The 144,179-nt window shown below is 45.7% G+C and overlaps 2 protein-coding genes across 4 annotated transcripts; both read left to right on the plus strand.

The window, feature by feature from the left end:
- The first annotated feature begins 48,703 nt into the window (after nt 1–48,703).
- Nucleotides 48,704–117,840, plus strand: CLDND1 (claudin domain containing 1). 3 transcript variants are annotated; one of them, XR_015307561.1, is made up of 8 exons: nt 48,704–48,760; nt 91,000–91,141; nt 102,502–102,812; nt 105,075–105,176; nt 106,264–106,401; nt 109,947–111,715; nt 111,759–114,167; nt 114,246–117,840. XR_015307561.1 is itself a non-coding variant. In XM_086953234.1 (6 exons), the coding sequence occupies exons 3-6, from the start codon at nt 102,521–102,523 to the stop codon at nt 110,165–110,167; spliced, it is 759 nt and encodes a 252-aa protein (XP_086809360.1). In that variant the 5' UTR covers nt 48,737–48,760; nt 91,000–91,141; nt 102,502–102,520; the 3' UTR covers nt 110,168–117,840. The 3 variants fall into 3 exon arrangements, 2 of the variants coding, with proteins under 2 accessions (XP_086809360.1, XP_086809361.1); XM_086953234.1 differs by having other exon boundaries at nt 48,737–48,760; nt 105,069–105,176; nt 109,947–117,840; XM_086953235.1 differs by having other exon boundaries at nt 48,737–48,760; nt 109,947–117,840.
- An 18,450-nt stretch (nt 117,841–136,290) lies between these two features.
- Nucleotides 136,291–138,884, plus strand: LOC147736493 (heat shock 70 kDa protein-like). The gene has a single exon (XM_086953226.1). It carries the CDS (start codon nt 136,682–136,684, stop codon nt 138,617–138,619), a length of 1,938 nt encoding a protein of 645 aa, XP_086809352.1. The 5' UTR covers nt 136,291–136,681; the 3' UTR covers nt 138,620–138,884.
- Nucleotides 138,885–144,179: the final 5,295 nt, after the last annotated feature.

The raw sequence follows: 144,179 nt of genomic DNA on the forward strand, positions 1-144,179 counted from the left end.
TGCGCGTGCAAATTTGAGGCTTCGGCCATTTAAACAGAATCCGAACAGATATTGGCTATCCAGATCAATGGGGACACTAAAGAAGGCGTTCTTCAGGTCAATTACAGTAAAGAACGTTGCCTTAGAATCAATAGCTGTCAAAAGTGAGGAGATATCTGGGACCACAGGGTACTGTGGTACAATGCATTTATTCAATTCGCGTAAATCGATAACTAATCGATAAACTGGAGGTGCATTTGGATCAGTGCGTTTAAGAATCGGAATGATAGGGGAATTACAAATATTGGAGTCGGTTTCTACAACTACCCCTTGTGCAATGAGCTCGTCAATGATTTTCAATAAAGCCACTACAGCATCTGGGGGTAACTTGTATTGTCGGATTCGTGGTAATACTACTCCTGGTTTGAGTGTGACACGATATGGAGTAATGTGCATACAACCTACATCAGTGGGGTCTTGTGCCCATAAATGTGCAGGTACATTCTGTAACCTGGGATCAATATCTCTCAACACATAGTGACCCTTAAAGTCACGCAAAAATAGTCTTACTCCTTCCGGAGAACAGCAAATAACAGCTCCTAGAGCTTTCAATGTCTTGATACCTAACAAGTTTTTTGGACATGATTTCGTTAGCAACAAATCTGTAGTGCGAGACAATGGACCAACTAAAAGAGGTACTGGTTTCGAAACTTCATTTACAATAGGCTTGCCTGAAAATCCAAGGGAAACATTCTGGGAGCCTGAGAGGGGTGCCCCTGGAACCTCGTCGTGACTGATTGTTGTTCTGCTTGTCCCTGTGTCAATCAAAAACGTTCTATCTTTCCCTAATACCTGACTATGTACGTAAGGACCCTCTTGATCTACAGGAACCTCAATAAGAGGCAAGCCAACTTCCCTCTCTAGGCTGTTTCATGTGTATCGCTGGTAATCGGGATAATCAGTTTGGGCATACTGGTACATCTGCTGAGTTGCATGTTGTGTTGCGGCAATCGGTTGTGGCGGTGGTACCGCTACAGTCTGTACTGTCTGTTGTGGAGCATTCATAGGCTGTGCATTCTGTGATACTTGTTGTTGGGCCTGGTCCTGTCTAGGTTGGCGCGGTCTCTCTTTAGTTTTACCTGTGGATATATTGTGTTTCAAAACTGCACAATCGTTTATATAGTGACCTGGCTGTTTACAATAGTTGCATGTCCCTTTAACAGGAGCTGCTGAATTATTGGACTGTGTCATGCCCTTTTTCTGACTGTCAGCTGGGACTGACTGAGCTACTAACATTTTCATTTTCGTGTCTTTCATACGTCTTTGTTCGTGATCATGTTCCTCTCTAATTCTGTTCTGATGATACTGTAACATCTGTAACATTTGTGAAGGCGTGTTTGCTTGCCATGTGCTCTCGACCTTCAATACACGATTCTTTACTTGGGGCAGAGAATTCTCGACTAACTTGGATACAAAAAGATGTGGATATGACTCGCTACTTGCTTTCAGGCCACTATTAATAATAAAACATTTCTCAAATCGGGAATAAAAATCACTAGTGTCTTCATCGGGTTTCTGTTTGCAGGCTGAGATTGCATCCCAGTCCTCCTTTTTAGTTGCTAATAAACGTGGCAATACTTGTACTAACAATCCTGGTAATGCTTTCGTTTTGTCCCCAAGCCCTAGGCCTGGGGTCCGAGTGTTTTCTTCGTTTTCTAATGCAGCCCAATCAATCTTTTGTTCTCCCACCTCCCATTCTTTTTCTTTGAGTTTCTCGTAAATACCGGCAGGCAATAACACTTTCAATATTTTCATGATGTCGGGATAGGTATAATCACCCATGAGTAACATGTCTTTTATTTCACGGTGGAAACCTGCAGGGTCTTTATCGTGACTGGGCACTAATTTCTTCATTTCCAACAATTCCATTTTAGTTATGGGCGTGTACACAAACACACGTCTAAGGGTATTATCATCATTCCTGACTGGATGTACTTCTCGCAAGGGATTCTGTCTGTCTATGTAAAACATCTTTCTTTCGGGGGGTGGAGCTGAAACAAACTGTGGATTCAGGAAAGCACTATATCTGTGGCGATGTTCTAGAATTACTTTAATTAAATCGGTACCCAGGCCTCTCCATTTATTCATGAGTAGCTCTATTAGTACATCCGGTAAGGGACCTGGATCAGAATGTTGGCTTTTATACAATATAAGGAGATGCTGTATCATGTACATACTAGCTAGTCGCTGTTCGTCTGGGGAAAGATTCAAAAATGTTTGCGCTAATGCGTCATCACTATATTTATCAGAATTGTCAGCCCATTGGACTGCTGACCTGGCTAATTCTTGTTCATCCATGGAATTGAGTACATGGTACCCCATTCGTTCTTGAAGTATTTTATCGGTAGCCTGAAATAAGTGTTCAGGAGTCTTTGGATTTGACATAGCAGAGTGAAAAAGTCTCTTGCTTTCTGGACGTATCGGTTTATTAAAGGATCTACCCTTTCCTACATATGCTATCGTTCCTCTATCATCTGGCTCTGTCTCTGGCTCATCCTCTGAGGATTTATTCGCGTCTGATTCTGCTCCCCTTTCAGCTTTCTCTTTTGCATGAAATACTGTTATTTCTTTACGGATTTTTCTGTACATGGCCTCTATACATTTCTGTTTATCATGTTTTCCGTCTGCAATATTCTGACCCCATGTAGTTAGTACCTCCATCTCTTCTTTATTTACACCAGGCCGGTCTCGTTCTCTTATAAAACAGTTTATGAGGAATCTTAATAGTACACCTTGAGTGTCTACTTTCTGATGTGCCATGGCCTCGTGGATACATTCCTGACCCTCCCCAGTCTGAACAAAATGATATATCCTGTCTAGGTAATCTTGCATTCCTGGAAATAAAACCAAAAAGTTTGCAGCACGTCTTATGCGTGTTGAGGCTAATATCATGCAACCGTCTTTGCCTGGTATTGGGTCATATCTACAGTCTGTAAGAAATTCTCTAAGCTTTTCAATTGTGACTGGTTTCGGAGTACGTTCCATTGCTAGTTCTCTAATAGTTATTCGGCATACTGGTGGCGGGGTATTGTAACCCCCTGATGCGCCTCCTGAGGCGGAGGCTTGAGCATGATCTGTCTGTAGGGTCGTGTCAGACCCGAAAGGATTTAGCGGATTAATAGGGTTAATGGGGGGTGCAGGAAGTGGTGGAGGTGTGGTCTGTCGTTGGGGAAGGCGATTAGTGGGTGGTATAGGTGCAGGTGGAACATTGGTGTATGCGGGTGCTACATCGTCTAAATAGGAAGAAAGGAAAATCTCTGCTGCGGTTTTGTGGCGTAATTTAGTCGGAACCAATGGAGGGGGCAGATCTTTTGGTACTTCCGGGGTCGCCTTGGGCAGGCCCTCGGCCAGGACTGGATACAGTCCTGTCATAATAGCATTACTACGTCTATCGTGTTGTTCGATTCTAACTCGTTCTCCTTCTTCTAGTAGTTCTTTTTCTTTGGCTTTTTCGGAATCCTCTTTACTTCTCTCTGCTTTTCTGAGTGCTTTCTCTGTCCGTCTGTGTGATTCTTTACGCCATAGTTCAATGGCATCTTTCTGTGACTGTCTGGCTTTCTTTTTCCATAATGCTTCTTACGTTACGTTACGTTACATTACGTTACGTTACGTTATTTATTCTTTTGTATAGCACAACGGTTACTCAAAAAGAGTGCCCCGGCGCTTTAGGTAAGGAGAACAGATTTCAGAATAACACAACACAGTTAAAAGAGGTTAGAAGGCAAACAGAACAAAAAAGAGGAACTACTAGCAAACCTATTGGGAAAACAGCCAGGTTTTGAGACCTCTTCTAAAATCAAGGAGCGTAGTCGCCCCCCGCAATGGGAGCGATAATGAATTCCACATCTGTGGGGCCAACAGACTGAAAGAGCGGCCCCCGAGGCGAGCCCTCTTCACACGTGGAACAGCCGCCAAAAGTAGAGATTCCGACCTCAGCGAACGAGCCGGGTGGTAAAAGGTCAGTCTCTTTTGGAGATGTTTTGCTCCCACAGCATGGAGCGCCTTGTCGGCCAAAGTCAGAGCCTTGAAGGCGATCCGTTTGCGGATGGGTAGCCAGTGTAGCGTCACCAACAACCCAGAGACGCTGGTGCGTCTACTTAGGCCAAAGATGGCCCTGGCCGCCGCGTTCTGTGCAACTTGAAGCCTCTGCAGCAGGTACTCTGGCAGGCCCAGGTAAAGAATGTTGGCATAATCCAACCTGGAGCCTATCAGAGCCTGCACAGTCAGCCTCCTGTGCTCCTCGGACAAGAGAGGCAGAAACCTCCGCAACATTTTTAAAAGGCCGAAGCAGGTGCCGGTCACCCCCAGGATCTGGGCTTTCATCGTCAGCCCCTTGTCCATCTTAACCCCCAAGTTTTTAGCCATGGGAGAAGAGCCGGACGGAGGGAACATGTCGATGGGCCACCAGGCCTGCCAGCTAGGCTCCGTATCGCACCCGAAGAAGAGTACCTCAGATTTGTCGGAATTGCACTTGAGGCTGTTCAGTTGGAAGCATGAGAACACAGCCCCAAGGCAATTCTGGATACTCTCCCCGTCAAAGTCAGCCCCTCTCTCGCAAGAGAAGAGGAGCTGGGTGTCGTCGGCATACGACACGATACGGGCACCAAATGACTCCGCCACCGCCGCCATAGGGGTCATAAAGATGTTAAAAAGGGTCGGGCTCAGTATAGAGCCCTGAGGGACCCCGACTCCCAAAGGCGGCATTACAGCGGTGTCAGATGATGTCCAGATCGTTTGCCGGCGGCCGGCTAAAAAAGATGAAAACCATCTGAGCACCGTCCCCCGCAGACCAATCTCAAAGAGTCTTGCGAGCAGGCCCTCATGGGGGACGGTGTCAAAACCCGCCGACAAATCCAACAACACCAGCATGACTTTGCCCCCGGTATCCAACACCCCTTTAATGGTTTCAGAAACCTCAAGGAGCGCGGTCTCTGTGCTACGATTTGAACGGAAGCCCGACTAGGAGTCATGTAAGATCTCATGGGACTCCAGAAAATTGGAGAGCACCGACTGAACGTGCTTCTCCAGGATTTTTACAAAGGCCGGCAGCAGCGAAATTGGCCTATAATTGGCTGGAGCTTTCGGGTCAAGTCCCGGCTTTTTAAGCAACGGGATGACCATTGCCTGCTTCCACACTGGCGGCACCACTCCCAGACTCAACGAAAGGTTCAGAAGAGGGTGCGCCAGTGGATTAACCACCTCCGCCAATTTACCCAGGAGCTTGGCAGGGCAGGGGTCAAGCGGAGACCCAGATTTTAAATTGCCCATAAGCGCTAGGGAAGCGGAGGCTGGCAGAGATGGAAACTCAGCCAATATGGCGCCCTGCATAACTGGGGGAGGCGTACCCGCCTCGGGCATCGGCAATGTAACCGGTCCACCAGATAGAAAGGAGTCCTGGATGAGTTTGATCTTGCCTGTAAAAAAACAAGCAAGATCCGCCGCCCAGGATTCTACGGGCCCCTCTTCCGAAGCGGTAGTCCGATGTGAGATGAATTCTCGAACAATGGTAAAGATCTCCTTACTGGAGTTCGATGCTGCTTCAATTCTCCCCGCAAGATAAGCTTTCTTTTCGAGGCGGATGTCCCGGTGGTAAGCTTTAACCACGGCCTTGTAGGCAGACCTGTCCTTGCTTCTACTCTCATGATGCACTCGGCATCCCATGTCCCTGTAACGGGCCATCTTTGATTCTCTGCTAAATATTTGGTGTAGTCCACCCACAAGTCGAGAAATAATACAGCGTCTAAGCCGTGTTTATGGTACATAAAATATCCGGGAGTGTCCCTGGGTGGGATGGGAACAGCTTCCTCGAGTATTCCTTTCCTAGTTCCCATCTGTTTCAGTTTAGAAAACAGCGGCATTTTGAGCCTTGATACTTACGCGGATTTGGACACCACTAATACAATAAACACAGTAATGAAAATCAAACAATCACTCATACCACGACATTTAAAACACATTTAAACATTTCGGAACGAACATAAACTAGATAACTGGATACTTGATATACTGCTAAACAGTACAGATACACTGCTAAACAGTGCAGACCGGGTCTGTGTACCCAAACCCGTCTTGACCGGACACAAACTAATGCACCCGTCTAGATGCGTCCCCAGCAACGGTACTCACCGGGAAGCACGGAAATCGGAAGGCCTCGGAAACTCGACACTGGACTGGACCGGACTGGACTCGACTCGACTCGTGACGTAGGTACTTCGGAACTTCGGAACTGGTGGGCCTCTGAATACCTCGGACCTTGCTCTCTCGGCTGGGCTCTGGTCGGGATCCTCCGCACTCCTCACCGCCTCGTCTGGGTGTCGATCGCAGCCTCAGTCACCTCCGTTGGCCTGAGGGAGGTACAGGAAATCCTGCGGGTACGCGTAGTTGTCCGTCGCGGCTGTGGCAGGGGACCAGGCCTGCAACGCACCGCCGGCGCGTAAGGTGGGGGAGGGGTCCCTGTTCGGGCGCCAATTATGTGGTAAATAAAAATTACCTATACTTAATTTCTATGCGGTAAAGTTCAATAAGAATAACTCAGTCAAAATAAATGAGAGGCAGAGTCCATGGCATCTGAGTTTATAAGGGTTTTATTCCTTAAAAAGGAATTGGTTGGGGGCGTGGCCAAGATGGCGGGGTGAGCGGACGCTTCCTCCCGTAGCTCCTCCGGCCCAGCTCAGCTCGAGCCCCGATTCCTGCGCTTCTCTCCCCCCGCGGCTGCACTGCGGGCGTGAGAACTGTGCCGGAGTTCCTGGGGCACGTTTTGATGCCACTTTGATTCCTGTTGCCCCGGGGGAAGTGCCCGGAAAGCTTGTTCAGCGATCGGTCCACGGAGTGGAGCCTGGATCGGCCCGAGGAGAAGAGCCTGGAGGCGGAGCGTGTTGCGGCGCTGTCCGCGCGCCTCGGCTGGGCCGAGTGCTGAAAGCTGGTAATCCTGAGGAAGCGGGCCTGGCGGGCCCCGCGGAGTTCGGAGGCTTCCTGGTCGGAGCCTTTGTGGCCAGATTCATCGCCGGACGACGGACCCCGGACCTGAGCTGGCGATCTACCCCCTGGCCATGGGGGTTGGTGTGTGACGCCATGCGGACCTCGAGCCTGGAGGCGGGAGACGGAGGGATTTGAGCGACGACCGATCTGGGTGTCCTGGCCGGTGCATCTGTGGGACACTGGTTTGGCACCTTCCCGACCCACTGCTGTCCAAGGGTCGCCCGCGGACTTGCTGGCCTAGGCTGCCCTCCCAGGTTCCGCCCTTCCGCCATCTTGTCGCTGAGGAGCTGGTGCTGGCGACCCTCGCCCGCGCCCTTGTCATACGGGTGCCTCCTTCCATCCTAGCTCCTGCATCACCCTCCCTGGAAGTACGCGACTGAAGGACTCCGACTTGGGCCCTGGTCACCGCCCTGGTTGGCTCGATGATCGTCTCGCCCCGGCCTGTGCCGCCATTTTGTCGCCTGTGACGCATCACCCTTGTCTTTGGCGAGGTCTTCACATCTGGGGCCCACGAGCGACTGGGTGCGTCTACAGCGGCCAGCTCTGAGCTTTCCCCCACCGCAGAGGCCAGGATGACTGGGAGAGGAGGCGCGAAGCGGGGAGATCGCACTCTGCCGGACATGCTCAGTAGGGCCCAGCAACTGCGGGACAGGACACAGCCGTCCCCGGGGTCCTCCCGGGCCTCGGCGGACGCCACCGGAGGCGAACCACCAGTCACGAGGTCCTTCATGGAGGACCTATTCAGCTCCCTCAAGGAGGAATTCCAGACGCTCAAGACCGAGGTGGCCGGCGAGGTCCGTGAAGTGCGCAGAGAGATCGAGGGCCTAGGCGAGCGTGTCGACACGGTGGAAACGGCGGCCCAGCGTCGCGACGAGGAGATAGTCCATCTCCAGCAGGACGTTCTCCGCCTACGGGAGCAGTGTGTCGAGCTCCAGGCCCACTCTGAGGACCTCGAGAACAGGTCCAGGCGGAACAATATCCGGGTGCGGGGCGTCCCGTCCGCGGATGAAGGAGCGGACCTGGTGGCCTATCTGCAGGACCTGTTCCGCGACATCTTGGGAGAAGGAGCGGACTTCCCGATCCGCATCGACAGAGCGCACAGAGTGGGCCGTCAGCGCCAGTCATCGGCACCCCCACCTGATATCCTGGCGTTCCTGCCGGATTTCCCCCTAAAGGAACGCATTATGACGGAGGCCCGCAGGAAGCAGCCAATAACTTTCAGAGAACGACCCGTGGCGCTCTATCAAGATCTGTCCGCCATCACGCTGCAGAAGCGCAGGTCCTTCCGTATCGCTACGGACTTTCTGCGGGAGCATGAGACGGCCTACTCCTGGGGTCACCCCTTCGGTCTCATCTTTCGATGGAATGGGGTGCTACACCAGCTGCGCTCCCTCCAGGATGTCTGTGGGGTGCTGGGACTCACAGCTACAGAAGAAGAAGGGACGACGCCCGCATGGAGGCGCCCCGAGCGACGGGGCCGACGGAGATCAAGGAGGCGCCAATCGTCGGCGACTGCGAGTCGTCCTGACTCCCCTACCATCAGGGCGGATATGGCGGAGGCCCTGAGGACTGCGGCCAGGAACTTGCCTGAATCTAACGGCGTGGCCTTGACGGCCTAACTTCACTCCGGGGGGAGAGATTCTTAGCCTCTACCATGCTGGGTTGGGGCTGGGGGAGGGGGGGGTGAGGTTGGAGGTGAGTGGCTGGGCGTCCACTTGATTGTTTCCTACAGACTCGCCCGTTCGGGCTTGACTGAGACAATGGGGTGTTTTTTCTTGTTTCTGGTTTTGGCTAGTTGCCATGGGTTGGTTTTGGGGGGTTTTAAGAGTTGGTTTGGTGTTAGTGGGGTCCCGTCCGATATTGTCCATGCACACGCGAGGCCGGCTCTGGCCTTCCCTGCGCCCCTGCTCCGCGCGCCCCCCCCCACTGATCCCTCGCTTGCTACATAGCGCTCCGGTTCCCTGGGAGGGATGCCGTCCTTGAAAGTTGTGACCCTTAATGTTAAGGGTCTGAATAACCCTGTGAAGCGTAGGGCGATCCTTTCTCTGCTAGAGGGGTCACAGGCGGACATCTGCCTCCTGCAGGAAACTCATTTACTCTCCAAAGACTGCCATAGGCTGCGCTCTGCCAAGTTTCCCACGCAACATTTTTCCTCAGCAGCGACCAAAACTGCGGGTGTAGCCATTCTTCTGGCCAGCTCCTTTAGGGGTGAGGTATTGTATAAATATGCCGAGCAGAAGGGGAGGCTCCTAGTGTATCGCATGCGGTTGGGAGGTGTCGCTTTCACGGTTGGCTCCGTGTACAGCCCGAATGACCACCAGGATCGTTTCCTGGAATCTGTGTTGGTGGACGTTACTGCCTCGCCCGATCGCCATGTTGTCTTGGGGGGAGACCTGAATATGGTCTTCGACTCAACCTTGGATAGGTCTGCCCAGCGCTTCCCGCAGACGGGGGAGCTTTCCCGAGCGGTGCAGGACCAGATTGCAGAGATGGATCTGCATGACCTCTGGCGCACTATGCATCCCACCGATAGGGACTATTCATATTTTTCCCACGCACACCGCACTTATTCGCGGTTGGACTACCTTTTGGTGAGCGGGCCGCATCGCTCGGCCGCCACGGCGGCAGACATCGGAGTCTTGTCCCTGTCCGATCACGCACCGGTTTCCGGAGTATTTGCTTGGCCGGCAGCCCCCCCCTCCAGAGGGATGTGGCGGCTTCGGGACACGCTTCTCCATAAGAAATCGGTGGTGAAGCGAGTGGGGGAGGTCATTCAGGACTACCTAGCCCACAATAGCGACTCCGACACGTCTCTAGCAACGCAATGGGCTGCCTTGAAAGCGGTCATCAGAGGGGAATTTATCTCCATTTCCTCGGCGGAGAACAGGGAGCGGCAGTGTAAGAGGGATGAACTGACGGCGCAGGTCAGGGAACTTGAACAGGTTCACCGCCGGACGGGAGCTCCTCGAGTTTGGAGGCAGCTGAAGGCGGCGAGGAAGCTCCTCTCTGCGCTAGACCTGGACCGGGCGGAATATGCGGCGTTGCGCCTGAGGTATGCCTTCTATACCGGCGGAGACAGGTGCGGTAAGCTCTTGGCCCACCAGCTCAGAGCTGCGCAGCAACGCAACGTAGTAAAGGAGCTAGTGGGCGCAGATGGGGTCCCGGTTTCCGGTGACGCGGAGGTGGTGGATTCCTTCCGTGGCTTTTACGAGGCACTGTACGCCGCAGAGCCCTCCCCACCGGGGGAGGCTGAGGCCTATCTGGAGTCAGTGACCCTCCCAGCCCTGGAGCCTGCCCAGGCGGACCACCTGGAGAGGGACATCCATGTGGAGGAAGTTATCTCCGCTATTGCACGGTTGAAGCACGGCAAGGCCCCGGGCCCAGATGGCTATATGGCCTTGTTTTACAAGACCTTCTGCCCCACTGTCGCGCCTATCTTGGCTCGCTTATTCAATTCCTTCTCTGTGCCGGGGGCCATCCCACCGGACCTTCTATCGGCGACGGTGTTGGTTATTCCGAAACCTGGAAAGGATCGGACCCAGTGCGGCTCGTATCGGCCCATTTCGCTTCTGAATGTGGACCTCAAGCTCTACACGGGGATCTAGGCAGCCAGACTGGGACTGCACCTGCCGGGCCTGGTGGAGGCGGACCAGGCTGGTTTTGTACCCGGCAGGCAGACGGTCGACAACACCAAGAGGGTGACGCACGTGCTAGAAAAGGCCTCACGCGTCCCGGGGGAGCGGATGCTGCTATTGGTCGACGCGGAGAAGGCCTTTGATAGGGTTCATTGGCTGTACCTTGAGCTGGTTCTCAGGAAACTGGGGATCGGCGAGAAGTTCCGCACCATGGTCTTTAATTGTTATAAGAGGCCGTCAGCATCGGTGCGCGTCAATGGGCACAGCTCCAGTAGCTTTGCCATTGAGCGTGGCACGAGACAGGGTTGCCCCCTTTCGCCGCTCTTGTTCGCCCTCTACATGGAGCCGTTTGCCCAGAGGATTCGCGATAATCCGGACGCTATTGGGTTGAAGATGGGTCAGTACACACATACTGTTAGCCTACATGCGGACGATGTCCTGCTGACCCTGGATGACCCCAGGCGGTCGCTCCCTGCTTGCGTCCAAGAACTGAACGCCTTTGCTCGCGTGGCGGGCTTCAAAATGAACATGTCTAAATCGGCTGCCCTTGATGTGTCACTCTCCGCTGACACTAGGCGAGACCTCCAGCGTCTATTCCCTTTGCAGTGGTCCTCCTCCACAGTGCCATACCTGGGGATTCTGCTTGCACCTTCGCTGCCTGAAATGGTCGCGGCCAACTATTCCGCCCTGGGCAAAAAGATCAAGGAGGAACTCGGCCGATGGAGCAAGGGCCTGCTCTCGTGGTTGGGCCGTATCGCGGCGGTGAAGATGACGGTACTGCCTCAGATCTTGTATCTTTTTCGCGCTCTACCTCTCCAGCCCCCCGTGGGTTGGATACGGCAGGCGCAGGCTGACATCTCCCGCTTCGTGTGGAAGGGCCGTAAGCCTCGGATGAAGAGGGTTCTTTCCACGCTAGCCCCGGAGGCAGGGGGTCTCGGTGTCCCGGACCTCCGGAAGTACTTTCAGGCGGCGTAACTCCGATACTTGGTGGAGTGGAGCCGGTGGGAGTCGGACAAGCACTGGCTCTTTCAGGACCAGGCAGTTGCGGGCCGTACCCTCCAGGAGGTCCCATTCCTGCGGCGTGCTCATCGCCCGTCTAATCTCTACGCCTCCTTTGTCACCCGGGTTCCGCTACGAGTGTGGGATGCGGTTTGTGAGCTCCGCGAACTAACCACTTTCCCATCACCGTTTACGCCCATTGCTGGCAACCCAGACTTCACTCCGGGCCTGGAAACGGGAGCCTTTTCCCACTGGGTGAGTGCGGATTGCAGGGCACTCTTTCAGATTTACGGGCCGGAGGGCGTGCTCCCTTTCCAACAACTCCGACAGGAATTTGGCCTGACGGAGGGGGACAGACTGCGTTATATGCAGGTCCGCCATTGGGCTCTCCAGCCCCCAGTGCGCGACGTCGCTGCCCGGCCGATCACGCCCTATGAGCGGTGGCTGGTAACCCGGACCTCGGATGCCAAGCTTATCACCCACTTATATAAGTTTCTCCAGCCCCCGCCGTTTCATTACCATAACCCGGGGAGGGAGCGCTGGCACAGGGAGTTGGGCAGAACCCTGAGCCACAAGGAGTGGGACAAGATCGCATATCGGGCGAGGCACTCTGCGTACCATACTGGGCTGACTGAGACCTTTACCAAGGTGTCCACCTACTGGTACTACACCCCGGAGAGGCTCTACGAAATGCACAAAGTTAGCGCTAAGGGTTGCTGGCGCGGCTGCGGACAGGAGGGTACTCTATCGCACATTCTCTGGGCGTGCCCGGTACTGTCGGCTTATTGGCAGGAGGTCTTAGATGAGGTGGACAGGCACTTTGAGATCGAACTCCCGCGCTTCCCGGCATATGTCTTGCTAGGCCTCCCCAATGACTTGATGTACCCGCTGAAGTCCCGCAGGGGTAGGCAGATTGCGATTGCGCTAGGCTCGGCGGTCCAAAATATTCTTGTACTCTGGCGCACTCCCACTGCCCCCTCTATCACTGGCTGGCTACACAGGCTCTGGCAGGTACTGGGTATGGAGAAGATGTCGCTCACAGTGGCTGGAAATGTAGACCGGTTTGAAGAACTCTGGCACCCCTTTTTGGCACTGCTGTCCACGGAATTCCGCGAGCTCACATGTCCACGGTACCTGCGACTCCTGCCGCTGACGCCGCCGGCGGCTCCAGCGGAATGAGAGAGGTGGGATCAGGGGATTGGGGGTCGGGGGTGGGGGGCGGGAATACATGCTTTTAACGCGGACTTCCGGACGGGGATGTTGGGGTATTGTTTTCTTCCCTTTTTTACCTTTGTATCTTTTCCCTTCTATTTTTCCGGGGGCGGGGGGCTTGGAGGGATGGTGTTATTTTCACTGTGTTGCGGGACGCTACTTAGGCTTAGCTTTGATTGGGAGGTGGGGGACTACTGGAGGGTTATTCGCATTGCCTTATTGCCTTATGACTTATACCTTGTTCCCCTCCCGGACTGCCGACCTCCCTACTTTCCTTCGGAATCGATGCAACGTTCAGCCTTTTGTATTGTATGTAACCTTGACCTCCTATTTCCCTTCCCCATGTCTTTTTGTGCCTTAATAAAATGCTTTAAACCTAAAAAGGAATTGGTTCGAACCAGGTATCATGTTCCATCACCACGAGGGTTCAGGAAGGGATAGACATGGACATGTACAATGCTTTATTAACAGAACACATATATATAGTCAATGCATACAGTGGTGATGGATGCAGAAGGCGTAACAGCTGAGAGAAACGAGATAAGGACACATGTGCGTAACGAAAAAAGGCGTGCTCAAGGGCGTACACGGAGGTGTGTGCTAGAAACGTCATAGAGAAGTGTCACAGGTGGGTGGATCCATAGGAGAATCCTGCAGTGTCAGCAGAAATATGTGACATAGATGCGCGCGCAGCAGCATGACGTGTGATTGACGTGGAACTGGCGGGTGAAGGGGACTTGACATTTAGCATTACATGTGGAGACAGAAGTCTGGCGTGTCAGAACAACCTAATCCCAAATCATATCTGGTATCTTGTGTTTGAGGAACTGTATTATCTAGAAGGAAAGGTCTCTCGGGCAGAGGCTATTCTATACTGACTGTTAGTGCGTGCATATGTGTCTACGTGTAAAGCAAGGGGCCATGGGCCTACCATGGTAACGGGAGCTATGAATTACTTGCACAGAGACAGAAGGGCCGGGCCCTTTGCTCTGCAGCTGGGAAGGATGTTTACCTAAACCACTAGACAGGAATGTATTTTCGAGGAGCGGAGCAGATAACTTGAAGGCAAAATACAGTTTTGGCAGGCAAGCAGGCCGAGCCGGGCACCGCTAGCCGCGCAGGGAGTAAGGTAAAGGTCATGGATACAGATGCAGGTCCAGGCTGCAGCTTCCGGAGGCAGAAGGCAGAAAAGGCTTGATGGCAGAAATCAGGGCCTAGCTCGCCAGAGCCAGGAAAACGTGAAAAGTGCACCATGTAAAGACGGTGGCAAGGCATACTTAGGAACTGAATATTCGACCCATTCATGGTGGATCTGAAAGAGGACATGTTGACGTTGGACGCAAATGTATTTGCGCCTTCATAGCTGGTTGTGGAGGGAACATACATGTACTTGAAGCACGTACATGGAGCCGTTGGGGTCTACGATAGGGGACACAATTGACCATAAAAATTCATATTACCTCAACAAGTTACATCAGATACAAGAGCATAGTAAGGTACAGTACACATAAACAATGTTTCAATCATTCGTAGGAGGAAGGGGAGGAAGGAGTGATAGCGGGGAGACAGGGAGGAACAATGCCCAATGTCCGGCTGGGTAGGTGACGGTCAAGGGGGAAACCAGGGCCAATCTCCTCATTAGCTGTCAAGCTGCTCCACCGGTCATCAGCAATTTTGCTCAGGTCTCAGCGTTCAGGAATAAACAGTTTTTAGTTTATTTGATATGCGAAGGTTATGTAGCGCTATCTAGACCCGGAGGTATCAGAGCACAAAACCAGGGGAACGTTGCATTAGAAGGTACATCAAAAGGATTATAAAGCGCTGGCTAGACCCGTAGGTATCGGAGCGCTATAACTGAGGAAGGTTGCGTTACAAATTACATCAGTTACAATAGCGTAGTAAGGTACAGTAAACAAACAACGAGGTTGAGAGAATTTATAGGAAAGGAGGGAAGGAAGGAGCCATAGGAGGGAGACGAGGAAGAACTGTGTCCAATGTCTGGAGAGCCAAGTAGAGAAGGAAAGGGGAGTGGTAAAGATGAGAAGGGAGAGGACAAGGGGGAAGACATAAAAGAGATAAAGGGAAAGTCAGCTCAAAGACCGAGTGGGTAGGAGACGGCCAGGGAGATAATCCAAAGCCAGTCTCCTCTATAGCTCTATAGGAAGCTCCAACAGGCATCGGTCCAAAAGCTGGCGAGAAAGGCGATGAGGAGAAAGCAGAGCACCAGAAATATGATGAGGAGGGGTGCGGGAAGGGGGAGGGGGGTGAGACAGGGAGAAACTGTGCCCAAGGTCCGGGTGAGCAGGTGACGGTCAGGGGATGAACCAAGGCCGATCTCCTCAATAGCTGAACAGAGCAGCTCCACCGGGCGTCAGACAAAATGCTCGGACTCCGCTGTCAGGGTCGTGATCATGTGTACTCAGAGCGAGACAAGTAGAGAGGGAAGGAGGAGAGAGGGAGTGAGAAGGGAGTGGACGAGGGGGAAGATGGAATAAGAGTTAAAGGAAAGTCTGCCCAAAGACCGGAAGGGTAGGTGACGGCCAGGAAGGAAATCCAAAGACAGTCTTCCCTATAGCTATCTAGGAAGGATAAAGCTCCTGCACGAGTGTGCAATATACTTGCTAATGCAGGTCTCACTTTAAATGCAGCAAAATGTGAATTTTATCAAACCAAACTCAAGTTCTTTGGTCATATCTTTTCTAATGGGAGATTGACTTCGGATACACATAAAGTACAGGTCGTGCTGTCATCCACAAGATGTAACTATGCTGAGATCCTTCCTTTGTATGGCCAGTTACTGTTCAAGATATATACATGGCTTTGCCACTGTAAATGCCCCATTGAGAGACTAAACAAATTGAAAAAAATGTCCCTTTTCACTGGTCAAGTGAATGTGAACAAAGCTTCAAGAAAATCATGTGTGCAATTGAGAACGCCACTGAAGTGGCATACTTTGATCTGAAATTGCAGACTGAAGTTTTTGTTGCAAGCCCAGTGAGGTTGGGTGCCATCCTCACCTAGCACACAGGGTATCCCAATGTCCTAGGGAGATTTTGGCTTAAGCTTCTGAAAGTCTGTCATCAACAGAACGTACCGATTCACAAACTGAAAAGGAAAGCATCGCTGTGGTGTGGGCTTGTGAGCATCTTCATGTGTTCCTATATGGAAAGCATCTCACAGTTGTCACTGACCACCAAGCATTGCTCACCATTTTCTGCAATCCTAAGGCCAAGATGTCCCCTCACATTGGGGTTGTGATTGCAGGAGTATGATTGCACGATTGTGCATCATCCAGGAAAAGATCAAAACCTTGCTGACTACATCTCATGTGTACCAATATAGTGTCATGCACTCCTAAAGCGGCTGATGCTTATGTTAACTTCTTCGTTGTGCAGTCCAGTACCCCTGCTGCCCTGTCAGTCGAACAAATCATTGCTACCAAGAGTACTGACCGGGACTTGCTGATACTCAAAGACATTATTAAACACCAATTGTGGCAACAACTTAATCTACCTCTTCATGATGAGCTTGAATATCCAGAAATAAAAAAAATGTCCAGGAAGAACATTCAGTTACTCCAAAAGGCATCATCTTACGAGGGTTGAGAATGGTCCTACCCAAGAGTCTGAGACAAAAAGGTGTTGAACTTGCTCATGAGGGACACAGTGGACATGTCGCTATGAAGCAAGCTCTACGGAACTAAGTGTGGTTCCCTCGTCTTCATGAAAGAGTTGAAAAAGAGTTCAACAAAGAGGATGTAACCTTACGGTTAGAGCGGTAGACCTCGGACCTGGGGAACCGGGTTTGAGTCTCAGCAATGACCCTCAACATCCTGTGATTCTGGGCAAATCACTTAATCTCCCCGTGCCTAACAAAAATGAATGTGTTCATCTGTAACGAAACTGGTGCTCATGTAATGCGCTCTGATACCCGATGTCTAGGCATATCGTGTGCTGCGGTTTGTCGTCCAAAAGAACCCACCATCCGTTAAACATGTCTCATCTTCCAAAGCATGCATGGGAGAAGATAGCAATGGATTCCTTTGGACCCCTTGACAATGGGCATGATCAGTAGTAATTGTTGATGAATATTCTTGTTTTCTCCTTGTAGAAGATCTGTTGCCAACTACTCATGGCAGAGTCATTGATAGATTAGAAAGTATCTTTGCAACATGAGGTGTTCCTTCGATTTTAAAATTTCACAATAGCCTGCTGTTCAATACACGAGAATTTAATGATTTTCTCACTCATCTAAATGTCAAGCATCAGAAAAGCACGCATCTCTGGCCGCAGGCGAATGGTGTGGTCAAGACATTTGCGTAACCTCAAGTAGATCGGTAAGCGCGCTGCACTGAAAAAGCTTGAACTTAAATCAGTTCTTCAGTCTACACTTTGTGCATACAGGTCAACTCCACATTCTACCACAGGTGAAGATCCTGCCACCTTAATATTTGGGGGAGCCATGGGCACCAAGTTGCCACAATGGACCAATGAGAGATCTATTGACATTGATAGACTTTGCACTACTGACTTGTCTCACAAAACACCAAATGAAGACTTACGCAGATAGACGTCGCAGTGCTCGGAGCACTGTGTTCAGCAGAGGAGGCCAAGTTATCGTCAAAGGGTAGAGAGGCCTTCAAGGGATTTGATTCAAAACAGAGATCAGTTATTCAATTTACTTAAAGGCTAAAATTAAATAACCTAATGCATAAATCATGTAGTTAAATACACACAATCAATTTATGAAATACATACAAACATATAAACATATAAACAACAGAACACAAAGGTGTATCAAAAAAAGAGCTTTATCAAAAAGTTCATTAAGTCAGCAATAAATCAAAGAAGCAGGTAAGGAAATGCTGATATGAAAAGCCTAGTAGCAAATAATCAATAATACAGCAAAACCTAGAAAAAACATCTATCTCAAGAAACAAAGTGAATCAAACACTGTAGAGATAAGATGAGGGTCGACGTTTCGGTCTCTCTACAACACAATTATCGAGACCATCTTCAGGACTGTTGTCATTAAAACACTGCTATAAGCTGTGCTGAAATCTGTAACATAAATATTAACAGTTACAAATCCATTCTAATTAAAAACCATTACTCCATACACCCATGTGACAAAAAACTCACTACAAAAAATACGTGACTTTTAGAGACTGGACATGAACATACAATATGAGAAATTCAACTACACAAATACATGACTAACTAAAATGGACAGACACTAAGTGCATATAAACGATGTATGACTGCATTACAACATTTTAAGAGAAGCATATACATTTTAAGCAAGGTTCTTGGCTATTAACGAGCTCATATTTATGAACTAGTTATGCACATCTTTACGACGCCTATCTTTTACTTAAAGGCAAACCCATAGTGGAGAAAATGTAACTAACGTTGTTGGTTCAAGTCACAAAAAATAGCCGAGTCATTTGATGGCATATCAAGAAAGCGAATAATGAAATTTACAACATAAATGTATCAACTTTTGGCTGCAACAAGCCTATGAAGGTAAGGTTGTAAAGGCGAGGGCACGACCATTACATGTAATGATTATCAAAATAATGTAGTTGTTTCACAAACATACCCAAATTGAATGAAAAACCACACTGTTGGTCTTAGGGCAAAGTTACGCGTTGGAAACCTGGAGGAGATTCCTGCATAAAGAACCACGTGTTTTAATACACATGAAGTGGCGAAGAGATATACAAAACTAACACAAGGTTTGGAGCAGTTACCTATGTGGAGAACACAATCGTCCCGTAGGTGAGAGCGCCACGGATACACTGGATGATAGGTATTGGATGGTGAATGGCTCAAACAATGAAGGGTGCTTAAATAATCTAAATATTTAAAGAGAGGAACGACTGTCAGTTAGGTGTATCTCAGAAAACTCTACAATTTAGACAATGACCTCGGTTAAACCCACCTCTCTAGTAACAGAACTTGGGGACCAAGGAGCCTTTTTCAGTATAGAGTATTTATGTCCACAGATATGGGATCTATAAGGGAAATAGCAAAAACTGCTCAGACAAATATAAGTTTTTAAGACAGTGTATGAAATAAACGCACCGTAGTGCATAGCTACCTTGTGAGCTTGTGCTGTTATCCAAATAAAGATTAATGGGCGCTGGACAGCTTCGCTTCTATATTTACTGCAAAAGCCAATAGGCAAAAGGTCAATATTCATGATCTAACCTAAAACAGCGCTATATCAAAAAGCCCTAACTAGCGCATATCGCTTACCTTGAAAATAGAAATCAGGTCAAAATCAATCTGACTGCAGACACGGGGAGAAACCGAGTGAAAAGCATACAGCTAACCTCGCTATTTGAGGGTTTGTTTGGAGCGCGAGATAGGACTACGCGGTAGTACGCGCATGTCATTAGTTGCCTAAATTTACGAGCGCCATCTTAGAATGGGTAATTTTACAAAGAAACGGCGCGTGCATATGAAACAAAGTGAGGAATCGAGCCCTAATTAATATTATTTAGTAATTTGGGATGAAGAAATCGGAACATAAGGTATTTATGTAAAAACCAATTCCAAAGTTAAAACTGAAAAAGTGATCGAAAAATAAGTGATCAAAAAATATTGCAAATCTTATGCAGAGTAAACTTTTTCATATATCTGCTAAAGAATTTAAAACATAAGCAGATATTGCAAGTAAGTTGGTGAAACATCCACATTTTACAACATTCAATAAAGAAATTCTGTGGCGGAATTCAGACCCCTTCTGTCAACATTATTCTGGCGTGTATTAGGTCGAATGACTTCCAACACCCACCAAATCATGTCGGTTTCTTTGTGCACATGATTTGGTGGGTGTTGGAAGTCATTCGACCTAATACACGCCAGAATAATGTTGACAGAATCCTCTCATTACGAGAGGGCAAATTAATCTGTTTAACTGATACGGTCAGAAGGGGTCTGAATTCCGCCACAGAATGGCATGCTCTCGCTGTCCTATCATAGATAATATTCTTAACATCAAATATGATATCTCTGTATTTGTCATGTTCTCATTTCAACCCTGAAAAAACGCGAAAAATCGATTTGCTGTGTTTAAGCGCGTTTCTTTATTGAATGTTGTAAAATGTGGATGTTTCACCAACTTACTTGCAATATCTGCTTATGTTTTAAATTCTTTAGCAGATATATGAAAAAGTTTACTCTGCATAAGATTTGCAATATTTTTTGATCACTTATTTTTCGATCACTTTTTCAGTTTTAACTTTGGAATTGGTTTTTACATAAATACCTTATGTTCCGATTTCTTCATCCCAAATTACTAAATAATATTAATTAGGGCTCGATTCCTCGCTTTGTTTCATATGCACGCGCCGTTTCTTTGTAAAATTACCCATTCTAAGATGGCGCTCGTAAATTTAGGCAACTAATGACATGCGCGTAGTCCTATCTCGCGCTCCAAACAAACCCTCAAATAGCGAGGTTAGCTGTATGCTTTTCACTCGGTTTCTCCCCGTGTCTGCAGTCAGATTGATTTTGACCTGATTTCTATTTTCAAGGTAAGCGATATGCGCTAGTTAGGGCTTTTTGATATAGCGCTGTTTTAGGTTAGATCATGAATATTGACCTTTTGCCTATTGGCTTTTGCAGTAAATATAGAAGCGAAGCTGTCCAGCGCCCATTAATCTTTATTTGGATAACAGCACAAGCTCACAAGGTAGCTATGCACTACGGTGCGTTTATTTCATACACTGTCTTAAAAACTTATATTTGTCTGAGCAGTTTTTGCTATTTCCCTTATAGATCCCATATCTGTGGACATAAATACTCTATACTGAAAAAGGCTCCTTGGTCCCCAAGTTCTGTTACTAGAGAGGTGGGTTTAACCGAGGTCATTGTCTAAATTGTAGAGTTTTCTGAGATACACCTAACTGACAGTCGTTCCTCTCTTTAAATATTTAGATTATTTAAGCATCCTTCATTGTTTGAGCCATTCACCATCCAATACCTATCATCCAGTGTATCCGTGGCGCTCTCACCTACGGGACGATTGTGTTCTCCACATAGGTAACTGCTCCAAACCTTGTGTTAGTTTTGTATATCTCTTCGCCACTTCATGTGTATTAAAACACGTGGTTCTTTATGCAGGAATCTCCTCCAGGTTTCCAACGCGTAACTTTGCCCTAAGACCAACAGTGTGGTTTTTCATTCAATTTGGGTATGTTTGTGAAACAACTACATTATTTTGATAATCATTACATGTAATGGTCGTGCCCTCGCCTTTACAACCTTACCTTCATAGGCTTGTTGCAGCCAAAAGTTGATACATTTATGTTGTAAATTTCATTATTCGCTTTCTTGATATGCCATCAAATGACTCGGCTATTTTTTGTGACTTGAACCAACAACGTTAGTTACATTTTCTCCACTATGGGTTTGCCTTTAAGTAAAAGATAGGCGTCGTAAAGATGTGCATAACTAGTTCATAAATATGAGCTCGTTAATAGCCAAGAACCTTGCTTAAAATGTATATGCTTCTCTTAAAATGTTGTAATGCAGTCATACATCGTTTATATGCACTTAGTGTCTGTCCATTTTAGTTAGTCATGTATTTGTGTAGTTGAATTTCTCATATTGTATGTTCATGTCCAGTCTCTAAAAGTCACGTATTTTTTGTAGTGAGTTTTTTGTCACATGGGTGTATGGAGTAATGGTTTTTAATTAGAATGGATTTGTAACTGTTAATATTTATGTTACAGATTTCAGCACAGCTTATAGCAGTGTTTTAATGACAACAGTCCTGAAGATGGTCTCGATAATTGTGTTGTAGAGAGACCGAAACGTCGACCCTCATCTTATCTCTACAGTGTTTGATTCACTTTGTTTCTTGAGATAGATGTTTTTTCTAGGTTTTGCTGTATTATTGATTATTTGCTACTAGGCTTTTCATATCAGCATTTCCTTACCTGCTTCTTTGATTTATTGCTGACTTAATGAACTTTTTGATAAAGCTCTTTTTTTGATACACCTTTGTGTTCTGTTGTTTATATGTTTATATGTTTGTATGTATTTCATAAATTGATTGTGTGTATTTAACTACATGATTTATGCATTAGGTTATTTAATTTTAGCCTTTAAGTAAATTGAATAACTGATCTCTGTTTTGAATCAAATCCCTTGAAGGCCTCTCTACCCTTTCACTTAACTACCCAAGCCCTCAAGGGTGTAACTGGGTTTCTCACTCTCTGTGAACCAAGTTATCGTCAGGCACAAATGGAAATGCAAGTCTGATGTTCCTTTCGATGCTGACCCACTGAGGTTTGTGACTAGTATGGAACTTGGTGACTGCTCGCCGTTCTAGCACATCCGTTACGCGAGATTCTTTGCATTTCAACCACCTGCTTCCACCTTCAGCAGCTCCAGATATTTATTTATTTATTTATTTTATATTCTTGTAAAGCGCCAGACTAGACCCCCGAAGGGGTATCTCCACGCTATTGCTGCAACATGGAGAGTTCTGATTTAAATTGTAAGTCCAAACTAAAAGTAAAAAGCTACAGGGCATTATTTGCTAGGGTACAGATAGGTTTTTAAAATTTTCCGGAAAGTCAGGTGACTAGAGAGAGATCTTAATTCCGGGGGCAGAGAATTCCAGAGTATTGGTCCGGCATGGGCTAGTGCACGGCCGCCTTGTCTGGTCTTTTTTACTCTGGGTACTTGCAGTAACTGCTGATGACTGGAGCGCAAAAGGCGCCCTGGAGTGTAGGGCTGGAAAATTTTGGTCATGTATTTTGGGCCCTCCCCTATCATACTCTTATGGATAGTACATAGCGTTTTAAACTGGACTCGTTTCCTCACTGGGAGCCAGTGGAGTCTCATCAGCAGGGGATATGAGGGTGTCCTTGGAGGGGCATTCAGGATAATCCTTGCAGCTGTATTTTGGATTACCTGCAATTTACTAAGTTGCTCCTCATTAGCTCCAAGGAGCAAACCATTGCAGTAATCAACCCTGCTGATGACAAGAGCCTGTACAAGCGTCTTTCTATGATGGTCCGGTATGTAGGGGAAGACACGTCTTAACATACCAATAGCCCGAAAGCAGTTTCCAGCAACTTGATTAACGTGGCCTTTGAAAGTAAGTTGCTGATCAAAAAGCACTCCCAAGTTCCTGACTGTACTCTTGGGGATAGGGACAGGGCCCAGCTCTAAGGGCCACCAGTCGGATGCCCAGTGTGTCGCCGCTTGCCCAAACAAATTCCCTACATTACACTGCAAACAGTTAGATGACATCCACTGTGCAATGGCTCTCATGCCATCTGCAAAAGATCTTTTTATTGCAGGTGTAAGGTTTTTGAAGGGAAAAAGGAGTTGGGTGTCGTCGGCATACGACACTGGGGTGAAGCCGAAAGATCTTGCTAAGTTGGCTAAGGGGGCCACATACACATTGAAGAGTGTAGGACTCAAGCACGAGCCTTGTGGCACTCCCTTATTGAGCTCCCTAAGAGTGGATTTGTGGGAGCCCAGCCTAACTTCTTGATAACGACCAGTCAGAAAGCTCTTCATCCATGCCAGAGCCTCTCCCTCTACACCCACCTCGCCTAGGCGGTTGAGGAGCACCGTGTGAGACACCGTATCAAAAGCGGCGGAAAGGTCCAACAGCACCAGAATCATTGAGCTGCCATCATCCAGTGCCATTTTGATGTTGTTGGTCACCGTCTGAAGGGCTGATTCTGTGCTGTGGTTTGGCCTGAACCCTGATTGCGAATGGTCCAGGCCATCCGTCGCCTCAAGATGTTGAGAGAGATAGGTGTTCACGTGCCTCTCCGTAACCTTGCCGAGGTAGGGTAGGAGGGAGATAGGTCGTAAATTGGAGAGGTCTGTCCATGGGGAAGATGCCTTTTTCCTAATCAGGTTCACCACCGCCTTTTTCCAGTCTGCTGGAACCTGACCTTTTGTTAGTGAAATGTTCACCAAATCTAATATGGGAGGTCCCAGGAGGGAAATCATGGGGCCAATCATCTTGGCGGGAATAAGGTCACTTGGCGAGCCTGATTTAATTTGGCTGCAAAGGGAGAGGAGCTCTGTATTAGTAATTGGGGGAAAGGATGTTAAAAGTATTCTATTGTTGTTTGTTGCCGGGGTCAGAGGATGAGCATTGGTAGTTTTATTTATAGCGCTGTTGGCTGCTACTATTTTTTCATAGATGTTATTTATTTTATCCTGAAAAAATGTCGATACTTCATCACATAGGTCTTGTGAGAAGTCCTCTGAGCTCTCACATGCGGTCGGTTTAATAAAGTTCTGAAGGATATTAAAAAGCTCCTTAGAGCAATTGCCTGCTTGTGATATCTGTAGCGTTATGTGCTGTTTTCTGGCGAGTTTAATATTCTTGTAGTACTTTGATTGAGCGTCTAAGAAAACTGCTCTGCTACTCTCGGTTTTCCTTTTTCTCCAGGCTTTCTCAGCTCGCCTACAATTTTGCTTTTCTGCTCTCAATTCGTAGGTATACCAGCTATCTTGTCAAAAGTGAGATTTGTCCACGAGCGTCTGGAGAGCCCAATGACTGTGCCAGTGTCTTTGTCACCAGTGCCAGTCATTGACACACCTGAAATTCAGAAATATCATGCGACCAGGTCTGGGCAATTGATTTGAGCACCAAAACGACTTATTGAAGAGTTGTAATGTATATATGTATTATTGGTACTTTTTATTTAGCAAAGAGGGATAAGAAGTTTCTTGTGAGCTAAAGATGATGGAACCCTTTTGCCTCCTGATGGAGAATAGTGACGTAAATGCTTGGGTTTGGGGTTAGAATTCCTTACGTAGATTGTTCAGTGATTACACGCTGCGGAATAAAGAACTGTAATACCAGGCTCCGTGCGTGATGTGGATCATTTGCATGTACCTGGGCTGGGGTAGGGCACTATATCATGAAAGAGGATAGAATAGTTGTGAGCTTTTGGTCCCTTGCTGGTCTTTTACTAGGCTGCCACTTTTTAGAGTTGTGATCATTTCACCGCTTCTTAACTTCAAGAGAGAAAAGCAGCCTACAGAACTATCAGAGGCCCAGGCTGGCGTGACAGATGACATTCTACCCTTCCAGCCCTAGGACTGATCAAGCTTTCTACTCGAGGTGGCCGAAGGTAATCCGTGTTCATTTTACATGAGTCTTGTGGAAAGCTAATTAAGAGCTGCTGAGAGCAAATGGAAGCAGTTGTCCCTCTAGGTTGCAGTCATGGTCCAAGCCCTTGAAATTTAAACTCAGAAAAAACATTGCAACAGGGACCTAATAATACCCTAGACCCTTAATCTCAAGATGCCCAGGGCATGAGGGGTAGTCCCTCACAGCCTTTTTCAGGAGGATGAAAACTTGCTTCAAAAGCATAGCAGTGGGTATGCACATTTCAGCGTTTAACAGTGACTATTTGTCTCCTTTCGCACTAACTGATTTGTGCAATTCAGCGATTTCGCATTTCTTTCTTTGTATATATTTTTCATTGTGTTTTGAGATAATGTATATGACATTTGCAGAAAAACACACTGGTGTATCGGTTAAAGGCACATATGAACAGTTCATCACCTACACAGGTTACAACAGTCATATTACACCCAAGGGAACATCATTTATACTGTTGTTAGTAGGTTCTGAAAGTGACACCTCCAGGGACACTCATCTTTTGGTGTTTTTTTGGGACATCTGGTGCTTTGTACATTGACTCCTCTGCCTTGTCACAGTGGTACATTCCTCTAGTCGAAGCCATTCAGCAATTGGGAGAGGGTGGGAGGCGGTCCTAGTCGAGCACCAGTGGCGGGCTATATCTCCGCCCGCGTGAGTTATTGGCGCAATGGCCAATAACAAACAGGGCGTCTGGGATCCATTATTCCCAGAAGAGTAACTCTATCTTCAGTTACTAGTTCTAGGGGATTGTGAATTTGGGTCCACTAGTCCTCAATAACTGGGCGAAGCCATATAAAATGAAGTAGGTACCTACGGTGTCACAGCATAGAGTTAAGGCTAGAACTTCTGCCCATATTCGCGAGTCTTTTGGGATTATTTTATGTGCTATGAAGTATTTAAATTCGATCTAATGAAGTCTGGATTATGTTATCAACTCTCGTGTGGCCATCTTGGCATCCACAGATTCCTCAGGTGTTTTCAGTGCTAACAACTTGTAGAGTCTTGAAATGCCACTCCTTTCAAGCCACTCCGTAATTAATGTAGGCTCTCCAGATATGGCCCAGCCCATCTCTGCATGTGCCAAACACATTCTACAGTTGTATTTATTTAAAAAATTGGGATATATAGAGCAAAAACGGAGATGAAGGATAACAGAATTTGATATGATTGGATTCCCAGATATCTCCAAGCATCGGGATACCTATCAGATTCCAGGGTCAGAAACTGTATATAGGCAGTGTCAACAAATCATGTGGCGTGCCAGAATGGTATGTCAAGAGTTAGGGGGCCTTCCTAATTTATCCACTTCATTGCCCGGTGCTGGCAGTCAAGGGGGATTCTGGTAATTGTGTATGTATTTGGTCACGCAAACCCTACTTTTCAAGAACCTTGAGTTACATTCTGATGGTCGGAGTGTTAGGTCTCGGCTACACAGTGCATGCACTGTCTTGAAGAGACTGTTTTATTCAATATGTGGGCTTCAGCCCACCCATAGACTTCCTATTTGCTGGCTCCATTATAACTCTCATATTCTTTTTCCCATTTGTCCATGGCATGCATGCGTAATGCCCCTCTCCGAGAGCATGGCCAAAGTACTACTATCCATCCACTGCTCCCATTTTCGGATTTGTTTTAGGAACGACTTTCTTATTTTTTTTAACCACTTCACACGCGAGCCTGGGTTGCCTTTTTTAGTATTCTTCAGAGAGCTCGGTTTCTGTAAACAGGCCTGTAAATCTTGTTCTTATCTCATCACATTTGCTGTGCATTCAAAGACTGAGGTTAAATGCCAGATGTTGTATTCCAAGACCAGCTATTTACTTTTCTTTCTCTGACTTTAAAGTAAGAAGATTTTTTTTGTTAATTTCGTGTGGTTGTTTGCTGTCCCAACCCTCTCCCACTTCTGCTTGACCCATGCCCCACCCCTGCCCTCATTGCCGCCTTCAGGGGTTTGCAGCATTTCTCCCTGGCCCGAGGTGTTCGCGATGAAAATCAACGTTTTGCCTGTCATGCTTAATTTCCATTTAATTTGGGCAAATACCTCACCCCAACTTGCCTGTGATTCTCAAGGCACCTCACTATCTAACCCTGTGTTATGCCAGCTGTTCTTTTTGGTGCTTTAAAGTTGCAAGACGATGGGTGTGAGCGTTCTCTTATCTGTTCCCTTTTATTGACTAAGAAGAAAGCAATTTTGCCTCTTGCTTTATTCCAAGAGCGGCAATAGCACAAAATCTAAAAGCGGCCACACTTCATTGAAGTGTCCACCAATTGGAGACCCTCTCCCCTGCAGAGAACCTCTAGTTAAAGGCTCTTTCCTCCCAGGTGTAGCTTGGAAGAACCGTTCAGATTATCACAGAATATGTCCAGCAAAGTGTATCGTAAATTAACGCAGAGTTGGCGATTAGTAAAGATTGTGTACGGATTTAAACATTTGAGTCACGCAAGTACATTTTATAAATTTGCAGTTTTCGGCGCAGCGATTTGCCCAGAAACACATGATGGTAAGCCCAGTGCGGAAGCCGGGATTAAAGTTCAGCTCCCCAGGTTCCAAAGTCAAAAACATAGACCTTACAGCAGTACAGATGAGACCCCTTGTGATAGCAGCAGGAGGCTTGGAGTAAGGCCCTTGGCCAGGCCATGTCAATTTGTTATGCGCAGAACCGTCTTGGTGATGATGAAAAGGTTCCATTTGTATGATCGAACGTTGACTGGAATCTTGTGTTTCTGTTTTGTTGAGTGTACAGCGCTCAGACACTTTTGGGTTAGGTTAGTGCTTAGTACTTACATCAAAAATTATATTAGACATTGATCGATCAAAACACTGAGGATGCTCGGTTGAAAGGGAGGCTGGAGTAACACCAATCAAGTTTACAAACTATACCAGACCATCTTTTCTGGTCCAAAATAACTTTGGACCAGAAAATGATGATTTGTGGGAAAAGGCAGTTAAGAGACCTAACTAACTCTTGCAGCAAAAGATTGTTTCACTTTTTTCAGACCCTCGCGCACTAATATCTCAGAACACCAGTGTTTCCAAATCGCATCTGTTCCATCCTGCCTGCATGGACTTGGGTGTGGGGCTGGCGATGGAAACAAAATAACTTCAAAAGGTCGTTCTGCCAATTCGCTTTTCGCACCCAGCTTTGCACTGACCTCCTTTGTGCGAAGTCCAACAGTTGCTTAAGATGGAGGTGCTTTTGCCTTTATTGGGGGGGGCGGGGGGTGATGGGGGTATGTAAGTTTTTTACAAACATCTCACTGCTCAGTAGATATACAACTAATAGTCATGTGCGATAGTCTAAAAGAAAAAAATGACGTCTGTATGTTTAAGGATTGGAGCATATCCCACAAGTGTCAGAAACACAAATGTACCTTCTGAGAAGGCTGTGGACTGTCCCATTCATCTGGCAATGCTATAGCGTCTTTAACTTAATGGGGCAAGACAGAGATCCTTCTGTTTGGCAAAGCTCAGCTCTATTGGACAGAGGAATGGTGGCTGGTAGAACCTGGACCCGCTCCATTGCCCAGTAGAACTGCCATGAACCTGGGCATATCTTTGACGACCAAATATCTGAGGGCCCAGATTACCTTCATCTGTAGAACCTGTTTTGGTGCAATGCACCTCCTTGAGAAAATCTGTTGGTGGCTTCCGCTGAGCTCCTGGAAGACACCCACCCAAACTTTAATCATCAGCTGCCTGGATTATGGCAATGCCCTAATCCTTGCTTCTAAGGAATCCCTTCTATTGTAGGTTGTCCTGCTCATATTGTAAACAATCTGCCTCCAAGGACCCCATCAGCCCGCATGCTCAGAGCCCTACATTGGCGCCTGTTTAAACTGCTCTGCCTGACTTGTAATTCCTTGTCAGGCTTTGGCTCAAAATACCTTCAGATTTACTCTGAACAGGGATTTATGATCTCTCAGTCAATTTCTTTTATTTCCCCAGCGTATCCCCCTGGCATATCCGCACTGATAAACATGGGGGACTAGCCTTTTGAGACCCTCATGGGTGAGTAGTCGCGCTTTATAAGAACCTGATTGACTCTTACCTTGGACCGTACCACTGGGACAACCTTCCCCTGTTCATCCGTGCATGCACCAGTCTATCAGGCTTTACAAAACATCTTAAAACCTAGCTGCTTCTACATCATCACCCTGCCAATCATGCGCCGAGATGTCCCTAGGGGATGAGTTGTGCGCTATATCAAGATCCACATAACAAATAGCGTCATGAGACTCTTGGTTGTAAAACTGCTTTTCAGGACAGGTGAGACCACAGACGCCTCGGTGGGATATACGAGGTTAAAACTTGAGTTGAATGGCAGTAACATACGTAACATACGTGATTGGCAGCGATGTGAAGTCACTAGCCTGGTGGAATATGCAATATAAAACACGCCTTTACCATGGTAACCCACGGAGACCTGTTTAAATCCAAGGTTTCCTGTACCACACTTCTGTCATTCTGGGGACTGTAAATGGGTCCCATTGATTGGGATGACATCACCCCTTTCATCTCAGCACCGTAAGACGTCTGAGTTGTGTTGGGCGCCATGACATTCCTCTGCACGGTATGCCTCGCTCACCCACAGGCCTGAGTCATTGCTTTTCCCTTTCGCACCGAGTTCCTCTACAGAGGAATAAAAGTGAGCTCACTTCTGCAGTGCTTCTTTCACAATCTGCCTGAATCGTGTCTGCCAGTGCTTTTTTCTTTCACAATCTGCAGCTTGTGTGCGTGCTTTCTCAAGGTGGTGCAATACAAACAGGCAATTGCGAATCCCCTACTGCCACCAGAAATGACAGTGCTCCGGGGCTGGAGGAGACGGCTCAACAGGTGTGGCGGCTCGGTTGACATAGGTATTTTCTTAAGCAAACAGCGAAGATGCTTTGAGTGGGATTGTTGATTGGAAGCCCCTGTGTAATTTATTGTGCAATTTAAGCTACACCATATGGATGTGCAGTGTGGGGTTTATGTGTTTGTATCTGTGGAACTGTAGATCCTACAGAGCGCTTGAGGCAGCAGCAGCACTGGGCCCAGGACTGGGATGATGCGAAGTGCTGCTAGTAACATGAAGCAGAGGCCACGGAATGAATGGGCTCTACTGAGGAGGCATTCAGAGGCAGTTGTCGGCTGGGTCTGTGCCTTTCAGGATGATGTCGGAGAACAGTCCCTTAGTACCCAGGGCTGAGGTGAGTGAGGTACAGCCAAAATAGAGGCTGGATACGTCTTTGGGTGGGAGGTGTGAGGTGTGTCACCCCGAGGGGCTCTGCAGAAACAGTCCAGGTATTCCAGACTGCGCTGGGTGAGGTGCACTCCTCGGAGTGAAGATGGCAGGTTGATCACAGTGAGGTGCACTTCCTGAGGTTGGAACAAGTGCCCAGCTCTGCTGATGCCATCAATTATGTCATTTGAGATGTCATCAGTGATGTCAGTTGAGATGTCAGTGATTTCACTGGCCATTGTTTGTGTGGTGTAATATGCAGGTCATAAGCAGTGCTTTGTGGGGGCGTAAGTTATAGTTAGCTCAGATAACTATAACTACTGAATTTCACTGATTTTGATAAAGTGAAATCTGAGCTTAACTATAACATCTCTGTATTTTTTTTTAAATTAATTTCTAGTGTTTTTAAAATGATATTTCCTAATTTTAACTTCCTTGTAACCTTTGTTTTTTTCTGTAAATTTCTAAGGTTTTTTTAATTGTATTTCCTAACTATAAGTTTTCTGTAACCTGTGGTTTTTCCAGTGAATTTCTACATTTAAAAAATATATATTTCCTAACTGTAATCTGCAAACTTTGAGACTGGGTGTGTGAGTTGTTGTATAGGTCAGTGACTGGATGTGTGAATGGCTGTGTGAGTCTGTGAGCGAGCGTGTGAGTGATTGTATGGATCTGTGAGTGGGTGTGTGAGTGGCTGTATGGGTACCACTTATTCACCAATACAACCACTCACACATCCATACAGCCCATCAACACAGCCACTCACTCATACAAGCACTCACATACTCACTCACACAACAATGTACATACCCATTCATACAGCCATACAAGCACTCACATATCAACGTACTCACCCACACGCCTTTCACACAATCACTCAGTCTCCAACACAGCCACTAACACACCTACTCAAACAGCCACTCACTCACCCATACACCCACTTAGTTACCTATACACATAGTCACAGCTACTAACTCACCCATACAGCCACTTACACAAGCACTCTCTCACTCATACAGCCACTCAGTCACCCATACAGCCACTCACACAGCCATCACTCATCCATACAGCCACTCAAACACCCCCTCACTCACCAATACAGCCAAATACACAGTCGCTCACTCACCCATACAGCTACTCACACACCAATAACATCTAAGTACCCTCAAGTAAGTGTATGTAGTTGTGCTCAGGAAGGTGATTCTCTGTGAAAATCATTTAGACCTCTGTTCCTCCCCCTGAATCACCAGACAATGGAGGAAAAGACAGAATGCTGCCTTCAACAACAGAAATTAATGAAAAAAGTCGGCTTGTTGGTGGGCTATCAGAGAGAGGGGTCAGCCTGGCTACATGCACCGTGCTTTGGCGAGTGGACTGTGGCAGCACCACCCTTGCTGTGGAAACCGGCAAAGTGTCAAGGTTTTAATGGAATGTGCTGACATGCGTTCTGGCCCAGACCAGGCACCAAAAGACCATCTCGATTAACCTGTTAGACAGTATATACCTGTTTAGGCTGACTAATTATCAGTCGGCTCGACTACGGAAATACCCTAATGGCTTCCATTAACGAAGAGCTTCTTACCAAACTACAAGTGTTACAGAACACTGCCGCCAGACTTGTATTAAACCTACCTTCACGGTCTCCATCTGCTCCAAGCCTGAAAGCTCTCCACTGGCTCCCCATCAGGAAACTTATCTGTTTTAACATCTAGTGTCTTGTCCACAAATCCATTCATGGGAACGGGCCAAGATCTTACCAAAAAGCTTATTTGGTACCAACCGACCAGAACCCTTAGGTCCTCCAACAAACACCTCCTCACCCCCTTTAAGATTTGCACAGCCAGGAATGGCGGAAGATCATTCTCTTGCCTTGCCCCCACTCTGTGGAATTTGTTTCCACTGAAACTATGTTTGGGAACTGACCACAGACCGTTTCGGAGGAATCTAAAAACCTTGCTGTTCTGATCTCTCTTCTTCAGGCCGGCGTCGTCTCCCCTTCCGTCCTCAGAGTTTTTTGGCCAGCGCTCTGAGTCTCACGGGTGATATGTATGCTTAACAAAATCCTATGACTATGACACCTATTTAACCTTCCAGCTTCTTTACACGACAATGCAGGGCATATTTACAAGGGTATTGTGCCACAGTAATGCAACTTTTAATGACGTTCCTGTGGCGCAATGCCCTGCTCCATATTTACAAGGTGGTGTTTAGCCACTAAATGTGGCTTAACGCCACCTTGTAAACATGCCCCTTACTGCAGCAGTCCGCTGTGGAAAGGGGCGGGCAATGGGTGTTGCTGTGGGCGTTCCACCGCAACACCTATTGCTTTTTGATGCTTCTCCCTATTTACAAGGCTCACGTAAATATGGGGCAGCGCCAAAAAAAAGGACGAGGAAAAATCTGGTCTTTAACAGGCGCAACGAAGAGAAATGAATACCTTCTCGTTGTTGCTGTTTCTATGTGTGCTGCATTCTGCAGCACACATAGAAGTTACAAATCGCCATCATTGATTGTTTTTGTGCAGGAAGGGACACCTTCCTCCACATGAACAATCATTCTCTGCAATGCAGGCACCTGTAGTGTTAGCGCTGTAGTTCCTCAGGTGTGCGCGTGACGCAACACGCCCGAACTAGAGTGCGAAGCAAGTGCGAATGCGCGAACGGCGGTTCGCGCATGAGAGCGGCTCGGAGCGCGGTTTGGTTAAGACGCCCGGCGCTATTCCTGATCGCTTGTGCTTTCATTTAATAAACGATCTCTGCCCACAGTACTTGAGTCTATTGTCCTCATTAAAGGGTGAAAGCAGCAACTCCACAGTGGCGACGAGGAGTGGGATCTCCCACAGACAACTTCCCATTCAAAAAACAACTCAATGAAGAGTGGAGGAGAAGGAGAAGGCAGGATAGCACCACAAGCCACACACTGGCAACCCAAAAAGGTGGAAATTGATGGCAGGAAGCACAGGAAGGGCGCGGCAGAGGCGCAGAAGTCAAGACAACGCCCACCACGTGCCCAGGAGCCAGGCAGCACAGCGTCCTGCACAAGAGCACGGTAGGAGAGTGGCAGTGCCCCAACTAAGGCCCTGGCGGAAAGGGGAGACCGCGGTGACGGGGGAGGAAGAGAACCCCGTCCCAACACGTCACGAGAAGGGAACACCAGCGCACCAGGTAGCTCCAGGAACCAGGGAGGAAACACCAGCGCGCCAGGCAGCCCCAGGAACCAGGGAGGTGAACCGGAAGGACAGGCCAGGACGAGCAACCAAGCTTCCTCACTCACTGCGCCGATTCCGTTTCTACCCAAACCAGGTGAACCCCAGATGAAATGGGAGGACTGGAGGGAGTATTTCAAGAACTATCTTGAAGCCTTGGAAGATGAAACAGGGGAAGAATTCTCCAGCGCGAGGAGGAAACGAATACTCCTACATAACTTGGGCCCCGAGGGATAAGAGTGTTCATGAACATTGTGACCGCGCGTCGGCAGGCGGCTGACGTAGACATCTTTAAGCATGCTCTAGAAGACCTAGACACGCACTATCATCCAGTGGTGTGTGTCTCCATTGATCGGTTCAACTTTCAACAGAGGAAGCAAGGAGAGGGAGAGTCGATAGACAACTACGTCGCGGCCTTAAGAAGACTGGTGATCACATGCAAGTATGGGACACTCCAAGATGACTTTATCAAAGATCAAATCGTAATGCACACCACCAATAAGATGGTACAGGATAAGTTGTGGGCTCAAGGAGAAGCGACGCTAAAGGAAGTGATTGCGATGGTGAAGAAAGCTGAGCTCTCGAAGCATTGTGCTGAAGCGGCAAAAAGGGAAAACGCGCAAAAGATCATGGTCAACACGGTGGATGACGCTGAGCCCTCAGGAAGATACAAGATGGCGCCTGGAGACAGTAGAGGAACTAACAAATGGGCGGGAAAACCAGGACAGTCTGGGAAGCAGTTCACGTTCAGCAAGTCCACGTGCTACAGATGCAGAAGCGCAAACCACGCAGCCCAGGACAAACGCTGCCCGGCTTTCCGCGCCAAATGCATGTTCTGCGGATTGATAGGATACTACGAGAAAGTATGTCGAAGAAAAGGGAAGAAATCAGTGGTAAAATACATAGCACAATCGCAACCAGAAGAAGATGCAGGCGAGGAATCGGATGAAGAAGACATGGTGTTATGTATTGAGGAGCGAGTGTTAGGCATAGACAGCAAACGCTCTGATAAACCGCGTGCGGACATGCTGATAGGGGAAGTGAAGATCAGAATTGCGATTGATTCAGGATCCCCGGACACCATAGTTCAGAGGTCGGTATGGGAGGAAGAGTTCAAGCCCAGCCTGGGTCCCAAATTGGAACCACCTGACATACGCCCAGTATCGTACACGAGCAACCCAATCCCCATGGTAGGATACCGGAGCCTGAAATTCGAATTCAGAGGAAGAACAGCAGTATGCAAATTGTATGTGGCGGAGAAAGGCCCCTCTTCTTTTAGGATGGAGGGATCAAGGAGACCTCAGAATTAAGCTGGATCCAGGAGGCATGGAGCAAGTACTGCTGACGGACAGTGAAAATTGGCCGGACCTGGAGAAAGTAAGAAGGGACTTCCTCAAAGTGTTCGAAGGGAAGGTTGGAAAGCTGGAGAAATTCATGCATAAGATCATACTTAAGGAGAACTCCCGGCCAGTGTCCCACAAGGTCCGAAATGTGCCCATAGCAGTGAGAGAAGCAGTGCAGCAAGAACTGCACAGGCTAGAAGAACAAGGAATAATCGAGCCCATAGACAGCTCAGAGTGGTTGGCTCCCTTAGTGGTTGCCAGGAAACCCAATGGCAAAGTACGTTTGTCGGTGGACCTGTGCGAGTTAAACAAGTGCCTGATAGTATAGAAATTTCCACTGCCCGGGATCGAAGAAATGTTGGCCAAAACGAGAGGAGTGAAGTGATTCTCCACCGTAGACCTCACGTCCGCCTATCATCAAATTGACTTGCACCCATCTAGCAGGAAACTCACGTCCTTTATAATGCCCTATGGATGCTATCAGTTCTGCAGGATGCCCTTTGGGTTGGCGTCCGCCGCAGCGGTGTTCCAAAAACTCATGCACCGCCTGTTCAAGGACGTCGAAGGCATCCAGTACTTCCAGGACGACATCTTGGTTATGGGGGACGGACCGCGAGGACCACTACAGCAAGTTAAACAAGGTACTGAGCGTGCTAAAAGAGAAAGGTCTGACGGCAGAATGGGAAAAGTGCAGGTTAGGCATGACCTCCGTCCCCCTACCTGGGACATGAGATAGGTGGACAGGGGATCACCCCTAAAAGAGGGAATGTGAAGCCGATCTGCGATGTCAGGGCTCCGGTCAGCAAGGACGAGGTGCGGTCATTCCTGGGAATGGCAGAGTACTACAGCAAATTCGTCCAGCACTTTGCCATGAAAACCCACAAATTGAGACAGCTAATAAGAGACAACACAGCGTTCCAGTGGGACGATGAAGCGCAGAGAGAGTTTGAAGAATTAAAGAGAAATATCAGCCATGCGGTACCCTTACATGGACACGATCCCTCGGGACAAACTATCCTGACCACTTATGCCAGCGAAAAGGGTTTAGGAGCAGCCCTCGCACAGGAAAGAGAAGACAACACAGTAGAAACCCTCAGCTTTGCTTCCAGAGCGTTGTCTCCCACGGAACAGAAGTTCAGTGTGATTGAGAAAGAAATGCTGGCAGCTACATGGGCCATGGGAAAGTTCCGACAGTTTCTGTGGGGCACGAGGTTTCGTTTCCAGACCGACCACAAACCATTAGTCAAGGTGCTCACCTCGAGTGGACATGCCACGGCCACCCCGTGCATAGCCAAAATGACTCTTAAACTGCTGGAATACACATATGATTTGGTGTACATACCGGGGATGCGCAACAAAGTGGCAGACTACCTTAGCAGGGCCTCAGCCATGGAGGAAGCGCCAAATCCAATGGCAGAGAATGAGGAGATGGTAGCCGTGATGGAGGACACGGAAAGGGCTATCAGCAAACAAGAGTGGGCGCAAGCTTACGAGGAGGACGAAGACATAAAGGAGGTCAAGGACTATCTCATCAAAGGTTGGCCGGAAAAGAAACTGCTAAAGGAGGTGCTCAGAAAATTCTATGAGGTGCGAGAGGAGTTATCAATGAGCGACTCTGGAACTTTCCTGTATCGCGGCGACAAGGTAGTGCCCCCTGAGAAATTGATCGCACCCCTGATGAGCCAACTACACGAAGGTCACCTTGGTATTGTAAAAACAAAAATGAGGGTGAAACAAATGTACTGGTGGCCGGGAATGGACATTCAAGTGGATAGGCACGTGAGGGACTGCGTCCAGTGCAAAGGAGCAGACAAAGTACTGAAACCATGAAGACCAGCGTTGAGGAGATTCGACCAACCCCGCAACCCCTGGGAAGAGGTTGCAGTCGACATCCTAGGACCGGTACTGGACAACCAAGGAACAGCTAAATACCTGGCGTTTTGGTAGACAAATACTCCAAGTGGCCAGAAGTTCAGGTGCAAAAGGAAATGGACTCGGACGTGGTAATCAAGTTCCTCACTTCGGTGTTCTTAAGAGAGGGAATCCCGAGAACAATTCTGACCGACAATGGCCCGCAATTTACATCGGAGAAATGGAACCGATACACAGAAAGGAATGCAATTAAACCCAAGGACACCTCGGTGTATCACCCTGCAAGCAACGGACAGGTGGAGAGATTTCAAGTCAAGTCAAGTCAAAGATCTTTATTCGGATTTAAAAAACATCCATAAAAGTACATTGTAAATCGCAACAATCATCCATAAAACACAGTAAAACAGTCATTAGAAAACTAATATAAAATGGCATGATTAGCCATCATTGTACATTACATAAAATGCAGATATCAGGCAGAGATGTTGATTTCAGAAGGTATGCAAGGCTTAAAATCGAACACGCAACAATTAAAGACAATGCGGAATCAATGGCTATGATATGTGCAAGAGAACAGCCACTAGTGCAGATAAGCAGTGTGCAAACTAGGCAAGAAATAGTGCAAAACATATCAGACCATTTTCAATGATGCTCGTGATTGAACAGTAGCTTTAAGAAAGCAACTGACTCTGAAAATTACTTCGTCAGAGCGTAACATCAGTAAATCTCCAAAAGCTAAATTAAAATTCATCAGGGCAATCTTTCGAAAATACGGGATTAAATAATGTTTTGTGTATTTTACATAAAATCCACAAAAAAGCGTAAAATATAAAAGGCTTTTTTTCCCGCCTAGGTTATAGGGACAACTTAGGTTTTCCAAATTTTTGGTGAAGTCTAACGGGAAGCATAATAGATTTTTAATGCTCCCACCCCTGAACCGAAACAGCAGGCTCCTGTTCCATTTGCCCATCTTTTTACACAGATAGCCTTGGGGCATGTCTTATGGCCTGTCGCATGGTACCAAAAGGGGTATGTACCTTATAGTGGCCGGTTTTGCAAACTCGCTCTTTTCCCTCTCATTACTGTAAAGGTCGTACAAAGCCCTTTTTACTAAATTCTGTGCGAGTGATCGATGGTTTGGGGAGATGTAAATAAATGCCCCTGCTCCACACTTACTAGGCTTTTCTCCACAGCCCTGAGCCATGGTATTTAATTGGCCCGCTCACTTTTTAGACAATCCGAGATAATATCACGGGTCAAAGAAGCCGCTGATTTCAGCCATATTTTCTGCCAAAACAGGGCAGGTCTAGATCTTATGAAATCCTCTGTGTAGGGGAGATTCAATTCCCTATGGCACACATAAGTTGGGGCAGAAATAACCCCCACCAAAACCTTCCTACAAAATCTATTCTCCTCGATCTGTATACTTGTACAGTCGAGTATCCCCACACCTCAGCACCATAGGTTCCTGAGGGTAAACATTGGGTGTTATAGATTTGTAGTAATGGTATGATAACCTCTGCATGTTTAGGTTGGCGGAGGGAGGTTATAGAATTAATAGTTTTGCCCAGTTTGTTCCTCTCCCGGGCAACCTGAGGTTGCCATGATCCAGAGTCAGAGAACAACAGGCCTAGATATGGAAAAGTGCAAGTGCTTTTTAAAACATTTTTCCCTGACAAAATGTGGTTAATTTTATGTTTTTTAGGGCCACAACACATTATAAACGATTTATTAAAATAAGTGCATAGGCCAAGATCTGCCATGTACGTGACAAATCCTGATATTAAAGTGCGCAGTGCATTGGGTGTGCGGCCCATAAGGACCGCATCATCCGCATAAAGAAGGGCGGGAAATGGTTTGACATTTACGTGCGGGACATCACTTGTTAGCTTACACACAAAACTACTTAATTTATTTATGTACAAGATAAAAAGCAAGGGGGCCAGGAATCAGCCCTGTCTGACCCCCCCCTGCCAATTAAAATATCGCTGGAGACTTCACCATCATTATTCAATTGAACTCGGGCTCTCAAATCGCTGTGTAGGTGGGCCAAAAAATAAACCAAGGGTTCATCTAAGCCATAATTCAACAAAACTGACCATAAACGAGAACGGTTAACAAAATCAAAGGCAGAACTTAAATCCATAAAACCTAAATACAAAGGGGATTTTTTGGCGATGGTATTTTTAGCCATTAATAAATTTAAATTTAGGCATTGCTCCACAGTTCCCACGTTGCTTCTAAAACCTAACTGGCATGGGTGAAGAATAGCATTATCCTCAGCCCAGGTTCTGATCCTGCTGAAGATGACCCTACCTAAGATCTTCACAGTGTTATCCATTAAAGATATCGGGCGATAACAGCCAGGGTCCAATCTATCGCCTTTTTTAAAAATAGGCACGAAAATGCTATTTGACTATGTTACTGGGACTGGGGTATGTGATAAATTATTGAAGATGTTACACAATAAAGGTGCCCAGAAGTCAGGTTCTGATTTAATTTGGTTGATGGATAAACCATTGGGCCCTGGAGCTTTATTCCCCGCACTTTCTGAGATAGCATCTTCCACCTCCATTATGGTGATGTTCAGTGTAGTTAAAGGGGGGGCAGTACCCGTAGAATTAAGAGGTGCCTCATATATTTTTGAAAAATGGTCCACCCACACATCCCCTGATATATTGCAATTTATGGGGGTGATATTTGATCCCATTGATCTCAAGTTCCTAACCTCACTCCAGAACCCGGTGACGTCTCTCAACGACGCTGTGCGCATGAGGGACTCCCAATGGTCTTTTAGTAACTCCTCTGATCTTATTTTTAGAGTGCGCTTGTAGCTAGACCTCAGTCTCCTCACCACAGACTGGTCCCGTGGATCTGCTATGAGCACAGCCCTTAGTTCCCGATTTGGTTTGGAATATGAGGTATCGAACCACCTTGGGTTTTTGTGGTTGCTGGCTAGGGCTGGTTTAGAAATCTCCTTTTTTATGGCCTTACAAAGACCTGAGAAGGCCTCAACAATGGCATGTTCAGAACTATCAGTGGATAGACAAACAGACACTAATAAGGGGTGCTTTTTAATGATACAAGTTAAGACCCCCTTATTATCTATCCCCCTCCAGGCCACCCTCAGTTTGTCTGTGGATGCCACCAGATTTTTTGCCCCGATTTCTCTGTGGTTCCCCTGTTTTTGAAGGATTTAAGACTAATTAAAATCGGGTAGTGATCACTATATGAAGCACTGATAACCTCGGCCTTTGATAAGAGGTCCCCTAACAGAGAGGATATAAATACATAATCTATTGTAGTTAAACTTCCACGCCATACATAGGTGGCCTCAGGTCCTTTGTTCACAGTCATGTTTGCCTTCTCCATAACATTGACTAGGTCGCGTGCGGCTAAGTAGTAGAGCAATTCTTCTCCTCTTTTACAAGTAGGGGTTCTTGGGTAATTATGTGCATTGAAATCGCCTCCTACACAAATACCATCAAATTTACCATATTTCTGACCATCAACAATTTCATCAATAAAATCAAATAATCTTATAAAATTAGCATTGGGATGAGTTGTGAAGTCATTATTATAAAAATTAATTAAGCATAGCTTTATCCTGCTAGTATATATCAACGCCTGAAAATTCTTATCGTTAGTAAGCAGTATTTCAGTTTTAACTCCTGCCGTAATCTTGACCCAAATAGATAATCCCCCACTAGGTCGGCCCATGGCCGGGATGGGTACAATTTGGTTATAACAACTATATCCTTCTTGAAGCAGGGGGCTGGTACACCAGGTTTCCTGGAGCATTATGACATTGAAGTTAGTAACCCAATCTATCCACTCCTTAATTTTTAATTTTGCGTTAAGACCGGCGATGTTTCAACTCAAAATGGTCAGGTCATCGGATGGTATGGGAGTAATGGTGCCCTGGGGGATGTTAAAGGATTAGATGGTAACACAGGCGCTCTAGGCCCATTAGGTACCATTACATTGTGACGGATTGGCAATTCTTCCACAGGATCAATTGCGTTCACATGATCGCTGACTGCTATGTCAGGGAGGATAGGTGGTGGTGGTCAGTTCAAGGTGCCCAGCTCAGATAGTACACTATATCTATTAAATAGTGGATATGGTGGTGGAGCTTGGCTAAATGATCTCTGAGGGGGCCTGTAAAAGTAACCCAATGGTAGAGGGGTTATAACAGTTGTTGGCCAGGGTAGATGTTGTTGTTGCTAAGTATATATTTAGCTGTACCAGGGTGCCTAAAATTAATTACAATGCAATCCCCGTTAATTTTCTTAAATAAGGGACCAACCCAGCTTACTCGACGTGCTGACAGGATTTCGTTCGAGATGTCATGACCTACCCCTTTATGTTTGCACAGCCAGTCAATGCATTTGTTATTCAGCTGGACCCAGTACTCTCCTTGACCCTCCTTAAGTGGTGGTGCGCCTGCTAAGATTAAAACATAAGGACATGCGTCCGGGGGTAGGTGAATAGCAGGTCCCTGGAGTTTTGTGGGCCTAATAGCAGCAGCTTGCCCCTTATCTGGGCCAGTGTTAGTTGGTACTCCTGATTTAGTGGTGGCTGGGGTAGGGCCACCCTTAGGTGTGCCGCTAGATATACTGATGGAGCAGGGGGATCCAGCTGCTACTACCGGAGTGTACTCTGGTTTCGTGGCAGTTTGGATTTTCCCAACAGTGTTGCTCCTAGGTGCAGCATTAGATGTCGGTATACTGCTGCTAATGATATTGGGCCCACCACCCAAAATGACCTTACTAGCAGACTCCAGATCTTTCAATAGGTGATCTCCCCTCATTAGATCAAGACTAATCACCCCTTTCCTTTTTACGTCTTCCTTTTTTACAAGGTTTTCCAATCTATCCAGTTGTTATATCCTGTTCATCTCTTTCCCTGCTGCTCAGCCTGTGTGTGTGTGATGTCATTGGAATGTTCCTGTGTGCATGGTTTGAATGTGTGGCCAGTTTGATTGAGTGGGCTGAGCAGCTGGATGCTGCTCCCGGTGGGGCCACCTTCCTCCTTCCTATTTACCTATTTACCAGCTTTTAATTAATAAACATCCTTCCAAGATTACCTACGACTACTGGATCTTCTTACCCTACAAATTACAATTTCAACTTTGCAACAATGGCGACGAGCGAGAAAGAACTACGTGTGCAGAAACTACTTTTGAAACATGGAACTACTGACAAGAGAAGTAAAGATTTTAAAACAAGACAAGCAACGCTTTTGATGCCCCACCGGTGTCATGTCACATCTGACAGCCTACAGGAAACATCTATGAAGGTATGTTTCAAGCGTTGGACTTTGTGTAGCTCATTGAATTTTAAATTGGCAGATTTATTGATAAGAGCGTCAAGATTTCAGTGGAAAACTTAAATATATTTCGTGCTACGATGTTCAGAACCCAATTTAAATGACTATTTATATTATTAACAGCACGTTTACACGTTTTTGGAAATGTAATTCAGTGGGAGCTGAAAACCAGCTGCTGTTTGGTTTGTTTGTTTCCCGAGGAAATAAAAAAAAATCGAGCCTCGAGCATGGGAAGTACTTAATTTCAACCATTTGGTGGTGCTGTTGTACAAAGAAGTTTCACACTATATTGACGATTTTCAAAGCGATTTTAACTAAATAGAAACTGTTTTGCCTTTAAAACTTACCTTGGCAATTGGACTGGTCCTGTACTCGCACTGTGATTCTTTGAATCTGGGCTGGTGAAAGTTCGTTGGAGCAGGAGCTCTTCACGCTGGGCCTGTCTGTTTTGACTGATGACGCACTGGAATCCTGCAGTGGGATTCGGTGATTAGTCAGCGTCATAACGTCATCCGTTTACAACGCTGCGTGTGAGTGCCTTTCAAGATTGCCTGCACGTAATGGTTCATCATTTTTCTTCACATCGGAGTGGCTCTGAGAAGGGAGTATTTACACAGAACAGCTCAGCTGAGCTGCATTTCAACACAGTTTTCCAGCGATTTTGGATATTAGTTTCTGCCCTCAATTTGAAGACTGTGTTTACCTTGCCAGCGACATATTTATCTTGGGATTACATGGATTTTTGACAACGTGTTATGTGGAGGCTGTTGCAGTTGTTTGCAGTGAATTCGGTGAACGACTCCCTCCTTACAAATATGATCAACGGTGACTACTTTTATTATTTTAGTTTCTTATTTTCCATCTGTCGCTATTTATATATATATTGATGTACATGTAGTGTTCTGAGTGATTTATGGAACTGTTATGTGCTGAAATTGATGAATTAGTTTATTTGTGTTCTGAGTGATTTACTTATTTACTTTTACTACATGGAACTGTTATGTGCTGAAATTGATGAATTAATTTATTTATACTGTTTGCTTTAAAAGTCGATTTTATGGTCAGGTTTTACTATGCTGAGTTGTGGCAATGTTAGAATTTATTAATGGAAATGAACCACATTTGTGCTCAATTTATTTGAGGTGTTCATTTAGTTGTTGATATTCATATATGCTGATTTTTGATGAACCACTTATTTAATAGTCCTCTATTTTAGATAGAGGAGTTCACATTTTACTGCGAAGAGTCTACATTTATTGCTTGAACTTTGAGGAGTTCACATTTTACTGCGAAGAGTCTACAGTCTACTTTTATTGCTTGAACTTTGAGGAGTTCAATGTGTGTATTTTCTTGAACTTTGAGGAGTTCAATCCTAGTGTGTATTTTGTTGAACTTTGAGGAGTTCAATTCTAGTGTGTATTTTGGGATTTTTAGTATGCATATTCTGCGGAGCCACATAGGTGCTCATTGTTTGAGGCGCTCCTGTATTTTCTGAAGTTTAGTTCTCCAGTTTGGAATTTTATGATGCATATGTTGCGGAGCCACATAAGTGCTCATTGTTTGAGGTGCTCCATTTGCTTGTGATCAAATTGTATGAGGTTGCAAAGTCCTCAGTTCTGTTTATTCATGTTTTATTTACCTGAACCACGCAAGTGCTCTATTCAATTAGAGGTGTTCAGTTACAGAGAGTTGTTAGGTAGCCATGTACCCTTGCACTAGGTGTTATGCGTTCTGTTCTTTATACTTTATTTAAGTGGTTTTGGACAGCGTGGTAACTCCTACGTCCTAAATTTGTTATTCTATTGGGACGCTATTTTGTCTAGTTTGATTCCCTTTTATTGCTTTTCGTGACAGTCTGGCCAACTGGCATGATTGGTAATATTTTGGGTTTTTCTTTGAGATGGGGGATGGTTGTATGTGATTTCTCTCTCCGTTTTGTGCGAGAAGATATTATTCCTGGTTTTGTGCGAAAAGATATTTTTCCTCTCTATGTATCTTTCATGTTGATATATCGCTATTTCATGATATTATTTACAGTTATTCATTTTTATGTTGACTGCTTATTTCATGATATATTATTTACAGTTATTCATTTCCTATGTTGACTGTTTATTTGAAATCCTGATCTTGTCATCATCAGGACTTACTGTATTTAGTTTCATCCTCTCTCTTTTGTTTTCTTTGTTTTAAAAGAGGGAGATGTGTTATATCCTGTTCATCTCTTTCCCTGCTGCTCAGCCTGTGTGTGTGTGATGTCATTGGAATGTTCCTGTGTGCATGGTTTGAATGTGTGGTCAGTTTGATTGAGTGGGCTGAGCAGCTGGATGCTGCTCCCGGTGGGGCCACCTTCCTCCTTCCTATTTACCTATTTACCAGCTTTTAATTAATAAACATCCTTCCAAGATTACCTACGACTACTGGATCTTCTTACCCTACAAATTACAATTTCAACTTTGCAACACCAGTCTTTTAAAAATAGTATTAAACTGTTTGATTATTTGACTTTCCATTTGTTTAAAAATTGTATCAACAATAGTCTCAATCAGATTCCCATTAGTCTTTGGTTGGATAATACTTTCGAATAGCGACTCAGTCTGTGTGCAGGCAGAGATCTGTCCTTCTTTTAAGAAAATTTTTGGGGTGCAGCAGGAGCCACATCATCAGGTTGCGTGGACTCATTGGTGTCAGTGCCACCTCACGGTAGTTGATTGTTCCCTCTAGACCACATACTCTGTGGGGTCGGTTGGCTCTTAATGCAAGGGGGTTGTTTCCTCTTATTTACTGTTAATTTGGAGGCGCCTCTTTTTCTTTTCTCACCTCCATACTTGTTGCTCGGGGTCGAGGGGGCAATAGCAGTTTGTACAACAGGGTCAGGTAAGGAGCCAATAATAATTGTAGAGCAGCTACCCCCAGACAACGGTATCAACGGATTGACAAGTGGGGTAGGTTTCATAACTGTAACCACGGGGGAAAGCGGCATAACATTATTAGAATTTACTTGTGATGACTCTGGATGTATATTTGTGAAGCCCATTGACATTCTCCTCTCGGTGTTGGCAATTTCATTTATTACCATGTTGAAAGCATTTTCCAGCATGCTTTCAAGGGAAGGCGGGAGAACAGAAGATCCCTCGGGTGCCTGTGACACAGTGCTAATGTTTCGTTTCCCCATTATGATTGAGAATATTTCGGACTCACCTTTTATAACAACTTAGAGGGGTGGCCCGCCCGACCACTGATGGCCTCTGAGGGCCCGCCCTTTGCCCGGGCTTCGCCCGGCGTCCCGCGAAGCGGGGTGCTCGCAGGCTTTGTAGCACCTCCTGGAGCCGAGATGACGCTTCCAGCAAGCGCCACCGCAGGGGTCGATGGGTAACCGAGTCCTCCGCTCGGCGGCCGCAGGGATAACAAAAGTGGCGGCGGGAGGACTCGTGCAACACAGCAGGAAGGTAGGAAGAAGTCCACGTTGCTATCAGAAATGCCCCAAGTCGATTCAACAGCCTCACCAGCTCTGCCGGGTGCTCGCAGGCTTTGTAGCACCTCCTGGCGCCGAGATGACGCTTCCAGCAAGCGCCACCGCAGGGGTCGATGGGTAACCGAGTCCTCCGCTCGGCGGCCGCAGGGATAACAAAAGTGGCGGCGGGAGGACTCGTGCAACACAGCAGGAAGGTAGGGAGAAGTCCACGTTGCTATCAGAAATGCCCCAAGTCGATTCGATGGAGAGATTTAACCGGGTACTTATAGGATCCATACAAGCTGCCATTATGCAAGGCAAGGACTGGGAAGCAGAAATCCAGAGAATGATGTGGGTGTACAGGATCACCCCCACCTCGACAGGGTATAGCCCCTTCCAAGTCTTAAGAGACAGGCACCCTTTTACGAAAGACAATGTAGTTTGGAGAGAAAAAACGATCACCAGCAAGTGGTCACCGGCTGTAGTCCAACACAATCTGGAGAAAGCCCAGAAACTGTACACCGAGCATAACAACAGGAGAAGAAATGTAAAAGAATCAGCTCTGGAGAGAGGGGAGTGGGTGAGAGTCAAGCAGACAGTACTGGGAAAGAAGGGAGAAAGCAAGTACAGCCCACCCCTGCAAGTGGAAGAAGTGTATGATAGAGCTGCACTACTCAATGACGGAAAGGTGTGGTCCCAGGATCGCATGGCAAAGATCAATAAAATTGTGCAGTGGCCGGTGGAGGAAGGAAGTGACCCACGAGATCAAAGACAGAGGAGTGATGTAGAAGAAAGGACAGCAGATGGTGAGGACCAAGGGGAGAAGATGTGCATGTGGAGAGAGAAGATCTGGAGAGACCGAGTGTGGAGGGGACACCAGCAGGAAGAGGGGTGATGCCCAGGAGAAGCGAACTGAGTCAGCGGGGAGAAGAAGCGGTGAGTCCCGCAACGGAAGGTGTCCGTGAAGCCTGCACACCGGTAAGGCGCACACGTGCTGGAAGAGTGGTAGTCAGACCTGAACATCTCAGAAACTTTGAATGAGAGGACGATTGAACTTTGAACTGTATTAAAATGTTGTATAAAAAAGGGGATATATGTAGTGTTAGCGCTCTAGTTCCTCAGGGGTGCGCGTGACGCAGCACGCCTGAACTAGAGCGTGAAGCAAGTGCGCATGTGCGAATGGCGGTTCGCGCATCAGAGCGGCTCGGAGCGCGGTTTGGTTAAGACGCAGCACGCCTGAACTAGAGCGTGAAGCAAGTGCGCATGTGCGAATGGCGGTTCGCGCATCAGAGCGGCTCGGAGCGCGGTTTGGTTAAGACGCCCGGCGCTCTTCCTGATCGCTTGTGCTTTCATTTAATAAACGATCCCTGCCCACAGTACTTGAGTCTATTGTCCTAATTAAAGGGTGAAAGCAGCAACTCCACAGCACCCTTGCTCTATGGTACAAGGGCGGTACAAAAGGGGTTGGTAATGGACGGAGCATCTGAACCAATCAAACACTCACACCCAGTCAAAATATCTGGGTTTAATCCATCACCGTTCTTTAGCCCACTCTGCCACCCCAGTTCAGACATGGCTATATGCAAATCAGTCTGACCCTGTGCCTCATGGGAACAGTCCAGCCCGAACTGCCAAGCCGTGCCTTCCCTGGACCGGAAACAAGCTACCGAGGACCGGTTTCTGGCATTCCAGCCGTCTTCAGCCCGGCTTGCTTGAATCCAGTGGCAAAGTGAGCAAGGGACTCACGTCTGTGCATACCCTGCCACACTTATGGCGGCCAAAAGCGGTACAAAAGGGGGTGGTAATGGACGGAGCATCTGAACCAATCAAACACTCACACCCATTCAAAAGATCTGGGTTTAATCATCACCGTTCTTTAGCCCACTCTGCCACCCCAGTTCAGACATAGCTATATGCAAATTAGTCTGACCCTGTGCCTCATGGGAACAGTCCAGCCCGAACTGCCAAGCCGTGCCTTCCCTGGACTGGAAACAAGCTACCGAGGACCGGTTTCTGGCATTCCAGCCGTCTTCAGCCCGGCTTGCTTGAATCCAGTGGCAAAGTGAGCAAGGGACTCACGTCTGAGCATACCCTGCCACACTTATGGCGGCCAAAAGTGGACCCGCCGTGAAGTGCCCAAGTAAACACTAGACACCCGAGAACGCCCGATGAGTGCCCACCCGGAGACATACTGCTATGCTATAGTTGCTCAACACACAACTATACTCTGTACGTATGATTCTGCTATTGCCCTGTTGAGTTCCATGGTGGTTTCATAAGCTGTATTCTTGATATAATATGCATGAATAAGATGGTTGCTTACATGTTGTATATTTTATTTTGGGAAACTAACCGTTAATCAAATCCACACCGAGAGCACGGGGATGCTGTTCACTCACATCGTATTGCGGAACTGTAATCTGGTGGTCATAACCATTTCGGACGCACCTCCTGTAAATACAATGTCTCTTGAATTCACAATATCACCCTGATGATTGACTATACACCCGTCCTACAGTGTGGCTCTGGATAGAGCTCTGGATAGAGCGATGTGTTACTCCATTTTTATTGCTTATTTTTATTTATTTTTATTTCTTTAATTCTCTCTTATTGTTATTCTAAGTTCTTATTTCCTAGATCTCAAATATGTACTGACATGACATGATTGTATGTATTATTGGTCCACAAATGACTTCTTTTACCTTTTCCCTTCATTGTCTAATAAAAAAGATTTGAACACAAAAAAAACATAGACAGCAGGTCTCAGCAGTTGGGAACCTCGCAGTTCTGTTTTTTGAGCACGCATTGTTTTGTTCATTCCAACTGCAGCAATGTGAGTTGAAGAATACATAAACATTGGTGCAGAGAAAGGAAGAGGGAGCGTTTTATTTATTTATGCGTTTTTATATAGCGTGGACTTTACCCGAAGGTGTCAGAGCGCTTCACAATAGGAACAGTAATGATACATGAGGGAAAAGGTGTTGGGAGAAAAATGTCCTAGTGAGAGACAGCAAATGAAATGGGTGTGACGGGGGCCCTTAGACCTGCGGATGCAGTGACACTTACAGCCACCAGGGGCGCCAGGCCAGGGCTCTTTTCGCCTTTCAGTGAAACGCTCGCACAGGGCGAGTGCCGCGCAGGGTGACGCACATGCACGTGACAGTCGCTAAGGGTTTTCCTCTAAGGGGGGGTCACGTTTTGTTATGGCAGCGCGAGGAGCGCGATGACTTCATTGCGGGGAAGTGGGGGGGGGGGGGGGGTCTCTGAGCTTCCGGAAGTGCGTCACCAGTACTGGGCATTTAAAGGGAGAGGTGAGTGCTGGTCTCTGATTGAGCTTTAGTGGTAAAGGGAGCAAAGTTAGTGCTGGAGTCGGTTGGCGAGTCCGGCCTGTGCTGGGCTGAGCCGGGGGCTGGGTTGTTTCCTAGAATGGTGAATGAGCTGGTTTGCATGGCAACGCTGCAGCTCAGCGGGGCAAGGTTAGCCGTGCTTGTTGGTCCGGTTTCATTGTAGCGTTTGAATGGCCCTTCTGCGGCACTGCAGCGCTGCGCGCTCAGTTGCTGGGCTGGGTGCCAGTGCTGAACGACGACACAGCTGGCAGGACACACCTGTGCCAGTGGGGCTGTAGGGAGCAGATAGTATGGACGTGGGGGTTGAAGTCTAGTAAGACTTGGTTTAGGGCATGGTCTGAAAAGTAAACCGTATTATTTGTAGCCTTAATGTATGTATACAGGCAGAAGCCATGCCTCAAGTAGAGGACTTGTCGATTATACATTTGCAAAGTGTACTATAACCAGTATTACGTTTTGTTTTCTTATGTAATCTATAGGGTGTAATATTAAATGTATATAATACTTTCATTCGTACTGGGCCAACTGTCAAACCTTTGCATCTGTGCCCCACTTTCCCGTGAACCGACATGCCTGTATTGGGAGATTCACAGGACTGTCCCCACTAGTGCGACATCCTCAAACCTTTCTCAGTCCCACCCTGCTACGGTAGACCTTTGCAAAGTTCACTTTTTCTTGTTGCACGCCTATTGTATGTGTACCAATCACTGTCTCCTCACGGGGGATGCACATAGTTTTCATAATTGCATCAATGTTCTACCCTGCAATGCACCTATACACTATTTGCACCATGCCAGGATAGGTTTATGGGCCGATTTCAGCAATTTCGTTCATCACAGTACAACAGTTCAAGTTCTTATAGTTGTTATATTGCAAGATATGCTTTACCCTTCATGGTCAAATTCCGATTGGAAAGCTTGAATGAGGGTGATAAGGTACCTATGTAGTAGATATGTTTTGCCCTGCATGCCAGGTGTTCCAAACAAGTGAAAACTGAGTAGCGCAATATCCTGCAAAGATCTTTGTGTAACCTGTGGACCCGGTTTAAATCCCTGCAGGGCCAGCTCACCTTTCACTTTTCCTTTTGTTGACCAACTTAGTTCATTACATTGTCATGGCCTCAGTTATACACATTTTTAGTAGGACGTGCAGGCCTGTGAATATTTAACCCTTATTGTTCCCTTTCATCTCCTACGCTCCAAAAATTGAATAGATGCCTGCCAGTGTTGAGTAGGACAGGCTTTTAACTAGAAAAAAAGAATTGCAGTACCTGCAAGTCTGCCAGATGTGTCTAAAAGTCAGAATTTGCAAAAGTGGAGTAGCACATTAGATATATGTAAAGACTCCAAGCACATGCGTGACTTCCCCTTATACAGAGTTACTTGAAGACTTTCAGTGGAATAATTCATTTTAAAGCCTGGTATTCCAGTTAACAAATTGGGGCGCAATTGAAATTGGTGCCTTGGTTCTCTTCAGTTGAAAAAGTTAGATCAACACCTGAAAACAAAGCATTGTAAAAGAGAGCCTAAAACCGCATAAGTTGTCATGGAGACATCTTGTAATCCTACCCCTGTTAAAAATACAGTAGATGCATTACATGGGTAGGCCTTCTTATTTAATCTTTGCCATTTGTTCCAAAGCTCCTATTTCACACAAAATATGTCTAACAGTGAAATATTTCCCATGATTCACAGTGCTGAATTAATATACATGATATTTAGCTTCCATAAACAAATAAAAACGTTATACACAGCATTTTCTTTTTCTTTCAGTGTTGTTAAAAACGCTTTCACAATGACAGTGCTGCTCTCAGGCCATTACTCAGCACACCTGACGTGCTCACACTTGTAGTCTAATCCTTGATGCAAGTATGTATCAATAAATCCTTGCTAATGTGTGAAAGTAATGTAAAGGCAGAACCCTGTTGGAAAAATATTTCACTGATCCGCGTTGCACTTTATTTTCTTTCTTTATGTTGTGGGTTTTGGGTGCTGTGCTTGATTTATGTTGGGTTGATTTTAGAGTGCCACACATTGTTGGAGGATTTGCTCCCGGAACGCTCTTCTGTATTGGCCACATGCTTCTAGGATAAGCTGTGTTGAGCCGGGTTCAGAGTTCTGACGTTTGCTTGTGCTCACGCTTGTTCTGGGCATCGGTGCAGTGCTATATTGGCTGAGTTTTGTGTGCTAAGCTGTATCTACTGGTATACGTTTTGGGTGCTAAAACTGGCCTCTTGAGCCTTGTGCTCAGTGTTGATTGTGAGTTATGGAGTTTGGGTTATGGGTGCTGATCTGTGCGCCATTGAGTTCAGGATGCTGGGCAGTATTGAGTTATATCTATGGTACTGGCTAAGGGTGGGTGTTGATTACTGAGTCTAGTGAGGTACTGGGTGCTGGATTCAGGTATGGATGTTGGCTTGGTGGTAAAATATTCATGATAGTTTCCAGATGCTGATTTGGGATCTCCTGGTTGGCACTATACACTTAGGGCCCGATTCACAGAACTAACTTAAGAAAAAATCCTAAACTTACTACCTTTGGTATTCACAGAAGTTAGGTTTTTGTCTTAAGTTTGTCTTAAGACAGACTTAAGACAAAATCCTAACTATCCTAACTCAAGTCTGTCTTAAGACAAAATCCTAACTTCTGTGAATACCAAAAGTAGTAAGTTTAGGATTTTGTCTTAAGTTAGTTCTGTGAATCGGGCCCTTAGCTCGGTTCCTCTAGACTGGGATTTGGGTGTTAAAGAGGGCCCTCTTCAGTTGCATGGGTGGTGTTGTATTCAGTTATTAGCACAAGGTTGGGTTCAGGGCGTAGAGCTTGGGTCTGCTCAGTAACGTTTTGTTTGCTGACTTTAGCCCTGCAGGACTGGGTTCTGGATGATGTGGTGGGCTCTGTTTGATTGGACGTTGTTTGCTGCTGGATTGGTTATGAAAGCTGGATTGTGTTTTGCTGGTCAGCAGTGCTTCTTTGGGTTCAGTTTGATAAGCAGTGTTTTTGGGTCCATCTTCAGCTGGGTAGGTGCTGGTTGCTGAGTTGGAGTCTGGCTGCTGGATTCAGCTTGGATACTGGATTTTTTTCTTAGTACTAAGCAGTGTGTGGTTTGTTTCTGGGTGGTGAGCTGATTCTCTGCAGGGTTAGGTTTTGGGCGCGGAGCTAGGGTTCCTTCAGTTGTGCGAGTGATGTTGTGTTGAGATACAAGGGTGGGGCGGAGTTGTGGGTGCTTTGCAATGATCTGTTGAGTTCTGGGTGCTGAGCAGTATTGGTTTGATTTTAGGGTGTTGCCATTGCGTCTGCTGTGTTGGAGTCTATTTGCTGGATTCAGTTACGGATGTTATGTTGCATTTTCTGTGCAAAGTAAGTTTAAGGGTGCTGAACTGGGTTCTGCTGTGTGTGGTGGTGTGGATGGATCCGTCCAGGTTGTAAAAGCCAGTGGGGCCTTATAGATCTCTTAAACGCTGTTTTTGGCCTGTGCTGTAAACAGGATGATCTTCAGGAAATTTTAGGGAAATTAAAGAATGGCAAGGAGAAGAAATGGTGAAAGACCAAGAACGGTGAGGAAAATTAAGAGAACCAACGCAATGAGAGAATTAAGAGAAGTAAAACACAAAGTTGAGTGGCTGAAAGATATAGTGGTATGAAAAGCAGAACCAAGTAGAGGGGTAGTTAAGCTAGAAAAAGAGACCTGGACAGAAAAGAGAAAATAATTAAAAATTGAATAAATAGGAAAATGGAAATCCAGGTGGAAAATAGGTGACGTACCTAAATGAGTTAATGTAACCTGCCTATTTTATTATAGGTTGGGCACTGAAATTCTTAAGTAAATGCACCTACTGCAACAATCTGCATTTAACCTTCAGACCACAGTTTCTAATCTCAGTGAGAAAGCTGAATGTTTTAAAGCATCAGCTGCAACATTTTTGTGTACCCAATAAATCACAACTTTCTATTTTTAGTCATATAGATGAGCCTGTTAATGTGTCTGCTAGCACAGTCAAAGTTAAGTAAAAAATAACTGTCTTTTGACATAAAACACATAAAACTATACAATAAATAATATAAAAATACAGCTCTTTAAAAAAGGACAGAAATCTTGATTAGCAGCATGAAATCTACATCTGTTAGAGTCCTAAATTGTGCAAATGATTTTCACATAAGCAGGAAACGATGCACGTTCTAACAAGTAGATAGAAAATCATGTTCCGGTATGTCACAACAATATCACAGTCATTTAATGGAAATCCTTCTTTTCGCCCACATCAGACCCAGTAATTTGCGACTGCACAGGAATACAATAGACAAGAATCATCTCTCAGTATCCTCAAGGCAGCACAATGGCTGGATGTACCAAGTTGTCTACAGATATGCGCCAGCCATGTGGATCGAAACTGGGTGTATGCCGTACACATGAATAACACATATGGTACCGACTGAGCTTGACCATCACGAAAGGGCAGACTACAAAAACGGATCCTGCCTACTTTACTGTAAATGACTTTAGGGGGAGTGACCCCACTCTGAATTATTAGTATAATTACTTGTCTAGTGGAACAGTGATCAGATCCCAAACATTCTCTAGATCATGAATAGATTAAAAGTTCAAACATTCCCTCATCAGGGTAGTGCGCACAACTTTTTGTTCCTCCCTGCATAATGTAAATAGCCAGTACTGTTTTTAGGTTTTGCCTGGCGAAAAGATGCGCTCTGCGCATCTTTTTCGCGCAGGCGAAAACCTAATGAGAACTGTAGTGTGGCTTTGGGTCGGCTCTCGTCATTCATTGGCTGGCTCCATAAATGGAGCCTAGCCATTGGACGAGGGGCCTGTCCGTCAATGCCGGAGGAGACACGGGGGCGTTCCCGAGATTCTTTGGCTTTTGCCGACGTCACGCGACGCCGGGAACGCCCCCGATTCTGTTCCGGCATTGAAGGCACCCGGAAGAAGTCCAGGTGAGTGCTTCCTTTAATTTTCCGCTGTTCCCACCCCCTCTCCTGCTCGCAGCGTCTCCCGCCCCCCTCCCGCTCTCTGTGTCCCCTTTCCCGCTCTACAATGCCCGTTCCCGCCCCCCGTGTCTCCGGGCCCCCTTTCCCGCTCTACAATGCCCGTTCCCGCCCCCCGTGTCTCCGGCCCCCGTTCCCGCTCTACAATGCCCCTCAGCCGTCCGTCTACAGCCAGGGCCGCGCTGGGATTGGCCCAGCCGGCCGAGCCTCTGCCGTGTCATCGGGAGGAGGAGGAGTGGAGAGCAGGTCCCGCCTCGGCCCCGGAACGAAGGCCAGGTGAGTGCTTTGTTTGCTGGGGCTAGGGGAGGCTCCCTCCCACTACCCGTGTGTCCGTTGCCGCCCCCGCCCCCCCCCCTCCGTGTGTCCGTTCCATATGCTTCAAAGATGCGGCGCTCCGCCATATCAATCCGCTTCGTGTGCTTGTCTAGGCGCTCAGACATGCGGTTCCACTCTATAGGTTAAAGAGTCTATTTCACCATTGATGTTAGAGGGGGAATTTTGTATGGACGAGAACATGGCCTGCACATCGCTATTGGTTACTCCACTCTCAGCTCCGTCTGCTGGCTGTGTGGACTGTTGTACATCCGGGCTAGTCCCAGTTGATTTTTTCGACTATTCGAAGTTGAGTTGGGTTGGTTCCTGTCACGTTTGCCAATGGTGCGACCTTAGGAGAAACCCAGTATCATCCTCCAGGTGTAGTCCGTATGTTGTGAGTACTGCTTGAGTTTAGAAGAGTCTCAGACTGTTCCTTCGTCTGCTGGGTTGAGAGTCAGCTATTCCCGTAACCGTTCAGGCAAGGTTAACAGGCATTTGAACAGCTAAGTTTCGTCAGGGGAGCCGCAGTTACACTTTAGTGGGGTGAACTAATCGTGCGGGTGGGTATCCCCATAGACCACCCATATTCGACAGCACAGAAATTGGAATTCCTGCTCACAGCATGTGCACTGTACAGGCCCTATGGTAGCTGCGCTGTGCAGCAATATCGGTGGGAGCGCCCACCGGGGTGTCACAAGCAGTCACAGTGCGTGGCACAAATTCAGCTTTTTTATCCCATGCAGGCCGCTGCTGGCCTATAGTACAGTGTCCAACTGGCTGTTGCAACCTTCATTCTTCCCAGACTGCCAGCAGAATCCCCACGCTCTTCGCTGCAAAGTGCAGTTTAGGGCAAATATTGCGTGCACAGGGCCACAGCGGTGCTGACCTCTGGAAAATTCCGCCGTCTCTCTGTTGCACTCCGACTCCCCAGCAGTGCAGATCTCAGGCTTATTCTGTTTTCCCCGCAGGTATACCACAAAGCACAGCCCGCCGTTACTTTGCAGGCGTTCCCTGGCAGTATTTAAGTGTCCTCCTTTGGGCAGTAGTGCAAAGTCTGGTCCTGACACACCGAATCCCAGCGTCCCGCAGCAGCCGTCCCGCCCCCCCAGAGCACTCTCCGGTACCCGACTAGACATGCAGCCGGGAGCTCCCACTCAGCGACGCTCTCACCTCCCAGTGAGCAGGGATCCCGGTGCCGAGTACTCTGCTTCAGGTCTGCTCGGGCCGCCCCTCAGGTGAGCCGCCTCAGTCCGAGGGTGGTTGGTCTGCTGTGCGCTTGTTCTTTCCGGGGTAGCACAGCCCTCAATCACAGCAGGACAGCCACCGCTGCCACACATGCTCCACGCCACAGCCAGCCGCTGCGCAACCCCGTGGCTTCACCTCTTGATCCCAGACGTAGCCCCACCTCCTCAGTTTGCCCGAGTCACTCCACAAGCAGTTCCGAGCCGACTCAGGTAGCAATAAAGGGGTCCGAAGGTAGCCTCAATTTTCTGGGGATCTTATTTCATATTTGTAGTCTTCTACAGTCTCAGGGAGTGCAGGATAGTTGCAGGATATTACCTTGACCAAAGGAGCTCGCTCAAGAAGCAGCCATCTTCGTTGTGACTAACTCCGCCCCCGCACAGTCACACATAATGGTGTCATAACCAGAGTCTTTTCCAACTGCATGTGTGACCTTATCCCAAATCCAGCCTCTTGTGGGTAGTAGTAGATATCATCATCCTGTCAAACTAGGCCCTTGGTCCATACCATTGCAACCTGATGTCATCAAATGGGATTTCCACATGGAATGCATCACTAACTATCCACACAAGGCCCTGCAATCAGCAAATGGTCAGGTGTCCTTAAACCACAACATGTAGAACTGCTGGGCACCTGCTACAGCTACGTTTTAGCAATATGTGACTACCAAGAAAATGTGACATGGAAGTGCCCATTCCATACTGTTCACACTTCCCAAGTGACACTGTAGGAGGGTCAAAGGGCTAGTAGAGGGTATGTGGGGGCCGGAGGCGTCTCAATTCTGTGCCAACAATCAACACGCTCTACAATATCAAATGTATAGCCTGTGTTGCCACTCTTAACAAAAAGACGTAACGGAAATTAAGTCCTAAGTAGAACTTGTACGATTTCTCCTTTGTCAGCCCACGGTAGGAGCAGTGGCGTCACTTGGGGGTGCGGACCGTACCGGGTGACACCAATACGCTGTGTTGTCCAATATCTAACTTTGCAGCCTCGCCTCTGCCAGGTGTACCGAGGCTTTAACAGCGAGCAGCTGGACCACGTGTACCAGAATGCACCTGTGATATGCGAAGCTGTTGCTGCCTCAGAGGTCCTGGTGCTGGGCAACAGAGGAGGGAAGATAGACAGACGCAACGTGGACTCCTACTGAGCCTAGAGCAACGTGGGACGGGGCACAGGAGGACAGACAGACAGAGGGCTGACCTCTTACTGAATCTCCCCAGCACGGAGAAGCCGGCCCGGCGGCCGGTAACGCCCCAGTGAAGCTCAGCAGGCAGAGAGAGGGGGAAGACGGCGATCCGCAGGGGTCAAAACTCCTGCTGGCGCTAAGAGCAGCCGGGGTAGGGCAGGCGGGTGAAGCGCGGACAGACTGATGCAGTCAACTGAACTCCCTCCACGCACTGGAATTTACCGGAGCATCTGTGCCTAGTCGAGCTCCCTCTGCTGCTCCAGGAATAGCAGATGAGTGTCTGTTGTTACTGCTGAGGTGTGTAATGTTCTGCTGAGTGTCTGTAATCCTGTCTTGAACCCTACGCAGCCTCCTTTACTCCGTACAGTATCAGGAACACAAGGGTGTAATTATGGTAGTATGCTGACGTTTGTGAATAACCGGTTGCTACTGATGTTGGCAGCCTTGAGGTGCTTGGATGATACTAAGGTGGGTGTAGTGTCGGTACATACATAGTAGAATCCAAGCAGGGTCCTGCATGAGGGCTGGCAGTAGTACAGTGCGAAGATGGGTGGGTGTGATGGAACATCAGATGCATTCGCTACAATCTGCGTTTGCATCAATATTTTCTTAAGGTCGGTCCTGGCAGTGTGTGTTTTGAGTACTTGGGGAGAGGGGGCGTAATCTCCTAATGCATGTGACCCCGCCCTGGTTAATTTGTAAAGCAAAGTGTGTGGAGAGAAGATGGCCACGTGTGTCTCTTGGGCTGCTGCGTCCAGTTTGCAGAGGGGGTGGGGGAGATCCCCCTGCCTTCAACTCACGTTTAATGCCTCCTCAACCCAACCAAGTGCGTCTAAAGAGGCGACAAGTGTGTGCATGCGGGTTAGATGCCCACTATTATATGCGGCAGTGCCAGTGAACCTTTTTAGCCTGTAGCATTTTCGCATTTAAATATTGACACAGTGCGATGTTAAAAGCGAAACTACAAGTCCCAACATGCAAAGTTCTGTTGACTAACATATCAGGATTGATTAAAGTTATCACACATGGACACTTTTTGACCGTGTTTCCTTCTGTCTTCCTTTGGGTCATTATAGTCCCTCTTTTCTCTAAAACTCATACATTTAAGGAATAAAAGCTCAAAGAGGGTGGAGAAGTCCGAATCGTTGAAACCTGGCTTTAGACACATGGAAGCAAACGACCCGAGAGGCAAGAAAATTAGGCAGGAAAGCTCTTACAGAAATGCTAAAATAAACATTTAGCAAATATTTTCCCAGTACTTGTATACATACGCCATTAATGTACTTTCTCTGTATGCTTGAAAACAACCGCACACTGAGCCATTTCTTCTAAACTCTGTAAAATAAGTGTAACTTTCTGTGATTGAAACAAATAACGTTTTGTCTAATGGAATTATCCCTTTCCAAGTTCTGCAGCAGCACAACTTTGGAGGAAAGATCTATATTACAAAAATGTATGCAGCGGGGTCAATGCGCCTCGAGTGAAGGAAACAGGAAATCCTCACGTGAGGCTGGGCTGCTGGATTTTTTTCTGCAGCACGAATACTGTCGAGTCCTTCCGTGGCGCTTGCAATGTTAGTCAACTTAATTGAATTTGAAGTTTAACGAACTATAAAACTGGCCATACATACAGTTTGCTGCTCTTTAGAATTGTATTACGTAAAGCAAGTACCTTTGATCAGATATGCAAGAGTAGCATGTTTACGGAATTAATAACTTTTTGTTCGGGTGATATATTTTCATAACCTGACAATTTATATTTTACTTTGGAGGACATTGTGTGAACGTTCTATTTTTCTCTGGTGAAGGATTTTGTGCATTTTTAAAACTCAAGTGAGGCCGAACAAATTATGATACTTCTCACCTTTAGTACTCTTTAAAGGAAAACTTCGGCATAATAATCCAATCTGTGCATTTTAAAATAATACATCTTCAGCTGCTGTGTATTTACCGGCGCCCGGTTGAATTTTTGGGTAAATTGACAAAAGGAATGTAACGCCCATATCCTGTTGAAAAAGGCGCAATACATTAAGGAACCGGTTGCTACCGATTTTGCGTTCTTCACGCACCCTGCAGTATGTGAATATAAATTAATCACACCATTGTATTTGGGCCCCCTCCTGTCCCCATACTTTTTTTACATTTGCAATGCAGTGGGTGTGCCATCGACCACCTAGGGTATTTTCTTTATCAAGAAGTTGCCTCTTTCCTTTGTTGTGCCGAAATGGTTGTGTTTGGAGGTCCATTAGCTGGGAAAATGGGAGAGCGCTTCCGCCGGTTTGTACTTAGCATGAAACAGCCTTATCTTTAGGGCAAGCAAGATTGCATCATAGTCCTCCACAGGCCGACTTTAGCCTGGGTCCCATACCCCGGCACTGATGGATTCTCAAAAGTTATAATATGCAGGAAAACATATAATGACATTTCCTAGGAGGAAGCAAATATTGGTTAGGCACGTACACCTGAAAACATTGAAAACATATGGTTAATCCCTATCTATCATATTTACCTAGATCAGGGTTCGGGAATAACTTCAGACATGGGAACGCTCAGGTATGGGGACCAGATTCCGGGAAGGGTACGTCTACACGGGACACCACCTGGGACTGCTACTGGGACAGGACAGGGGGGCTCTGTGTGGGTGTGGGTGGGGGGGCTCTGTGTGGGGGGGTCTCTGTGTGGCTGTGTGTGTGGGGGGCTCTGTGTGGCTGTGTGTGTAGGGGGGGCTCTGTGTGTGTGGGGGGGCTCTCTGTGGGTGTTTGTGTGTGGCATTTGCGAGAGATTAAGCTATTGGCATTGTAAATGACAATGCCATTTATTTATGTTAAAAAAAACATAAATAAAAATGTCAAGAGCAATGCCAATAGCTCTAACTTTAACAAAGGCAAAACCATTGCATTGTAAATGCTTGCTTGAGTTCTCCCTCAGAAGGAATTTGGGCTGCCATTGGGTGGAAACAAAAATCACCTGTGTCTAGGGAGAGTATCAATTTTTTAATTGAAATCAGCCAAGGAATTTTGTTGAGTATGTCTACTTTGATGTAATATAGGGCTGCAGCATAATGCACCAACTCTGGGGTAGCCCAAATTCTTTGCCAAAATAGCAAAGGACGTAAGGATGCATTGAGAGTTAACTTTTTTAAGCCCATATGCAAAGATGGAGAAACAAAGGGGTACTGGACGGAAGAGAGCATAATGATCTTAAACATGTATTCTCTGATCTCTGTAGGTCAGAGGCATCACTAAAACCTCATAACTCTGCACCATAGAGGGCGGCTCTCAGGGCCTTAGCCTCATAAACCTGTGAAGCTGGGGCCATGGGTTTGTGAAGGAGGTACAATGTTCTTTTGGAATTCCACTAACAATCTGTCTATGTTTTAAGGATGCCGTGTTGATGTGTGTCGGCCATGACATATTGGACGAGAGTTTAATGCCCAAATAATCAGAGGTTTCGACCGACACAAATGTCTTCTCCCCTAGTACTAGGCAACCCTTATACTTTTTATGGTGGTTAAATGCCATAAATTTCGTTATAGCCATATTGATCCCGAGGCCACTTTCCTGACAGAAGACACCAAATCTATTGAGAAGTTTTTGCAGACCACTCTGAGTTTTCAAAATCAACAAAGTGTCGTCTGCAAATAACAGCATAGACGTCTTGACATTAGCTATAAATGGGAGGTCAGCTGGGATCTCAGAGAGATAGCCTGCCAAACCATTTAAGTAAGAGGAAAAAAGGGTAAAGCCCAGGAAACACCCTTGATGTAAACCTTTCAAAACAGGGCTCTTGTGGCTTATTGGTCCTGTACTCCCCATCTGACCCGAGCAAAGTTTTTATCATGAAGCCTAATCAATAGAGATGAAACATCATGGGGCATGCCCATCACCTTGGGAACCTGCCACAGTCTCGAGCAAGGAACCAGGTCGAAAGCCGATTTTACATCAACAAAGGCAACATATAATTTGCCTGCCAGTCAAAACTGTCTTCTAGTTACAGTATCTACTAGCATTAGACAGTATATATAGAGATGACTTTGTAAGGTAGAAGGTCTTTACTAGAAAACAACAGCTCACATTTCATGAAGCAAGCAGATACGAAATTGGCGTTTCTTGGACAAATATTTTCATTTGAAGGTGTTGAAGCCGTTAGAAAAGATACGTTCAAGTAGATTCAGAAATATATTTTGTTGCCTTTTTCCTTTAGTAGAAGTGTCTATATCTGAGACCCTCAATGCCGATTTGTAGTCCGCAAGCAGAGCAGTGAGTAATGCATCAAGGCTTTGAAAGGACACCTTCAAGTGCTCCTTCCAGAAGGACAGTACTGTTTGTTACCAGCCGAGAAGAACAAGGGAGTGATAGACACTCAAGTGGAAGTGTGACCCAGAGCCCCCCAAGAGCACACAATTCTAGCTTGGGCATTTTATTTGAAAACGTACCACATGCTTTCCTTTTTTCAGACTAATTTAATTCCTTGTGCAATATGTTGTTTGTATAAACAAATTTGAGACGTGTAGGTAGAACAGTTTATTCTTATTGCAGAGAAAACTTAATTGACTTCCCTTGAGCAGGTGTATCTCCTATGAACATTGAGCACCAGTTCTACTGAACGCATCACATATTCCAAACGCTTCTTAGATCAAGTAGGGTAACTTCTCTTACCTTTGCCAAGTTGAAGAACGTCTCTATTGGCAATGCTTCCTTTACGGTACTGACTACAATCACTTAAACTCACTTCCAATGCGAATTACAAAGCTCTCAATCATCTGGAATTTCAAAGAGTGGAAAGACTTGTCATCGCTCCTTCTCTGTTCTTCAAGCAATGTCACCCTCCATCCTTCAAGCAATATCGCCTGGTGAACTCTTTGACCTGGTACACTCAGCTCAAAACAAGTCTACTGGAGAATATATATGCTAATAAGGTGTTCCTTTATCAATCTCAAACTCTCCTGTTCCATTGACCTGTACAGCAACAAGTGATCAGATCCCTTCTGGCCTGCAGGCGTGTTGCTCACACTCTCTACATAGGTCACACTCTAGATGCATGGGTGCTTCCTTCTAAACATAACAGGCCAGTTTGCAGCCAAGTGGGCAAGAACTGCACAGCGTTTTGGATCTTCAGCAGCGGTAGCCTCGTTAGGGTTTTGTAACCAGGGGAGTGTAGCTGTTGGGCTTCGGGTTAAGGTAGGGATAATATCCGAAATAGGGATCTTAGCTTGGTCAAGGGTCTTACCCAAAGAAGTAATGGCTGTGAGAATTGCAGTGAAAAACAATGGTAAAAAGCTCAGAGAAAGACATGGTAGGCAGTGATAGCTGGAAATTCCTAGGGATGTCAGAATCTTTTGGGAAATGGTTTCCTTTTCTGTAGTGGAAATAGGTAATACAGCTGTTGCTTCAGGCACATCAGAGGATGTATAGATGCTCTATATTTCAGTGGTGCATGGTGGTATGGGTATCTGTTGGTTGTCATCTGTCATGATTTGTTAAAGATGCTGGATATGGGCATGTCACCATTGTCTTTAGATCAATTTAGGACAATTGGAAATGTAATACAGTTCCCAATTTGTAAAAAAGTGACGATCCTGTTGTCCCCTTATATAATATGGCCACAAAATCTTGGCTAGAACTATCAACAGCAAAATAGCATTGACAGATCTCACAAAGATACTCTACTAAGCAATGGTTCATTCTCCTCCTGACTTGGAATCCTTGCAGGGTCGCATTGTGGAGGGGTTTAGAGTGATGAAAACAAGGTGTAGCGGACAAGAACCCTGCACCTTTAATGTTATTTCTTAACAGACTTGGTAAGGTGAGTTGGGCCCAATTGAGCTAATTACTTTTGGACCCCTCTTGGTTTGCAGTCACTTTTTCAGGCCCTCTTCACGGACACCGGGGTGCGCCTTAAGTTGGACAGAGAAAGTAGGTGATAAAGTACAATCAGAATAATTAGCGGAGTTAAGCATGGCTGCATGCAGGGCCTATTTTTGTTTAACCCTTTCCATGCTGCCGTCGGCCATTGGCTATTGTGTTTGGAAATGTGCGCTGTGACCATGAGAAGGAAATTGTAGATCATAGCAGAAATATGTCGCTGAAGTTACTTTTCGAAGGCTCTTCTTTGACCAGAAACCTAAGAGGGTGCATGAATATAGAGAATAAGTGCATGAGGGTTCTGGCAGACACGGCCTCAGATAGCAGTTTAGCAGCACTCACAGTGGTGGTGTTTAAGCTATCTGCTTCAACTTTATTTCACCAAGACTGTTGGAACATCTGGGTTAAGCTTTCAAAACACTGCTGGTGATTCTCAGCCAGCACCGCACTGCAACAACATACTCTGCAGGGGTGCTGTCAGTAAGGTTAGGCTGAGGGCTAATGCCAGTGTAAGGAACTGTGTAAAGTGTGTGTAGCTGCTCAGACACATGGACTGGTGTGTACCTCTTATCTCTTCATTACCACATTTCTTTTCTAGTGCCTGCTACCGCGCCATATATAATCCCTGGCTGTCTCACCACAGCCCCCTCGGGTCCAGGCCATGGGACTCAAGGTATCCGGTTTCTTTTTTTCATTTTTATTCTGAGTACTGCCTGACCTAGAGGTTGTCAAGACACAGACCTTTAACCAAAAAATAATAAAATAACTCAAAATCAGGCTAAGAGCGTTGTATGGTAAAGTTAAAGACTAATCATAGTATAAGTGTATTATATATTTTTGGATGCATGTAGTGCTACTTGTATAACCCTTCCCAGTTCTACCAGGTATTCTTTGTACCAGTAGTCCCTGGACAGGAAATCCCAAAGACAGGCTCAGGCCAAACAGCGGGAACTTATCCGGTACCAGCACCTGTGTTTCTGATATCACTATGCGCTCTGTAAACCTGATGCTGGTTGTAGGGTGACAGATGTTTACAAATACCTCTCCATACTGTTACACTTCTATTGAAGTGATTGTTCGAAGCTGGGTGTGTCTGTTGTTCTTCTTTTCCCTTTGTGCATTGTGTTTTCTTAGAAAGGGTTATTGTTGTGGGTTAGCGTTAGCCCATGAAATTATTTCTTTTTGTAAACGGCTCCGCTATAGCCAAGCGAATGCTCAGTATCAATGTAGTCGTCTTTATTCAGTGTTTTGGGTGTTTTTTTTCCTGCCTTTTGTCTATGGATTTTTTCATGATAATAAAATAACCTCTAATTAGGACCTGTGGGATTAGATACGATCTTTTAAGGTTTTCTTTTACGTGTATCAGTTGTTCTGAATTATGTACTGTTTTTTGACCAATCGATTCTGGGTAGCTTTCTCGGGAATTGTGGGTGCCGCTAAGTCTGGTAACCTTCTATTACATCCCTCTCAACCCCATTTCTAGTGTAAAATCCTTGAGATATCTGGAATTCTCTGCATGGTTTCTCAGAAAGAGCCTATTTCTACCATATTTTAGGTCTCCTTGAGTAACATTAACATTAGGACTCCGCCTGCAGACATCAGGAACTTCCTCCTTCAATGTCTTCCTTGCTTGTTTCTTCAGAACTGGACTTGTGGCAGACAGATTGCATCCATCTTGGGTGATGAAATGTGGTTAAATAAATCAGTTGAAGGTGGCACAGATGAGCTTTTTGTTTCGCCTTTACCAATCGCCTGTACCTATGTGGTATGCTCCATGCAACCTACCAAAGATTCATTCACCTGTGCTGTGTGCTCTGTGGAATCATCCACATCCATGCTCTGGAACCTACCAAAGCTTCCTGTTTCTATGCCACGTGGTCTGTGGAAGCTACCAAAGCCCCCTGTATTTGTGCCTTGTGCTCTGTGGAACTTACCAAAGTTTCTTGTGCCTATGTTGTATGCTCCATGGAACCTTCCAAAGGAATCTGTACTTATGCCATGTGTTACATGGAACTGACAAAAGCATGTACTTATGGTGTGCGCTATGTACAACCTATCAAAGCCACCTGTACCTGTGCTGTGTGCTCTGTGAACCTACCAAAGTGTCCTCTAACTGTACTGTGCCAGCTACGGAACCTACCAAGACAACTGTACCTAAGCAATGTGCTCCATGTAACCTACCGAAGTCGCCTGTATATCAACCTCACTCTGTGGAAGCCAACAACCCCTCCTGTTACTAAGCCATTTTGGCTGAGGAACCTAAAAAAAACCCTTCTCTACCTATGCCATGTACTCTGTGTAACATACCAAAGCTTCCCCTATGTATGCAACATTCTCCCAGTACCCTACCAAAACCTCCTGTGTGTTATGTGTAGCCTACAAAAGCCTACGGTAACGGTGCCATTTCGGCTATGTAACCTACAAAAGCCGCCTGTACCTATGCTGTGGGCTTCGTGGAACCTACAAAAGCCTAGCTCTGTGGAAGCTAGCAAAGCCTCCTGGAATTATGCTGTCTGGTTTGTGGATCCGACCAAAACCTCCTGAACTTATGCTGTGTGCTCTGTGGAACCTACTAAAGCCTCCTGGACTTTTGCTGTGTGCTCTGTGGAACGTACCAAAGCATCCTGGACTTATGCGGTGTGTTCTGTGGAACGTACCAAAGCATCCTGGACTTATACGGTGTGCTTTGTGGATCCGTCCAAAGCCTCCTGGACTTACGCTGTGTGCTCTGTGGAACCTGCCAAAGCCTCCTGAACGTATGCTGTGTGCTCTCTGGAACCTACCAAAGCCTCCTGAACTTATGCGGTGTCCGCGATGGAACCTACCAAAGCCTCCTGGACTTATGCTGTGTGCTCTGTGGAGCCTACCAAAGCCTCCTGTACTTCTGCTGTATGCTTTGTGGAACCTACCAAAGCCTCCTGAACTTATGCTGTGTGCTCTCTGGGACCTACCAAAGCATCCTGGACTTCTGCTGTGTGCTCTGTAGAACCTACCAAGGCCTCCTGGACTTATGCTGCGTGTCCTGTGGAACCTACCAAGGCCTCCTGGACTTATGCTGCGTGTCCTGTGGAACCTACCAAAGCCTTCTCGACTCATGCTGTGTGCTCTGTGCAACCTACCAACGCCTCTTTTACCTCAGCTGTATGGCCATGAAACCTACCGAAGCCTCCTGTACCTATGCCAGGAGCTCTGTGGAATGAAACCCATAAGAGCCTCCTGTGCTTACGCCATGTGCTGCGTGGAACCATACCATGACCACACCGATTGAGGAAAGTTCTTCAGAATGTCACAACCAGATAACTTCAGTAATATATGTTGACGATGCCTAGATTTATCTGAGTGTAAATAGTGAATCAGATCAATAGCTTGCTGTGTTTTTTAGTTATTTGCTTCTCATCTTGAGAGAACTTTGGAGTGATGGCATATATAAACAAAGCAGGAACAGCAAGTACAACCAGTAAACACAATGAGGCCACCAGAGTCTTGCATATGGCAGCAAGCACAACTATCAAGCATTTTTCAGGTGAGAAATTGTTCATTTTGGCGGTGCATCCAGTTTGTTCAATGGTTTAGGTCCCAGCACAGCCAAGGATTCACTAATTTGTTTTAGTCGATTTAAGGACGTGGAAGACTCAAATGCAAGGAACCTCAATGAAAGATCCTTGCCAGGCACACAGTGTGGATGCAGGCCGTATAGATGATGTAAAGTGTTGTGGCATCTGCACAGAGCCAGTGGACCGCTTTCACTGCTTGTACGATCGCAGGTTCAGGGTGATATTGGTGTCTGTTGAAAGTCTGTTGATGATGTCCTTTGGAAGTCCTGTCTAATTAGCATTGCAATAGTCTTGACACCCTATGCACAGACATCCAGTCAGATCAATCCGATGAGATGTTTTCAATGTGAAGGCAGTATAGAGTTGACTCCTAGCCACAACAGACTTAAAACTGCAACAGTAAGCTGCTTCAACCCATTAGCACGTCCTGATCACTTCAGTCTCTCGCAAACTGAACTCGTACTTGTGTCAACTTTTAAAAAAGGGCCCTTTAAAAGAGGACAGCAGGAACATCTTACCAGCACCATCTTTTTAACCTGCCCAGCTTTAGCAGCTCTTTTTACTGCCCATCAGTGCCTGCTACTTGAACTGATCACCACTGCCCATCCCCTCATTGCTCACCAGTGCCTAATCCTCAACCTGCTCAGCTGGGCCCACTTTTTACGCTACTTACTATTGCCTTTTCACATTTCCCATTAGTGGCTGCTATTGACCCTGCCAGTGCCTCTCAATGTCTGCTCCTCATACTTCTTATTAGCCTAGTGAACTGCCCACTGCCCCTGAATGGCAGCTTCTCAGACTGGCCATCCATTACAGCTTCATATATTGGCCTCAGTTGAATCCCCCCCACGGCCCACCAGTGCAGCCCTTCACAGAGTCAAACCCCTCCACTCCCAGCAGTGCAAGCTTCTGAAACTGCCCATTTGTGCCCGCTCCTCAGAATGCACTCCTGGTTCTGCTCTTCATACTGTCCACTTGTGTACCTCAGAGCTGCTTAAAGGCTGCTGGGGGCGGGGCGTTGATCCCATTGTGAGTAAGTACTTGGCTTCCCAGGTGAGTTGCCAGCTATTGAGCTATTCGCTATTTGCAGTTTTCTTCTTTACTAGATTCTTAACAGTATACCTGTTATCTTTTGTCGGCCTTCTACCATTTTACTTTCTCTAGCATTATTCTTTTGGCTTCTTCTCTGAGACAGTCTCTTTCCTGTCTCCATTTTAGTTTTATAATATTATATTCACTCCTCTCCCCTCCTTATCCTTCTACTCTGCCGTTCTTTTTTACTCTTTCTACACCTTTTGTATCTCCTTCACACCAATTCCTTGTTGCTCCATCTCATCATTCCTTCCCATCCTTCATTCCTTCCCCTGGGTCCTGTCCTTCCTCTCCATCTACTCTCTCTCCCAGCAATGACTCCCTGTTCCGGTCCTTTTAGGGCTTGCAAGCGAAGCGAAAAAGCGCTTTTGGTAGGGTTTAAAAAAATGGACCTGGAAATTCCACACAACTCGTGCACGTTATTTCCTAGGTCCATTTTGATTGGGCTTTGAGTGCGTGTTGTTTTTAAACAGAACACGCAATAGGCAATAGGCGGTCGCGTAGCTCCGCCTATGGCCTATTGGTGTCTGTTACGCGCACCAAAGCCCATATGTCTTCAATTATCGTGGCCGCGATAATTGAAGACATATGCTCGCAGTGGCGCTCGCGCGCCCCACTCCCGAGCTGCTGCTTCTTTTTTTTTTGGATCCATTTCATCCTAGTTTTGTAAGCTTGTTATTTTCATATTTCGGATTCAGGCAGGCTCCCTAGATGCTTTTGCCCGCCCTCTCTTCTTCGGAGTGAGCCGATCACCGAGCAGCAGGCATTGTTTGTTGTTCTGTTCCATGGCAACCCCTGTGGTCTGCCCCTCGGTTTCCATGTCTGAACAGCTCACTCTGGTGTTCTTGCTGCTGTGTCACATGAGCCGTCTGGCGCTCATAGACCAGGGCGGGTCCGTCAGCTCTCGCATGCAGCCTGTCGATGTGAGCTGCCTCATTGTAATGGGGTCGGTATTTGTGTTCCCCGAATGGCAGCCGAGCTCTTCTCACGGGCCGTGAAGGTTACAGGTGCCCTGACGAGCTTTAATATAAGAGAACCTGAGTAAGATACAAAAATAGAGAGTAAATTGTAAATGCATACATTTCATACACAGAGCACATAAACAGTGCAAATCTCTAATAACACAGACTCACATTGCCCCAAAACATTTTTTTCGAACTCATTGGTACCGGCCCTTGTATTTTGTTTTCTCTTATACGTCAATCACCTTATTTAATGGTATTTCCACCGTCATTCGTCCCGCTGCACCCGACCCCCCCTCCTAATTTCTCCACCTCCTTCCTAGGTGGAGTGGTGTGGCTCACTGGTTAGAGGCGGCAGACCCGAGAGCAGAGGACGGCCTGGGACCAGGGTTCAATTCCCGACGCGGCAGGGTCGTGGACCAGGGTCAGCGGACTCGATAATTCTCACCTCGGTGCCTACTCTAACCAGGGATCACACTCGGCAACTCTGGGCATTAGCTTGCCTCATCTCCACAACGGCCCCCCACATACGCCGGGGATGTCTGATTTCACCTTGGAGATACCCAGTAGGGCATCTCACAGGAAAGCCAGGACGGGTTCCCCAGCGGTCTACTGCGCAGAGATACTCCTTCAGGAGTCGATTCTAGCGCATTACAAACCCACAATTAATTATGCACAATTAAAGGCGCCCCGAAAAATGCGCGACCTCTGCGCCAAATCCTCTCTGACAACAGTGGGGTGTCCCCGCGCACTGCTAAAGAGCTCACTCCGAGTCAGTCACATTGGAAACATGCAAAGGTGCACATAAAGGGACAAGTAAAATGAAGCTGTCATTTTATAATGCAGTTGTCATTTGTAAATGAACAGAGCTGCGCTGCACTGCCTTAATACCGACCCTGTGCGTTAACTCGCTTCATTGCGGACTATAGCGGCTCGTAGCGGGCAGGCTTCAGGGGAGAGGGCTGGAGACGCACAAGCTCTTCTGCACGTGAACTACATGTGTGCCCGGGGGTTCTTTGCTGTAACACCGCTCAGCCGAAGCAGTGCATTGTGTAGTGCCAGCTGTGACACTTCACGATGTGCAGCGCCAATCGTGACACTGCTAAGTGCCAGGAGTTGCAATGTGTCCAGCGCCAGGAGTGACATTGTGAACTGCTAGCTGTGACACTGCAAAGTGTTACAACTAGCAAAGTGACACTGTAGCGATGGCTTGACCCAGCGCACCACCACCAGCAGTGAAATGAAATGAAATGAAATTTGATTTGTAGAGTGCATGGCTGCCCGAAAGCGTCCCAGCGCTTGCTTAGGGAACCCGTCCTGGTATTCCCCTGCGAGATAACCCATTACTGGGCATCCCCAAGGTGAAAGCCAGGCATCCCACTGCGAGGGGCCGTTGTGGAGATTAAGCAAGCTATTGCCCAGAGTTGCAGAGTGGGACTCCATGATTGGAATAGGCACTGAGGCGAGAATTGTCAGGTCCGGGGAAATTTGAGCCCAAGACCCGCCGAGGCGGGGAATTGAACCCTGCTGGTCCGGGCCAGACCTCTGCATCAGGGTCTGCCGCTCCAACCACTTGAGCCACACTTCTCCACTCTAGTGAATCTGTGCCTTTGCAGCTCTAGCAGTGACAGGTGAAGCACCAGCATCTGGCACATTGGGGTCCAGTTGTGAGTCTGTGGCAGTGTTCAGCCCCAGCAGGGGTACTCTCTGCTGCATAATGCCAACAGTGACAGGGCGCCACTGTATATCACCAGCACTAGCTCCGTGCAGGCGCATCTGCATATCACCAGCACTAGCGCCGTGCAGGGTCAGCGGCGATATCGTGGTGTGTGCAGTGCTAGGTTCTCAAGATGAAGCGTTACCAATAGTACTGTGACACTGTAGTGCTGGCAGTGACCCAGTCCAGTGTAGCTCCAGCAGTGATACTATGCAGTGCAACAGCGAGCCAGTAGTGCCATATGAAGCACCAGCATTAATAACATGCAGTGCCAGCTGTAGGTCTGTGGCAGTGTGCAGCACCAGCAGCTAGAACAGTGGATGTGCAGCGCCAACTATGTATCTGACCGCATGTAGCGCCAACAGTAACATTATGCCACTGCCTAGTATCAGCAGTAGCACACTTGCAGCGCAACTAGTGAGATTGAAGTGCTGTGTTAGGCCAGCGATGGTTGGACACTCCCTTCCTTTCGGCAGAAACCCCCTCCTCAGAGCTCTGCAGATGTGCAGCGCGCTGCAGTAGCCAGCGGGAGCCCGTCATCCTTGACGCAGAGACTGGCGATGGGCGATGCCGCCATTTCTCAGGGAGGGATTTTATGCTCCGCCTTCCTGTTTCCGGGCAATGCCCAACATATATTAGGGAAACAGTACGAGGCTCGGGAGGAACGACGCATGGCACTGCCAGTGAGATGGGTAAAACAAACCGGGCTTTGGACGTTTACAAAAAATACACAAGCACAAACGGGCCATCATCCCTGCTATTATTATTGTCATCATTACCCTTATTATCGAACATCAACAAAAGAACGATATGGAAGAGTGTTAATAATGGCAAGATTATTATTATTACTACACTTACTAATAATAATAATATTATTATTTGCATAACATACACGTGTTATTAACAGTAAGGATTTGATTGTTGTTATTCCTATTATAATAATCATTATGATCACTTTCTGATTAATAGTAATAACGAAAATAATAATAATCATACCTGTATTATTACTATTATAATTATTATTACTCTTAATAATATTATTATAATTATGCGCCCACATATTGTGCCACATTCCACAGCTGACATTTCATTTACTAGTATTAGTTAATCATTGCTTCGTTACTATTGATCTCATTATCGGTAGGGGTTTTATCATGCTCGTGGTTTTTTCTTGTGTCCATGCGCCGTGTTTTCACTTCCATGTAAAACAATTTATCACTGGTATTATAACCAGCCTGTTGGCGCACACCATAACAACCTCAGCTTCTCTTTGAAATCTGAAGAGATACGTCATTGATTCAGGAAGGCCCTACAACCCTTTCTGGTCAAACCCTTCTTTGGGTGTTAACAGTTTTGCAAGAGGACCCCCTCATCCTCAGGAGAGGACCGGGTGTGATTCTCTAGGGTGGCGTTAGGCCTTCCAGCATTATGCCAACATTCCAAAATGAATAATGCCATTCTGATGAAAAATCAGACTGCAACAACTTTCTTTTGGAGAAAGGCCATAGTGACAAAATACCCTTTCCAAGAAAACACAATGATTTTGTATGGCTGACCCGGGATTGAATTTCCTATCTGGGGAAAAAAAACGTTCTACTATTCCTATTGCAATAAGAAATGTAAGAATAAATGTTTATTAAAGAAAGCACAGGCGTGGTTACACGCGACCGTGTGATGGCCGCGTTGTAGAGGAGGTCCGCGACGCCTGACCCAAAAACCTCTCCATCCGCCTAAGCCATCCGAGTCCTGAAGTGGGAGCCGAATTCCCCCTCGTGCCATGACCCCCCCCCCCCCCCCCCCCCCCCCCCCGGTCTGCCTCCTGTCTCCAGCGGTGGCAACGAAAAGGAGTATGGCCGGTAACAAGTAGCGACATTGGCGTAGTGTGAGGCCGCGGCACACAGAGATTGCTGCTTCCGCCAGGATCGCACTGCGAGGCGGGCACGCGCCTACTCGAGGTCCCGGCTTGCGCCCGGTCCACGACCTGAACTCGCTGCTTGCCGTTTTTGTAGGCACCCTTGGAGGCAGCCAGCCTTGATATGCACAGCGAGGGGCCACACTGGGGCAACGGCGAAGTGCTCGCCCTCCGCAGTCTGCCTGATGGAACATTACTGAAGGAGGCCAAACACGCCAGAGGGAGCCGGAAACTGACCGGACGTATCACAAGCGACCTAGTGTGACCACTAGACGATGTTTACAAATCTGCACCAGATCCGTTGAATATTAAACACATTTTTCAAAAACGATGTGTGCATTGTGTCTTCTGTGATTTATTTTACTCTGCTCCACACTTACTCAATTCACTAAAATGTGCAGTAGTAGACAGATCACTACATTTCCTTGTGCCTCGTGTAAATGTAAATGTAAATGTAAATGTAAATGTAAATGTGCTGGACTTGTAAAGCGCACAGCTGCCCGTAAGCGTCCCGGCGCTTGCTTAGGGAACCCGTCCTGGTATTCCCCTGTGAGAAACCACGGCAGGGTGTCCACAAGGTGAAAGCCAGGCATCCCGCCGCGAGGGGCCGTAGTGGAGATTAAGCAAGCTATTGCCCAGAGTCGCAGAGTGTGACCCCGTGAGTTGAGTAGGCACCAGAGCGAGAATTGTCGAGTCCGTAGAATTTTGAGCCTGTGACCCGCTGAGGCGGGGAATCGAACCCTGGTCCACGGTCGATCTCAGCTTCCGGGTCTGCCGCCTCTAACCACTGAGCCACGCTTCTCCACTACCTGTGAAAAATAGATGCGGTTCGAAGCACTCCTACGCCACTGTTAAGCGCCATATCAATTAACTGTCAGACAGGACTTGTTTATTTGGGTGGTTCTTTTTTTCTTTAAAAGTTTCATGGGAATTAATTTACCTAACAAGCACTTCACGTTTAAATGGTTCTCTCCGAAGACCGAAGTAGGGGTAGAGTGTATTTATTAGGCGCAAGAGGTACGTTTTTTTCTGCTCTGGTTTGTGTCTCTGTGTAGCAGAGTTATGTGTACAGCGTTGACAAGCTCATTGGTAGGTTACATGAAAAGCGCATTAATCTGCGGAGCTGCCAGTGTTTTGTTCCCAGGTGTTAATTTCCGCTGTGGCCTCAACTTAGAGACTGTGACCAGGTAATAATATATGACAGGGTGGCTTCAATAACATAGTGTGACATCACCTAACCTAAAGTGAGGTTATAGCATGAAATAAATAACACAGCATCATACCACTACACTCAACATCATTCAACTGCACATAATTATACTCTACTCAATACCACATAAATACAGCCCACATAAACCACTGTCACATAGCAACAATCCACATAGGTACTACAGACTATGCCACACAATTCCAATCAGCATAATTCTACTCAACGCTACAGTTTCACCCCACACAATTCAACTCCACACCTTTCCATTTCACACCACATAATTGGACACCAAACCACATCATTTAACCCAACAACACAATGACACAACACACCACATATATCCAATCCATAGCACAAAATTCCACATCATGCCACAAAATTCAACACACCAAATATTTAAACTCCACGACATCCCACACCACAACACAAAATACCATTACACATAATCACACTTCATAACTCACAATCCCATTCAATATAATTCCAGTATGCTCAATACCACATAATTAATATCCACACAATCCCACTGCACACTATGCCACTGAATTCCCCTACACAAATCCACTCCACACCACACAATTCCACAACTAACAATACCAATTCAACCTACATAATTCTCCTTCACACTACATGGATTCATCCACTCCGAACAAAAACATATGGCTAAAAGACATTGTCATTTACGAGGCCAATAGCTCTAACTCTCACAAATGCGAGACCGTTGCATTGCAAATGCTTGTTCAGACCTGCTTCCACATATCACTATATAAAAGACAAGACTATTTATTGGTTTTGTCAATAGTTGTCTTAAAAGTTGTGCTGGAACCGTTTTGCCTAGTTTGCTTGACATGCGTTTGATATCGTTTTCAGTAAGCTTCTTGCATTTGAACTTATTATTGATTATATTTCACCTGTATTTGGACTGCTGATTCTAAACTAATGAAAAGGCTTGAACTGACAATAGGAACCAACTACACTTTTTGACAAAAAACATAAATAGGAGGTGACCACACTGATGAAGCCTGTTATACCACAAACTAATTTTTCCCTAAAATATATTCATCTTATAATTTGTTGACATGCATGCATTATTTCCATTAAAAATAGCGCATTGATTTGCATTAGCTGGAGCACCCAAGAAGATCCAGAACCTCTTAAGAATGTGAGGCTCAGCTCCTGATTCCAGCATTTAAAGACCTTTGCTGTCTCAAATTATTGCATTGCACAAAGTAATCTGTCCCGCTTTGAAAGCACATTTGAAAGCACATTGTAAAGTACTTACAGAAACTGACTCCTCATCATATCCTCATCAGGAACCTGAGCTCAAGAAAAGATAAAGTATTTACAGGAGCTAGATTTAATCATAAGATCTTCTCAGCCAGGTTGATGTCTGTAACGGACCCATTTGTCTGCCTTCTTTTCCAATTCTTGGGGAGAGGTCAGATCAGAGTCCACCACGTACTGGTGTAAAAGTTGATTCTGACAATTATTAAGGATGTGCTCCTTCATGATCAAATTATACAGTCCCTCATAGTCCTGTACTTTGTTCCATGAAACTAGCCTTCTATAGCCTTAATAGCACCATCTACAAAATCAACCCAGTCTTGAGTACCTGCTTTATGGGTATCTCTGAACTTAATTCTGTATTGTTCAGTGGTTAAGCCAAACGCATTGATGAGAGCAGTTTTCAAGACAGTGTAGTTGTCAGCATCCTCTTCTCCAAAAGCGAGAAGCTTGTTCTTTCTTTATTAGCAAAGCATTAGTATAGCTGCCCACTGCCTTGAGGAACCTTCTGTACTTTACAGGCACTTTCTAAGGCAGTGATCCATTTGTGGATGTCATCCCCCTCCTGGCAAGGAGGAACTATACTGCACAGGTTCCTAGTGTCAAAGGAGGATTCCCTGTTTCTAGGGATGCTGGGGCTGCCACCATGGGACTCTAGTCCCAAGTTCTTCCTAGCCTTCTGAACGTCTGAAGCCTCATTATCTCGGGCCAACTGATCTTGCTTGAGCTTGAGTCTCTAGGTCTCAAGCTTGATCCTTTGGTACTCCCTGTCTATGGAGTTATCCCTCTTGTCAGAGACGGATGTGCTTTTGAAGTAATATAGGCCATGTACTCTGCAGAGGAAGACCTAGCCCTCCTCTGCCTACCCTATAGCCTCCCAGGTGGAGTAAAGAGGGACCTGTTTCTTGGGATACCCTCTGTGCCATCTGCACTATCCTCTGGGGTATTGGAGCTCCCAGGGGGGAGTCATTAGACTCCTCTTTGTTAGGGTCAGACTTGAGGTTAAGGTGGATGGGCCCTCCTGTCTCCTCTTCTGCCCCATGCCCACTCACTCGATCCTGCTCTTCTGACCCACCAGCTTTCTGGAGGTCATCCTGCAGTAGCTCCTCTAAGAGGCGTTGAGTGCTAGGGCTTTTCCCGGTCTTAAGTTTTCTAGAGGAACACAGGGCTCTCATTTCCTGGAACTTGAAGCCACTGTATCTAGAAGGCAGAGAGACACTAGCGTCTCCTACTAAAGACATACTATGTGTAGTGAGGTCTTTCACCTACCTAACCTAGTGGGAACTAAATTTCCTAAGATTGGAGAAAGAGTGGGCTAGGCCCTTGGCAACAAATCTGCAAAGTTCACTATAACTTACCTGTCTATCCAGTATTATATGTGCCTAAATGTTAGTGATGGTTTTTCAATTAGACCCCACTCAGATTAGCTGGTAAACCGGTGAAAGTTTGAATCCCAACAGCTGCACACCAATGTGAGAAGCTGGGTTAGTATATGGTGCTCACTTATGTAAGTGTAGCACCCTGCACTAATCCAGGCAACCTTCATGGTGATTTTAGTGGTTTAGATAACCGTAGAAAGCTCTCTAAGTGGTAGCTGTGGAGCGCAGCCGTCTAGGAGGAGTACAAAGCAGCTTGGTTTACCAGTATCTAATCTTTTAGTATAAGCTAAATGAAAAAGAACCACACAGTGTACTTATGAAAATAGATATTTATTACAATCACTCTCCAACACTTTACAGTATCTCCTACCCGGAGATATACACTATGCACAAAATACTTTGGAAAAAGAACAGTCAGTAGCACCAATACACAGTGGTCCCCAAGGTGACACCAGACCATATATCAAGATAGAGGATTACGAACCACGAGTTAAGTTGAGACTGTACCCAGGAGACATAGAAGAGTCGGGGACCCAAAGAATCACCCCAGGTGAGAGTCTAGGAACCCCAAGACGGTTGTGTGCAAAAGGGGATTCACAACCCCTTTCACAAATACTGACCAGTGGGTACGTCGCGGTTGCAGTCTGACCAGAGTTGGACAAGTGAGTCAGTTGGAACCCAGAAGAGAATTAGAGTCAAAGAGTACCTAAAAGAGGCAGAGGGCACAGAGTATATGCCACTCAGGGGTGACCAGGAGGCATGGAAGACGAAGATCCATTGTGTTCAAGGATACTTGTAAAAAGAAATTACGAGGACCTTCCGACGCTGTTGCACCGAGTGGGTAGCTCTACCAGAGCCACCGTAATGTTGAAGACGACAGAGTCCGTCTGTTCCTACCAACCCTTTCAACGTGTGTCAGTTATAGCAGGGACAAACTAGCTGACAGAACCTTGCGATGCGCCCGTCTCTGTTGGAACGAGTCGATCGAGACAACCGATGTGGTTGCCATGCAATGAAGTGATGTAGCGACGCGGTGCACAGGGGTACAGTTTTAGGGACCCCGACGAGGGATACTGGCCACGAACTTCGATGAGAGGACAGTTCAGGCCTCGAGGGAGTGCCGGACCACCACCTGTGTGTTTGAGCCTTGTGGAGTTTGTGGGAGACCAGGATCGGCAAACCAGTAGGCTTTGTTGCGGTGTCTTCAGATGCAAGGGAGTGACTCCTTCACCCCAAGGGAGATTTCTTCAGTTGTCTTTGATATCCACAGGCCTTGGACGGACCTATACGGAGCACGGGCATGGACATTTGAGTGAGCCTGTAGGACGAGGAGGCTAGAGCAGCAGTTATTTTCCCAGGTGCTGTCTTGTGCCCAGGGCGAAGTTCAGCCGAGTCCAGAGTACCCAGACAATCGAAGTAGAAGTAGAGATGGATCTGAATCTAATTCCACGTCAAATCTAGGGACCCACCTACAGGTAAGCCCTTAGGTACCCTAAGGTGAGGGCTGGGAGGATTCAGGGTTCCCTCAAAGAGGAGGGAATTTTTTGAATGAATTCGTTATTGCTTGATTATTGCTTACAATAAAAAATCTTAGAAACAAAGCAGTTTATAAAAACATTATCACAGTTCTGTATATATTAGGCACCTGTATTAATGAACACATCTGTAGTTACAAGCCATACCAGAACTTTAAAACTATTTGTAAACTTCTATTTAGAACAGCCACACTAATGTCCTTAACAATTTATAGTTGCGTTCACAAATATACATTAACCCCTCGGTAGTGCTGCGCACATCCGTTGGCCGACACGGCCCCGTCCGCGCAATGAAATGCCTGCACCGCGGCATAATTGCCACTGCGGTAAATGTGTTAAAATCCAGTTAACCTTGTAAATCATTGTTCAAATCAACTATGAAATCCATTAAGACATAGGCTGGATCTGTCGTGTAGTTCCTAGGAAATCCCAGGACCTGCACGTTTTGGATGACCTAAACTGAGGACTGGGTGTCTCAACCGCTTCCAGACACCCCCACAGGATATGTCAGCCATTATACCAGCTAGCTCTGCAGTGCCACTATCACCCCCTGTATCGTACAGTGGTGTAGGTAGTTTCAGGCAACCACTGAACATGACAACCCTTATTCCTCAGGGATCGTGAAAAACAGTACAGTACTTTTCGCTCCCTCGTGCTTGCTTCTCTCATATTGGCGTTTAGGACGTTTCAATAAGTATTTATTGGACCAGCGACAATTTTGTGTAAAATATATGTACTGCGACAATTATGAGAGAGAAGCATACAAAAGAGATTGCAAGTACCAATATTGTAAATAGTAGATACATTTCTACCATAGTGCTAACAAGATGAACATAAACAGTTCAGATAAAAACAGTAGCACTTGCATATTACTAAAATATGCGCCCTAAGTATTTTTCCTAAATATACCTAGTCTAGATTATTATTATTATTATTATTATTATTATTATTATTATTATTAATTGAATTTATAATGCGCACAGCTACCCTAGACCGGGTTTCCCGGCGCAGACATGCCCACTACTGCAGACTAAGTGGACGGCAAGCTGGTTACTGAGAGAAAAGCCAGGTCTTGAGATCTCGCCTAAACTTAAGGTAGAGAGATTCATGTTTCATGAAACTAGGAAGAGAATTCCATAATCTAGGGCCAAGAAATGAAAAGGAGCGACCTCCCATTCTGGTAAGTCTACACCTTGGAGTAACAAGATTGCCTTGAGTGGCTGAGCGTAAAGACCGAGAAGGAACATATGGATGGACAAGCTCCTGAAGATAAGCTGGGGCGGTTCCTTGCTTGATTTTAAAAACAAGACACAGGGTCTCGAATTTAATGCGACTGTCAATGCGAAGCCAATGTAAGTCCCGAAGGAAAGGAGAGATGGATAATTTCCTTGGGACATGACATAGGAGACGATCTGCAGAGTTCTGGACCACCTGGAGTGTCCTCAACACCTCCTGACTTCCGCCTCAATACAGAACGTTACTGTAGTCCAGGCGAGAAGTAACCAATGCCTGGACTACCGTTCTTTTAGTAGAGTCTGGAAGCATCCAGATGATCTTCCGTAGCCATCTTAGAATGGTAAAACAAGTGGCGGCAACACTAACCGCCTGTTGCCGCATTGAGAGGTTGTTATCAATAATAAACCCAAGATAACGAACTTGGGTAACAGGTTGGGGAAGAATGCCCATTTCCAGTGGCCAATGTTGAGGACCCCAAAGATGCTTGTGTATACCTAAAATAACAACCTCGGTCTTGTCTCCATTTAGTTTCAAAAGATTGGCACACATCCACTCCAACACACGCCGTAGCCCCACCTGAAGGAAGGACAAGGAACCTTCCTTTGCAGAGGACAAGGAAAAAATAATTTGCGTGCCATCGGCGTACGAGTAAAGGGTTAACCCCGCCTCCTCCACTATAGACGCCCGGGGTCTCACATAGATATTGAAGAGCAACAAGCTCAAAGTGGACCCCTGGGGCACTCCGTATGCCGATGGCTGGACAGTAGATGAAGATTTAGAGGAAAAAACCTGGAATGTGCGGTCACTAAGGAAGGAGTACAGCCAGGTTAAAGCGGGCCCTTCGACTCCTGCCGACCGGAGAGACTTAAGAAGGATGGTATGAGACACAGTATCGAATGCAGCGCTCAGAACAAGTAAAATGAGCGCCGTCGTCTCCCCCTATCTAGGCTGGAGCGCAATTTTTCAGTGACCCCCAGCAAAGTGGTTTCTGTAGAAAAATGGGGTCTGAATCCTGATTGAGACGGATGTAGGAAACCCGTGCTTTCCACATAAACTGAGAGCTGACAGTTGACGTGTTTTTCCAAGATTTTGGAAAGGACCGGCAGCAGTGAAATTGGACGGAAATTAGACATAATCGAAGGATCAGCTCCAGGCTTTTTTAGTAAAGGAACAACCATTGCATGCTTCCAATCTATGGGAACGCAAGATTCATGTAAGGATGCATTTAGAAGTGCTCTAAGAACTCCGAGAGCCTCTGGCGAAAGCTGTTGTATGATGTTAGCAGGGAGGGGGTCTAAAGGAGAACCAGATTTTACCCTAGCTAGGCAATCTAAGAAAGATCGATCCTCGAAGGGAGACCATATGGAAATCTTAGCTGCTGAGAATTGGTAGCTCCCACCAGTCATATCAGGCCGGGGGCTCACTAAATTTGCAGAACTGGAAGATTTTAATGAGCTGTGTATCGTCTCGACCTTAGAGATAAAATAGTTTGCAATATTATTGCATTGAGTCTTGTCCAGGGCAGGTGGCATCGGAGCAGTATTCGATCCAGCCAGCTTTTTGACCATGGAAAATAAAGCCCATGGACGGTTCGGTGAATTTGTGATGGTATTCGAGACAAAGGAGATTTTCGCCGCTTTACAGGCCCGATGGTAAGTGTTTAAGGCGGCCTTACTGCTAAGGGTATAGGCTTTCCGCCATCTTCTTTCCAAGTGCTTGCACTTGGATTTCAAGGCCTTTAGCTCATCATTGAACCATAAGGCAGGAGGATGGTGGGTAGAACTACTTTTTGATACCAAGGGCAGGCAGGTGTCAATAGACTTAGCTAACCAGTAAGACACCGCGGAGTTTAGGGAACAACAAGGTAAATTGATGTCCGGGGGATTCACCATTAAAAGGTTATTAAGGGAGTCTAGGTCTAGCTTCTTCCAGGGCCTTCTTCTGACTGAGTCATCTCTGCGAGCAGGCGCAATGCCCCCGAGGTTACTAATCTGAATTGGACGGCATAGTGGTCTGACCAACATAAGGGAAGCGCAGGAAAACTGCAGCCCCACACAGTGTTGGACAGAATAGGATCCAAGAGGTGACCCACCTGATGAGTAGGACTCTGATTATTTAACAACAGATTGAGAGCTTCAAGATCAGCTAGAAAAGTTGAGCGCCCACTATCCATGGGGTCCTCTAAATGAAGATTAACGTCCCCCAGAATGGTGAAATTGGCAGCCTTCATGGCGAACGGGGCCACTAGGTCAGGGAAATATAGACGACCAATTCTTAGAGTTATCTGGGGGCGATAAATAAGCATACCAGATAGGGGCATTTGGGGAGAAACAGACAATTTGAACAGCGCGGCTTCACAATCTGGAAAAAGTTGGGGCTCTAATTTACAGAAATAGATGTCTTAAAAATTACAGCAATCCCACCTCCTTTCTTAATTCCTCTGTCCCTTCTAGAGATGGTGTAGCCAGGGGGAAGGGCGCTGGCGACATCTGGGCCTGAACTGGTATGGAGCCAGGTTTCAGTTAGGAACAAAGCGTCAGGAGTCTCTGAAATCAGAAAATCGAATATGTGTGCTTTGTTCTTAGGAAGGGAGCAGCAATTAATGCTCCAAAAGTGTAGGTGAAGTAGTGTGGCTCACTGGTTAGAGGCGGCAGACCCAAGAGCAGAGGACGGCCCGGGACCAGGGTTCGATTCCCAGCGCGGCAGGTTTCTGGACCAGGGTCAGCGGACTCGATAATTCTCTCGCCTCGGTGCCCACTCTGATCAGCGATCACACTCGGCAACTCTGGGCATTAGCTTGCCTCATCTTCACTAACGGCCCCACCAGACCGCCGGGGATGCCTGGTCTCACCCTGGAGATACCCATTAAGGGACCATCTCTCAGGGAAGCCTGGAAGGGTTTCGCAGCGGTCGAAGCGCCTTGGGACCCTACGGGTAAGTAGTGCGCTATATAAATGCCTATACATATAGGTTTTTTGCCTGCCTTTGGGAAGGAAATTTTATGTGTGGTAGTGTCCCTGCCTTTAGAGGCAATAATACCCGAATTAAAGTACTTCAAGCCCAACGTAAAACCACAGTTAGCACATCTATAACTGCCTAGTGATAGGTTGCACGCAATGCAAAATGAGGAGTCATTACCTCTAAGTAGCAAAAGCTCTTCCGGGGCATGCGTAATCTGGCTAAGAGAGTTTATGTCATTTGCCGCATAGTTGCTGGCCGCTGGTCGCGGACGGGCGCAGACAGGCTTGCCTCTGGCGCGCCCGCTTCGCGCTTGCATCAGGACGCTATTTAAGGTGTCAGGAGCAACAAGCGAGGCGGCTAGAGTGTCGCCCTGTCTAGCAAGCCCCCTGAGAGTCTGGAATGGGACGGAGCACAAAATTAAAGCACCGCCATCTTGGGAGTGACAAACACAAGCAAAACGATAGGACACACAGCGTTTACAAGAGCCGGCAGGTAAGGTCAAAGGAAGGAGAACAAAAGGTTCTCTGATGCAAGGTTATATTTTTAAAATGCGAGAGAGAGGAAGAAGCACAGTTTAATTTTAAAACAAGTAAGCAAAATTTTAACCGCAATTATTCAGCATGTAGCGAGCCGTACAGATATGTATGTGTAGCATGTATATGCTTGTATGTAGCCAAGAATCCCCTAGGGAAGAACATTCACCCTCACCTGATGGTTTAGAATGAAGGACCCCGTTTCAGCTTTGAGGATGACACCCCGCAAGGGATGTCAGACCGCTGTGTGTCAAAGATTCAGCATGCAGGAACCTGCGTCAGCTTAGAAGAAATTCTCCTCTGATTTGTAGGGGTGACTAAGTGTCTTTTATACTAGAGAACTCACTCCAGGGTTTTTTCTAGAATCAATATGTTTTTAAAACAAGCATAAGTGTCTTGGAAACAATCACAAATGTTTTTCCAAACAAATGCGATCATGCACAGCTGGCTCTTGACCAAGGATGAAAAAAGTGGTGACTCTTATACAGAATAATTATACAGTGCCTGAGGACATGTTTATGTACGTCAGGTACAGGAATTATGATAGAGTACCAAGAGCCTGGCGTCGAAGAGACAGGAGCAAGCTACTAAGTTAAAGGTCACCTGTTTAGAATCGTTATTGTCGTGTGGATGGGACAATGTATGTAAAATGGGGTAAACATGACAGGACTATCCTAAAGGACATGACAGATCATTAGGTTTTAAAGTGCAAACGTGCGGTAAACAATAGTTCCATTGTGCAAACAAGCCATGAAGGTGCATCAATATTTTCGTTATTTCGGGTTCTAATAAATTACCATAACGGCATAGACACTAATCTTTCAGGGAGGCCGTAATGTGAAAAGAAGCAGTTAAAATGCATCCATGTATTCAAAATTTCTCCTAGAGCCATTTAATTTAATTATAGTATACCTTAGCAAGTCAATACCAAACATCTTTCGGCAGTGGCTAAAAACTTTATCAATTGACATAGCAGTGGAATTGATTAGCCAGATAGACTTAAGATGAGAGCTTGACTAGCACGATCTTACCCTAAACCTAAGAAATAAAGATATTAAAAGTATGCAAAGTATTTTAAGCAATGTGAGACACACACATACCATATGCAATAGAGATTCACGTGACCACCCACAGAGTCTACAGTTAGTACTTGGCCACTGCTGAATCATGGTCGGCGTACCCTCTGTAGCTGGATTTATTCCCAAACTTATTTTTAAAAATGTTTTTTTTATTAACGCCAAAAAGCATTAAGGCAAGGCTGAATACGCAAAAACTGATGTGAATTAATCACTGTCCATGCATGAGTTTTTGCCGCTAAAGCAGTTTTATCCACACTTAAGGGATTAGCTTTGATTTGTTTTTTTAAAAATAAGTTTATAATTGGGCATTATCAGTTTATTAAGCCCAATTTGCAGGCCAATTTCATGTAAACAAGTTGAGATATAGGATCGCCAGGTAGCAGAATAGGCAGATTTAGTTATTTCAAGCCAGCAGTTGCTCGCTAAGAAAGCAGGATCAGATGATGGGTCGGACAGTGGGGAGGGTACTCCCATGTCCTTTTTAGGTCTCGCCTGTCGATGCGCATGCGCATCGAGCAAGCGAGACTATTGCGAGTTATCCACTCTTTATCCACACTGCAAGGAATCGTGGCGATTCCTTGCAGTGCCCGTGACTTTTAAGGTCAATGCGCATGCGCATTGAGCTTATGCGCATGCGCATTGACCTTAAAAGCGCGTGCACGTCCGTCTCCTAACAACACACACACACCCTCTCCCCCGCTCCGCCCCCTCCCGCCGTGTCGCATTTCTCTTTCTCCTCCCCCTCCCCTCTCTTCCTTCCGTCTAACGCCGTGTCGCACCTCTCCCCTCTCCGCCCCCTCCCCGCTCCGCCCCCTCCCCTTCCCTCCGTGTCGCATTTCTCCTCTCCCCTCTCCGCCCCCTCCCCTGCCCGCCGTGTTATTTGTTTATTTTTATAATCATCTAATGTATTCCTTTAATTTCATTGCCTCTACACCATTTTTATATTTTTTACAATGTGTGCTGTCTTCACATGGCAATGATTGCTGGCATCAACTTGCTTCTAATGCCACCTGATCTGAATCGTTAATTTGGCATAGCATTACAGGGTCCTCGAGCCCCGCCCCTCGCACTCACCCCGCTCCTTTCCCGATGTATACAGGGGAGAGCCACTACAATCCGGCACTGCCAGGTTCCCGGGAGAGTTCTTCGAAGACCGGCCCCACATCATGAGGCCATCTGTCGGCTCCTCTCGACACTGGGGTCCCCTGCCCTCCCCGATGATGCGGCAATACTATCTTTTCCATTGGGCAGGTAGGCAAGGGGCCTGCACCATTATGTCGTTGGCATTCCGCTTCTCTGGACACTTTAGCGCGCATGCACAATTACACCTACTCGAACCTGCGATCCGATTCCCTGACCCTGCCCGGCGCCAGAAAAACCTCCTAGGATAGCCTCATTATATCCCGCACTTTGCCCGGATTCCCACGGGTTCAGGTATTACGAGTAACAATGTTTTCACACCCCTGATGCTGCCAAGATGACTCCTACACTTTCTTCGTTATGTTCCCGTCTAGTGCTTGGCTACAGGGAGACCACAAGCACCTTTGAGTAATTGATCAAGGAGCACTTATACGCCGCCTTTCCCCTTCTCCTCCTCTCTCGAGGTGGTAGAGATTGGGTAGGACATCCTTTGTATCTGCTTCTACGACTCTGTGAGTACCAAAGAAATGCTTTTTACAGGTCTTGCATTACTTAATAGAAGTTTTACTCTGGGATAATTCTATCACATTCTTCAATTGTAATTTTTAGCACTCTAAATGAGCGTTCACTCTGCCCTAACTCTTGGAGGCTTAAGTGCCACCCACACTACTTCGGTGAGTTGCTTTATCCCCATGTTACATTGTGTGAAATCTTGTTGCTTGTCATTACCCTCAAGTGTGTCATGTGTGTTTTTGTCTTTCACTGTGCTAGCTGCACTACCACTGATGGCAGCATGTTGATTTTTTTTGCATGCTGCACTGCAATGAGAATATGTTCTGGATGACCAGCACTATGCAGATCATGTGTATTCAAATTTTATTCTTTATTTCAGATTAGCTGTTTTAAGAATCACTATATTAAGGTACACCACATTTAGGTTCAATTGTGATTGGACTATCCTTGACACCAACCCGGATTCCAACCACTGTGTAGATTAGAATCTTTCGGTCCTCCCCTGCCCGTCGTGTCGCATTTCTCCTCCCCCCTCCCCTTCTCTGCCTTCCCTCCGTCTTGTCTCTTTTGGCCCCCCTTCTCCTCCTACTCTCCTCCCCCCTTCTCCTCCCCACTCTCTCTCTCCCACCATGGGCATTGCATGCAGAAGTTAAGAGCGGTGACATACGGTGCTGTTCCAGGGAGCTTGCACGTCAGCAGAGATTAGTTCGGTGTGGAAAAAATATCACTAACCCCATTTACTTCTTAGAACTGTTTGTATACCAGTTTGAATGTGCAGTTACCACGAGGTTGGAGTGAATATATTTTGCGCTCATCTCTGAATTAGCACTAACACGAACAAGGGTGGAAATACAGTACGAGCTGTATAAGCACTGGTTCTGTTTTGTAACTGTCCCTGCCTTGTGGTACTGCCTTCTGTCTGAACCGCTTTCCAGAGCCCCTAACTGCTGGTTGCTTCTCTGCTGTTAAAGAGAAACGTTGCTTTTTTTGTCAGACCGCGGTGCTGACTAACATTTGTGGAATGAATTTAACAGCGCTTGGAATGTGTGCGTGACCACAGGAAATTTCCTTGCCCGGAAGAGACGTAAGGAGCTTCCTGTGGAGCAGTGCTGTGAGGAAGCGAGCTCTGGCAGGTGTTCCTTAGCCGCTCCACGTGGTCATAAGAAGTGCAGTGAGGGACGGGAATTGGAAAATTGGTTGAATCTTTAAATGAAAATGGAAGATAGCTGAACAAGCTTGTCTCTATTTCTCCCTCTCCCTTTTTGCCCCTTCCTGTAATTTCTTTCCGTCCCTCTCCCGCCGCCCGCCCATGTGCCTCTGCCTCCTACAACCCATCCCTCGCTTAACAATCTCAAACGCTCCGTCCTCGGCTGCCATCTCGCAGTTTGCTATTAATTCGCCCCTCTCAGTCTGGAAGACCAGCTCAGCCGGGGAATTATTATAATATGCATGAAATTAAAAATGATAAAAGAGCCGTCATTAACTCCCAATTCACCCCAGAGAGTGAGATATGGACAAAGCCGGAGATACGACACCGAATCTCTCTTCATCCTTTGCAGGCGCGAACAAGCCTATCACAGCGGCTGATAATGCATTCACCACGTAACAGTCACGGTTTAGTGGCTTACAAAAAGCTTCAATGGGATGTGCGTCTTCGCTTTCATTTACTAGCGCGCCCGGCTCCGGCCGCCATTCCGCACGTATCGATATCAGCTGCGATAATCACACGGCTCCTTTACACTGCGGTGCTAATCACGGGGTGACGAAGGGAGGGGGTGCAGCGCATCCCCCCACACCCGCAGCTCCCCCGCTTCTTGCAACTGGTCTTTCCCATGTAAGGAGTTCGGCTGGTCCTGCCAGCATGTATATATCAGGTAAGTGGCAACTGTGTGACAGTGAGAGTGTGTCGGCTGTGTGTCAGATAGGTGAGGGGCGGCCGGGCAGTGCTCACCTGTGTATTGAGCTCCGCATCTGCTTCCCTGGGGCTTCTGGGCCTTGGCATTCCGCATCCAGGGGTAATACTATAAAGTTATCTGCTGTTGGCGTCTGCTGTCTGGATGTGCAGGACCTCCATCATGAAGGACTTCCAGTTTTACCTCTCTCAATCCACTACTACATACACTAAATTATTGCAGGAACTTTGCACAAGCATCTTCACAAGATTGAGTTCAAAGCGTGAAGATGTCTAAAGGCCACGCACTTAAAATCCATTTAAAAAAAGATTGTTTATCTAGGGAGCTGCTCATCATTATTCACACCATTCACTCTGACAAGCCCTTAAGAAGGCCAAACACACCCCTTACAGTTTAAAGTCTCGAGGCGACATAGCCTTCTCATGTACTTTCAGGAACACCAAAAGATTTTACTCAGGATATTAGCAGGAGTGTCTCCTGCCTTAGATGCCAACATAGAACAGTGGGGTGTGATACCTGGCGGAGGCAGGGTTACTGAAACCAGTCTGTGACGGGGAATGGACATATCAATTGGTTAACCTCACTAATGCATGCCCAGCATGCATGCAAGTGGTGAACGTTTGCGCCTGTGCCAAGGACAGCACATTGCTTGTTTTAAACCACAAGCCTTTCGGTTACGCCATGTATGTTCTTGTTATTTGTTAAGGAGACAAATATAAACCACCACTGAACTTAAGCACTCAAATCACGGCAGCTGTAATGTTACTATGCCACTTAAATACTTTATAACAAACTTCAAGGAGTGCAACCAAAATACGCAACCGGCATTGTAAGTTAATATACAAAATAAAAACAATTGGAAAAACACCCTCAACCCCTCACCCTCACTCACTCACCCTCAACCCCTCACCCTCAACCCCTCACTCACCCTCACTCAACCACCCTCAACCTCCCTCACCCTCACTCACCCTCACTCACCCTCACCCACCCTCACCCACCCTCACCCTCACTCACCCTCACTCACCCTCACCCTCACTCACCCTCACTCACCCTCAACCCCTCACCCTCAACCCCTCACCCTCAACCCCTCACCCTCAACCCCTCACCCTCAACCCCTCACCCTCAACCCCTCACTCACTCACCCTCAACCCCTCACCCTCACTCACCCTCACTCACTCACCCTCAACACCTCACCCTCACTCACCCTCACTCACCCTCACTCACCCTCAACCCCTCACCCTCACTCACCCTCAACCCCTCACCCTCACCCTCACTCACCCTCAATCCCTCACCCTCACTCACCCTCAATCCCTCACCCTCACTCACCCTCAACCCCTCACCCTCACTCACCCTCAACCCCTCACCCACACTCACCCACACTCACCCCCACTCACCCACACTCACCCTCACTCACCCTCACTCACCCTCACTCACCCTCACTCACTCACCCTCACTCACTCACCCTCACTCACCCTCACTCACCCTCACTCACTCACCCTCACTCACCCTCACTCACCCTCACTCACTCACCCTCACTCACCCTCACTCACCCTCACTCACCCTCACTCACCCTCACTCACCCTCACTCACCCTCAACCCCTCACTCACCCTCAACCCCTCACTCACCCTCAACCCCTCACCCACCCTCAACCCCTCACCCACCCTCAACCCCTCACCCTCACTCACCCTCAACCCCTCACCCTCAACCCCTCACTCACCCTCACCCTCAACCCCTCAGCCTCACCCTCACCCTCACTCACCCTCAACCCCTCACCCTCACTCACCCTCACTCACCCTCAACCTCATGCTAAAGATTTACAAAAAAAAACCATTAACAATTCTAAAAGCACTAACTCTAATGCTGCGAGACCTATTGCATTTCTAATGCTTGTTATAGTTTTGTGTCCCACTGCGGGCAGCAAATGGCTCCCATATCTGGTTTGAACTGGAATATGCAAAGAGGGCACCAAATGTGTTCTTCTAGCAGACTATGCGTTGCTGGCAAGCATCTCCACCCTAGCCTATTACACTAAATCCTGTCTCGGAGATGGTCACACCTCCCTGTGACAGAAAACCTTTTGTCCTTCCTTCACCTGCTCAGACGTGGCCCAGCAGCACGAGGGCAAAATCGTGTCGGGGGTCGGCAGCAGCCCTTGGTTGCTGTCAGGGTCTGTAAGATCAGCCCCAGGAGCATGGGTGGGGGGGCTCCCCGGAGGGGCCCTATTGTGGATAGAATCCTACCTCTAGCACCAGATATGGTGTTGGGGTATGATTCAACATGTTTGATACCAAACATGCCCCGGTTTGTTCCACCCTGTTTAGAGATGGTCATCGCATGGCCTCTTGATACTGTAACGGCTGATTCACTTACAATGCTTGGAAAATGGACTCCGGGTCACGGCTGATTCACTTACAAAGCACGGAGCATGAACTCCAGGGTTTGTAGGGATGTCTGCTCACTCAGTGCCACCCTCACACTCATAACCGAGCACCCTGCTTTTGGGACTGAAATGCTTTCTAGAGGGGTGACCTATAGGTTCCGAGTGTAGTGACGTTAGATATAAGGTAACTTATATCTTTCATGACCAACTCACACAGGCTGCAATGGCAGGCCTGTAGCCATAGTTTGGAGGATTCTCAATGGGTGGCATAATACATGCATCAGCCCCCAGGAAACCCCTGGGGTACCCATGCCCTAGGTACCTCAGTACCATATACTTGGGACTTACAAGGGTGCCTCAGTAGCCACATAGGAAGGTACCAGTTACACACCATAGCCAATTTAGGGAAGAAGCACAGTAATTGGGGTCCTGATTAGCAGGGTCCCAGTCAGAGTAGTCAGAAAACATTTATGACACCAGCAAAACGTGTGGGTAACCATGAAAGCATAACCTACTTTCTACACTGTGTATTGACCGAAAAAGCATTCCTGCCCTGCAACTACTGCTTCCCCAGTAGCATATATGTATATAGATGTGTAGAAAGGTGGACAAATCTGAGCTTTGCTAGAATCTAAACCCTGATCTAATATAAGCCCTCACATAATCAGAGAGTCTGTTATCCTATCTCTGACATAATGTTAATGCTGTCTTACTTTGTATAATGTGCATGTGTATTTTCATCCTACAATGCGCTTTTAAAAGTACAACCTCATAGCATGTATTTTTCCTTTAATAATAATAAATAAAAAATTGATACTTGTATAGCGCACTACTCACCCGAAATGGTCTCAAGGCGCTTGTGCGAATACTGCTGTGGAACCCATCCTGGCTTTCCCTGTGAGGCGTCCACTCCTGGGCACCCCGAAGGTGGAGGCCAGGCATCCTTAGCGTTGTGGAGATTAAGCAAGCTATTGCCCAGAGTTGCAGAGTGGGACTCCATGATTGGAATAGGCACCGAGGCGAGAATTATGAGGTCCGTGGAATTTTGAGCCCAAGACCCGCCGAGGCGGGGAATTGAGCCCTGGTCCCGGGCTAGAACTCTGCATCAGGGTCTGCCGCTCTAACCATTGACCCACACTTCATCAGCTTGTATTAATATAATAATTTCTTCAGAATGAACCATCTTGCAGAGATTCTTACTTGGTTCCCTTATCTAAAATCAGTGTTTCTCTACTGTAACTGCCTGCTGTGTATTGTTTTTGTACTGCAAATCTACAAAAAAACATAAATAAAATCAAGATATGATCCTTCTGTTGGAAAACATTTTATTTATTGTGCCATTATATGCAGTTTGATTGAGCATCCAAGCACGTTACTTCTCATCAGTTAAACCTGTGGGATCTCATTCCCATTGTTTTTTGGTCGAGCCTGGGCAGATCATGCGCTGCTCTGCGGCATGCTGTATTGGAGTATTGAATAGAAGCCCCACCCATTCTCTGACCATATTTGTCATTGACTTGTGTCATTGTCCTTCGTAAATGCTGGCTTCTGATTCGTTAATAGGCTTGTTTGTCTCTCCCTCCTTAGTACCGCCTTGTCTTCATTTGTAACCTCCCATCAAGTCTGGCCCTTTTACTTCGGTTGTTACACGGTACGTCTTTTTTAGTCTGTAAGCAGTATTTTCTTTAATGCGTTTCTTTTACTGCAGACATGACGTGCTTTCCTGCAACATTCCATGCAACATATGTGCTTTCTCTTTCCGAGCAGCCTGGGACAATGGCGGCCGCCTCTTTGAATAGGTCTCGCATTTACAAGAGTTTGAGCTATTGGCATTAACAGGCAAAATGACAATGCCTTTTATTTATGTGTTAATTAACAAAACAGATAAATAAAAGGCATTGTCATTTACAATGCCAATAGCTTAAACTGTCATAAAAACGAGGCCTATTGCTTTGCAAATGCTTGTTGTATAATGCCATCAGCAAAAGTGATGAGTGACGGTTACAGAGCATCTGAACAGGTGTAACTCAATGACCTCTTGAAAATGTACTTTATTAAATTGCTTCAGTTGGTTTCAAGTTTGTTATTTATCATTTTTCAAATGTACAAAAACAGTTTTAAAATGATATTTTCCGATTTAAAATATTAAAGAGGAGACGCAAGGTTATCAAATGTCTTCAATGTGTTTTTTTGCAGGTCAGGCTACACCAAACCGCACCCCCCACAGCATGACCATCATGAGGTAGAATCAGTGTCTCTGTTCCAGAGCTAGGGCATAAGAACTGCTGCACGACTTCGGTCTCCTCCGCACCTTGTCAACCGTGGGAATTGGTTTTCAGTGAGTTTATTTATTATCATTGCCTGTTGTGTTCTTGAAAAATCAAAATGTGATCAGATGTAACCTTCTGCGTTTGGTAAGCAAGAGTCGAAGTAAGACTTTCTGACAAATCAGTGGCTAGAATCTTGCTAAGTGTAGCACACATCTTCACGCCTCGTCTACTGTTGTCCCTTAAGGTATTCATATCATGACAACAATGCAGCAGGAACACATATCATATGTTTCGTGGGCATTTTCTGTTAGATTTGCAGTTCTCTGGAGCTATCATCCTGCAAGAACCTTTAGTCATTTTTTGGTAAATAGTTGTTGAGAGAAGTGAGTACAGTGGGGCCAGGCCTAGGGTGGCACCTTAACTTGTGAACTTAATATATTTTAAGGTTTTGTGCTATAGCCACTAATACACCCCTGTCAGTCTTAACTCCTTTGTAACTTTACTTTATTTTCACGGATTACAAACATTTAAGCCAGATGTTGATGTCTGGCTACTTGTTTGTCTGTCATAGCAAAGTGGTGAATATTCTAGTTTATGCAAACTAATTTAGGAAACATCCCATCTTTGGAAGTCTGCTAACCCGTTCGCTACCTTTAGAGCCTGACTATGCCACATGGGGCTCCCATCTGACAACCTTCGACCCATCTATCATTTGGATTGCTTCCATACCGAGCCGATGAAACCATACGTATGGGCTCTGGCCATGTAGCACATGGGTTTGTACCGCATAGCAACAGTCGGAACTCAACTTCTCCCAATGTATTTCAATCTAGTTGGCACATTGGTTCATCAGGAGGTGTGAAGATCATATCTGTGTTACTATTTGTGCTGTCTAATGATATCTGCGAATGTCCAAGAGTCCAGTGCCTCCATCGTACGCTCCTTTGTATAATTTAGCTAATGGTATTCTCAGTGCCTTCTCCACCCACAGGTGGCTTATTATCAGCTCCTCAGCTGGTAAGAATGTCCTTGATTTTGTCATTGAACTAATCTGGTGTACGTAAATGAACAGCGATAAAGTCGTCATTTTATATAATAAGTCGAAAGGTGTCGATAGTTTGCCTTTTTAAACCAATCGGCGACCTTTTGCAAGTTGTTTGCACCACATATTATGATCTCTAGTGATATTTATGCCCAAATACCTAAAACCCATCTATTAATCTGTATGGCTTGTTGCTATTTAGGCCCAGGCTCCCAGAATGTTAGTGGACAGCGTGTTGACGTGGACCATTGATCTTTTATCCCAGTCTTTCCCACATACCCGAATCATAGGCAGTATTCTAGTGAATGTTAGATCCGGGTCCTCCAAGTATAACATTATATCATCTGCATACATCGAGATACTAGACTCCCATACCTCCTTTCAGCCGTACAGGTGTCTAACTAGAGTGTCTTTTATTATCCAGCAGGACAGATGCTGCATTTTCAACATGAATAGAAAGGGTGTTGTGTCCCGCCATGGAGGGTAATGCCTCAGGTAGTACGTTGTTCATCCTGCCCCATTCCTCTGGATGTTCATATGTCAATTGTGTGCATCGTATGAAATTAGGATCCACGCCCATTAGGACCCACACCCATTCGGATGGCCATTCTGTGGTGTCTAAAGCTTTCTTCGTGTCCAGGGACAAAAGCTGGGCTGGCTCCTCACCTATCATCTTCAGCCCTTTGCCATGTGTAATCTGTGCAAATTATGGCTCAAGGCCCTTCCTGGAATGAGCCCCAGTTGATCTGGGCGCACCAGCGTATTTATGTGGGTGTACAGTCCTTTGGGCCTATCTTGACCAGGACGTTTGTCTTCACATTTGGTAACGATATAGCGCTATACAGGGAATGCTCTTATTGTGGTTTGCCCAGTTTTAGGATTAGCGTATAGTATCTTCTCTCAAGTTGGGTGGAAGTTCCTCATTCTTGCTTGCTTCTCTAAATGATTCCATCATGTCATCTAAAATGTTCCTGGCAGTGCATTTGAAGTCTTTGACTGGAAGGCCATTGGGCCAGGGTTCCTTCTGGATTGAAGCTGAGGCAGAGATTTTGCTGTCCCACCCCTATCCATATCTTGTTTCACAGCAGCTCTTTCTTGTGGGTTAAATGTAGGCACCAGTAGGTCCCTAATAAAGTGCTCCAGATCCCCAATATCATATTCTCTTCTATTCATTATTTTTATAAAGCATTTGGCTACTCGTTTTTCCAGCGCTAACAAAGCTAGCGTGAGTGAGGTGGGTTGACGAGATTTAAGGTATAAGGTATGTTTTTAGTTCTGTCTAAAAATCATAAAATTGTCTTCCATTCTCTTGCTCGTAGGCAAAGAGTAGCAGAGCTTTGGTGCAAGAAATATAAAGAAGTGACCTCCACTTCTTGCTTTTTTGACTCTGGGAACAAGAAGAAGGTCAATATTGTTGGACCTAAGGGCCCTGTTGGAGTGGTATGGGGTGATCAGCTAATGCAGAACATGTGGGCCAGCTTTGTGTTTAGGCCTGTGGGTGATTGTACTCTGCAACCCATGGGCAGCCAGTGAAGGTTTTAGTGCTTCTCGCGCTGAATGCATTTTCGGAATGCCTAGCAGTATTTGAGCAGCGGCACTCTGGATGATTTGGAGTTATTTTATGAGCGACAGAGGATTGTCCAGATGCAGTGAGTTGCCCTAGTCGAGGTGGGAAAGGATTAGTCCTTGGATCACCGTTCTTCTTGAGTCCATCGGCAGCCATATCAGCGTCTTCCTCATGGCTCTCAGGAGGCCGAAGCAGATGCCCGCCACCTTTTTTACCTGGGATACCATGGAAAGCTGCTTGTCTAAAGTGATCCCTAGGTTCTTGACTTCCAGCTTGAGGGATGGACGTTCTCCTTAAGAGGGTCCAGCTAATCTGTTCCCAGAGTATGAGGTTGTTGCTGACCACCATAACCTAAGTTTTCTCCCTGTTTAGTTTTAAACTGGCTGCCATCTAATAGGAACCCTTCTCTAACCAGCTGTTAAGACTCCTAGAGATGGAGCCTGTATCTGACGATAGGGAGACAATTAGCTGGGTATCGTCTGCATAAGATATCATTGTAAAGCCAAAAGAGAATAAGATATCAGATAAAGGGCGGACATATACGTTAAAAAGAGTGGGAAAACCCTGAGGCACCCCACACTTCAGCTGATGGCTTTCTGAAAGAAAAGGCCCCTCACTAACTTGAAAGCTGCACTTCTCCAGAAATGAGGCTTGCAATTTTAAGACCTTTCCGTTGCTTAGGCAATATCCTCCCTTCCATTGGTTCATTGAGCAACTACAGGCAGAAAAGAATTTGTGCAAGCGCCTTAAAAGGGCATGGAGGAAAATATATGATACTGACTCAAAGCGTAAATATACATTCCCACTAAACCAGTACCATTCGCACTGCAGGGTGGCATTTTATTCAGAAAAAAACTGCTCAAGCACAAAACTGTCCCAAAACACTTTTTAAAGTGGTTAAAGATCTATCAGATCCAACCACCATCTCTCCTCTCCCTCACTGTCACAGGCGTAATGTCAGGAGCTCGCTGACTTCTTCCTTAACAAGGTAACAGATATCAGGTCCACCCTGGCCACAGCAAGGAATTACAGTTTTTCCTTGACCATACCCCCAATAAGGAGCAAAAACCCTATTGTGAAATGTAAGGCGCCTGCCGTACAACAGTGTCTACTCCCGCTGGACCATTCTCAACTGATGGACTTATTGTAGTCAAGGCAGGATCCCCTCGCAACCCTCTTCCTCCTGTCAAACTGAGCACCTTTGAGCCCACAGCTTATGCAGCTGGTGCTAGATCTTTTGAACTCCTCCCTACAGGAGGGGCATCTTCTTAAAGCCTGGAAACATGCAATGGACCTTCACTTGTTAAAAAAACAAACACCTGGACCAGGGTAATTGGTCCAATTTTAGACGTATCTGTTTACTGCCCATTTTTTCCAAGATATTGGAAAAACATATAGATATACAACTTACCTAATTGGCGGAAACACAATGTGCCCTTGACCCCTCCCAGTCAGGCTTCAGAGCTGGGCACAGCACAGAAACTGACCTGCTACGAGTCACAGAGCACTTAAAGCGACTCCTAGACTTGGGCGGCACTTCGGCGCTGTTCCTACTGGATCTCAATGCGGATTTCCACACTGTGTCCAGGTGGGAAGTTAACTCAGAGGACCTCAATTTCTGCCTCAGCCTTGTCTCCACTTGGATGAATACCAACTCCCTGAAATTGAATGGTGTCAAGACAGAGGTGATGGTGTTAGGGAGGAATCCTCAGCTATTGGGACCTGAGCATTGTCCTGCCATGCTGGGAACGCCGCCTATCCTGACTGAGAAAGTGAAAAAACGTGGCTTCTGGCTCGACTCCACCCTGTCTATGTAGCCTCCACTTGCTTTGCTTATGGAATGGCTTAAGAATATTTTGTGGATACTTCCCTTTTCCGCCCAGAGAGCGGTCATCCGTGCCATGATCTTATCCGGACTCGATTATGGCACCATCTTATACATAGGGGCTGATACGGCAATACTAAGACGCCTACAGATGGGACAAAATTCCACCGCAAGCCTCCTGTTTCACCTCCCTAAACACTCTGAGCTCCTTTGCCAACTACACTGGTTTCCAGTGGAAAGGGGAATACAATTTAAAACTCTCTGCGAGATGTACACAATCCGTGCCTGTTTAGGACTGCGATATTTGCAAAATCTGTTGTCTCCATACCATCCTGCTTGCACTTTGCGCTCTGGCAATTGGTCTCTTTTTGTAGTTTGAAGAGTTGAAATAACCCAAATGGGTAGGCGATCCTTCTCCTTCCTTGGTTCTAAACTATGGAACTCTTTTCCTGAATCCCTGAGATGTTGCATCTTCCTTATCAACTTTCGCAAAGCGTTAAAGAACCTGCTTTTTTAGCCCTTCAGACTGGCCTACCCGTACACGAAGCACTGGGAAACCCTGTTTGGTAGCCATGCGCTATAAAAACACTCAATAATAATAATAATAATGCCAATTTCTTCCAGCCGAGGGACTAGGATGGGATACAATATCGTATCAAAAGCCGCATTTAGGTCAAGGAGGATGAGTGTGGCTGAACCATACTGACCCAAGACCATTTTGAGGTCTTCCTTGGCCCTTAAAAACACTGTTTCTGTGCTACAGCCTGCATGGAAGCCTGTTTGAGTGGGATGAAGGATGTTGTTGGCTTCCAAATATTTTGCTATGTGTTTGTTTATAGTTTTTTAAAGATTTTACTGATTCTAGGGAGTAACAGTATCCAAAGTGGGTTTTTTAAGTAAAAGGTGGATAATAGCGTGTTTCCATTAATTTCCATCATATTGTTTACTGGACTGTACATCTCTCCAAAATATTTCGCAAACATATTTAAGTCAAGGTTGTTTCAATATATAGACACCTGTGCAGTGAAACAGCTTTCCATATACCCTGAAGATCATGTCTTCAGGACATTGAATTCCCGTCTGTTCGCATTGTAACCTACTTCGCCTGCCAGATTGGGACTCTGTCTGGTTGTCTGTTGGCATTCATTGCCTCGAGATGTGTCTTACGGGCTATTGTGTGCTGTACTCGCTTGCTCAATACATGTGAATACAGTAGGACATATTTATTCAGGATTTCCTGTTAAACAGGGATCTGCTGTTATAATTTTCCTGACATTGGGCAATAATAAATCCAATTTGTTATTACCATGACTTGCTCCCATCAAAGTAGTGTATGTGTGATAAATTAATCACTAAAAATAAACCACACAACGTTTATGGTTCTACTTTAAGATAATCTGAGTTTTTTTTTTAGTTTAGGTACTTGTGTTAAATGCTGAGGTTCCCCCCTCAAGCTTTGAGTGTCAATGTTGTGGACCAGCTCTAAGACCACATGCTAGGATAGATCTATCTGCTGTAAACCTTGTGATTGTCTCTCTCCTGCCTCTCATGCCCTGCAGAGGTTCAAGAGCAACTGGGACGAAGGGAGCCTAGTGTACGTGTCACAAGTAGCTATACTGTTTAATGAAGGCAGAGTTCAGTATCATCTAACAAGGAAGTTCGGTTTATGTGTTTTTATTCTAAATGTTCTAAAGGTTTATATTTCTTATAAGTGGAATATTATTTTCAGTTTGAGGGATATTCGTGTTGACCTGCATTGTACTGGCAATTGCACTGCAAACCCACCGCCCGTCTGTGACTCTTGATTGTCCCCTGATAACTCTCCCAGGTCCAGTTGTCATGTTATGCCACCAATGCACAGCCATAATATGAAGCTTTTCTGTTTGCAGCTTTTAGCTCTGTACCTTTTATACTTTTAAATTCCCCAGCGACATGGTGGATAACAAAGCTTGTTTGTTTTGTCACATATGCCTTTCAACTCTCCACGTCTAGATTGTGCTTCAAACCCTGCAAACCGTGAGCAAAATTCTTTGCAAGTTTTACTGAGTGGAATAATTTAGGATCCTATTAATTTCCTCCATAACTGTTTTTGCTGCAGTTTTCATTTCTTCCTGTCTGGGCACATTGTAGCTCTGCCTCTGGCAATGCCTGTTCCAACATCCCAAGAGGGAGCTCTGCCAAGGACGCTTAGGTGTGGTCGCGCAATCTAAGGGTAGAGGCCCAGCCCTACCCTGGCACAGGCTCACGCCTATCCGATCTAGGGGGAGAGGCTCAGCCCTGCGCTGGTACAGCCTCACGCCTATCATCCTATGCTGCTAAGCAGACCGTTCATGAATGCTCTTCAGATGTGAGGACTTGCGGACGGTATTGTGAGACTAAAGCTTGGATGGATCCTGCCACCTTTTCAGATCTAACGTTCATCTATCTGTTTGCAGCCTATTTGACATTAGGAAGGAAGCTGGAGGTGCAGGAGCTGTGTATAGACTGAGACAACAAGTAACACTGGGAAATCCTTCTTGACAGTTTTTGGGATACCGTAGGAGTAAGTCTGAGCAGCAAAGACAGAAATTGTTTGCAGTATTCCAGACCCAACACTACATGGGAACAGCGCGCATTGCTCTACAGCGGGGCAAGCAGCAAATACATGGTTACAAGTAAGTAACATTTTCTGTATGTTACAGATGAGCCTTATAATGTTTAGGAAGAAAAGACTAGGACATTCTGCATGCAACCCAGAAATGAAAACCACATAGCACAGGGGCGCCTTAAGTGTTATCTTAAGAAATAAATAATGAAAATGCAGTGGGTGATGGGCAAGACGGTAAGTATCAGAAGTGAATGACGAAGGATGGTCTGTAGCAGCTGAGGCCCAAGCCTCAGAAAAAGGAGGCAGAAAAGGCTTGAGGTGCAACCAGGGTAAACCTCAAATACTGTTATCTGTCCGGGGCACATTAAAGTTAAATCCCAAACAAAAAATTGCACAAACAATTTGGGAAACATTAGATTACCAGAAATAAGTAAATTGGAATGGTCTGGGACAGCAAAGGTTAAGCCTTTACAAAAATTAACAATGGTCTTAGGCACCTTAATAACTATTTCCATAAAAAGTCAGAAGTGGGTAAACATCAGTAATACCTAAACACGGTCTTAAACACCAAAGGGGTAACTCTCACGGTTATGTACTGAAAATATACAAGTATCCTTAATGTCTTCCACTCGGGGATGAACAATACCATAGAGAGAATCATTGGAGAGGTAGCCAAATTGTCTAGAACTGCTTGGAATTGGCCCTCTGGAATCAATACTGAGCGTATTTTAGGAAACCCTCAGGAATACACCCCAAATATCATCTGGGAAATGTTAGGGAATTGCATCCAGGATGGCATACTGAAAATCATGTTCAATAATTAGAAGAGAACCCTCAGGAAAAGACACTCGGAGCCGCTGTGGATACTTTATTCATTACAACAAAAGATCTGTTCTGAGACTGGTGTGGGATACTTTGAAGGGAATGCTCAGGAATACATCCTGCGATTCATCCGGCATACATGAGGAAGATACCCATAGAAAGGTATAGTACACGTGTTATATGATGATTTGCAGATAACCTTCCGGAGCACATGCTAGGAATGTTTGTGGATGCTTTATATCCTTATGCTTACTCTTTATGGATGGACCAGTGAGTTCTATGGTCCATGGATCCGCACACGGTGGTGGTCTGCTTTTTGTTGGGCTGATGATGTCCATCTCAGACATCACTGCCTTCATGTGCACACTTCCGGTGTTCCCTCCCTGAAACCTCGCACCTACTGGGTGGGGCTGTACCTAAACCATTTGCTGTTCTAAGTATAGGTTTGTCCTGCATGAGGAAAGTGTTATTTCCTGTTATGTTCACATCCCCAGACATTGAAACCTCCTCATGGAGGTACATACACATCACACGTGACCCATCCCAAAATGCACTCTGTGTAAACACTAGGCAAGAAGCCAAAAATATGTCCAACAGCTGCATGGAAATGTTCCTCTGTGGTTAAGAGAACCTTGAAAATGTTGAAAGTTGCTGGCCATCCGGTTGGTCCAATACCCAGGAAGATAGCAGAAGGCCCAGCTGACTTGACTGACCGTTGTAAGGACAGCTAGAGGAGCTGAGCCGCCCCGTGAGCTTCGTCGCTGCACCAGCCCAGCCGACCAAGAAGAAGAAAGGCCTTCATCTGGCTCCAGGACTTGCTGAATCGCCTTTGATATAGAGAGGAGGGAGTCTGCAAAGATCTGAGGGAAAGTTGGACTTGACCCCAGGAGCATGCAACGCCGGACCAAGAGAAACAGAGACAACCATTAGGAAGCACAGACAGGGTCCATTAAACAGAAACAGAAAAAGACACTGGTACCAGGGGCCATATAATAATGACACTCCCACCCCCAATGAAGGGAGAGACTAACACACAGTGTGTCTCTGATACATAAACACGAATAATTGGTCTGGGGAAGATTGACCTGCAGATAGAGAAGGAAATGCACACATGCATGCAGGCGTGGAACACCAGGCGCTCACAGCAGAGGAGGTAAACATATAATGCAGTTCATCAGACACTTTCAAGGACTGGATGCTGAGGAGGTCTGTTGGAGTCTACTTATGGGAGCTTTAGGAAAGGCTGACTCCTCCCAGTAGGCCTGATGTCAACCTGCACAGAACAGAAGAGGGTCACAACCTGGACGAAAAAATCACAAAGAGGAACAGTTATTATAATTCTTTATTGAAGATGAAGTTGGTACTGGATAGATCAGCAAGACACCAAACTCCTAACAGCAGGAAGCAGAAAAAAGCCAGGCTATGAAAAGCCAATCCCAGAAGAAAAGTAACCAAACCTACTGAAGAAAAAACCAACAGACAAAAACGTACCGGAAAGAGCAAAGATTGCAACAAAAAATCAAGGAATAAAATGCATTGCAATGCGTCTTTGTCTTGTAAAGCTTCCATTATATAGTCATGAAAAAATGTTTCTATATTATGGGAACCTCTGACATCCTCCAGTAGGAAGACCATCATCATCTTGGACAGGGCTATTTATAGGTTTTGTTTCTGCCTTTTCCAGAAGCTCATGGTGTTTATTGAACTATGAAGCAGACGCCCATGGTTGACATCCTGTGTGCGGCGCTGAAATCTAAACTTCCACCACCGTCCTTCGTGCTCCACACAACTCGTGGAAAACCCCACAGTGTCGCCATGGGAGCGGAAGGTGATCTCTGACAAGATTCTGATGGAGGGCCATTTGAACACTTCTTCCCCTTTTGAACACACATACACACACACCACCGCACACACCACACACTCACACACACACCACACACTCATACACATACCACACACATGCAGTCGTGCTCAGTGGGACAGTGAAGACAGCACAGAGAAATACATAAACACTAACTGAGATAAGAAGGCAACGACACAAATACACTAAGACTTGGAAGCGCTGGCAGCCACCTCGGGACACGGAAATACCATCAGTCCGTCGAGGAAACTCTTACACTCACATTAAGACAATAGAAACTTTCGCAGCCACCACACTCTCGTTTATAAGGCGAACACCACCTCCAGCAGCCTCAACGGTGAGCACATTATGTGTCACACATGAACAGGCGCTGGCTTGGAGCATTGCCAGTACTGTTAGAAGGCACACCCTTTACTCAATGGCAGTACGAGCAGGTCATAGCATAGGGAGGTGTATGCTGTACAGAAACAAGGTATCCTAAGGTCTGTGTCCAGGGCATCGTAGGGTGAGGTGCAGGAATCGACGCAGGGGAAGGTTCGCGAGGGTTTGAGGGACAGGCTCCCGTTGTGAACTGAGAGGAAACTGTGAAATGCAAAGGGTGAGATGAGGAAGCATCCAGGATTTATGGGTAAACTCGAATGTTAAATAGGATGTGTGCCTTGGTGTTTACAAGAAGCGTTCATGTTTTCTCAACCTCAGAGAATGCACACTTTATTGGCCATTTTCTTGCAATATTCATCATGTAACATGCTTTCTCAATAGAGGGAATTTTTGCTCCTGTGGGCAACATTTTTGGCTTTTGTCTCTCTGGTAATACCTTGGCGGAATGTGTATGGCCTCTGGGATGGCTTCTAGGAGCAAGTGGGCCTATGAGAATGGTGTGAGCAGGACAAAGTGAGCACAAGAAGGATGTGCAAATCGTCGTGTGTGTATATGATGTCATAACTGAAGAGAAAATAGAAAGACAATATCCTAACAAGAAATGGGCACAAAGTACCTGCACTGGGCAAATACTCTGAAACAGTTAATGTGCAATTTGAAAAGCATTCTATGTGAAACCTTAACGTTTAGTTTGAAAATATTTGAGTTAGAAATGAAGCTTGAAATTTGAACTTTGTCCTGAACCTTATGTTCTCATTACAACAACCTGGCTGTAGCGCCAACAGTGGCTAGAACTCGAGTTAGCATAGGACTCTTGCCTCTTTAAGTGATGACAAGACAAGGTATTGTCCCAGGTAGAGGTTCGAAATGTTTAAACTCTTTACTTTAGAACTTTATTTTTCATAGTTTTGCAAACTATATGCTTTTAAAGTAATTGCGATATTTGCAGCGTGTGAACAATTCTAAACTAAATATCACCAAGTTTTAAACTAATCGCCCAGGTTCAAGAGCACTACCTCTTCAGAGAAGGCAGGGCCATATTGATATTATCACCACCTGCCACCAAGGCAGTGATGTTCTAGTTCTACTCTTTTCTGTAGCAAATCATTGTTGTCAGGGGTGTCGGTTATATTAGTTCAATGGAAGCTCAAGTGATTACAGCCCCTAGAGCACAGCTTTTCAAATAAGAGCACAGGACTGAAAACATGATGTCCTGACTACATAGAGCTGAGTGGAAAATTCCACAAGGTGTTCATTTTCCATCAGAAAGATGTATTGAATAGTTTGCTTTGCAGCACTTGATCATAAATCATAATTGTGATTTTGTTCTCCTGATCCCACAGGGCCTGAACGGCACCCACCATGATGGACAACCGCTTTGCCACAGCGCTGGTCATTGCCTGCGTGCTTAGCATTATTGCCACCATCTACATGTCTGCGTCAGTGGGCACTGACTTCTGGTATGAGTACCACAGCCCCTCACCTCTGGACAACGGGAGCGAGACGCTGGGGCGTAATTTCAAGGATGAGTTCCTAAGTGAGGAAGCGGATGAGAAAACGTACAGTGATGCGCTGTTCCACTGCAACGGGACCATGGGGCTGTGGCGGCGCTGCATCACCGTCTCGAGTCAAGCACACTGGTTCCGACAGCCGGGTACGATTTGGAAGTCCTGTCATACCTAGATTTTTCTCTGCTGTCTCTCCTGCTAACCAATTTAATCATCTCCCCCATGTCCTTTCTTTTTCTGGTGGTGACTCGTTTTCTTTTTCTTTTTCTGTCCTTCCCATTTATTCCATAATGTTCTTTTTCTCTTCTGCCTCAGTATCCTTTATATCCTCCTGTATGTTATTGCATCCTTTTGTCCTCCGTTTTTTTGTCCTTTCTAGTTCCTTTATATTGCCCGTCTGTTGTTGGCTGGACTTTTTCTTGTGCCTCTTGGCTCATTTCTTTGCTATGCACCTGTCTCATCCTCACTCTTGTTCCTCGTCTCTTTGTAGAGTCCTACAGCCTTATTCGTCTCCTCTGTCCTTCCACATAATCTCCTTCTTTTCATCTTCACAGTTTTTCTTGTTTTTTATGTTGTTGTATTCCTCTATTGTCTCTTATAATTCCATGGTTTCGACTTTTCTTCATCCCAGCTCTTGTACCCCAAGACCCGCCTTGACTCCTGGTATTGTTTCACATTGTCCCCTTCCTAATCCTCTCATTATGTTTTCTGTTTCTTGCGCCTCACTGCATCCTTTGTCTGCTCCTATATTTCCAGAGTGTCTGCTTCCTCCTAGTATTCGCTCTTATTCGTGTGTCTCTTTCATGTTTCCCATTTGCTTCTGTTTTCTCCATTATTCCACTTTGTTTTTATCCTCTTCCTCCTCATTGCTTAAATCCTTTGGCTCTTTTTTGTATCCATTCCTATGAATTGTACTTGCAACGCTCTGTAGGTTCTTCCATCACTAACTTTGCTTCATCTTTTTGTGTGCCTCTCTTTTCTGCTTTATCTGTGTCTCTTCTACATCTCATGCCAGACTCATTTCTATTTTCAACCATCTCATCCTAATACTCTACAATGTTACCTCACTTTCACTTACATTTTGAAGTCAATCATGTTCCAACCTTTCCCTAATTGTTGTTGACTCCATTCGTTGTTTCCACTATTGTTTGATTCTATTTCTGTAATCTCCATTTTTTTCTATTTGGTTTTCCATTGAAACCTGCTTTTATGTTGCTTGTTTGCATAGTATTTTCATTTAAATTGTGTTTCTTTGGTTTCTTCCTCTCACTTTACTGTGTCATCATATGCTTTTTTTTATCTTTCATTGCCTCTTCTCTTCCTTCTGCTCTGTTATGCAGTTTCACATACGCGGCCTGTCAATACAATATTTTCATATTTTGTGCTAACCCACTTGAATTATTCGCCCCTATTTGTTCTATCCTATTCGCCTCCTTTTCTTCCTCCATTGAAATCTTGCCCTGTGGTATCTTTCCGTTGGCCTTCATTGCAACTCTGGCACTATCCTTGATTCGCTGTTCCAAGTCAGGCACATTTTTCCCAGCACGAGTTTCACTAAATCAAACCTTCTACAAATTGAGTGGAAAAATAGCGCACATTTTCATTTTACCCGCCTTGGCCTGGGAGAAAACATGCATATTTTGTGCATTGCCCACTATTCTATGGTCCAAAACTCAGAATGATGCCCAAATTGTACACCCAAGACTTACCATACCCCGTAGGCTCTATATTTATTTGATACACAGCTTACACCTACATTGTGTTAATTTGTTTTTCCATTCTCATCTTCTCTTTCCCATTTGGTTACTTATTTCTCTTTGTTCTTTTTTATTTGCTATCTATCTCTTATTTATTCTCCTCAGATTGGTCGGTAGCTTTTGCCTAGTCTTCTGGTCCCATTTTTCTGAAATGCTATCTGTCTTTAGTTTTTTTGCTTCCTCTAGTCTATTCCACCTTGTCACTTCCAGAGACCCTTTGCTATTCCTTTTTTTCTTCCCTTTTTTCCTATTACCCCTTTTCCATCCCCTACAGCGTATTATCCCTTTCTTTCTGTTTTCCTTTCACTAGTTAAACATTTTCTGTCTCCCTATGATTCTTATGTATAAATGTGTTTTTACATATTTCTTACGATCTTCGTTTTTTATCTATGTCTCTTCTTCCACTGTCAAGTTTCAAATCTCTGTGCCACTTCCTTTTTTTATCAGGTCAGTTTACACTGTCCTGTTTCTCTTTTATTTTAACTTGCTGCATAGATTGAATTTATTCTTTAATGAATTGTTTTTCCGAGCCCTTCAGTCATACATGTCAAGACCCAGAATAGTGTGCAAACCATCTAAAATTGTACAGCACAAAATGGAATTGAGATGAAAGATACCATGAGCATTACTTGTTCTTCGTTGCAGAAGCAGATTACACCACGGAGTGCATAAGTTTCTCCCTTTCTGACCAGTTCCTGGAGAAATACCTGGAACCAGGAAACCATAACAGCGGCCCGGATCTTGTGCGCACCTGTAAGAAATGACTGAGGGCAATGAAACAAGGGGGGCTTTGAGTGTGTGCTGTAATCTATAGCGTGAATGCTAAACTATACACTGGTATGCCTCTCATCTTGAGACCCTCCCCTCCCCCCCCCCCCCCCCCCCCCCCCCATCTGCCACAATCGATTGTCCAGGGCATATAAGCCATGGGATGGGTCAATCTGCCACTTAAGGTGGGACAAACATTGCTAAAGAGTTTTCTTTGACTCTGTTTCAGTTAGTTGTGTTTCCAGGGCTCTTCTTGAAAACAGGGAGTAGGTTGGCAGATTGAAATATATGTAGGGCATTTTTAAGGCTAGTAGCAGTGGACTGGGTACATGCATGAACACTGGTTTCATTAGGGGACAGTGAAGGGCTGATGGGTGTGGGCGGCAAGGGCTGTTTCAGGTAGACAAGTCACTGTATCAGCTAGGGATGTGTACTGCAATTTAGTTAGTCTGAATTACCAAGGAATGCACAGAGGAGGAAGGACCGTCACATTTGTACGTATCACTCATTGGTGAAATGACGAGTGGCGGCGAGGTGGAATTGAAGTAACTGCTCATCCAGAAATTGAGGGTCTTGTGCAATCATTTTATTAGGCCGATATGCTGATCCATACGCCTGTGCAGATCATACAAGAAAGGCACATACATGACTTTACATATGGTGGTGGTAATGTCTGAGTGTGTGGATTCAGAAAAGGGAGAGCCGAGTATGCATGATATGCATTCTATACTTTGCAGTCCGCTGGCGCTCCCAGTCCAGCTGATGCTGTTATATCGGTCTGATGGTTGTTGTTCTCAGGCCTGTGGACAGGGTTTTACACTTTAGGGGTCTAGCAGTAGAAAGGCATGAATGGGGAGGCTGTGGAAGGGGCTGGGGGAATCAGGCTGAGTTGAGATTGGTGAGCGAATGAAAGGGCGAGAGAGCACTATCGGGAGTTGTTAGTTTGTTTTAGGTTGGGTAGTGTTGGATTTGATCTACTTGAGCTGTAGATTATGACTGGGAATTAAGTGGTTGATAGCAGACTACAATATTAAGTGCAGTTCCTCTCTGTGTTTCTCTTGCATGTCCCTAGATCTCTGGCGGTGTCAGTGTCTCTTGCCCTTCGTCAGCCTGGGCTTGATGTGTTTTGGAGCCCTCATCGGACTGTGTGCATGTGCTTGCCGTAATCTCTATCCCACCATTGGCACAGGGGTGCTCCACTTCCTTGCAGGTAAGTGATTTTCCCTATGTGACTCTACAGTTTCCTTTATGGGAGGCATGTTATTAGATCTGCCCTGTGTGCCCACAGTCTGAACACAATCATCTAAACCATACTGCCAGCCATTGCTGCCTTTAGGAGGAGAAGACCCCCTCCTGTCTCTCGTGAGGTGGTGTTAGAACAGTACCACATACCTACTTCTGTCTGTCCCACTATGACATGTTGCCTATTTGGGAGATTGTAGTGTCTACCTATCTTCAGCTGGAAGCAAAAACAGGAGAAGGCCCCTTAACCCAGCCGAAATCTGGTAATAGTGTGTAAACAATAAATAATGTCTCAACCGGTAATCATTTAGAAGACAAATGCTTATAAAGAGAAATAAATCAATATGAGGTCGACTATAAAAAGGCAGACCACAAGAGAAATGTAAACAAGAGGTAAATCTTATTTCGGGATGCAAGTAGTTATATCAGCACTACATTACAGTATATACATAGGTAACCCAATAGTAGGTGTGAACATTCGTGCTCGTGAAGGTGAACAGCGCAGTGACACAAGGCAAAGTGAGAAAACAATACAATTCAAAAAATACAATTGAATTGAAGGTCACAAAAAAGCAGTTAATTTTACAGAGCAGGATTCAACTGTTTAAAGGAGGCCACAGTAACGCCTACAATTGTGCTCAAGGGTCGACAGCGTTTCGACCTGTACAATTTCAGGTCATCATCAGGACCGAGTTACGTAAATAAGGTGAGTGCTGGGGTGGTAGTGAAGAGTCCAACAGAGAGGAGTGAATCGAGTCACGAAGATGCAGGCTGGCTCTGGAAAGGATGCGCAGAGCCAGGGGTTTAGAAATTAATCAAATCAAGGCACACAGCAATGATAACTGAAGGCGCTCATCTGCCATGGTGTTCGCAGAAGTTGCATGAGGAGGATAAGTCTCCTGGTGTAGATGGGCTTATGTCTTATGACCCCTAGTGTCCCCAGAAGCAGAATTAACACAATCAAAGGCAGCCCTACATCAGCATAACTCATCTAAATGGACAGGTATCCAGCTACAATGGCCGGCGCAGGGAAAATTCACCAGCTAAGCTGCTACTCTTCACTTTCTCTTTCACTTAGTCGTTCCAGTGGAGGGAGATCGTCACAAACCAACTTTAAGAATGTAGATAATTGCATGTTGTGCAAATGGCGATTAAAGTCACGTGGTCCAAACGCCCAATGCGAAAATCCTCTCAGTGTCATAGAGAACAACTCTAACAGGAAGTAAGTACCTTATTGGTCCTATTACTTTTTCGTTCCAAAAATAGGGACCCAATCAAGAAATGGATATGGAGTGGAAAAACCTGAATGCTCGCTTTACATTCCATAGTCCCTCAGTTACATCAAGGGGACTGGATGTGTGCCATAGACCTTCTGGATGCTTACTTCCACATCTAAACTTTGGAAAAAGGTCAAACATTTCTGAGGTTTCTTGCGAGTAACAACATTTTACTGTACAAAATCCTGTCATGAGCCCCAAGGTCTTTGGCGCTGTTAGCTCCTTTCCTGAGAAACAGCTTCTTTTGCATTTGCATTTGCCTGATAAATGCCTCAACATCACAGGAAGCTCTAGGCCGTTATCAAATGACGCTTGCCATTCTTTGCTGTCTGGGTTCTCAAGTCTAGCACATAAAAATCAACCACTGTAACAGTTCAATTCATCCATTATTTGGGTGTGGTACTGGACACTCAGGTCCTTCAGAGGAGAGAATTTTATCCGTCTGTCCAAAGTATCACAACGTCTAAGAACACAGAATCAGGCTTCACACCAAATGTCCTCTTTGCTGTGATTGATGGCTTCTTGCATTTGCTTGGTAACCTTGTGCTAATCTACATGTGAGGCCTCTTGAGCAGTGTTTAGACAACCAGTGGTGCCAGTACTCCAGCAGCTGAGAAGGCAGGCATATTTTTACTCAGCCTCTCATTCAGTCACTTCCTTGCAATGTCAGAGAATCTTCTGAAGGGAATTTCTTTTTGATCAATATATCACACTCCTTGCAAATGCCCAGGAGAGGACGTATTTGCTTACTTTCTCCCCTTTAAAGATCTGAGCTGAACTTCTCCGTTAATGTACATCTTGTGGATATTACTACTTGTAGAAAGTCCATCGCAAACACCTTTCTTTACAATGCCTGTGGTGAAGAATTAAATAGAGGGTATTCAGAATGTATTTTCTCCCTTTAGAACTCCTTCCTCACTTCAGGAACTTAATAGTCCCTCCCTCAATAGATGAGTCCTCCCTTTGAGCCGATCCATAAGGCGTCAATAAACATCTAACTTGCTAAGCTTCTTTCCTAGTCTCTATAACTTCAGCTCACTGAATCAGGGAGATTCAGGCCCTACTGTGTATTCCAAAAGAACAAGGTAGTGATGAGAACTCATCTTGAGTTTCCTCCCTAAAGTAGTGTCAGATTTTCTTGTTAAACAGAGAGTTCCACTGCTAGCTTTCTTTCCAAAGCCATCCTCTCCCTCGGAAAGATCTCTTCACACTCGATATGTAAAAGAGACAGATGCCTTCCTGACAAACCTAAAGCCCATACTGGTAGAGGGCATGTTGTTTGAGAAATGCCCCCATTTCAGAACATTTGTTCATTCCACTGCTTTTTATATTGGATGGGTTTGCTGCTCAATTCAGTGGCTATTGATGATGATTTCCAGGAGGAGAAGGAAAGGTAACTAACCTGTAATTCTAGTTCTCCTCTAGGTCATAAGCAATTCTCCCACTTCCGAGGTGGAATGATGGAAGTATTTTTCTAACACTCAACCTAGGATTGTTTCTTTATTTAAAGCAATGAACTGGTCTAGTTGTCACTGACAGGACCACTTGAGGACAGGTCACCTTAAAAGCGCGCGGTCGCTTCTGCGGTGTGTGATTTCTGCAACCTTGCCCTGGTTTCCTCTCTCTTAAAAGAAAGTTTATAAAAAAAATTCGTAATCAATATTTCTTAATCCAGTGAACTTTATAGATACAACTGGCTTCTTTTTAAAATGAAAATAAATTAAATGTGGCCAATCTAGGATCTGTTAGGCTACGTAAGTGTATATTTGGTTCATGGAATGGGCTTTCTTATAAAAAGCATTTTAAAAGTAACTATATCCACGTGGGCAAGTCAATTCAGTGCTTATGACTCTAATGAGGATCCCCTAAGGGAGAACCTAAGATTACAGATTAGTACCTTTCCTATACTGTTGATAGTAGAGCAGGTTACTCTCATCTTCATTGCTTTATTTATGAGTACATCAAATGTAGGTTATTGAGGATAGGGGTCTTGTTTAATTTGGACAAAGAGGCTACAATGCCTGGTTCAGTCTGGCCCAGGGTGGCTTTTTGTGAAACTTGATGGTGGGAATCGTGAATGTGTTCATTGTATTGATGCTTTTATTGATTCCTTGTTTGAAAAAAATTACACTTAAAGAGTGTGGCAGACAGGGGAGGGATTAATGGGCTCACAATAAAATAAGTGAGATTGTGCTGATACCTACATTTTCCTTTCTCGTTTCCTTGCTTCCCGCAGGCGTCTGCACTCTTGGGACCATTGCCTGCTATGTTGCTGGGATTGAATTGCTCCATCAGAAGCTCAAGCCCCCTGAGGAAGTGAGGGGGGAATTTGGCTGGTCCTTCTGCCTGGCCTGTGTCTCGGCTCCTCTGCAGTTCATGGCAGCTGCCCTCTTCATTTGGGCAGCGCGCACCAATCGCAGGGAGTACACACTAATGAAGGCATATCGTGTGGCATAGGTGTTAAACATTTCCTTTTTCAATCTAATGTGTAGCCCTCATCTGGAGCTTTTGCAGTTCGGTGGAAGATGCAAGGGCCTTTGTGCGGTGGGGATAGAGCATGCAGGGCCCCAATCCATCTCCTGCTCTCTCAGATCCTGGCACAGTTTTGGACTTTCCTTTTACCCAATAAGGATCTAGATACTACCACCTCCTGGTTAATTTCTACTCTTGTCTCTTTCCTCTTCAGACTGGTTCCTCTGATTGTTGCATGCACTGGGATTGTCCTGCCAGAAATCCCATTATAGATATGTATTGACAGGTTAAAAGATATACAGGGTTCCTGTGTCCTCTACAGAATAGCACTGCAGTTGCTCTGGCCAAAGACCTCATCCTCAACTGCAGCCAAACTCAAACTTAAGGTATTAATCTTCCTAACAACTGCAGAGTTTATATCGGAAAAGTACCAGACCCTGCTCTCCACTGTGGCCCATCCATTGGTCATCTGTTAACTATGGTATCTCAGTTTTGTCTCTCACACACTGTCCATCAGTGATGGAGAATTGGGGCTGGTAGATGTAGTCCACAATACATGTAAACCAGAATGATGCTTTTTTCCCACCACATAGTATTCGGTGTAGGCCAGGAGTCTGGACTCCAGCTTTGTGTACTAACCACCGCACCCCCTCCCCCAAGAGATGGATTTGATCTCAGGAGTCCGGCCTCCATTGCAAAGCTTTCACGGCTGTCTCACCTCTTTTCCTGTGGTGGTGTTTGCTTTCACACTCCCGCCTTCCCATCACTCCATGTGGTGGAGTTGACTTTCACCAATAGACCTTACCACTCTTCCAACAGTGGACCGCCTGACCTTCCACACACCCACCCGCCAGCTACGGTCTGCTAGCCTCGCCCTCGCCAAGTACCACGCATCCGAAGAGCCACCGCCCGAGGCAGATCCTTCTCCTACCTGGCGGCCAAGACATGGAACTCCCTCCCCATCCACCTCCGGCTGACCCAGGACCACCTCTCCTTCAGGAAGCAACTGGCTGTTCGAGCAGTAGCGGACCCCTTCCCCAAGCGCCTTGAGACCCTTCCGGGTGAGTAGTGCGCTATACAAGTGTCACGATTGATTGATTGATTGCCACTAGGCCTCAGCTCCCTTCCCAGGGTTGTGCCTAGTACTTAGTTCTCTCCCCGAGGTAAGCTTAGATCTCCCCCCTCAGCCCTGTGCCCCTAAAAGAGGCAGTTACATTCCATGAATCTTAACTCCAGCCCAAATGTATCATGCCTAGACCTCACCTCCCTCCCTGACAGGGTATTAGCTCTCACCACTAAACCTCACCTCCCTCCCAGAGATGGGATTAGCTCTCACCACTAAATCTTACCTTCCTCCCAGAGTTGAGGTTAGCTCTTACCTTTATCCCTCACTTCCCTCCCAGAGGTGGAATTAGCTCTAACCACTAAACCTCACCTCCCTCCGAGAGGTAAGGTTGGCACTTACCTCTAGACCTCACCTGCTCCCCAGAGGTGGAGTTTACTCTTTCACTAAACCTCACCTCCCTCCCAGAGGTGGAGTTTGCTCTCACCACTAAACCTCACCTCCCTCCCAGAGGTGGAGTTTGCTCTCACCACTAAACCTCACCTCTCTCCCAGAGGTGGAGTTTGCTCTCACCGCTAATCCTCACCTCCCTCCCAGAGGTGGGATAACTCCAGAAGTTAAGAGTCCAATCCAGAGCTATGGCAACTCGGTATGCAATCACCCATGTTGAATTAGAGTATGGGAATCCTTATGCAACAGCAGTGAGCTTGCACCATGAAGCTATACCGCTGGGCATTGAACTCAAGAGATTTCCCCTGACTCAACAGAACTAGGGTTAGCCAATCAAAACCCTAATCCGAACCATAGGTTCCCACTAAACATCGCCACTCTGCATAGCTGGAACTACAGCAAAGGATCACACCTTATGGCTCTCACTCAAGCTTGCCTCTACAGGGTTTACAGTCCTACAAACGACTTCAACTCAGAGATTTAATCCCTAGCGCTAGTCATACTACAGGCCTGGCATGAGAGTCTAGAAATCCAGACTTCTAACCCTGTGATCTTGCTGGAGTTTATCTCTCTACAGAAAGTATTGCAACGTCAAGGAATTCAGACTTTAACCCTAAAATCCGAGAGCTTGACGTCACCTCTCAGTAGAGCTGGGAGGAGAACCTAGGAAACCGGACTCCAATCTTGAGAACCCACCAACTCATCTTGGAAGAGCTAGGATGAGAGTCTAAGAATCCAGACCCCAAGCCTGAGATCTCCCCTCAAGAGCTTTCCTCCAAAGTGTTGAGATGACAGCCCACAAATCGAGAGTCCATCCTTTAACCCACTAAAGCTCACTTTGGTTCAAAGACTGGGCCACAGGATAGGATTCCAGACTCCAACCCTGATAGCTCAGCAAAAGAATAAATCTTTCTACAGAGTATAGGTTGATAAGATGTAGAAATCCATACCACAACCTTGAGATCTCGGCACCAGCACTACACAGAGCTTGTGTGGAGTAGACCCTCTGAATGCAGGCTCCAACCTTAAACCTTACCACTAGACCTCCCTTTGGATAGCGCTGTTCCAGACTCCACGCCTTACCTATCCCAACTCTGAAATTTTAGAACTAGAGATCATCTCTCTGTAGAACTGGAGTTAGTCTAGAAATCCAAACTCCAACCCAGAGTCTTGTGACTAGACCTTGCCGCCACAGTGTTGGAAAGAAAGCCCACAAATCCAGACTCCAGCCTTGAACCGTACCACTAATGCTCAGTTTGGTACAGAGCTTGGGCTAGAGGTTAGGAGATCACCTCTGTGTAGTGCTATGATGAGCGCCTAGTAGTATCTAGTAATCCAGTCTCCAACCCTGAGATTTGAGATGTAGAGTAAACTTCTCTGCAGAGCTGGTATGAGTGTCTCTGAATCCAGACTCCAACCCTGGGATCTGAGTACCAAGGGTTGCCTCTCTGTGGAGCTAGATTCAGTGTCTCGGATTCTAGATTCTGACCGTGAAATCTCGCGAATAGAGTTTGCCACCTCAGACCTGGGATGAGAGCCCACGAATCAGGCTCTCAACCCTGGACTTAACCACTAAAGGTCACACTGATACAGAGCTTGGACTTCAAGCTGGAAATCAGACTCTAACACTGTTACCATACCACTAGAGCTCATCTCTCTTCAGAGCTTGACACTGAGCACAGGAATCAAAACTCCAACCTGAGATCACCGCACAAGAGCTGGGATGAGAAACTCTGCAACCAACCATGGGCTCCCACTATTCACCCTCACCTCATTCAATCTGTGGTCACCCCAGCCTTGTGCGATTTTGCCACTAGAGCTTCATTTAAATGTTGCAAATTCCCATCAGAAGTTGTTGCCCCAAGCATGTCTCTTTGTCCAGAATTTCAGGAGACAGTTTGCTACTACAGCAGAGTGTCTCAATGCCCTCGTCCATCTCAGTGCTATTTGTATGTTCAACCATGTACACATATCATAGCACGTAGAAAAGTGAGAGGCTTATTTATTGTTTTATTGTTGTTTTTACATTTATTATTTCGGGCTTTGTGTTTTTATATTGTGTGTTTTTAAAAAACTTTTTTATCTAATTGCTTATCTTTTACTGAAAATCTCCGGGGTATTGAAGTCCTACTAGGATGAACTTTAAAATGTTTTGTGTTAATGGGGAGTGCAGATGAATCCCCTTCAGGGCACAGCCAATGGACACCTAAGTAAAGCAGGCATCGGAAGCCGGTAGTACTTTGCCTAAGATCACACACAAAGTCAGAAGCAGAATCATAGGTTGAAATCAAAACTTCACTTTCATGCCATAAGCTCAGATTGCTAATGTCTGTTTGTGTGCCACTGCCCCTCAATGACCTTCATGAACTCTTTGGGCTCAAGTGGATTTTTCTTTTTATGGATGCTCACAGCCACATAAAGCTACATTTTATGTAGTTTTATAAGGCACTGAAAAGAACCTTTATTTTCACTGCTGCTGCAGAGAAGCTCACAAGAGATGTTTTTTTCATAGGTACATGCAGACAGACCATGCGGACACATAGTGGCAAGGACTATGACTGCTTTGATCCAGGTGAAGAGCCTTCCAGTAGTCTGATGGCCTTTAACCTGTCAGTTTTCCTTCTGGTCGGTTTACACAGTTTCCTTAATGTAATCTCAGTAAAGGCACACTCTAGAGGGGACCCATAGTAATGTCCCATGGGAAGGTCTCTCACTGTCCATTTCTAGTATTGCAGATTAGACTACCCAGTGTCATGGAAAGTGTAAGCTGATCAGGAACTCCTTAAAGGAGAGGTGTCCCAGAATGTGACAGGGCAGAGTATTCCACCCAGTGGGGCCTTTAAGACACTTTAAATGGCTAGGTGATAAAAGAGATGATCTGGAAGGATTCCCTTGTTGAGTAAAGGAATTGAAGCCAGCCATACACAGATCGGTGTCCTCCTTGACCCCCCAGTTCTCCAGCCTCCAGTGCTGGACCAGCTAGGACCCAGGAGCGTGGAGATGAATGTGGATGTCTCTTCTTGGGGCTGTAGGCATTGAGTAGACGTCTCTCAACTAAAGGAGCTCTGGATACTGCACTAGTGCAAGAAGCAAGTAAGGGGGAGCGGATTAAAACTGCATTGCTCCAAGCTCTTTGACAACCAAAGCGGTGTTGACCTGGTAACTGCTGACGAGGACTGATTACGGCGCAGTGGTGTGTTTTGCAGCCAAGCAACTGCTCATGTTCTAAATCAGTATATGGAGTACAGCGTAGGAAGGTATACTTTTGCAGCTGCTTCTCTGTGTGATCTCCGATACCTGCCTTCCCTTCCGAAGCCTCCTTTACCCCTGTCCATTTTTAAAATGTTTAGATATTATGCTCTTTCGTGAGCTGTGTGTTATGATTTTTAGAATGTATACTTTCTGTGGCAGATCTCGCTGTGTGTTCTCTTCTGTAATACTTGCAGGGTATGTATGAGCAGTAAAATGCACTTCTTGCAAGTTTTAAGATTGTGTTTTCGATGCAAAGATTGGCCAGGGTTTGCAGTTCCAAATTTTTTTTGCCTTTTGAGTCACCCCTTCATGTACTTTCTGCTGAGACCAGCTCCCTGCTCTCAATCCAGGCACATCCCTTGTTGTGACATCTTGCTATCGGTTCCAGTGATTGCTGCCTGCTTTCAGAAGCAAATTATATAATCCACAAGACCATCTGGTGCGCTAGGTTCCCAGTTCCGAGGTTAACTAGTTGGGATAGAACTATCAAGCCATGTTAGGTAGATCACAGATATTGTCCACACCGGCTTTAGCTCCTATTATCAGCAACACCACCTAGAAATGTATATCTAGGCTTCTGTCTTGAGAATACGAGAACAGAACTGCTAACTCTGCCTGTTTCTGCAAAAGAATTATATATTTTTTGTTACAAATGTTTACATTTTTTAACTGTGCCTCCTACAATATCCTTTGCACTAGTGATTGCTAGTTGGAAATGAGGACCTCTTCTTATGTGTTACTAGAAACTATCCTCTGGAAAATGTCTCCCTTGAACCCAATTATTAATTATTGTAATATATAAATCAGCAATTCTAATTCTAAGCACAGTTTACTTAAGTAGATTTCACATTATTTAAGGGACTGCTGCCTACCTGCTAATGGGCCGGGGTCTGTGGGACTGTCTACTCTTATGAATCACCCTACTTGTCTTTTAGAAAGAAGGTTCCACATAGATTCTGGAGAGTCCTCTAAAAGGGCAAACCATGAAAGTGGCCCTGAAATCACCTATCCTTTTGACAGCTCTTAGATGAGCTCACAACTCCACCTTTTGTCAGTGCGGTGTGCTAGAATGAAGTGTTGTTGAAGATGATCATTAAAATTGTAAATGTGCCTCTAGGAAACAGGATTGACATGATCGGTGAAGCTTTCCTAAGGGTTTCTGCCACTTGATATTCAGCCAACATGGGCATGAGGTTGGCCTGGGGAGTTCTGCTTCTTCAACAGGAGGAGGAATTTCTAGCTGATGCTTTTGAGACTAAATAATGAGTATTAGCTAGGTTCAATTAATTGTTTTACTTTTTAATAGAAAGAAGAGATCCTACTTCTTTGTAAACACATTTCCACTTCAAACAATAACAGCATTACAGACGACAACATTGGATGTAAAACAAGCAGAAGAGCACAAAATGGCACACGCTGCGGCCAGGTTTAGGCTAACAGATTTGTCAGTGAAGGCAAGGTGGCTTTCTTTGTTTATTGTCCTATAAATTCCCTTTGACTTCGTCTCTTGCTGACTCCAATAATTGCTTCCTGGCTCAATATAAAGTATGATCCTTTCATGCAGCAGCTAGCTGTTGTAGTTGAAATTGCTAAAAACGGAATTGTGAAGACTGGTGTAACTTTTTTTAACATATAAAGCAATTATGTTTAGCTTTTAATACATTTTATAAAAACATTTAAACCAAAATGATAAAAAGCTTATGTATATATACACATATATACATAAAATGTGGTATATAATATGTAGTATATATAACTATGTACTGTATTGCACATAACATTTTAAATATTTTTGTTATTGTTTTTGACAGAGCGTTCACAGCACAGCATTAATATTACTGCTTCCTTCTTTTCTCAACACTATACAGTCAGAGTGAAGTTCAAAATAAAAAGTGTGTCTTTTTACTGAATTACATCATGTGGATTGCAAACCTGCAAACACCAAGCTGACGCTTGTGGTGTTTTGCGTTTGCAATACATTTATGCACCCTTTTTTGATTGGAGGGAGTGGTGTCAGTATAAATCTTCCGTCTTCCCCTAACTGAAATCCCACTGGAAAATAGTGTCCGAGGGGTGTTGTTTACCATGCTTAACAATTAGTAGAGGAAGCTGTCAAATGTTGTATACGCCCACTTTGGGGAACTTTTTTTTAAACAAGTATCTAACTTTGTGAATTTTATGTAGTTAAAAGAAAATAGGTAAAATAAACACCTAAAACTAGGTTTTCACTGGAAAAATACCAACAAGCCCAACATTTAACTGAGGAATTCTTCCAAAAAAGGTTTTGCAGGAATCCTGAACAAAAAACCCTTAAAGTAAAATATTTAGGGTGATAGGTATTGGAAAAAGTTGGTAGGAGCTTGGCTAGATTAGCATTAGTCTGGTTATGGAAAATGGGGTCTAATATTGCACCTTTTGACCATACAATAGTATCATTGCTCATTTTGGTCATGCCCATCCCTTCATTTTTCATGTTGTTTTCTGGTTTTCTTGTGTACAGTAAAACGTTTCCAAACTTCAGTTTTCTTTAAAGAAAGGTCTGACTACTTGGCACTAGAAAATTAAAATGTGCTCCTTTTTACAAAATTAAAATACTAAATGTTTCTGTTTGCACTGCACAAGAGAGGAAACATTACATAATGTGTTAACTGAAGAATTGTGCAAAAAGATACGTTTATTTGAAAAGTTGTACATCCAATCCTTTCTTCATGAATCCACTTATCCCATATCACAACTTGCCCGAAAATGACACCACTTGAGCACCATTGACCATCTGCCGTTTGTACTCTGTTGTAGTTTATTTATTCATGCGTTGTGTAATGTTCATTGACTTTGTATTTTCCGTTTATTACTGTTAATGAAGAATGGTGCAAATAAATATGAAAGGACCTGATTTCTGTTTGTGATTTGAGTTTGTATGAACACATTAAAGTCTAGGAAATGTTATGGGTTGCTTTAACCAAGAGGTTGAACACAGGAGTTCCCTGGGCAAACTTAGACATCAAGAGGCAAACCGTGGTATTCCAATGAATAGTGGGAGGAAGAAATGCTATCAATCAAACATAACCCCACAGCCTGAAAGTAATTTAATCAATCAACTTAACGTCAAGGATCAAGAAGGGAGAAATTGGGTTACCCCATCCCGTTTGTCATGACATAGTGTGCAAAGCAAGAGGAAAGTTCATAAGTATGCCGTAAAGCAAATATTTAAGGTTGTATACCCCAGATTTATTATACAAGTCAAAAATATGCGACAATGCCAAAATATGTGACATTGTCAAATTTACATGAATAAAATATTGCAATAAATACAGTGACAAATAATAGGAAGATTTATCAGAGGAAGGAATGCTGTCACCACAGGAAACAGTAACTTTAATTCCTGTAGGAAATTCACCCCTCTAATATATCTCCCTCCCCGCACTCTCATAAGTAGAAACAAAAGGTCCCCGAGGTTATGGCCAGGAGACTTGCTATAAAAGGTTAATAATAATGTGTTTTTGATAGATACTTTTTAAGACTAGGCAGAAGTGCCCTATCAGATGGTACTTTTACCACAATTTATGATGCCCACTTTACAAACCCCAGAGGTCGGAAAGGCTGAGTGCCTTGCCAAGGTGTGAAGTGACCATGGACTCAGTGGACTGCCTTTCTGCCTCATGGCCTGCCCTGGAGGAACAATGATTTTATATCTGTACCCCTGCTCTGAGCCACCACAAGTCATCATTCAACAGCATCCTGGTAGTTGGGTACATTCCACGCTCTTTATTTGAAAGCTTAACATCTAGAGATGACTGTACTTCAACAGGTAATAACTTAAATTCACAGCTGCCTGCACTGCCAAAAAACTCAAGAATTAAGACCCATTAAGATATTAAATTCGCCATTTTATACACACGGAAAGAATCTCTGTAACGCACATTCACCGCCATTGGATGTAATGCGTATTGCACAATCCCTCGCCTCACTACTTTGACCATGCAGGACCTTCTACCACAACAATGTAACCTGAGTCCCTCAGGCTAGATGGATATTTACTCAAATGGGGAAACATTGTTTACAACTCTGTGTTTACAACGCACGACCTTTACCACGCAGCCATTACAAAGCAAGTCATGACTCCGACTTGCGCTGGATGGAGCTCTTGGTTAAGGAATAGTGTGATTTTCTATTCCAACACCTTTTCTACTGTTACGTGGGCTGGAGTTGGAATAGAAAATCATATTAATCCTCAATCCAGCGCTCTCCAACACAAGTCGTTCTAACGACTTGCGTTGTGAAAACCACGATGTAAAGTACCACGATCAAAATGATAGCGTTGTACTGTCGTTCATCCCTCAAATGTTGCAACATTGACATTGCTTTCCTGCAAGATCTAGGTTTCATTTGTTGCTGCTTGTTCTCACTAGTTTGAAAAATTGTAAAATTGAACGTCCTCTCGGTGAATATATAGAGCATGTTGAATGTGAACATTCTCAGGAGATTGAGGTATAGAACTAATTTCCAAACCGCATTTTGTAGCATGTAAAGTAGTATTACAGTAGTACTAAATATCAAATGCAATTTATCAACCTACTGTTGGAAATCTCCACGTCACCTCTCCTGTATTTCTATGGTGAGATCTATTAACATGTAACTTTACTACTAATGTGGTCAGGACTAGGGGAGTTTTGGGGAAATGGGAAATATCTGCTACTAAATGGGAGGGGTTTAAGGAGTAATTTAGGGAGAAGTAAGGAGTACTAAAGTTATTTTACCCTAGGTGGTAATACAGTTGTAAATATACTCCAGCCCAGTCTAGGAGTAAGCCTAGTCCCACGCAAGGCAGTTCACAGGTAATGTAACACCATCCCAAAGAAAACAAGCATTGGCAAACGCCAATATATTTCGCCTATGCAAAATCTATTGACTTTGTCAATGTTTTTTTTTACATGTTGTACAGCAGTTGAGCTGCTGTGCAACTTGGCTTAAAGTTAAATTAAAAAAAAACGCCATGATGAGGTCAAAGCTGACCGCATCCTAATGCTTTTCTTATTACTTTAAGCCATGTTATACAGCAGTTCAACTGCTGAGCAACATGTAAGAAAACTTTAACAAAGCCAATAGATTTCGCATAGGCAAAAATCAGCTGGCTTTGCCAATGCTTGCTTTATCTTACCTTAAACCAAGGAGAGGGGCTCTTTCAACCAAAGCAAATGGAGCACCCAAATACTATGTAGTAAAAGAAAAGGTTTCCCTTTGATAACACTATGTATAGAGGCCAGTCACGCCTCACCTTTCTACTCACATTAAACACACTTCTTGAACCATTATCAGATCATAAAGCACTTACAAAGAAAATAACAATTACTTAAAAAAATAACAGTTTATTTATCATTAAAAACAATTTCCCTTGTACAGAAATTCATAAAAATTATTCATACACATGATTAAAAACAGCAACACCACTTAGACATTATTTCATAACCTAACAGGTGAAAACATAGACAGTTAACTTTGTCTTACAGATGTTAATTTGGATTACATTGGTACAACAGAGGGCATGAGTTTCAATTCCCTGTCAATCAATCAATCAATCAATCAATCAAAGCATTTATATAGCGCACTACTTACCCAGAGGGTCTCAAGGCGCTAGGGGAGGGGGGGTCCGCTACTGCTCGAACAGCCAGGTCTTGAGTTGCTTCCTGAAGGCAAGGTGGTCCTGGGTCAGGCGGAGGTGGGTCGGGAGGGAGTTCCAAGTCTTGGCGGCCAGGTAGGAGAAGGACCTTCCTCCTGTGGTGGCTCTTCGGATGCGGGGACGGCGGCGAGGGCGTGGCCGGTCGATCGAAGTTGGCGTGTGGGAGCGTAGAAGTTGAGGCGGCTGTTGAGGTATCCTGGGCCTTGGTTGTGTAGGGCTTTGTGTGCGTGGGTGAGGAGACGGAAGGTGATTCTCTTGTTGACCGGGAGCTAGTGCAGATCTCTCAGGTGACCGGAGATGTGGCTGCGACGGGGGATGTCCAGGATGAGTCGTGCTGAGGCGTTCTGAATCCGCTGGAGTCTCTTCTGGAGTTTGGCGGTGGTTCCGGCGTAGAGAGAGTTGCCGTAGTCCAGACGGCTGGTGACGAGGGCCTGGGTGACCGTCTTCCTGGTCTCGGTGGGGATCCACCGGAAGATCTTACGTAGCATGCGCAGGATGTTGAAGCATGACGAGGAGACGGCGTTGACTTGTCTGGTCATGGAGAGGGAGGAGTCCTGGATGAAGCCCAGGTTGCGTGCGTGGTCTGTTGGTTTGGGTGCGCTGCCCAGGGCGGGGGGCCACCAGGAGTCGTCCCAGGCGGAGGGTGAAGATCCCAGGATGAGGACTTCCATCTTGTCCGAGTTCAGTTTCAGGCGGCTGTTCATCATCCACTTGGCTACGTCTGTCATCCCTTCGTGTCAGCACAATACTGTTTGACCTTCCAAATTTAACAGGAACTAAAGCGTTGACACATTTCAGTGGTGTTTAGTCGATAAAACCACCTCATCGGGACATACAAATATATTTCTCCTTATGACTGGTGTCACCCGTGCAACCGCACATGTGTGAGAGTCCTCCCCGTTTTTTTTAATAGGGGTATTTCCGTGGTGTTTGTATATTACTACCGGGTGAGCTGTCTCATTCCCATTTGTTCTCGATTAGGTCACCTTATTTCTATCCGCGAACCCTTGATTTAATTATTTTTGTTCTTGGGAGCGGAGTATGTTTCGGTCATGGCTTTTGATTCCAACGACCGTCTTTCCCCCTGTCGGCATTCCACATGCTCTTTGTCCCAAATCGACAAATCGAGTAGTAATGTTTTATCTTGCGCCATAGACTTTGATATGGTGGACTAAAATGTGCAGAAAGGTGATCAACTCCAACAGACTGAGAGGTCTGGGGCTATGTTAGTGCGATTGGAGGCATATGACCTCAAGTAGAGAGCCGTTCCCTTAGCCACCTTCACTGTGGTATGTCTCATCAGGGACTTGGCACACCTGCAGGGTTCCGGGCCAGATGATTGAGCTTCACGTGTGTTTTGCGTGGTCAAATGAGATGGAAGTCCTAACGGATCCTACCCACCTAGTAGCATGCATTCACATTTACCTAGACCATGGGTACTCACAAATCTTTTCTAGGGGGTCAAAATTACAGTCTGGTTTGTGGTGGAGGGCTGCACAGATGGGCCTGTGCGACGGGGGAGGGGCTACTGGGCTAAAAAAAATCACTTCCTTTTCAAAACATTACTAGACAACACTGTATTTCAAAATGCAATATATGTACGTCTGTACCCCTAATAAATACTGTCCAATATTTTTATTTTTTCTGGGGTCTGTGTGTTTCTGGCTATAGTTTACCATCTTTGTCTTGTTTTGACAAGCACCCAGTTCCCTGCTCTTATGTCCTCAGTTGAGCAGAGCCAATCTACCACATGGTGATCAGCAATAAATCTTCTCTCTTACATTCACAAAATAACTTAATTGGTGCACGCCTGCCACCTAGTGGGTTATTCTGTTCAGTAAATTCATGGCACTGATGAAAATGTGGGGGCAGATTTACAAGCCCCTTACGCCACTTTTGCATCACTTTTCCCATGTTAAAAATGACGCAATAGTGGCGCAAGGGCTTTGTAAATATGCCCCGTGGAAATTAGTAGGTTTGGTGAGAATGCGTAACTCAAATAATCAATAGTATACCTTCCACCAGGGGGCATATCATATATAATTGGGGTAAAAATGTAGCATGTTCTATACAAGGTCAGATGTAAACGAGCCTTATCTGAGGTTCGTTAGCCTTCTAATTAAGGATGTTGCAAAGCCTTGCACAATGCAATCTGCATCTCCGCCTTCACCCCTACCACCTATCAAGAGCAGTGCCTTAGGAAGTCTGATCAGCCAGCCCACATCCTATCAACATCTCGTGTAGTGAACTTCCTTTTCAGGGGATTTGTAGCAGGTTCAAGATATTTCTAGAGCTTCTACTAGCTCAAAATGGTGTAATTTCCAAAACGTATCTTTTCCCACAGACTTCATTGCTTTCGTTCACTTGCAAGAAAGTGTTGCTCTAAGTGGCATACATTTGGTTGTTGAACAGCACTCATAAGTACACTGAAAGCTTGACAGTGGCACACATGCAAACTGAAAAACGTGGCAGTTATGTCCTCATTGACAATGACCACAAGTTATATCCCTTATGTGGATTTTTAAAACCCAACAAATAAACATTCACCTTATTTATGCCCAACATAGGTTGTGTAAATCAGAAGAAACCTGCCAAGGAACACCACTATGCTTTGGTAGGGCTTCCAAGTTTTCAGTTAGCTCATGTGTGACATTTCCATGTTTGAGGTGTGCTCATGTGTGACCCTGTTGCATCTTATGTGTGACATTATGAGTGACACTATCACTTCCATCTACTAAATGTTCTTGGACACACCATCATTTCTTCCCTCAGAAGACACATCTCATACCCCTGTTCCTCCTACAGTCGCTCCAAACAACCCCTTAAGGGCCCTGTTGAGCGTTTACGGTACCAAGCCCCACAATTGTCCAGCAAAACTCAGAAGCGTCAATGAAAAGTGCACTGATAGAGGTAGGCTTCCTGTCCTCTGTCCAGGCCGCTGTACACACCTCCCCCAGTTCATGAAACTTACCACATGCATGCAACCCCAGGCGATACAAGCATCAGAGACACCAGGTTGCCATATTCTTAATGGACCTAGAGAGTGCATGCATAAAGGGTCCCATGTTATAATGTGCATGCACGGACCTATACAATACATGCATTAATGTACTCAGGCTGTAGTGCACATTTACAATGGCACAATGACCAGCATGATGGGCAAGAGCCCTGCTGCCGTCTCACGCTGCCTTCTCCGAGTCAGTGAGCTTGCCCAATAATGCAGCAGCGGTATTGTAGTGTCATCTCCAAAATGACTATCATCTCAGGTTGGTGCATGTTATTCAATAATAATGCATGTATCAGGCAGCACGTCTAATACTGTTCTTGCCTGAGTCCCGCTCTCAGTGACCCTGCTTATAGGGTCTGCTGTGATCCTATGCATTCACTCTGACCCTACCTTTTGACTGTTTTATGCTTGCCGTATTCCTCTACGTTAACCCTCATTCTGCCTCTACCCACCACTTTGGCCTTAAAGATTCACTTTATTCCTGACCCGTCCCAAAGCCTGGCACTCTGTCACAACGTTTCTATTGTTTTGCCCTAAATGTACACCACTTATTACACTCTCCCCTAAACCTTGTTTCTTTACTTATCTCATAAATGCCTCTCACACGGTACCTACTCTCACCTATCATCTCAATCTGCTCCCAGTACCTGTTTGCTTCCTTTGTCTGACCCCAGCATCATTATCCCCCCCCCCTCTCTTCACTCTGCTTATACTAATTCCCTGGCCCTTCTATTTCACTGTGCTCATAGCCTGTCATTTTGCACCTATTCTGGCCCATTCACTCTCTCCACACCTTGACGTTTTAATGTTGCTCCTGCTCTCCCTCTACCCCTATCTGGTCTCACCTTTTTGGTGGCACACTTGTCTTCTGTGTTCAGCGTTATTTCTCACACTCCTCTCATGCTCCGCTCTACGCCTATTCTCTTGTTGTGCCCTACTGCGACACTCAATGCCTCCACACTCGTGCCTGTGTAGACCTTCACTCTACTGAGAAGATATTCCCTCAGTCCTTCCTGCAGTTCTGCTTTACACCTTCACTTCATTGCTTCCCTTCTCTCTGCTGCTAGCTCTTGGCTGTTGCTTCCATTATTCTGTCGTTCCCCTCACTATTTCCTTGCCCATATCCTTGACTCAGCACTCACCCTCCATATATATCCCTCAATATAGTCCTTTCGTGTAAAGCAGCCCTGTCCTTACTCTGTTCCTACTCCCTCACACTCCTCACAATCTGCCATACCCTTACTCTGCTCTCAGGTTTCACATTGCCCCCACTCTCTCCGCCATGTAATCGATTACATGTATTTTATAATATAATAAAAGTAATTCTTTTCTTTAATCCAATTAGTATATATTAAACATGTGCCCTTTTCTTACTCATAGGAAGCTCTCCACCGCTGTGGCAGAGAAACCTCGTCTATTTGTGAAAAGATGCATGTACTCACTTTACAATTGTAAGTTTGGCTCCACCCCCTGGTTCCACACTACACTTTGGAGTAAATTTACTCACAGAAATGGTGATTTGCCCCCAATAAAATTACTCCACAAAGTGAGAAAGTAAATTTACATGTTTAAATTTCCTTTTATGAATAGGCCTTGTGTATAGCAGACACTAGTCCTCCTTCATCCTCTTACTTTTATATTTTCCTCTTTCTGTATTGTTATTGTTATTGTTATTGCATTTCTTATATAGCGCCAGAATCGACCCCCGAAGGGGCATCTCCGCGCTTGCCCCTACAGGGCATCCCCAAGGTGAAAGCCAGGCATCCCGCCGCGGGGGGCCGTTGTGGAGATTAAGCAAGCTTAATGCCCAGAGTTGCAGAGTGTGAACCCATGATTAGGTCAGGCACCGAAGCGAGAATTATCGAGTCCGTGTTGTGTAAAGTATTCAATAAAAAGTGAGTGGGAGCAAAAAGAGTAGAAGGAGTCTGTTTCTCGCTTGTATCGCCAAAGCTCTCGCGTGCCTTCCCACAGTGTATATGTCCTGAGTTACTCACAGTAGATATTTAGGTGAAATATAATATGGCGCCCTTACTTGGTTTTTCTAGGAACATATAGGAAACCCAAGTATCAAAATCCAAACGATGCCTAGCATACAAACGAGTACAATACTGAGAATTTAATACCAACTTATGTAGATATTTTCTGAAATAACTGATTGGTGTCGGTGAAGTAGAACTTGTTCACATTTATTAACGTTGGGCTCTATAGTACGTCTCCTATATCAGCAGGTAGTCAATATAGAAACCACAATCTACATTGATCATGAAATGCTGCTTTCAGTATTGTATTTTGTAACATTTGTGTAATGCTTCATACACCTATGTGGGGCTCGGCCATACCCCGTGCGGGGTACCACGGGGCAAGCACTCCCTACTGGGCCTCAGCTTTGGGGACTGAGGTTGTTTACGTCTGATGTCCTGGTTCTGTCCTGCAATTGGTCTTCAAACTGGGCTTAGTACAATCCCTTCAGCAATCAACAGTCAGTAGTAGCAATGGCCAGCAGTCATAGGATTCTATCTGGATCACCCATAGCCCCCTGATGTTCTCTTCCCCGAGTTGCGTCTATTTCCGCAAGATCACCTGGGCCCTGTGAAACATTGTAATCAGACACATCACAAGATGGGTTGTGTCATGTCCAAAAGGAACAGTCAAGACCCCAGTACTCACACATCTAGCTCGAGGCACACACAGTGGCCAGGCTTCACATCATAGCGCATAAGTTATCAAGTGTTTAAAAGGCCATCTGTCCACAGATTTGGACAACTTGCATTAAGTTACCTACCTCAAGAAACTTCTGGAAACTTTTTGTTGGCCATTTTGGAATCCACAACCTTCTGGAAACCTCTCGGCAGACATTTTGAATCCAGAACCTTCTGGAATATTCTTGGCGGACATTTTGAATCTAGAACCTTCTGGAACATTCTTGACGGGCATTTTCAATCCCGAGCCTATAAAAGGCACACCAAGCCCTGCTTGGCAATCGGGAATTCAGCAGCATCAGAAGTTATGTAGTAAAGGAAGATTCACAGTTCAACTGTATAAGTAGATAATCCTTTATTGTAGCTTGGTTCTAGGATAGGTAAGTAGGAGAAGATACGAAGTATAGATAAAGCCCCACCTGGAGCATGCTCCTAGCAGCTCAGCCTGAGTTGACCAACAGACACTGTGAGCACAGAGGCACCCAGGCATTCCATGATGTCATGGTACATTCTTTTCAGTGGAGAACAGTAGAGAAGTAATTTTTACTACAAGTACCATCTCTTACCTAGAAATAAGAGAGATTAAACTTTGATGTAAGAGAACATTTGTGAGACATTGTGTGTGACTAAGTGTGATTGTTTGAGGATGTCGCTGTGACAGGAACAGGACAACCAAATAAAACTAAAACCTTGTTTGCGTGATTAAGAGTGCAAGGTTCAAGGTGCTCAGAGACAAAGGCGCTTCTGGGAAACTCTCAAGCACCAAGTCCAAGTTCCGATCTACAGTCGAAAAACTTTCGCGGTTGGACATTCCTACTTTGCCCATCAGCTGAGAGAGTTAAGAAAACAAGCTTCAGGGTGGGGATTTTGCAGGCACAAAGGAGGCCACGAAGGGATTGAACACCAGTTGTGGGGATGTGTAGCAAACATTGTCTTTTATCCTTGCGGAGAATGTAATTGAAAGGAAGAAAGGCAACACATTAAAAGCCGTGAGGACATTCCCAAGCAGAGCAGTGTGAAGGAGCACTCCAGGCTAGTCCATCTGGTGAGTTTACAGGCTAAGAGGGAGCTCAGGGCTCAGCTCCCTACCCAACAGGGCAAAAATTGATTGCCGAGCTTAATGCTTTGCTTTAGTAAAGAAAAACACTTTAATCTACTCACTTAAAATGTAATAATTCACAGAACAGATAAAGCTACAAATGTTCTACTGGTGCTTTGGCTACTGTGCCAGGTGTCTTGCCCCAACTCGCCCCCTCTCCTAGGCGCCCCTGCCACTTTGCTCATCTAGCCAGATCTTCCACTGGGATTAGAGTTTCTCTTAGGTATGTATGAAGGTTGACTTTGTAGATTACTGGTGAGTTCAGTTTGTAGCACTCAGTTACTTAACAAGTCTTGGTTTACTACCGTCTCAGAACAGCGTTTACTGATGCGGATGAGATTGGGGTGAAAGGCAGCTCAGGGAGACTGCACAGAACGGTCACCATCACAGCAACAAGATGGCGTTCAGAGTACAACTCAAGAGTGGGGCTAATGGGCGAGTGTTTTTCGGCGGTTCCAATGTACGAATATTAAAATAATTTCTGAATCTCTTTAAACACTGTAGATATTGTTCTCTTTATTTTTGCAAAAGCGTGGCGTTACCTGCACAGTAGGCCTTAGTTAATATATGCTTGGCCGACATGTATAAGTGCTTTGGGGTTTCTCTGCTGCGAGTGACGCTGCCCCAGAAAAGGTTACTGCTCTTTTATCATCCTGCATTAAAATGCCACTGTACATCACCTCACTTCTGTGAAGTCGGCCTGCGATTAATGGAACACCTCATTTGATTCACCATAGATACCATCATTTCAGGGTCTTGGACTATTTTTAATAAGGGGTAATTGAGTTAACAAGCTAAATCAATTACCGACATGAAATAAAATATCACTTCTAAATTACATCTGTAATGTTTTTCTTTTTCCAGTGCCTAGTTTTCGAAAATTGACATCTTTAGTAATGTTGCGAACCAATACAAAATAAGTTGCCTGCATCTTTTTTTATTGATATAGATGTTTTAGCTTCCTGTACTGAAGACTTTGTGTATAAAATACATTCTGAAAAGTAAAACGCTGATATAGGCATTTCACTATAACGTATGGTAGAAAAGAAATATTATTCTTGAACATTCCAACCTAAGAGTTTTCAGCCGGAAAATTAAGAGGCAAGTGAGTTCTGATATTCATTGACATGCCTGCTTGACTCGTTCAAGGCAACGCAGAGCAAAACGGAGATTCTGGAATATATATTCGAGAACACTGAATGGCAATGCTTTAACTGGATGCTGACTAACCCTGGACTGAGTTTGCAGAGTTGCACTACACGGAACACCGCAAAGTGCAAATAAACCTCTGCCGCACTACGCAGGGCTCCGCATACGGCGGAGTACAATAGAAAAATGCTGTTTGCGGTGATTGCACAATGTTCGATGCTTGTCCGCACTGTGCAATCATCGCAAATGGGAAAATGCACAGCGCAAGCAGTCCCTGCTTTCCTTTTCTGCCGCTCAAGTAGATTTTTACTCGAACAGCAGCTTTCTCAACGCGAACGGGCTGTTTCTCAACACGAGTGGTCACGAGCATATGCGACCCCTCGTACTGAGAAACCTGACCCCCCTCCCGCATTGAGAAATCTAGGTGGAAGGTTGATTTGCCACGCTTGCGATTGCAAACTAGGAAAAAGCTCACCGAAGGTTGATTTTCCTCGCTCGCAGTCACCAACTTGACTTTGTCAAACGCGAGCGAGATAAAAAACTCTGCTCCGTTTTTCGGAACACCATGTAACACGGAGTGTGGAAAACTCAGCAAACTCCGCAAACTCCGCAAGCGGAGCGGAGTTCACCGCCCAGGCCAAATGCTGATGTATTTGTTCTGTAGTGAACATTTCTCTTGTCACAATATGGACACGTGTGCCATGTAGCGCTGCCTCGTGCTTTTACGCAGCTGATTGTGTTCTATCAGGCTGCACTTGCGTACAAATATTTACTCTTCGAAAATAGGGTTGTTTATATGAATGTAACAGTGCTGGAATTGAAAAACTTTCACCCGAAACCCATAATTTGGGGGTAAAGGTGTGGCAATAAAAGGGGAGTGGGTTTCTGCACGCCCTCCCTCCTCTCACTGTTGGTTGTGGTTCTTCTGTTTGGTGCTGCGAAATTGTAATTAATGCATTTTTTTTATCTCGGAGTACCTCTTGCATTTTCAACTCAGAGCTATCGCTACATCCGCCCACTACGCCTCGTAATGCCTCTGACTTGTGGACGATTCTATGCACTGCATACTTTTAGCTATCATCGCTGCGACTTCGATACTGCTCAAAGCTTAGCCAATGCTCACTACACCCTGCCTTGCAACACCAAGACATGCAGCATTGTGAAAGAGATGTAGGCTGATGTGCAGAGCTACCGACCTCAGAACTGCAGGGCTTGGTTTTGAGTCCCAGCGTTGACTCTTCTACATCCTGTGATTCTAGGCAAATTTCTTCATCTCGTAGTTCCTGAAAAAGTCTCAACTTGAGTAATGGTACCTGAAACTCGTGTAAAGCACATTAATGCATTTGGACCAAATGTGCAACTCTTCTCAGTTGAGATTTGCTGTGCGTTTTTAATTTGGGAACAGGGAGAGCTCCATAGGTGCTCCCACATCTAGGCTAGCAGCACCCCCTGCTATTCCTCTGTTGCAGTAACTGTCAATTCATCTGATCCCAGAGCTGCTGACCCCTGCTGCCAGAGCTCTGCTATCCGTAACTGCTGTTGCTTCTGCTATTCTGGCCCTTGAATAGCATGACAATGACCCTAACCCCACTCCTGCCCCAGCTCTATCAGCGTTCCTCAGTCACGATGCACAGACCCCTGTGCATTTTACTGGAAGGCTCGTCATGCTACTAGGGCTGAGCAGGGCTCCTTCGAATTCAGCCTCAGCTCGTCGAAGCACTACAGAGTCGACAGTCTGGCCAGTCAGTTCGCTTTCACTTTAATAAGGCATTGTGACACACAGCACCGTGAAAGAAGTGGGCTAATGTGCAGAGCTGCTGACGTCTGAACTGCAGGACTTGGGGCACATGCATCAAGATATGCTTTAGTGAGTCCTTGATTGCGATTAATAAGGAAGCGCAATTAAGGACTCGCAAAAGCCTATGCATGTAGGAATTGCTATAAAAATAGTGATTCCTAACCATTGCAAATTGCGAGTCACAATTAAGGAATGGATTACCATTCATTCCTATGGACCTACTGGCCCATAGGAATGAATGGGAAATTGTGTGCGCAATTTGCGAGTACCAATTGGTACTGGCACATTGCGCATGCAATTTCAAGGGTGCAACTGTGTCAAAAGGACACCCTGTTGCACCCCTGAAATTGTGATGTGCACCAATGTTGCTCACACACATGCCCCAAGGGCATGTGTGTGTGTGTGTAACCTGAAACTTTGAAAGTTTCCGCTAAATACCATCAGGTTGCAATAACCTGTATTTAGCGGTCCATAATAGCGAAATCGCTATTGTAAATGCAATCTTGCATTGCATTTAAGGCAGCGCAATTTGAGATCCCTTAAATGCAATCGCAAATTGTTTTTTTTCCATTTGGGATTGATGCATCCCAAATGTAAAAATTGTGGTAGCCAAGGGGCAGATTCTGCAAATCTGGCCCTTTGCGACCGCAATTTAGCTTGATGCATGTGCCTGTTGGTTTTGAGTCCCGGCGTTGTCTCTACTACAATCTGTGATTCTAGTCAAAAAATGTTATCTCGCCGCTCCTGAATCTGATCTTAAGTAATGGAGCCTGATGCGCATGTAAAGCACTTTTAATGCCTTTGGAGCAAATTTGCACTCAGTAAAACATTTTAAAAAAAGGCTCTGTCATCTCTTCTCAGTTCAGATTTGCCATGCGTTTTTTTTTCTGGAACAGGAAGAACTCCATCAGTGTTCCCACATCTAGACTAGCAACACCCCCTGCTATTCTTCTGCTGTAGAAACTCTGTCAATTCATCTGACCCAGAGCTGCAGAACCCCTGCTATCCTAGGACAGGGTGCGCTCTGCCAATACCCACGATCAGTGAGCTCTTTCCATGGCTAGAAGGTAACCGTAGTGCTGGAGCTGGGATTCTTGTGGCACCAGTAGCAATTATATATGTTGCCACCCCTCTGCCACCATACATAGTACTACCCCATTTACCAAATCTTCCCTCTTCATAATACCACCAGTAACAGCACAGTATATTGCCTTTCTTAAAAAACAAGTCATAACACCTGAATGGTGTTCCAGTAGCCTATATTGCACAACTATTCACCAAGCTACAACTTACAACAAAAAATTAATAACAGGCTAAACACCAATGCTTTACCAATGCTTGTTATTACTGGGATATGTTGTATCGTGGCCACGTTTGGTGCAGTCTTTCACTGGACACCATGCTTTCGGTACACCCAATAGTTCTAGCATCATCTGGAGTAATTTGATTTTTTTTTTGTTTAACTATTTTTGTTTCCCATGTTCCTCATTGGGTAGCACGTACAGTAACCTAGTAACATCCCTTGAAACTATCATATGGATACCCTTTCCCACCCATATCTCCCATCCACCCCGCCCAAGTCATTCATAATTGTTAACAATAAATGCCCTTAAAAAGTGCTTAGATTCCCCCCTGTAGTAAAAGCCTCTTGGTCTACGCCTAGCAGGGGGACATCTGGTAGCTTTTTTGATGTCACAGTTAGCAGCCCCAGTGACTCTGGTAGTCGGTGTGATGTCATGCTGGATAAAACTGCTCCCCCTTTGGTGCTGCCTATCCTTCCTGTATTTACTTTAGGGGGGCTTGGCTTCAGATTTCCAGGCGTGACAGGAACACGTGGGCTTCAATGTGTGTCTACTGAAGAAAGTAATCCTAAAGTGGAAGAGAATTGTGAAATCTCAACCTCAGAGTGCAAGGAAAACAGGTAAAGTGAGTGACAGAGATTAGTGAGGCGATAAAAGATTTGGAAAGAAAAGATTTGAAAAAAGAGAGTTATTTGGAGACCAAATCCGAATAGAAGAGGAATTAAAGGGGATATCAAGTTACAGAGAAAATAAGTTAAAATAGAAAAGTTAAACTAAAACAGCAGATGGGTTTATGTCTACGTTCAGTGTAGACATTGCTTTACAATGAAAAGTAGGAGGGTGCTAAATATCTTTCAAGTTTTAACTACTGTAACCACCTAAAAGTAGTTGATTTCATTGATATTGAATATGGGAGTGTGTTATGTTATGTATGGTGTATGCCTTTGACATCTGCTGAAGCTGATTAGAGGCAATTGAATTTGTTGTGTGTGTTGAACAGATACATTTAAAAGGAGAATAGGGCAATAGTTGGAATATATAGTTAGGTAGGTATGTTAGGTAGGTAGTTCTAGTTAGGTCTGATGTTCCATAGGAACAGCATTTTTGTATGCTAATAACTTTGGACCGGTTTGATGAATCTCCATGAAACTTTCCAAAAAGATGCTACTTTTTGACTAGTTTGTGCATGGAACCTTTCGGGATGATCCACCAAGTTGGAGCTCAGAAAAAAAGGGATCCCAAAACACAAAATCCCAATGCATTTTCTATTGACTTATTAGCACAAGGATACAGCCAAAAACTTCTGAACAGAATTACATCAAAATCGGCAGGAAGCTAGACCTTGGTCCAGAGGTTGTGCTTTTTATGAATTGGTGTAAATTAGTTCAATAGTTTTTGTGAAATTAAGGTTGAAGTATAATTGTATATCTGGATGGTTGGGCCCACTAGAGTCTTGCGGGACAGGCAATTTAAAATTTGAATGTTCTGATTGGCTCAGGTAGCTTTACTACGCTTGGGCCATCCTCCTCCCGCAGGAGTCAGGCTCCCCTAGGAGTCAGACTTCCACTGAAGCAAACACCTTTATTGGCTGCCAACAACGTGAGAAAAATGTTACTGGCGGTCATTACTGGACTCGGAGACTTAGCCACCTGTACTGAAGTTAAAAAATAATAATAATATAAGGGGGAAGAGTAGGGATAGCAAAACCCTCTACGCCCCATAATGGGCCCCAGAGGGATATCCTGAGGCAAAAAACGAATATAAAATCAGCAAAAAAGGTTGCAATCCTGCAGGACTGTTTCCGGATCAGAAAAAAATGACTGGGATGTATCTATTATATTTATGGCCCAGGGCTGTACTCGGAAAGGAAAAGGGGGATGTGTGGCCCCCCTATCTGAGACTCCAGAGACCCTGGTAAGCCCATCTCCTGGGCCACAATTTTTTTGTACGGAAGGGGGGTCACGTAGCCCCCTCTTCCAAAGCCTCAAAAGACCTCGGAAAGCCCACCCCTGGGGTCAAAATGTCATAAAATGGAGAGGGGGCTATATTGTCTCTCCTCCCTGAGCTTCAAAAGTCCATAGGGAGCCCTCCCCACGTCCATGTACTTTAAGGAAGCAATTCCCCAGGGCCCAGGATGATTTTAAGGGGGAAGGGAGCACGCTGCACCCCTTCCCGGGCTGCTTTTGGCACCAGGGACTAAAACCCTCAGGGCTCGGTGTGATTTTTAGAGGAAGGGAGCTTGCACCCCCTCCTCTTGGGTCTGATTTCGACCCCTGAGATCCCACCCCTATTGCACTGCACTGTTAAAGGTGATTGCCCTGCTGCCCACCCAGGAGACTCTTCTTACTCTTGCTGGGGTTATGGGAGGAGCCCCAAGGACACTGTGGCCCCAGATGGCTCCCTGCATACAGTGGAAGCCACCATTGCTCCCGCCCGCAGGGAGAGGCCTTTGGGCTGTATCAATATTTTATTCTGTTTCCCTGTCCGCTTCATTGCGGGCAGGGTAACAGATCCATGTCCGCTCATAGTGGGTGGGAGCATTTTTGAAGCAACAAGATCCACCTCTAAGAGGTCTCCTGTGAGCCAAGGTATGACAGACATACACAGTATTTGTTAAATCACGGAAGCCGTGGACGAGGGAGGATGCGAGGATTTGTCGAGGATTAATGGAAGTTACATTTACCCCTCCTCCAGATCGGCTCATGGGGCATTGGCTCCAACTTATTCCAGCTCACGATTTAGAAATACTGATAGGGCTGTAACTGTAATTTAACCATATAGGTATTACATGTTTATTCTTTCACTTGTATATACACATAGCACACATTGATGACAACGTAAGGGAGTGACAGCGGGATTTGACCCCGTCCTGACGAAGAGGCAGGCAGCCTCGAAACATGTTGACATTACCAGGAGAAATAGCTCATTGTTAAGCTTAGGTTTCTTTGCCACACTAATTTTTAACAATACCAGCCTATGACCAATAAAGAATTTTTTGTTTTCATAAGGCCAGGTATTATTTTATTCTCACTTTTCCAATCACTCCTGACCCTACCTACACTCACTCAAATACACCTCACATAGCACTTACAATATCTAAGTGCTCCAGCGTAGTCGCTAGTCGTAGCACGCCCTGTCCCACGGCGGGTGGGAAGACCTTGATGATGAAGCATGACACCAAGGGCCCTTTTGGTGTGTGAGGGGTATTTTAACAAATACTGTGTATGCCTGTCATACTTTGGCTCACAGGAAACCTCTTAGAGGTGGATCTTGTTGTTTATTTATACCATTGACTGGAGGAGGGTGCGTCCACCTGAGTGCTTTATAGCACTACCTCTACTCTCCCTATTTTGATTTTTGTTTAGCATTTTTGAAGCTCCTGCCCGCTGGGAGTAGACTTGGTGTTTGCTCCTGCTTGGCGTAAAATTAAAAAATGCTCCTGCCAAGTGACAGCAAACATAGGTTTCCCTCCCCGCACCTGTGCTTAATGACTCAGGGAGGGCTGCATTTGACCTACCACTGACATGTGAATACACTCTGTTTTCAGTGGGACCCACACATCCATACCAATACACCGGATCTGGCAAAGGACTCTAAATTTTTTCAGCAAAAAATGGCTTTAAATAAGATGCCACCTGCTTGAACCTGCATGTAATGTAAAATGTAATGTAAAAAGGATTTGTAGAGCGCGGCATTCACCGGACGGTTTCTTGGCGCTATTCACTAATTCATGGGGAGGCAGAGGAGGGAGAAAGAGGGACCTTATATATAGACACAGCGGAAAAGATGCGTTTTTAGGAGAGACCTAAAGTGAGGGTAGGAGGAGGAGAGTTTGAGATCCAGCGGTAGAGAGTTCCAGAGTTCTCAGTCTTCTCTCTTCCTAAATGTTGGCATGAATGCTCTCACGCCTCTGTATGTAGGTGCCAATGCAATGCTGGCAGCTGCTTATGTCAAGTAGCCACGCGCCGGGGCACAGGTTCTATGACCAATCACTATTCCTCTTTTTTTTACACATCTGGCTCTTTCTCGAACTGTCACTACTGAGGCCCAATCAGAAGAGACGTGGGCGGTGTCAACGAGCAGATTCTCGAAGCCTGCCTACCAGAGGACCTTAGGAAACGCCCAGCACCACAAGAGACTCGGCATGAATTGACCAATTAGAGGCCAGAGCCCTGCCCATGTAAATAACTATTTGTCGGAACATTTGTAGAATGCTCAGGATGCTTCTATACAGCCAGCTCTTGTGCGCATGCGTACTTCTTGCTAGCCCGATCCGATCTGACAGGTTCCAGAAAGGACGAGAAGCCGCCCTAATCATTTAACACCAGAGGTACTGGGTTCGCTAAGAAGTAAAGCGCCCTAAAGTGTTTCTTTGAAAACTGTTGTATTCCATTAGTAAACACGTTCACATCAACATGAATTGAGACTTTAGTCCCCTTTCTGTTATGTTCGTCTGTGTAGTGACATATGGGTTTTAGCTCGTCCTGATTGGTTGTTACGAATTGTAGTGACATCAGGGTTTTAACTCGTCCTGATTGGTTGTTAAGCAGCTGGTGCTGGCAAGCGCCAGAAGCTTCCCGGACGAAGAGACCTCGGGAATGTTCAGGAATGGAGGTAGGGCTGGGCGCGCAGTGATTGGCTGGTCTCGCACGAGCCCCTGGGCATGCAGAGTATAAATAAGCCGCGTTGCCTGTCAACTGGCATTCTTCAGAGAAGTGAATCGAAGAGAAGGAGAGAGAGGCCTGACCTGGAGGAGACTGCAGCGCAAAGCTAGCGCTTTAAGGCGAGAGACTGACAGAAGAAGCACAGTCTGATCGCGCTACTTCAGAGACGAACACCCGCGGAAAAAGTTTCTCCTGCTCACCTGCCGAAAAGAGCACATCTCACAGAGGCTTCTACCAGGGTGCAATTCTTGAAGCTATTCAGCTGTTGCCAGAAGGACTTTAAAAAGAAACTGTGAATCATCTTGAAGCGGAGCTCACTGCTCAGACAACACTGCAGAAAATGAGTGCACCCAAAGGAGTCGCCATTGGCATCGACCTGGGCACCACCTACTCCTGTGTGGGGGTCTTCCAGCATGGCAAGGTGGAGATCATCGCCAACGACCAGGGCAACCGCACCACCCCCAGCTATGTGGCCTTTACAGACACTGAGAGGCTCATTGGAGATGCTGCCAAGAACCAGGTGGCCCTTAACCCCCAGAACACTGTCTTTGATGCTAAGAGACTGATTGGCAGAAAGTTTGATGACACAGTTGTGCAGGCTGACATGAAGCACTGGCCCTTCAAGGTGGTGAGTGATGGTGGGAAGCCCAAGGTTCAAGTGGAGTACAAAGGGGAGAACAAGATTTTCTCCCCAGAGGAGGTGTCTTCCATGGTTCTGACCAAGATGAAGGAGATTGCTGAGGCATACTTGGGACACCCAGTCTCCAATGCTGTCATCACTGTGCCTGCTTACTTCAATGACTCCCAGAGGCAGGCCACTAAAGATGCTGGAGTAATTACTGGCTTAAACGTGCTGAGAATCATCAATGAGCCAACAGCAGCCGCGATTGCCTATGGCCTGGACAAGAGTGGCAGGGGAGAGCGTAATGTCCTGATCTTTGACCTTGGTGGTGGTACCTTTGATGTCTCCATTCTAACCATTGATGATGGCATCTTTGAAGTTAAGGCCACAGCTGGAGACACCCACTTGGGAGGTGAAGACTTTGATAACCGAATGGTCAATCACTTTATTGAGGAGTTCAAAAGAAAGCACAAGAAGGACATCAGCCAGAACAAGAGGGCAGTCAGGAGACTGAGAACTGCTTGCGAGAGAGCCAAGAGGACCCTGTCTTCCAGCACTCAGGCCAGCATCGAGATTGACTCCCTGTTCGAAGGCATCGATTTCTACACTTCCATCACCAGAGCACGCTTTGAGGAGCTGTGTGCTGACCTCTTCAGAGGGACTCTTGATCCTGTGGAGAAAGCCTTGAGGGATGCCAAGTTGGACAAAGCTCAGATCCATGACATTGTGCTCGTTGGAGGGTCCACTCGCATTCCCAAAATACAAAAACTACTGCAAGACTTTTTTAATGGCAGAGAACTAAACAAAAGTATCAACCCAGACGAAGCTGTGGCCTATGGTGCAGCAGTGCAGGCTGCTATACTAATGGGGGACAAGTCTGAGAATGTGCAAGACTTGCTCCTCCTGGATGTAGCACCTCTCTCACTGGGGCTTGAGACAGCAGGTGGTGTGATGACTGTCCTCATCAAACGCAACTCAACCATCCCAACCAAGCAAACCCAGATATTCTCCACCTACTCTGATAACCAGCCAGGAGTCCTCATTCAAGTGTATGAGGGTGAAAGAGCCATGACCAAGGACAACAATCTCCTGGGGAAATTTGATCTGAGCGGAATCCCACCGGCCCCTCGTGGTGTGCCACAGATCGAGGTGACCTTTGATATAGATGCCAACGGTATCTTGAATGTCTCTGCTGTGGACAAGAGTTCTGGCAAACAGAACAAAATCACCATCACCAACGACAAGGGTCGACTGAGCAAAGAGGAGATCGAGAGGATGGTGCAGGAGGCAGAAAGGTACAAAGCAGATGACGAAGCCCAGAGAGAGAAAGTCTCTGCCAAGAACGCACTGGAGTCCTACGCCTTCAACATGAAGAGCACAGTGGAGGATGACAAACTTAAAGACAAGATCAGCAAAGATGAGCGGAAGAAGATTGTGGACAAATGTAACCAGACTGTCGCCTGGTTGGAGAGCAATCAGCTGGCAGAGAAGGAGGAGTATGAGCACCAGCAGAAGGAGCTGGAGAAGGTCTGTAATCCCATCGTCACTAAACTGTACCAGGGTGGGATGCCTGGGGGAATGCCTGGTGGGAGCTGTGGAGCTCAGGCTCGCCAAGGGAGCTCCGGCACTGGACCCACCATTGAAGAAGTGGATTAATGATGGACAATAATGGACTATTTTCATGGACTCCCATCTGTTTTTTAATTACTGAATTGACAGATTACTTTTTTTAAATTGAAAATGTTCTGCCAATTGAAGACCCTAATGTTTACATGAAGATTTGTTTATTTTTATTATTTAAGCCTGGTTGTTTCAAGAGATGATATGTTGTGAGCAATTTAGCAGATATTTAATCTGATTAAATGTAACATTTCAAAGCTGGCACTTTGAACACTTTAAATAAAATGCTATTTTTAGTTTAAATTTGAAGTTGTTTGTTTGTTCCTTGTGAATACATTGCCTTCTGTTGTGAAAATGTCTACGGCTGAACAAGTAAACTTTTTGGTATAATCGATATTTGTATATATTCAGTTTCTTATTTTAAATCATTGTTTTCTTGATGCTGTTTCCTGTTTGAGCGTTGTTCTGGAACTCCATAACGTGGAGATAGCTATACCTGTTCCTGGGGTGGGAGTCTTATTAAAGGTGCTTGGAGGGGGGGGGGGCAGGGAGGAGGAGGATGGGGTGGGGCAGCGTAATGTCAAAACAAGAGACACCTGGAAAGAGAGTGTATAATTCTTTCACGGTCCCCTCACAGTATCTCTCCCTTCATCTCCTCATCTCACCTACAACTCTCGTCTGAAGATTGTATCTTTCTGCAGCCCCCATAGCAATGCAGGGGCTCCGTCCTTCCAGTACTCACTTTCTATCCCAATTTAAGTGAATCAAAACACCAGCAAACAGCCTGCAAACTGACTGAATCTGACATCCCAGTGCAGGGCATCTCTCCAAGTTCTCACCACTTTACAGTGTCTGCTATACATCCTCGTTCCCAGTGCACTCTTTTCGCAGTAGCTCCCTCGGTGCTAGATTTTCCTTCTAGGCCTACCACTGTTCAAGATATCTCTGAACCAACTATAACAGTCCTGCATTGTTTTGCAAGAGTGCACCTCTGCTCTGTTACATAACTGCAAACATCCTCTGTCTTTATGATTGTTGGTGCCCAGCATATGGAACAATTATTCATGAGTGCCTTATATGTGTAAAGAAACTGGAAGCCCAGAGTAGTGCTCAGTGGTCTGAAGGAGCTCACAAAACACGCCATCCTCACTCTGATTTTCTACTAAGTTGCTGTGACACTATGCCCTTTGCTAACATCCTGAGTGCATGGTAGGTGTGCAAGGAGTAACAGGTGACTGGTATTATGTTTCTGTATATCAAGCAAGGGTATGGTTATGCGATCAGTGAGATTCATTTTGGATTTCCCCTTGTAGAGCCTGGTATACAAGCAAAGTGCAGTGCCAGCATTCCTGAAGCTTTTGTGAAGCCCCATACATTAAGCTGTGAAGGATGAAGCCAGAGCTCCCTGTAGATATGTAGCAGTGTGTTTCAACACTGTCTTGCTTGATTGTTCTTCCTGTAGCACTCCCATTGCTATAGATGGATAGCGTGAGGAGGTGGAGAATGGGGTGTTCTACAAAAGTCAAGGGTGAGCCGTTCTTTCAGAGCCTGTATTTTGCCTCTCCCAGAGGTGCTACTTCAAAAGGCTGGTGGCTGCCAGGTGCAGGATGTCACCCATGGCCGCCTTTTTAGCGAGTGCTCTCCTTTGAGACACCCCTCATCATTCCCTGCTGTGGGACTGTCAAATGAAGACAAAGACTTGTGCTCTTAGAAGATGGGTGAATAAAATAAGCTCCTTGGCTCAAACCAGTTCCAAAACAGTGACAGTGGAATCGGCATTCGCTGTCTGGCAAAGAACTGTGAGAGAAATCTTGAAACTTTTTAAAATCGTTCCAAGATTTCTCGTTGACAGAAGAGTGCCCGCAGGGTGTCATGGAACCTCTTGATATTCATAAGTCTACCCAGCGTGCTGAGATAGGGGAGGGCACCCTGGAGGAGGAAATCTACCCATTGGAGACCATCTGTAGTGACCTAGACGAGGAAAGTGGTCAAAACAGTGGACTTGTTATAGGGACTTTGCAGGAAATGCTTTGCGACTACACTGTGCCCCCTATTTGAGTCTGGCGGACTGCGCTGAAGCTCTCAAGTGTGACTGCTGCCCGGGGTCACTCAACCCAGGAGGTATTTCGCAGGAACTGAGTTGTAGAGTGGATCTACCTGCCTCAACCTTGTAAACCTAGTACACTGCTCTGAAGATGAACAGCATGACTGTGGTCTGTCCTCCTTCTGCTGTACTTCAGAGAAGTGTGATGTGTGCTGGCCACCCATGACCGTTGACCAACCCGGACCCCAGAGAGACTCAGGGTCAGTTATGAGTGCCTGGGTCAGCACTCATTACTATTTGTGAGATATATACAAACACTTACCCTTATACATTCATATATAATACTTATATTTTCCGGTGCTGGAATGCGTTGTAGAGCAATTCTTGGTAAAAATATGCGTGGTAAAGGCATGCGTGCTAGAGGCGCATGTGTTGTAACATTGCATTGTAATAGCATGCGTGGGTTAGACCGAGTTATAATTGCTGTTTCCCTTGTGAGAGCCACATACATGCATCACACATCCAGCAAGGACTTAATGCTGGGGTCCTGTGGCAGGTGAGAAGGTAAACACTAAATAAACATTTCCCCAAAGATGCGAGGATTAGATCTAGGATTTTGGGCCTTATTTTCAACTGCTAAGAAGTTGGGTGTTACTAAGAGACTGATGTGTCGTTCAGAGACACAGTAATCTGTTTAAACTTCCCTCTATGAGCATGCACCTGAAACCTGCCTTCACAGATACCTTAACCCGAATTGCCTTGTTAGAACCCTGCCACCCTTGAATAGCCTGTTTGCTTATGTAATATATAAGGCTCTCAGTTTACCCTTTTTACTGATTTTCACAGATAAATACAGACGGAAAGCATACTGGGGCAGATTTACTACTTCTGGCGCATCTCTGCTAATCAGCAGGGATGCGCCAGAAGAGTTGCAATGCATCTGCCCACCCGTGTGCCACCACTGATGCGCCGCCTTTACAAAGCGAATGGTTAGGAAGGTGAGTAACCCAATATACCCTTGCGGGCTCGGGCAGAGTTTAGTAAAATATGAATTGGCCAGCAAGGGATTTCATTTATATGAGTTTGCAGCACTACTTTAGGACTTGTTAAAAAATAAACAGAGTACCCAAATCTGAGTTCAATCAGCGGCTGTTCGAAATAAAAAGTTTCTAACAATGAGAAAACACAGGATGTTACCACACTAACATCATAACTAGAGTTAATGAATAATAAAACATGAAACCAGGATAGTTTTTGTCTGAGGAGTTATTATTTTTAAATTCAAAACAAAGAATAGTTCTGTACAAAAAAATCAATCAACAGTAACATAAAACAGGGTACATACAAAGATATATGTTGGATATTAAAGGTTTTGGTTGCTTATCCTATAGTATATCCAAGAGCAATTGTCCAGACTGTTAAACAAGGGGGTGACAACTTGATTTCTACTATCAATCAGGAGAAAATCAATAGTCGGTACAAATCATATGGTGCAGAATTGGACAAGGTAGGTCGACGTTTCGGTCTTATCTTGATTATTTACAAGACCATCATCAGGACGGAATATTGATATATACAAGGTTGACCCTTTATTGTTCAAAGTCACAACACTTATAGACTTGGGTGGCGGCCTCAGTCCGGCCTCAGTCCGGACTGTTCATTTCTGACGTCCCGCGATTACAACAAATAACTGTGAATACTTGGCAAAAGAACCGCGATTTGAACAAACCACCAGAATCGGTCTGTCACAACTCTGCTGTGTGCATAAGTGCGTGACACCAAAAAACTGAGTCTGCACATTGCCTGCTTCTTAAAGAAATTAGCTGAGGCCGCCACCCAAGTCTATAAGTGTTGTGACTTTGAACAATAAAGGGTCAACCTTGTATATATCAATATTCCGTCCTGATGATGGTCTTGTAAATAATCAAGATAAGACCGAAACGTCGACCTACCTTGTCCAATTCTGCACCATATGATTTGTACCGACTATTGATTTTCTCCTGATTGATAGTAGAAATCAAGTTGTCACCCCCTTGTTTAACAGTCTGGACAATTGCTCTTGGATATACTATAGGATAAGCAACCAAAACCTTTAATATCCAACATATATCTTTGTATGTACCCTGTTTTATGTTACTGTTAGCCTTTACAAAGCGGCGCTCCATGGCGCACGGATTGGCAGATGCATGTCGCAACCCCCGTCGGAAAGGCGGCGCATTGCTGGAGTTGCGTCGCAAGCACAATGCAGCTCCAGCAAGGCTCGGGGGTGCCCTATCCCTAACATGCTGTGTCAATCCTTACGCCTGCTTCAAGCGGGCGCAGGGTTTTGACGCAGCATGGCCTTAAAAGTGACTGAGCGAAATCTTGTAGATTTCACTCAGCCACTTTTAGGAGGCGTTCCTATGCCGGAACGCCCCCCCCCCTCCTGTGCCGGAACACCTACATGTGGTGCAGGTCTTTACAACGTAATATTTTATAAACAATAATACCTCTGACACCATAGATTGAATACTTATTTTTTTGCCACAATAGTCCCTTTACTTGACCTTGGGCTTTAAACTTATAATTTTTCGTTATTTTCACTTTTAGATATACAGAATAAGAATCTCCTTCATTTCAAAAATATAATCACCTCTCCGTAATTCTTATCTATACACAATCTGTATATATACAACACATTAAACTTATGCACAACATCTATGTACACAAAACATATAAATGTGTACACCATATGTACATGCAACTCATTGCTTGATGCAGTATAGAATAATTAGACTCAATATCACTTCAACATAGTTAAACCTAACACATAGAGTTTCTCATAATTCACAAATTTCAAAGATAATAGTTTTTCTCTTCTTTGTCCTATATGTATTTGTGAAAATGCCACACATTGGGGCAGATTTATGTTAACTGGCGCATCCCCATGGATGCGCCAGTTAATGTGCGCCATAGTGCGCCACAGCTCCGCCACCCATGGTGCGCCGCATTGTAAATGCGGCGCACCATGGTGCAAAAACGGCACAGATGCGTGACGCATCTGTGCCGGAAAGGTGGCGCATTGCTGGAGTTGCGTCGAAAGCGCGACGCAGCTCCAGCAAGGCTCGGGGTGCCCCATCTTCACAATGCTGCGTCAAGACCTACGCCTGCTTCGAGCAAGCGCAGGGCTTTGACGCAGCACTGGCCTGAAAGTGACTGAGTGAAATCTCATAGACTTCACTCAGCCACTTTCATGAGGCGTTCCTGCGCAGGAACGCCCTCCTGCGCAGGAACGCCTCCTTATGGCACAGGGCTTTACAACGTGACGCATCTCCTAGATGCGTCACGTTGTAAATAGGGCGCATTGTTTGCGCCGCCGTTGCGTCAAATAAAGTGACGTAATTGCGGCGCAAAGAGGCACAAGGGCATCATAAATCTGCCCCTTGGGCTTTCACCTTCTTGCCCTCAGTGTCACCTAAAAAGTGGAGTCCTATATAGGGTCGGAGATTAATTCATTTCATTCACACAGTGGAAAATTGAGTCCATTCCACTTAAAAACCCTTGCGTGAATGT

This window comes from Lissotriton vulgaris, chromosome 1_2 (assembly GCF_964263255.1).
Source record: "Lissotriton vulgaris chromosome 1_2, aLisVul1.2, whole genome shotgun sequence".
Classification (NCBI taxonomy): domain Eukaryota; kingdom Metazoa; phylum Chordata; class Amphibia; order Caudata; family Salamandridae; genus Lissotriton; species Lissotriton vulgaris.

Excerpts from the sequence above, each read along its gene's own strand:
- CLDND1 (XM_086953234.1), top strand. The coding sequence starts at position 102,521 with ATGATGGACAACCGCTTTGCCACAGCGCTGGTCATTGCCTGCGTGCTT. Across the intron at positions 105,177-106,263 it reads CCCGGATCTTGTGCGCACCT|ATCTCTGGCGGTGTCAGTGT; the intron begins GTAAGAAATGAC and ends GCATGTCCCTAG. Across the intron at positions 106,402-109,946 it reads GGTGCTCCACTTCCTTGCAG|GCGTCTGCACTCTTGGGACC; the intron begins GTAAGTGATTTT and ends TGCTTCCCGCAG.
- LOC147736493 (XM_086953226.1), top strand. The coding sequence starts at position 136,682 with ATGAGTGCACCCAAAGGAGTCGCCATTGGCATCGACCTGGGCACCACC.